General features: G+C 40.8%; 2 protein-coding genes across 10 annotated transcripts in view; both read left to right on the forward strand.

Annotated features, from left to right (window-relative positions):
* SRRM1 (serine and arginine repetitive matrix 1) overlaps window positions 1-16,213 on the forward strand; it is a 28,552-nt gene extending 12,339 nt beyond the window's left edge. For 3 of the 9 annotated variants that reach the window (XM_033113859.1, XM_033113862.1, XM_033113868.1), the window contains 9 exons: window positions 3,714-3,794; window positions 4,376-4,462; window positions 5,739-5,883; window positions 6,268-6,309; window positions 9,775-9,885; window positions 11,294-11,758; window positions 12,339-12,534; window positions 14,789-14,998; window positions 15,379-16,213. In XM_033113859.1, the coding sequence (XP_032969750.1) occupies window positions 3,714-3,794; window positions 4,376-4,462; window positions 5,739-5,883; window positions 6,268-6,309; window positions 9,775-9,885; window positions 11,294-11,758; window positions 12,339-12,534; window positions 14,789-14,998; window positions 15,379-15,483 (1,442 nt within the window). In that variant the 3' untranslated portion in view covers window positions 15,484-16,213. The remainder of the gene's footprint in view (window positions 1-3,713; window positions 3,795-4,375; window positions 4,463-5,738; window positions 5,884-6,267; window positions 6,310-9,774; window positions 9,886-11,293; window positions 11,759-12,338; window positions 12,535-14,788; window positions 14,999-15,378) is intronic. The other 6 variants (XM_033113860.1, XM_033113863.1, XM_033113865.1 and 3 more) reach the window with 3 other exon arrangements.
* Window positions 16,214-56,666: 40,453 nt separating this feature from the next.
* CLIC4 (chloride intracellular channel 4) lies at window positions 56,667-118,624 on the forward strand. The gene is made up of 6 exons (XM_033114767.1): window positions 56,667-56,935; window positions 90,114-90,223; window positions 99,813-99,938; window positions 106,591-106,697; window positions 117,464-117,645; window positions 118,442-118,624. The coding sequence occupies exons 1-6, from the start codon at window positions 56,864-56,866 to the stop codon at window positions 118,604-118,606; spliced, it is 762 nt and encodes a 253-aa protein (XP_032970658.1). The 5' UTR covers window positions 56,667-56,863; the 3' UTR covers window positions 118,607-118,624.
* Window positions 118,625-144,179: the final 25,555 nt, after the last annotated feature.

Consider the following 144,179-nt stretch of genomic DNA (forward strand, 5'->3'; position numbering starts at 1 on the left):
AGGGGAAAGATCTAAAAAGCTTCGGTGATAACTGGATTTTAAGGAGCAATCTGCAGTTGCTCTGATCACATTTAAGTTTTTAGATTAGAAATGAGAAAGGAAAGGGGATGGGCAAAAGTTTGACGATATTTTAATGAACTAAATGCAATCAGGATTTGTAATCAGCATTCTGCTGCTGCTTCTCCCCTCCCCACTAACCCTGCAGTGTGTTCATATCTAGAAAGGCAAATTTTGCCTTACCTCTTTTACAGCGAGGTATACACAAGCTATCGGAGTGAAAGGGGGACTGGCAGATAATGGTAACCTGTAATGCATAATGTATAGACTGTTTTCTGAATTTTTAACAGGTTAGTTAATTTGGTGATACATAATTATTATGTGGTCATTTTTGTTGGATTGGCTCTAGCCCAAGACAGGCAGCTGGCTAAGAATAGAAAAACCTTTAGTCTTCTAGGTTCAGACTTAATTTAAGTATGGGAGGGGCCCTTAGGATCACTTAATTTTTATAATCTCATATCCTTTATTTTTTTCTAAATCTGATGCTGTTGTCCTGTTCTGTTTTTTCTTTTTCTATGAAGTGTTCGCACTTCTGAATATTTCTTTTCTTTTGTCTGGAGCCAGAAAGCACTCTAGTGAAAAAATATAAATGTTATTTGTTACTTTGCAAAAAACACATTAAGGTCTGATTTTTCTATTTAAATTGTATAGCCAAAGGGTAATAAGTGTACTTGAACAGAAGGACTGAATCCTTGTTATGATCCGTTGATTGTTAAGAATTCATTGTTAACCTTTTTAAGAATCTGCATAGGTACCAACTGCTGTGTGTTGGTGTATTGTTGGGTGGAGTGGAGTGCTGCTTTTCGGAAACAAGTCACAGTGGATATATACATGAGCAAGAAAGAAGTTACGGTGGAAGACAAAGGAGTGGTGCTATTTCTGTGGATTGTGGGACATCCATGTCCAAACAAAACCAACCAAAGAGAGGGCACTGTGATCAGTGTAGTCAGAGGCTGCCTTTGACCCCTGAAGCTGAATATTGGTTCTAACTGCTTGGAAGTAACTTTTTAATAGTAAAATGATCCCAGCTGTCTGATGAAATTTCAGAGTTAGAAAGGACTTTAGAGATTGTTGTCAAGAAACAGGTTCTCAGGTTAAGTGATTTGGTCAAGGTCAGTCAGCCAAGGCTAGAATTTGGGTTCTCATTCTCAGTTGAAAAATGTGTACTTTGCCCAACTCTCCTACCCCAAAATTTGATTTCTGGGGGAGGGAAATGGAGGGCAGGTTGAAATCCTTTAGCTTCTCTACCTGGTAGGATGATTTGAGACATTCCTTTGTTGCAGTATCTGTGGCTAATAACAGCAGTGACATCGTTGAAATGTAAAGATTTTACTTTTGTATTTTGTTGCAGTAGTCACCAATCAGGGCTCTAAAGGTTCTGCTGTTGATAGTAGGCAAATGGAGTGGGGGGGGGCAGGAAATGTATTTTGGGAAATTTAAGAGGTAAATTATTTGGAGTGTAATATACATTCTCATCTGAAAGAGTCCTCAGGAAGCATTTTGTAATCAATCAATGGCACATCATAGTTAAATTGGCATTAACTTAGTACATAAAATGAGTGCCTTGAAATCAGTGAGATATTTAATGAAGTATGTTTACAGAGGATCTTTACCGATGGTGGTGGTGGTGGTGGTTCTGAGCAGATCAGCTTAGCCCTGTAAATTGCACTTGTAGATAGTTAATGATTATTTTTACTTAGTTCTGGTCACAGAGTGACTTATCTTAAAAGAGATCTTTTGGGCAAGTCTGGGAGATTAATAATTGATAGGACTGTTGAAGTAAATTTAAAATTCTGGTTTTTCAGTGGACTAAGAAGATTTTTGACTTTATGCTAGAATGATTTTGCCCCCTGACTACGAAAAATGAAAACATTAACATGACAGTAACTGGATAAAATCTTATCTGACAAACCTCGATGAAACATTAACATTATTTACTGTCATTCAGTCAGTTACTAAACCAGTGTAGGGGTATATAATGGATACTTATCTCATGGTATGAATATATTAAAATAATTAGACTATTTTAGCTAAGTCATTGAGATTGAATCAGGATTAAACTCCAAATGTGTATTTCCATGGAAAAAGGTAAGTAATGTTATAATTCAAATGTATTTTTTATTAAGTAGGCATTTGCCGTCTTGCGAACTTAACATCTTTAATGTTTCTTGGGGGAAAATGCATTCTGATATCCAAACATACTTTGGAATCTAGTTTTCCAAATCCTCCCTTAAAAATTTGAAAGCATTTCTTTGAATTTGTTAAAATGCAGATTTTAAATGCACTTACTGCTACCATATTTCATGATAATTTGGTGTTAACCATTCTTTTCCCAATCCATTGGTTTGTCCAAAAGGCTTATTAGGGAGAATCATTAGTAAAATGCTGACGGTTTTAAAAGTGGTGGTATATTTCTCCAGTTTGACTAGCCAAGATGAGATTGCTGTTTTAGATCACTAGTTTTCTAAGTGACTGCCCTGAGTAAGCCTTTACCGAATTCTGAATATGAGTGTCAAGTGTATCTACATTCCAGGTCAAACATCCCATGATAATTGCTTTAATCAAAACAGTTGTAAAGATCTTGAAGGGGAGGTCATACTGTCTTCAAGTTTAGTTCTTAGAGTAATGTTCTCACGTGAAGTTTCAGGTTAATCTATGGTAAGATTAATGATTATATCTGTACATTCTTTTGATTTTAGTTGAAGCAATGAATGGATATTATAAACAAAGCTAGTCATCGCTGGAAATTAAAGCCTATGCCCTAGAAATAGTCTTGGTTTCAGATCCTAGTTCACTTAAATTATCTGTGGTTTTCAAGTTACTTCTTTTTAAACCTCAGATATATCCTCTTGTAAAACGAGATATTAGCAACAGTGCTTGACAGTATTTAATAATGCAGCAGGCATGCAAAAGGTAGCTGCCGTAATTTGTGTGTAGTTGGAAAAAGATAAGTTGGATAATTCATAAGAAAAAGATAAGTTGGATAATTCAGCTTGGTATATCTCAGAGCTGCTGCTGCCCTTTTTAGCTTTGGAAAGAATCCTCGAGCCTTAGTATTTAATTATTTTTACCATGGTGAAGGTCTACTTTTTTATAGGGAGTTTAAATCCCTCATGCTACTGTGAAGGTTATGTTCTACATAAAGAGCCGACAGCCAGCCTCTCAGTTGCCTAGTTCATTCCTCTTTTCCAGACTAAATATCTTTATATGAAAGTTTCAACAGATCTAATTTCTTAATCGTTTATCATCTTTATTTTCTGAACCTCCCTCTAGTGGGTGTTTGGAAGCTTTTATGCTGATGAGGCTTCTGTAGAATGTGTTTTAAATTATGGAGTAGCACACAGGTTTACTGAGCTGAATGTTATACATAGCATAGAGCTTGTTCTACTCAGAAACAGTTCCTAATTTCTCTATTTTTTCCTCAGGAGAATCTCAAGGTTCAAAATCATAGAACTTTTTGAGGCTTTCACCCAACATATAAAAATTCTTGCTTCCACTTCAGTTATTGTTCATAACAAAAAGGTCTTACAGAATTTTGTAATTCTCAAGTTCTTTATGACTATAGTCACACCTATTTTTGTACTCTCAGGACATCTTGTGATGCTCTTTTTTCCTTGTGTGTAAGTGGTGTTTTGTTTTTGCCTTATTCTTTTTAGTGACAAAACATAAAGGTACTGAGAAAAGAGAGTCCCCTTCACCAGCACCCAAGCCTAGAAAAGTAGAGTTATCTGAATCAGGTAAGGGGGTATAGGGAGGGGGAGAACACGTCCGTGTGTGTGTGTTGTGTGTGTGTGTTTTAAGCTGAATTAGATTTGTTGCACATTTGGTCATCCCCTTTGGGTTGAAGATTAATTACAGAATATGGCTTAGTGGTTAAGAGCTAGGATTCTGAAGTCAGACCAACCCGGTTTAAATCCCAGGCTCCACTACGTAAATCCTTTCTGCTTGCTTGCTTACTCTAATGAGCCTCTAAATGAGGCTCAGAATTCATCTGAGCCTCATTTCTCTCATATCTGAGATGTGGATAACAGTATCATTTAGGTTTTTGTTGATTGATTGAAATAATGTTTATAAAGTGCTTGGCACCCAGCCTGACCTGTAGCAAATGCCTAAATAAGTTTATTTTGATTACATGTGGTGATGATAGTTTAAATTGGCATTTAAATTGGAATTTTAAGCTTCTCTTTTGTAAAATATACGGTAGTTGTATTGCTTGACCCAACCAGATAAAGGTTTGAGACCATTTTCCTTTTCAAATATGTTATACTTTCTGTGTGCATCACTAAAGAAACACTTTCTAAATGCATCCATCTTTCAGAAGAGGATAAAGGTGGCAAAATGGCTGCAGCAGATTCTGTGCAGCAAAGACGCCAATACAGACGACAGAACCAGCAATCTTCATCTGGTATGGACACCGATTACATTTTTTCTACCTTCACTTCTTAATTTAAAAAATATTTAAGTTATGTATATCTGTCAGTATAGTGATGTACTTAGGACAAATATGTTTGTGCCTACATAGAAATAAAGTAATAGATCTTTAAAATACAAGAGTAAAACAAAACGGGTATAAAATTAGAAAAGTATAATTTTTATTCAGAAATTTTTTTGTGCACATATAAACATCTATGGTTTAAAAGGAAAAAACAATGAAGAACCCCCACACAAGCTTGAACTATGTTATGTTGCCCGCCTTTTTAATGTAAAACATCTTTCCCTGTTCTTAAAGGTCTACCTTCTTTATCTTTATTGTAATACTGTAATATAATATAGTGAGCCAGTCACCTATTTGAACATTTAGGTTGTTTCTAGTTTTTTGTGTATTGTGTAAATGTGTAAATATAGCTGTAACGTAATAGTTAGAAGTGGGATTTCTGAATTAGAGTATGTACATAGAAACCTGGTTTTTAATTAAACCAGATGTTCTGACTTTATCAGCTCAGTTGGTATTTGTGACTGAGTCTAGGTACTACCTTTGCTTTGCCTTTATAAAATGGAAAGCAAAGCATCCCACAGAGGCATTGTCAGTTAAAAGTTATACAGCTTTTGCAACTCTTAAGGTGAGGTTAATCATGGAAAGGTTTGAAAATGTTTATAGGTAGGTCTTGGGTGTTTTTTGGTACTTGGACTTTGTTTTAAATTTTAAGTTTTGATATTTGGGAAACCGTTGTTAATTATTTTAATTAAGTTAAGGAAACCATGTGCAAGCAATTGAAGTTTTTCTTGAAGTCTTAGATATTTGCTACCAGGCCTTGTAGGAAATGGCGCATAGTTTTGATAAATGCTAGGGATACGGAAGTACGTTGTTCAAACTCTTAAGACTTTCCATAGCCTGAAGAGTGCTTAGAGTAACATGAATGAAGTAATTAAGATGCTTTTAAAGCTTTACTTAGTATTTGGAAAATCACTAGATTCTTAAAAGATACCGTGTCTTACTGGGTTGTGGAAATGATTTATGTAACTTATTTATATAATGATGTGTATTTATGCTTGGCTTTCAAGTCATTGAGCAGATAATTGATACTGCCTTTGTTGGTTGAGAAGTGATGGTTTGTGCATACATGCCTGCTTACATTAGTGGACTTGCTAATTTGGACACTCCATCCACTTAGATTCAGAAAACGTGGACAGATTTTTTTAAAACACAGACCTGTAATTTTTTGTTCATTGTGTAATTATAGATTCTGGCTCCTCCTCTTCCTCAGAAGATGAGCGACCAAAGAGGTCCCATGTGAAGAATGGTGAGGTAGGCAGGCGGCGGAGACATTCCCCTTCCCGGAGTGCCTCTCCATCACCTCGAAAGCGCCAGAAAGAGACTTCCCCTCGGTAATGTCTTTTCTTCAGTAGTCTTCACTGATGTTCTGTAGTGATGAAACTTTATAACTTAAGGGATGGGCTGTGGTCTTATTTTAGAATTTGGTTAACTCCATTTCAAGGACTCACACTAGGATATGGTCAAATGAGGGGGGCGGGGGTTTCCTTTGCTTTGTTTGGTTGTTGTTAGCTAATTAATGAGAACTTTGTGAGTTTTGTGCCGTATCGTGTGTGTGTGCATGACTAGAAGAATACCAGTTACATCATAGCATTAATTCCTGAACAACTTTTGAACATTAAAAAAATATGTATCTGCATTAGTGATACTTAACGCCATTGAAGTGAATAATTTGGTGAATGGAATTCTTGACATTTGTTTTTCTCCACTGCTCTCAGGATGCAGATGGGAAAGCGATGGCAATCGCCAATGACTAAAAGGTTGGTTAGACACTACTTGTAAACGAGGGTTACATGTCAGAGTTTTAGTGACTTAATTTACTGTCTCGGTAACCTTATCCCATTCCTAGGTATTATATAGTAGGTAAGCTGTGGAGAAGTTCCTTAGTTGTTTTGGTTTGATTACACTGTTTATACAATAAATAAACGATAGAATTGTACACAATGTTCATTATGGGACGTCACTGGAACTTAGATTTTTGTGCAGTTACAGTATTTGGATAATTTTCCAAGAGATACGAGAATAATAGCTCTTTAGATTTAATGGGGAATGACTTTGTGGTGACTTTAAGGAAGGCAAGAAAAAACTATGGAGAGACTTTAACAAGTGGAAAAGGAATGGAAAGCTTTGGCCCCCTTCGGTGTTTCTTACAGTAGGAAGGTAGGGTTGCATATCTTCATTAAGCCATTTTGATTATCAGTGTCTTTGTGACCATAAAACATAACATTTTAGAATCGAACCGTATGTAGAAATCTCTAATTTAGGCCTCTCTCAAGAGTGGAAAAACAAGCCCAGAAGTAGTAGTCAAGTAAGCTTTTTAGGGTTATAAAGTGACAAAGAACAATGCCATTGACATACTAGTCTTCTGTTTTGGGGGCATTTAGCTGCCACTAAATACCTGAGTATTTATCCTTCCTGAAAGTATCACAGTGTCGTATTTTTGGCTCAGTTTTTGAAGCTATGGTGTTTTAGATAGCCTCATTAATAAGAGTGTTTTCTTGGAAAGATTTTTGGAACCAGTCAGCAATGTTTGTAGTGGAGCAAAGCAGTCTATTTGTGCTATGAAAATAACTATTACTTGTCAATAAAAAAACAAAAACCAAAAAAAAGATTAATTTAGATGCTAAGGTATTTTGTTCTCAGCTATAATTTTCCCTAGCATTCTATAAAATTTGTAGTTCAGCTGAAAAAAAAAAATCAAAAAAATCACCTCACAAAATTAGGTCAGTGGTAAGATTTCTTCCCTCAGCTCCCCCCCCCTTTCTATTTGGAACTATTTTATTTACTGGAAAGAGATTTCTCGCTATAATGAAACCAATGCTGATGTTTATTGCCCTACTCCAAGATATTTTTGTTTTGTGTCTCCTTGTTAAAAAGGCACTAAGTTCTACTAGTAGCCTCAAGTTTAATGATGTTAGAAATTGCAATCAGGTGTATAGGATTTAGAGATGGAAAAATAATTATTTGAAATCATGCTTCAGTGTTTATACAGTCCTGTTTCAAATAAGGCTTAAACATTGAAAAATGTAACATTTTCCATGCTCTTAAACACTTGTCTTTGGGTGTTGAATACTCCTTAATTTAAAAGATACAGGTATACTGATCATACTTAGTGTAGTTGATGACAGTTGTCACATCTGTAACTTATTAGCTTAATTACCAGCATGACTAGTGAAGTGACATTTTTCTGAAGAGGTCACTGCAGAGTTAGCAAGCTGGCTCCTTATGAGACATCTGTATTCCTAAATACTTGGGGGGCTAAGGGCAACAACACATATTGAGGCATGTTTAAACTGTGGTTCTCACACAATTTAAGGGGAAAACTTTTCTACTCCATTTCTATATACATTTGAAGGCTTGGCTTGGCATTAGTCGTCAGAGTAACTAGAAAATGGTTGGTTGGGTTTTTGTTTTGTTTTTTTAATCCCCTGAAGTGTGTGCCTTATCAGATCAGTTAAGAAACTAGTCTTCAGGTCATAGAGCCATGTGGTATCACTTACAAGTGATTTTCCTTAAGTTATGCTACTTTGCTTATGGTTTTATCCTTACTCTCCTTTTGGTTATTTTCTCACATAGAAACATAGGACATTGAAGGTCATCACTAAAAGGGACCTTTTAGTTACCCTAAGCCTTTCATTTTACAAATGAAACCGAGGCACAAAATATCTCAGGTTATTAGTGTATCGTAATAGATTCTAGTCTGAGTCCAATTTTTAATGAGAATTTTGATTAAAGTTTTGCACACTGAAATTGGAAGAATATTTTTAAAGAGAAGCCACATAATCAATAGCAGTAGCCTCTTAACACCGTTATACCTACTGATAACATGGAGAGTTCCGGTTTATATCACCTCATCCTCAAAGTTTACGAATGTAAACCTTTGCTTTTCTTCTTTTGAAGTCAAAACCCAAATATTTTTTCCCATTTGAAATTTTATTAATCTGTTCAAACGATACTGCAGCCATCTTGTTTCCCCAGGTCCCATAATTCTGACTAACCCTGCTGGTAAAGTGCCTTCTCCTTTAATTGTCCTTTCTTCTCCTTTAATTGTCCTTTCTTGTAATTAATAGTTTGGTGTCTACATTTCATTGATCTGAAGCTTATCTGTCTTGATGTATTGCCTGTAATACTTTATATTTTAAATCTGTTCAAAGTGAAGTCTTAGTCCCCACACGACATAAACAAATTTAAATTGCAAAATAATTTCAGTTACTAGTTTTAAAGGAAACCAAAACTAATAAAATTTAGAAAAACAATTTGTAGATTCACAGGAAGTATCAGTTCTGTACTGGGCAAGAAATTAAGAATTAATTACATTATTTGACTACTTTGTATACACAAACTTACCCAAAAGGTGGCAAACTGACTTAGTGTATATTTTAATATGTCTATAGGGAGTTCATTTGGTATAATTGTATATTTCAGGTGTGCTTTTTATGTTGGTTAAGTGTGTTGTTGAGCCCAGAACTAAGGTTTATTTGATCCTTATCTATATTTTAACCAAATTGTTCCCAGTAGTAGCTTTAGTGCCCAGACAACTTTGGTCTTTTGCCTTTGGGATAGTGTTTTTATTTAATGGTATGCAACTCCTGAGCAGTGGAAGTAACAGTTAAAAAAGTCAAGAACTTGGAGTGGTGACACCCAGATTTTGGGCCTTTAAGTCACTGTTAACTATTAAAATCGTAAATTTCTGTATTAAAACATTGAATTTTTCTAGGCTTTAATGCAGTTAGTTGTTCCTAGTAAGAAATCGGAAAATCACCTATAGAGAGCCTTTTCAAAACACGTACAGTACAGTGGCTAGACCATAGCCCAGGTCTGGTGAATGCAAGGCTCAAATAAGTTTCCCAGGTGATTCTGGTGTGTGTGTCAATTTAAAAGCAATGGTCTAAGGCAATGTTTTCAAACTTTTTTTCTACATTATGTTAAGAGTGTTTCATATCATGACCCAGACTACAATATTTATATACTGAAACAAAAATTTCACAAAACAATATTTACCCTTACTACAAGTAACACGCTCTGATTTCCTGATTTTTAAAAAAAATATGTTGGTTCTTACCCAGGATCTTGACTAATAGTCTTGACCTGTAGTTTGAAAAACACTGCTCTGGGGAATAGAATAACAATTGTGCACTTCGGGTTAACAATAATTAAAATGGTGTCATGGGGATCACTTAATTATAAATGCTACTGAGAATCACTATAATTCTTATTTGGTTTAGTGGTAGACGGAGGAGAAGTCCCTCCCCACCACCCCCCCGAAGACGACGTTCTCCTTCCCCTGCTCCTCCTCCTCGCCGGCGCAGGTCTCCCACACCACCGCCACGACGAAGGTACTTTATCAGATACGCTTGTTGGAGCTAATTGGAGCAACTTTGAGTCTTTTTGATTGAAATATTTTATTAGGGTGGCATTGCTCAGTCATTCACAAAACGCCACATTTATATGATTCCATGTATCTGAAAAGTCCAGAACCAGAACACAGAAATCTGTAGATAGAAAGTGGATTGCCTACGTAGGAATGCAGAGCGATAATGCTTGCACAGCTGTGAACATAAAACTGTTGAAGTATGTATACTTTAAATGGGTGACTCTTACAGTATGTGAATTTATCAATACAGATACTAAATTAAAATATGGAAACACTAGTGAATATAAAGGGAAAGGTATTAACTTAGTGAAGAATGCCCAGCAGATTTTTTTTTTTTTTAATTGGGAAACAGCGTGTTTCTCCAGGGCCCATCAGCTCCAAGTCGTCCTTCAATCTGGTTGTGGAGGGCGCAGCTCACTGGCCCATGTGGGAATCAAACCAGCAACCCTGTTGTTCAGAGCTTGCACTCTAACCAACTGAGCCATCCAGCCGCCCCAGCAGATACCTTTTTAACTAAGGAATCAAAGTTAACATCCCGAGTAATACATATTGACATCACATAATTCCTAGGTACCTCTGTAGTATCCTTACCAATTATGTAGACCCTCAGTCCAATTATTAGGAAATATCAGACATACCCAATTTGAAGGTCATTCTGCAGAGGAACTGACCAGTACTCTTCAAACTGTCAATCATGAAAGACAGACTGAGTAACAGTTACGAATTAGCAGAAACTTAGGACACATGACAACTAAATGCAATGTGGGATTCTGATTTTTGGAACTTGGAACAGAAAAGGGACATTAGTGGAAAACTGGGGTGACACTGATATTTGAGTTAATATCAGTTGAGGTTAATTTCAGGTTTATTTTTTTGCTTTTTTTGTTTGTTTTAAATAACCAGTTTATTATCTTAATGGCTCTTGAGTTCAGAAGCTCAAATTGGGTCTTCTGGGCTAACAGCTAGGCACTGATATGGCTTCATTCCTTCTAGGCATACCTCGTTTTATTGCACTTTGCAAATAGTACATTTTCATCAACATCGAAACAAGATCCTTCTAAAAAGATGGCTCAGATGATGGTTAGCATTTTTTAGTAATAAAGTATTTTTTAACTGACATACGTACACTTTTTAAAAGACATGACACTATTGCACACTTAATAGGCTACTGTGTAGTGTAAACATGTATACACTGGGAAAACAAAAAATAAATGTGACTTTATTGCAACATTCTCTTTATGGTGATGATCTGAAACAGAACCCACAATGTCTGAGGAATGCGTGTATAGTCATAATTGCTGGCTAGTTTTCTTTGTATACTAGTTCCTTATCTTGTCCGATCTTTCAGCTTACTGATGTATTTTTCCTAGGACTCCTTCTCCACCCCCACGACGACGCTCACCTTCTCCAAGAAGATACTCTCCTCCAATACAAAGGAGATATTCTCCTTCCCCTCCTCCAAAGAGAAGAACGGCTTCTCCCCCACCTCCTCCTAAACGAAGGGCATCACCATCTCCACCACCAAAGCATCGGGTCTCCCATTCTCCGCCTCCCAAACAAAGAAGCTCCCCAGTCACCAAGAGACGTTCGCCTTCATTGTCATCAAAGCATAGGAAAGGGTCTTCCCCGAGCCGATCTACCCGGGAGGCCCGGTCACCACAACCAAACAAACGGCATTCGCCCTCCCCACGGCCTCGAGCTCCTCAGACCTCCTCAAGTCCTCCACCTGTTCGAAGAGGAGCATCGTCATCACCCCAAAGAAGGCAGTCCCCGTCTCCAAGTACTAGACCTATTAGGAGAGTCTCCAGGACTCCGGAACCCAAAAAGACAAAAAAGTAAAAATACCTTACACGATTTGGTTAGGAACATTAACTTGCATAGCTCTCCTTATATTTGGAAGCTTTTCCTCCCCTTACAGAAATTACAGAAAAGGATAAACTATTAACACGAACTTTTAAGGCAAATTCTAGGCACTGTTCAGAGAATCTGTACTGTTCTCAGGATAGTTCCTTATGTCATAAACCAAATTCCATAGGATTTTACTTGGTTCTTTTAGGAGTATCCAGTTTATTGAGGGTGTGCTTCCAAAACTAAACTCTGAAGCGATGCGTAGAGTATCTCTTGCATGTCTAAGTAAGAATGATAAAAGCAGTCTTAAATAAAATACAAGGAATTGGCATTACTGATTTCATATAGGAAGAATCATTAACAGAATGGAAAGGTTTGTGGAGCTTGAACTATTCTCTAGGAGACTTAGATTATACAAATTTGAGTTAGTATAATCAGTTAGCAAGCTAAATGCTGTAAAGTATTTAAGTTTGTGATCTAATTGTATAATGGTAGTTGGTTATTTTCTCTTAGGAAAGATCTCTGTTCTTGGACACTGAATGTTTTGTGTTTTTTCCCTTTGTCTAGGGCTGCCTCACCAAGCCCTCAGTCTGTAAGGAGGGTCTCATCCTCCCGATCTGTCTCAGGATCTCCTGAGCCAGCAGCTAAAAAACCCCCTGCACCTCCATCTCCTGTCCAGTCTCAGTCACCCTCTACCAACTGGTCCCCAGCGGTACCGGTCAAGAAGGCTAAAAGCCCGACACCAAGCCCATCACCGGCAAGGGTATGTCTGCCCTGTTTTGAACGTCCTTTATAATTCTGTGTGGAAGCAGAGACAATTTTTTGTGTTTTGTAGCTCAGAAGCATTGTTTGCTGTGTGTGGTTCAGATGGAGGCACAAATTAAGTGGTAGTGGCTGTACCAGCAGTCCACGCTTAACACTTCAGCCACCACTAATTTGCACTATGTCCAATAGTGTTAAATTCCACATTTTTAGTGGTTGAGATTGAGCTACATAGAAAAATCTTAAAACAGAAAAAACATTGCCCATGATTTTATTATGTAATATTTCTGCTGTTTTTCCTAGTGTTTGACACATTTGTGGATACTTAGTTAAGATCACACAAATCAGTAAAACTTTCAATCTTAGATTGTGTATTAATATGATTCAGTTTTTATAAAGGAAAAAATACATAACACAAAGAAGATACCAAAATGTTGGCAGTGTGTTACGTATTAGGGAAATGATGAGTGATTGGAATTTTTCTTCTTTGCCCTTTAATGCTCTTGCTTTTCCCTACAGTGGAAATACAGTTGACTTTTGAACTGTGCAGATCCACTTACATGTGTTTTTGTTTGTTTCCAAAATAAACACAGTCAGCCATACCCAGGTTTTGCACCTGCAAATTCAAACAACTTTGGATTGAAACAATTATTTATTTTTTTAAATTTTATTGGGGAATGTTGGGGAACAGTGTGTTTTTCCAGGGCCAATCAGCTCCAAGTCGTTCTCCTTCAATCTAGTTGTGGGAGGGTGCAGCTCAGCTCCAAGTCCACTCGCTGTTTTCGATCTTAGTTGTAGGGGGCACAGCCCACCATCCCATGCGGGAATTGAACCGGCTACCTTGTTGAGAGCTCGCACTCTAACCAACTGAGCCATCTGGCCACCCCTCAAAACAGTATTTTTGATCTGTAGTTGGAATCCACAGGTATGGGAGGCCAACTCTATGCATTGTTCTGTGCCATTTCATATAAGGGACTTGAGCACCCATGGATTTTGGATCTGGGGGAGGTCCTGGAACCAATCCCCTGCAGATACTGAGGCGTGATTGTAATTAAGGGGTTTTTTTTGGGGGGGGGGGTAATTAGTCAAAAGTTAATGGGTAGATTTTTTTATTTCTTGGGGGTTGGTACCCCCAATCCATGCATTGTTCAAGGGTCAACTGTACATTATTCCTATAATAAAAAAAGAACCTGTAACCTGTGAAATTTTAGAGGGAATGGAAAGTATTTTATTGTCCCATACAGTCTTGTCTTTGGCAAGCTACATGTGAGAATCTCGTTTTTACAGTGTCACATTTAAATATCATTGGTGTAGTAAAGTGTTGGGGTTTAAACCTTTTCCCCCCTTTTGTACATTATCGACCTGATCTTGGACAGGTTTCTGTGTTGTGTAAAATTAGTGGTTAAATGTCCATCTAAACAGGGTTGACTGAATTGCTGTGCAAAGTAATTGAATAAATTGGGGGGTGGGGTTTAAGTAATTGCTTAGAAATGTGAAATTTACGAATTACAGACTCAATTCAATTATAGCAGAGCCTGCCTTTTGCTTAATTTGGTATATGTGCAGTGAAGAACAAACTGCCTCCATCCTAAGGAGAGGTTAGGTCTTGATTAGAGACATGGCATTCATACAAGCACGTAATTAGAATAATAACTATCAATGCTTGCTACATGTTAGGCTAGTATTGTGTGTGATTTACAAGTATACCCATTTAATCATCACAATAGCTTTATCGGGGATTATCACAGTTTAGGTTGATTAGACACAGTTTAGGTTGACAAAAAGGGCTCAAAAAAAGTCAAGCAGATTTTTCTGAGGTCAAAAATAGTTAATAGATTCAGAAACCAGAATTCAGCTCAGGCCTACTTGAGTTCAGAGACTTCTTTTTCTGTTGCACATGCTGCTTTGTCTTACATCTGGAGATAGACACTGACTCAGTCCTAGAGACCTGACTCACAGCTTGTGGTCAGGAAACCTGGTGTAATGTGAATTAGGTGGGTAAAATTGTAAAAATCGGTTACCTTCAAGATCCGTTCTGACCCTTAAAATCTGTGACGAATACCTTTGCTTTCATTGTGGTTCCCATCTCCAGGAATGCTTTTCTTGGTGGAGATTGGCCTTGGGCCTTTTTTCCCCTGAAGCCTTACGAAATCTTGAGATGGGTCCATTTAGTTATTTCCTTGAGGAAATGAAATGTTGAGTTGGACATAGTTTTAATGATTGGTTTTATTGCTGCTGTTTTTCTGGATTTCTAGAATTCGGACCAAGAAGGAGGTGGAAAGAAAAAGAAGAAGAAGAAGGACAAGAAACACAAAAAGGATAAGAAGCACAAGAAACACAAAAAACACAAGAAGGAAAAGGCTGTGGCTGTAGCTGCTGCAGCTGCTGTAACCCCTACAACCATTGCTGCCCCCACGACCACATCAGCACAGGAAGAACCGGAGGCAGAGCCAGAGCCGAAGAAGGTATTTACAAACACTGGCTTGTAGGTTACGCAACTACCTGAATTTGCTTTTGAGGAGTAGCTAAGTGATGTTTTCTAATAATTGGCTACTTGGCTGATAACTCTCTTGATCTGTTTTTCGATGACCTACCAAGAACAGGAATTTGCCAAGACTAAGGATAAGAATAGGAATGGCTGCCATAAAGCTTAATGTATATTTCTAAAATAACTTCTGAGATAATAGTTAACATACCACATAATTTATCCATTCAAAGTATACGATTCAGTGGTTTTTAGTATATTCAGAGTTGTACAGCCATCACCACAGTTTGATTTTCCTCTATACTCAGTACATTCCACCGGTGCCTTATGACTTGATGTGACCTTTCTGTTTTTTTTAAGGAGACAGAAAGTGAAGCTGAAGATAACCTTGATGACTTAGAAAAGCACCTGCGTGAAAAGGCCCTGAGATCAATGCGAAAGGCTCAAGTGTCCCCACAGTCTTAGGTGGAAATGTTTGTTATGATGTAAATTTTATTTGGTTTGTACTCAATTCAATTTCAAAATTGCTAAAATGTGTTTGAGCTTTAGACTATAACATTTGTTGTAATAATTGCTAGGTTGAAGTTCACCATGTAAAAAAGGGCATGGATTTACATTGCAAAAGGTGTCCACAGTGTATTAGTGACATTCTTTCATTGACAGCTGATATCAATTCATTTAGAGTGAAATATTTTAAGCCAAAAAAAAAAAAAATCCCCTTTTTAAAAAAGGGGGTTTAAATATTGTTGGCATTCTTATCATTTCTTTAAATGCCCCTGGCTCTTCCCAGAGGTTTTCCTTTTTTTTTTCTTTTCTCCCCCCGCCCCTTTTTTTCCATTTTCTTGTTTGAGTCTTAGCACCCATTTAAGTTATGATGCTTCTAACCTTGTATGGTTTGCAAGCTTGCCCAGAAAGACCACTGTTGAACTACCACAAAAGTATAAATGAATATTTTAATGCCACAATCTTTCCTGTTGCCTGTGGAGTCACTGCTGAAATGAATCAGGATTCGAGCTCTAGGATGAGATAGAAAATGAAAGCATGTTGTTTGCCAGGACACTATGGGTTTACATTGATGTGTAACAAGTTGATTTGGAACACTGGAATTTCATTCTATTCTGTTGTGTTTTTTGTAAAGGCCATTAACTAGTCCCAGAAAGGATCCTTGAGTTATATAAAATTTTGTTTTATGAAATGTCATGGCTCCATTCATAATTTTGTCTTATTCTTCCAATTGGTATATACAACTTTCAGAGCTCTTGTATTTGTAAGGCTGGAAGGGCCCAGACTTTGAAATAGTGTCTTGTTTTCACTGTTTTTGTTTTTTGTTTTGTTTTATTTCGTTTTTTTTTTTAAACTAAAGCTATATAAAGCTTGTGGATTAAACAGAATAAATTTCTAAATTTAAAAATGTTGGCCACTCACTTTTACTTACTCACCTCAATACTGCAGGAAACCTGCCTTTCTTAGAAATTTTAGTGCCTACATTTTTTACCCCCATGGCACTTTGGGCAGAGTGAGGGTTGGGCAAGGAAAATAAAAACTGGTGAAATTGTTTTACCATCTTTATTTTAATAATTAATGTGATTAAGAGCTGTAAAGGGAAAGTGCATGGTGTGATTGGGGTGCCAAAAAAATGTATACAAGTGGACACTTTGGTCAATGTTCAAGAAATAATTCACTGTAATCAGAAGTGTCTGGATGCTGATGGGAACCACTTTGAGCACCTCTTGTAATTGCAAAAGTCAAACATGACTTGTGTTCATCTTTTGTTATCGGTATATATTGAGTATTAACAATTTTAATAGATTTTTCCTTTCTTAAAATGTCTGAACATTTTTTTGGCACCCTCTATATATGATGCGCAGGGCAAGTCAACCAGGCATGGGTGACGAGTGTTTCAGACAAAGCAACAGTATTGTACATCCTGAGGCAGGAACCTGGCACATTCCAGGAAGTGAATGCAGGCTAACGAGTGACTGGAGAAACCTCCCTCTATCAGGGGTGTGTGTGTTTAATGTTTGTCCACAATCAAGTCATTTTTGCATTTAAGATTTAGCAGAGCCAAATAATTTGAGGAAACTTGGAGTTGATAACATTACGTAAAGTAAAACAGCAACATTCATATGAAAGAAGTGAAAGGGAATTTTGGGCACCATGAATCTAAGCTGAGCAGGTTGAAACATGGGCAGTTAATTTTGATTATAATTTCTGGCAGTTGAATTAAAAACGAGAGAAAATGGCTACATGTCTTTTTTTCAGGAAAACTTAACAAGGTTTTTTACCTAAAGGACGGGGACAGAAAGGGGTTGTTTTACAGGTTGGTTTTTGATTTGTAACAAGGCAAAAGCTTAGTGGAGCTGCTTCTGTAGGGACCTAACTAAGGTCGTCCAGAGTGACTGTCCATGGCTGATAATAGACTCTTATATGTGTGTGCAGCAGCTTATTTTTCAAGGATGTGCCGTCTGGCTTTCTTTTATAATTATGTGATGTAGGAAAAGCAAGGAATATCCCGTTTCTAATATGGTTGTTGCTACCTTAATCCATTCCAGTGTGAAAAAACCAGTGAACATCCCTGGGCTACTTGCATCTATCTAGGAAATTCACTTAATCCCATTTATTCAATAGGCTTTCATTCCTCCACTTGGCTGAACTGTTCTTGTTAAGGTTAGCAGTAACTTCCATTTTGCCAAAGTATATGATTAATTCTCCATCCTTACGGGATGAGCCCTCTTGGCAGGATTTGGCTCAGTGGTTCACTCCTTTCTTGAAACACTTTCGCTTGGATTCTAGGAGGCAGCACTGGTTTACTTTTTAGATGCAACACCAGTTTCCCTCCTACCTCACTGGCTGTTCCTTTTATGTCTAGTGGATCCTTTCAGACATAAAGTGGTGGAGTATCTTTCTTTGTCCTTGGTGGCTTTCCCTACATTTAATCTCTAATTCCTTGACTTTAAATGTCATCTTTTTGTTGTGTCAGGTTGTTTTCCATTCTAAACTTACCCCTGACTAGGCCTGTGTTTAGCCAGCTATCTACTTGATAACTGTTTGGATGTTTAAAAGGCATACCGAATTGATCATGTCCAAAATAGAATCATACCATCGTATCCCCATCTTGAAAGGACCTGTCACCATCATTTACTCAACATGGAGTCAGTGACAGTCTTGTCCACCCTATACCCCACATACAAGCCATTCCGTTCCCAAAAGCCTAAGTCAGATCATAGTATTGCTCAAAACCCTATGATAGCTTTCTACCTCAGGGTAAAATCTGAATTCCTTACTTATGGCCTGCAAGACCCTGTAGCATTGGGCCGCCTCTGCTTTGGCACCTTCATCTCTACTCAGCCTGCTCAAGCCATACCTGCCACCTTGTTCTTCCTTTAACCCATCAAAAGGGATTTCTCTTTCAGGGCCTTTGTTTCCACTGTTAGCTCCTCCTGGGAGGCACCATCTCCCAATCTTCTGGCTTGTTTTCTTCCTTGGTTTTCCTCAGACGGGCTTCCCTAACTCCTTTATTTTATTGTATAGCAATTATTACTACCTGAAATGATAACATTTTTGGTCCCTAGGAACTTAGCCTTGTTCTTGACTGTCCTCAGGGCCTGCTACATAGTAGAAGCACACATATTTGATGAACGGGTGAATACATAAGTTTAATTGACTGTCATTGCTTCTACTTGCCAGGCACTACCAGGGTTTGATATAAAGAAAATGAAAAGATGTGGTGATTGCTGCCCTCAAGGAGTATTTGCCTACTGGGATGTAAACATTGCAAACAACAATTTAGAGTGGACAGAACATAGTTTAGAGTCTTGTAGACCAGGATTTCTCCCATAGCTTTCTATTGTGTAACCTTGGTCAAGTTACTTGACCTCTAAGTGCTGCCATTTCCTCTATGGGAAATAATGGTGGTATCTACCTCAGTTGTTGTTGAAGACTTCAGTGTGTTAGTTAATACATACAAAACAATGATAGCACAAAGAGGTTCCCATTTTCTTAGCTAACGGGACATGTATTCATTCTAGTAATTAATGGCAAATTTTAGTTTAGATGTCTAAATAAAAGATGTTAATCGATCATATCCCTATTCAATATAATTTTTCTCTTTTTTTTTTTTTTTTTAGATATAACTCACCATATAATTCACTGTTTTAAAGTGCACCTCTGGTATTTAGTATATTCACAAGGTTGTGCAACCATCACTATTCCAGTTCAAGGATAATGTGTTCGAGGTTCAACCATGGTACTTCATTGCTTTTTTTTGCTGAACTAGTCCCTTGTGTAGATAATGTCACATTTTGTTAATCCATTTATCAGTTGGACATTTAGGGTGCTTCCACTTTCTGGCTATTATGAATAAAACAGCTATGAACATTTGTATACAAGTTTGTGTAGCCATGTTTTCTCAGCTACATCTACCTAGGAGTGGAATTGCTGGGTCATGCGGTAACTCGTAACATCCAAATAGCAGCTGTACCATCTTATAGTCCCACCAGCAGTGTATGAGGGTTCCAGTTTTCCCACATCTTTACCAACACTTTGTCATTTTGATTATACCATCTTAATAGGTGTGACATAGTATCATCGTAGTTTGATTTCCTTTCCCTGATGGCTAATGATGTTGAGCATCTTTTCCTGGACTGATAGACCACAATGCCATTTTAAGCGGATTTGTGTCTACGTGAGAATATTTCTGAAATGGTGCTGTATGTTTGGATCCGGGGTTCAGAGTCTATGTACAGTAAGAGTGGCTAATGTATTTGTAAAGTGCTTTGTAGTATTGTCATACCCATTTGAGAGGTGGGGGACTGGCCAATCAGAAATTTGTTCCTATTTTATAAAGATCAGGAGGCTCAGGGAGAGTGTGACTTAACGGACAGGTGCAGGTCTAGTTAACGTCCTTCCTACCATCTGATAAGAACCCAGTATTTTTTCTCAATATACCTGTCTCGTATTACAACAATCATATAAGGTGATGAATGTAGAAACACTGCCGAAATGTGTGTGGCTAGTAGAAGAGCCTTGGGGTTTAGGATGTAGCTTATTCCCTTGAGAAATCCAAGTTTAGCAGTTGAAAATTGCATGGCATTGGTATTTTGAGATTCTAACACTGCTCAATCCTGAAAGACCAGCTCCAAGAGTCCATAAGTGTATTTTGTCTTTTGAAAGCTTATTTGCGGTATTTTTCTTGGACAGACCCATCTGAGCTCATACCAGACATTGCCTTTTGACTCAAGAACTCAGTTATTGCTGTGCTTCTATTGATCTTTCATGCAAATCTGTTTTCAAAGGAAAGATGAATTGGTAGAATTTGAAATACAGTTATTTCCAAAGCTCGTGGCAAAAACCTTCCATATTAGTCAATATGTAGTAAGTTGGCAGGGGTTTTTGCCAACATGCTCTTCTATTTCAGATGTATTGGGAAGAGGCCTTGGTAGGCTGAGTACCAAGATGGCGTCGTGTGGAGAGCTATGGGTTCCTCACCGGATGGGGCAAACTTCAGCTGGAAACTACCTTAAGGAAGTGTTTTGGAGACTGCAGGTTGAGACCTAGTAGGGAACTGTAAAATACAGTGGGTCGCCACCAGCATTAAAAGAAAAAAGTGAAATAGTAAATTCGAGTGAGAATCGCATATAGCAGGTGAAGTATTGTTTCATGAAGAGTGTGTGTGTGTGTGTATGTGTGCTTGTGTTCTGGGTTGAGATGTAAAATGTATTCTAATGTGATTCAGTCAACAAAATGGAAAGCTACTACCTTACAAATCTAGTCCTCCAGTTTTTAAGCTGCCCTGCAGCGCCCTAAGTGGGGAGAGTTATAGTTTAGGTTTTCTCTGCAAGACGGGGCCACTGCTTTGAGGTTTATGTCTCCCTCTCTCTCTCCCCCCCTCCCTCCCTCCCTCCTTCCCTCCCTCCCTCTCCTCCCCGCCCCCAGGTACTTTCCCACTCCATCACCTGCCTCAACTGGAGGCTGTTAAAAGTCACCCAACCTGAATTTTTTTGTAGTGAAAGGGAACAGACCGAGCAAGATTAGCCAGGAGTAGAAGTAACTTTGAGTGGATATTGGTCATGTGGAAGGGAAATCCCCTTCTAGGGAAAGGATCCTTTTTTTGTCAGTCTCAAAGTCTGATGTCTATTCTTGCATGCACTTCCCTAGTCTACCACCAGACAGGGACCCTTCTGGCATTTTAAGCATGGAGGCTTTGACCCATCCAGAGCAGTGAGATCTGCTTAAGCTGCCAGGATTTGCATCTGCCAGGTGCTCCAGGCCAACGCAGGGCTCATATCCTGTGACGTCCCACTTCCGTTCCTTTGCTTTCTCTTGCTGTTCTCAGCCTACAATGTCCAAATTCTTTTTGGACTTCTAAATGCATTTAAGATGTTTTCTAATTATTAAAAACTAAAAACCTAATTTTTAGAGAATTTGGAAAACAAATGTAGCAAAAATTGTTGGCAATCCCATCATCCACAAATATAACCAAGGACACCTGTCTCAGGTCAAGTGCTCGACCTGACTACACGCAAACCACACCGAGTTCCCCTGTAAGATAGGGAAAAAAACAGGTTTTTTCCCCTACATATTTTTAAGTACATACGTAGCTATAAATATCAGGGTGTTACCATGTATACATAATGTTTAATATTTTTTCATTGGGCATATCATGAACTAGAATTGTAGACTTCATTTTAAATGTTTTTGATAGGAAATTTGGAAATTAAATTACTCCATGCCAGCATCAAAATACAGCTACAGTTCTCCCTTTTGTATATTTCTTACCTGGTCGTTAAATGCCTGGGCAGCCAGTTATCTCAATTGGTTAGAGTGCGGTGCTCTTAAACAAGGTTGCCGGTTAGATCCCCACATGGGCCAGTGAGCTGCACGCTCCATAACTAGATTGAAACAACTACTTGACTTGGAGCTGATGGGTCCTAGAAAAACAAATAAAAATTTTTTAAAAAAGCAGATGCCTGTCTTTATTTAAACTTGCCTCTAGATAAAATAGTAATAATGGTACCCATCTCATAAGGTTTTGGGGGAGGATTAAATGAGGTGATGTTGGGTTGCAACTTTGTCGGGAGCTTCCCAGATGTAATCTGAAACGCCCCCAGTTACGGAGGGCGGGGAGAGACCAAGAAAAAGGCAGACCACTCCAGATTGTAGGTGGCACTTGGAATAAGCAAGGGAACTTAGGAAGCTTGTCTTGGGTGGGCTAAAGATGAGTAGTTTTCTGTACACGCCTGCCAAATCTTTGTTTTATGTAGAGGACTTGACCGGGTTCAGCCACATACCCAGAGGGCCTTAACGAGTCAGTCGAACCCAGTCAAGATAGTATCAACAGATTTCTCTTACTGTCTGTATCCTTGGAGCAGCTGCTGGCCACAGGAAAGGCAAGCGGAACACACATTCCAAAGCACCAGGGAGCCTCTAACTGCCTGGGTCCAGCTCAAGGGTCAAACCAGGGGTCACGTCTTGTTGACTTTCCCCAACTGATGAACCAACAGAGTCCCTGCCTCAGTGGAGCTCATGGCATTTATCAGGGAAGGAGGGTGGAAGCAGAGGGTCTATCAAGTAGTAATAAAACCATATCATGGGGGACATAAGGCAGGGGAGCAGTGCACTGTAGCAATGGACAAGTACAATGTCCTGCAGACAGCCTCTCCACAGACATACTGTGAGACTGGGTATGTGACTACCTCCCTCGGACTCAGTTTCCTCTTCTGTAAATTGGGCATGGACTCAGTAAGGTAATGTATATAGAGGGCTTAGCTCATCCCTGGCGTATCATGAGGGCTCCGTCAATGGGAGTTATGACTATGTTTCATCAAATCTTGGATGCCGGCAATTGGAGGACGCACTTCTATTAAACTATGCATCCCGTTCACTGTAAAGACATTGTGATTTCAGAGAGGTTAACATGGGGGGAAAAGTTGCATTATATTTTGTAATGTATATGTCTTACATTATATATAAAGTTGTTATGCACAGGAGGGTCTGGAATGCTGAGGAATGGGTCCTGACCCAGCCAAGCGACAAACTTACAATTCCTGCATCCATGTGGGCTTCTAGCTCCTTTTGTCTCCCATTCTCTCCTGTTTCAGCAGCATTCTCACATACTTCCACTAGGTGGCATTCTGCCCGTTGGGTTCCTGCAGCCACAGCTGATACCTTAGAAGGCAATCCTACTGCTCTCCATTTTCTTCTTCTTTTCCTTTCCCTCCACCTCTGTCTTTTTTTCCTGGCAGTGAGAGGCTCCCGTTGTCAAAGGCTTTCTGGAGAATTCCAGAACTGGAAGAACAGTCATGCGGCCCTTGGAGTCCACTGGCCCCAGTCCATCCCAAGTTGGAATTCCTTCACAGCTGGCCGCCAGCTCTGGCTGGTTCTCATTTGCACACCTTCAGTGACAGGAAACTCACTACTTTATGAGAATCCTGATCTGGAAGGAATCCATGTAATGGTCATGCACGTGGGCTCTGAAGACAAACCCAGCTGGGTTCTACTGTCTCAGCTTTGCTCCTTGCTCAGCAGGTGACTCAAACCCTTGTCTACTTTGTTCATGGGTGAATCCCCAGGGTCTGGCACAGGAGAGTTTCATTTACTCACTCTTTTGGTGAGTAAATGAACAAACTCAATAGTCCTGTGCATCAGTTTTCTCACCTGTGAAACGGGGTTAATAATAGCATTTACCTCATAAGGTTGCGAGGATTAAACGGGACAGGACCTGTAAACAGGCTTAGTGCCATACCTGGCACGTAGTCAGCCTTCAATAAATATTTCTTTTCTAGCTGCTGATAGCTCTACTCTTATTATCTGAAAGTTCTCATTTAGAGCAAACTGAATTCTGAGTCCTAAAACTTCCACACACTGGCCTTCGTCTTAGCACTGTCCCTTAGAGCCACAAAGAACTTTTATTCTCTTTTCCACATGATTCAGCTCAACTCAGCATCCATGTATTGCCCGTGTGCCAAGCACTGGGGTTACCAAGACAGAGACATGGCCACAGTTTCTTCCTTTGGGTGCCTCTTGGTCTAGTCAGGGAAAGAGATCATGAAGCAGCCGTGAGTTCTCAGTGAATACTCTGAATGAATAATGGGACTGATTTATGGAGATTTGACCTCATTTCATTCTTCCACGTGCATTCCTGGGCATTCTAACCGCATTTTATAGATGAAGAACAGCAAGTTCACGTAAGCTGGGGAGCAGTACCTAGAACCAGGATTTGGGTCGTGTCTGACTCCACAGCCCACGCCTTAACCTGCCAGCCCTCTTATCATTGCGCTCTGGAGGACTCTCCAAGGCCCGTGGGAAATGTCCGGTGCCACCACTACCTTTGGTATCGTGGCTACTGTGGGGCTTCCCAGCATCTGTCCCCATCAGAGCCATGTTTCCTCCATTGGAATCCCGTGCGATTGGGTAGGGGGATGGGAGCACCTCCAGCTCCAGGTGGGCGCAGAGGGCTTAGGCCAAGTCATGCATCATCCCTTCTTCCCAGCCACAAAAATGGACACTTCTTCAGTCAGAGCCAGGGATGTAAGTGAAGTCCGCACAGCTTTTGGGGGAGAGCAGCTGCTGCTTGCTTCTGCAGGAGTGCCAGGAGAGGTACTCTGTCTCCCTGGACAGTGTGTTAAGGGGATGTGAGAGCTAGAAACGCAGCAGCTCTTATTGCCAAAAGAAGATTCCTTTTGAGGATGAAGCCACCACACAGAGGAAGGCAGAGCCTGGAGGCTTCATGGAGAAGTAGAACCCAGTCTGTGGTTTTATGAGTTACCTATCGTATAACAAATCACCCCAAACTTAACCGCTTGAAACAACACTCATTTATTACCTCACAAGGTCGAGGGTTGGGAATTGGAAGAGGCCCAGGTGGGTGATTCTGGCGCAGGGTCTCTCATGAGTTTATAAGATGTTGGTTAGGGCTGCACTCACCTGCAGGCTGGAGCAGCCACTCCCGAGCTGGCTCATTCACGTGGCTGTTGGCAGGAGGTCTCAGTTCCTCACCAACCGGGCCTCTCCAAAGCAGATGGCTTCCAGCCAGAGTGAGTGACGAGAAAGAGAGAGAGAGAGGAACCAGCCGTGCCTCGGATGACTTAGTCTCTGAAGTTGCACACTCATTTCCACTTTTTTTCTATTCTCTAGAAGCAAGAGAGGTTGGCGTGGGCTACGAAGTCAGATGCTAAGTCCAGCCCACATCAAGGGGAGGATAATTAGGCTTCCTTTGAAGGGAGTGTCAAAGAATTTGTGGACTCATTTAAACCATCACTGTGAGCTGCTGGACTAGCCCACACCTAAGGATCCATCTCTGAACTTTCAGATACACGAATTAGTTAATTCCTCTTATTCTTTAACCAAGTTTGAGCTGGGTTTTCTGATCCGTGTAAATCAAAGAGCCCAGTGCTTCATGGGAAGTACTTTCGTCTTCTTCATTTCCTTTCCCAAGCTGTGTCCCTCTTAAGTACACTAGTAAGAGCTGGGCCCAGGCTCCAGGAGAAGAAGGACCGGCCCTTCACAGTCTTTGGTCAAAGTATATGCCACGTGTGGGGACAGAGTCCCAGAGAACAGTTTCCAAGCTCTCGACCTCACGTGGAAAGGTGCTGGCTCGGGTAGTAGATGGCCATCAGCTGTGATCAGATGGCCATCAGCTGTAACCAGTTAGCCATTGGCCACTAACATAACTGCTGTGGCTATGCTGGCAAGGGAGTGGGTGGGTTGGCAGAGAAGCAGACGGTAGATTGCAGCTAGCAAGTGCGGTTAGCAAGCGGATTGTGGATTACAGATCATGTTGATCCTACTTCCTGTGTCTCACTCGGCTGCCAAGGAGACTGGAGTGCAGGAAAACGCCTCGTTAGGGTACTGGCGGATGTTTGCTTTTGTGTCTCGACCAGCCACCATCAAGAACACAGTAGTATGAACTCTCCACCTGTGGCTCCGTTGGTGTTCCTTTTTGGCCTCACCATATCCTGCGTTCTTGTGCAGGGAGCGGAGCTGAGACCCTGCATTACACCACAGTTCCGTGACTGCTGGTGAACATGGCTCTGGGAAAACCACAACATTCTGTTGACGCATGACCCATTGTACTCATCTTTCCACTGGCTGCTCCTGCTAAGACATCACTTTTCCATCCTGGACTTGCCCTTAAACAGGGACAATTTCAGGTCTCTCTGGGTCAGCCCCCTTCCGGGGGAGGTGGGAGGAGACAGAAGAATCACATGGCCAAATGGGAAGAGTTCTGGGTCAGTCTCCACCTGCCTTGCTGTGTGATCTTGAGCAAGTTCCTGCTCCTCTCTGGGCTTCAGTGTCCTCCCTCATGAAATTAGAAGGTTGGACTAACAAGTCTGAGGATGCATTAGGATTTTCTTAGTTTCCTCTGTCCCAAGGAGATGATGAAATTGAAGGAGTAGCCTCACTGCAGGCAATCGGGGTCTCATGTGGCCATTCACGTCTTAGCAGAAATCTTCACTCTTCCTGCCCTTGCCATCTGCCATCTCATTTGATCCTCCCAGCAGCCAGTGAGGAGACAGGACAAGGCAGGGCTGCAGGATAGACATGGTCTCTATTCCCAGGCCTGTGATAAAACAGCCGCTATCATTACCGAGTACTTTTTGCCCACTATGTGCCAAGTACTTTATGTGTGATCAGCTTGTTTCAGTCTCACGTCAACCCTGATGGGTGGTTGCTATTATTACCCCTTTTTACAAATAAACTAAAACCCAGAGGGGTGAAGTAACTAGTCAAAGGAAAATGCAGCAAAAGAAAGCCGTGGAGCTGGGATTCAGACCCAGGGTGACTGTCTCTGAGCCCGTCTGTGTTACCCAGCACACAACATTCCCTCTTGGTAGCAACAGAAGCACAAGAGTAGGAAAAGGGTGGGGCAAAGCTAAGAGGCCAGAGACTTGGGTTCTTGAACAAACTCTCAATACTTATTCTGTGGCCAGGGTAAATCACGCATCTCTCTGAGCCTCGGTTTCCTTACCTGCATAATGGGGATAATGATTCTCACCTGAATTGTGAAGACTGGGAGGAAACATTTTCAGTGAGGGCACGCGCATGAGCATTCTTTGTGCACTACAAAGAGCTGTCTAAATGTAAGAAATTGTTGTTTTTCTTAATCCCAGTGCAGGAATTGGGGCAGGAAGTGGATAGGCTGACCAGGGTGAGCCAAGCGTCCCAGAGTGGCTGTTTCCACCCTTGGCATACATGAAGTCCCCAGGAAAGGAGGGGGGAGGTCAGGAGGAAAGGTCAAAGCCCTCAGTCCTTATCTAGAATGTTCCCTGTACTCCAAGGCCCTCCAGGGGAAGAGAAACTTCTGGACTGTCACCACTGAGTTCCAAGCATTCCAGAGGGCTCAGTGGGGAGGAAATCTGTCATCACCTGACCCAGCATTAGCCAGAGAGGCCAGGATGGGTTAGCTGTCCTCCTCCCCTCTCAGCCTGTCTTTGCCCTGCCCTGGTCTCATTGTCCAGGACCCAGCCTGGCCCAGCCCCCATAGCCTGTCCTACCAAGAGGAATGCCAGACTCCAGCAGTGAAGACCAGCTGCTCAACCCTCTGAGCAGCTGCTTTGAAGGGTGACTCAAATTTGGAGCCGGGACGCCCGGACCCTGGTTCTGGTGTAGTCCCTTCCTCTCTCTGGGCCTCAGTGTCTCCACTGTGAAATAAGGACCATTAGCTGGAGAGCACTGGCATACTGCTTAAGTCTTGTCCTAGGTTTAAATAAGAGCCACTAGCTAACACTTGTCACCGAGTGCTGCTCCTCATTCCTCCGTCCTCCATCCTCGGCTGTTGGAGAAACAGCTTCCTCTCTTGGTTGCAGCTCTCTCGGTTGGAGGTCAACAGTACTCCAGCCCAGGGATTTCACACTCAAGCCATCTTTAAAATTGTGTGTCTCTGATTCTTCCTGAATTTTAAGTCTTTCTTGTTCCCAATTAGACTGAGAGCTCCTGGAGGACAAGAGACTGGGGCCTGCTTACTTCTGTGCCCCACTCAGAGCCTCGTCCAAGGAAAATGCAGCAGAGAATACAACCTCAGACCCATTTACCGATTGTGCTGTTGGACTTGAGGTCCTGGATGAACATCCACTCGAGCCCCAGTGCCTGTAGGAAAGAGTTCTGGGCACACAGAAAGAACACGTGGCTTCTGTCCTCGACTCCACTCTTTCTCAGAAGCATCTGCAGTTTCTCAAAATGTGCTCAGTGGGGGCCAAGCATGCAGTTAGATGGTCCTCAGTGGCAGAGAGAGGCCAAGGGCGTGACCTGGCACCCCAGCCCTTACCCCACCCCCCAGAGCTTCACTTTTAACCTTTACACATTGGGTTTTCACATGAGGTTTTCATTTCATTTTGTTTTTACCATTTTACTGAGTGAAAACTAATATATAATAAACTGACATATTTAAAGTGCACAACTTGATAAGTTTTGACATGTGTCATGAAACCATCAACACAATCAAGATAGTGAACATATCCATCACCCTCAAAAGTTTCCTTATTCCCCTTTTTAGTTCCTCCCAGTACCCAGGAACCACTGATCCGCCTTCTCTTACCACACACCAGTTTGCATTTGCTAGAATTCTATGTAAATGGAATCATACGGTGTATACTCTTTTTTGTCTGGCTTCTCTCATGCAGCATAATTATTCTGAGATTCATCTATGTTGGCACATGTATCAGTCGTTCATCCCTTTTTAATGCTGAGTGGTATTCTGCAGTATGGATACACCACAATTCGTTTATCCATTGATCTGCTGATAGACATCTAGGTTGTTCCCAGCTTTCAGCTATTACAAATGAAGCTGCTATGAATGTTCCTTCACACAAGATTTTATCTGAAGAAGTTGCATTCCAAAAAAAAAAAAAAAAGCTGGACAAGACGATCCCTGAAGTCACAGGTTTTTAAGAACCTGGAAGGTAGGGAGTCAAGGACAAGTGGACAGCCATTTTCGAACCCCTACTGGTACCAAGCACCTGACTGCATTCGCTCATTTAATCACAGCACGTCTGTGAAGCAGGTGCTGTTATTATTTCCAGTTTCCAGACAAAAGAGCTGAGATATAGAGACCTCAATGTAGCTTGCTGTCTGATGACACACATCTAGGCCGCAGCAGAGTGGTGACTCAGGACCAAGGTCTGGCTGCTTCTGAGCCCAGGCGCGTAGCCACCACACGCCTATAAAGAGAACCAGCACTGGTCCCTTGGCTTTCCTTGACTCACTCTGTGGTTGAGATTGATATTTGCATCACTGTCATTGTGCTGGGCCCACTGGGGACACCCAGTCAAGCCTGAGAGGCATGGTGGGGAGCTGGGGCCAAAGCAGTGGCAGGAAGTGAGTCAGCCATGTCACTGAGGGCCACCTGGTCCTGGGCAGGGCAGAGGAAGACCAGAGGGAGCCCTTTGTTATGTAGAAGCCACCAGACTTTTCACACACGTTCTCCCCTGGAATGTTCACAGTATCTGTGAGACAGAAATTATCATCTCCATCTTCCAGATGAGAAAACTGAGGCTCAGGAGAGTCTATCATTAGGATTCTGTCAGCTTCAAGGAACAGAAAAGCTAACCAAAAGTGGCTTAAACGATAAAGATATTTATCTGTCAAAAAACCCCAAAGTTCTAAGTTTGGCAAATTCTATTTTCTTAATCCAGGGATGCCACAGGCCTTCACGACCCAGGCCCTCTCCTCTTTGTGGGCTCCCTCCCTTGAGCCCATCCTTCTCTCACAGTCCCAAAATGGCTGCAATGGTTTCAGGGGCCAAGAAGGGCATCCAGAGGCAAACAGGGAAATATTTCTTCCCTTGTCCCCCTTTTAAGAGGGAAGAGACCCTCCCAGTAGCTCTCAGCACACTTCCTCTCACTTCTCATTGGCCAGATTGCCTAACCCACTCACTGGGTAAGGGAGTGAGATCTCACATGGCCCAGACCCATCAGGAGCCACCTCCTGTGGTGGGGCTGTCCTGCAAACCAGGGGTGCTTAGAAGAGTGCAAACAGGGGTCTGCCTCAGAGGAGAAGAGACTTGCTCAAGGTCGTCCAGCTTGTCAGCCGTGGAGCTGAGCCGTAAAACACGCAGAGGAGTTTTGCCTTGCCCGTTCAACTTCCACCATCTTTATTTTTCTCATTCCGTAGAGGAGCAAATTAAGGCTCCTATTGTAAAACCCAGACCAGTCCCATTGCTCCATTAAGGAGCTGCGTGTAACACAGCAATACTTTATGTGCCTCCCATAGCTTATCCCATTACCTATGAGGTAAGATGCTATTATTATTCCCATTTTACAGAAAAAAACACAGGCACAGAGAGAAGAAGAAGCTTGTCTGAGGTCACAGAGCCAGAAAGTGATGGTGCTGGTATTTGAACGGACTGGTATTCCAGGATTCTACCACACCAAAAGGTCAATGGTGGACAGTGGGGGAGGCCTGAGTAGGTGGGGCCGAGGGAGGGTGGGGCAGCCCCCAGGCCAAATAGAGAGAACTGAGCAGTAACAGGTGATGGCCGGCTGCTTGGGAAGCCCAGTGGCTGGGAATGGGGCCGGGGCCAGGCCAGCTGGCAGGCCCAGCAGAGCCTGCAACATGAGTCCGGGAGCCATCACCACCCACCCTCCTCGCCTCTCCGGTTCCAGGTCTCCTGCCCAGCCCCCTCCAGCATCCTGAAGTACTGATTCAGGTTTTGGGCAAGAAGCACTCACGAGATAGCTCAATGAACCACAGACTCTTACAGCCTAGAGGAACTACAAGGAGTTTTTTTTTGTGTGTGTCCATTCTCCCATTTTCCAGATAAGGAAACTGAAGCCAATGTCACACAAAGGGTTTTGTTTGTTTGTTTTTGTCTGTTTCATTCACTGCCTTATCCCCGTTACCTAGAACACAGATTAGGCATTCAACAAACATTTATAGAATGAATGACTGACTCACTGAATGAATGTGGTTTTTCTGAGGCAGTTAGCATTGCCTTCCAGACAGAAAGCTGGCCTTCCAGGTGGAGCCTCTTCACCTCCAACCCTTCAGGTCAGAGAAAAGGAGCTTGTCCTTTTCTCAGCCAAGGATGTATCCTCACAAGCCACACAGGCTGTCACAGGCACAACATTTCATACTTTTCCCCTACACCCAGACAAACAAACACACATGCCTCATTTCAGTTACAAGGACAGGACCCACTCAACTCACTTAGAAATAAATGGGAAGGGGTGGTGTTACGGGCAGGAACCTTGTGCAGGAAACTGCAGCCAGAGCTCCCCAAGGGCCAGAAACAAAATGAGAAAATCAAAAATGACATTACCCACCATCACCCCTGCCCATCTGCTCTGCAGGCCCATCTTTTAATTTTTTCCTCCCTTTTCCTGCTTTCACTGGTGTTCACATGGCTCCTAGCTGCCTTGGTCCCAGCTACACAAGTCCTCTCAGTTCAAATACTCACCAGAAACCTGTGTCTCTCAAATGCTTGATGGGCCTGCCGGGGTTGGGAGTTGCCGCCGTTCTGAGGACCACTGCCCACGACCCAGGTCTATGGAAACAGACCCTGAGAATGGGGGTGTGGGTGGCTTCTCGAAGAGGAATGTGGAGTGTGGAGAAAGTGATGCCTCTTATCCCTGTCAGCTGCTCTAATCTCTTCCCAGACTCCATCTTCCCAGACAAGAAGTCTTGACTATCTCCCATGATGGAGCTCTTACTACCCACACAGCACAATATCACCCATTGTCCCTAATTACTCATGATTGGTTGTGAAGTCATCCTTTCTTTTGAACTAGCCATTACTCATTTGTTCATGTCTGTGGCTGCAGCATTTACGCAAGTTTAAGTCAAGACAACCCAACTGTTCCCTTATTTTGCGGGTTTGGCAGCTACAAGCAATTTTACACCTTGTAAATCCAAACGCCATCTAAGAGAGGATCTGATTGGTTCTCTCACTTGCCAACTTGTTAAGTGAGTTGGCCAGAGCATTCACACCAACCCCCCACATCGTTTGCCAGTCAACCTATAGACCAGAGGCCCATGCATCCGTGGATAATAAGGGTTGGGGTCGTTTTCAGCTTGGGTTTTTGCAGAAGTTTTTTCTGCTTCTCCTGATTTTCCTCTGGGCTTAGGCCAGTTCCCTGTGTTCCTACCCCCACCCCAATTCTTTGTTCATTGTTTACAGAGGCTTATTCTTCTCTTTCCTGGTGTTTCCCCACCTTTTTCCTGCCGATTGCACATTTTGGACACAGTTTGCTAATTTCAAGTATGGCTATGTATACGGCTTTGGGAAAGACCCTTCCTCTATTTGAACCTGTTTCCCGCTGTGTGTCTTGGAGCTGCTAGTATATGTGCTGCGGAAGCGAGCACTATTTTGGGCCTGCTAATTCCCACCTCAACGGGTGATTGAGAAGAAAAAAGGAGTCCACAGTATGTACAAGTTTCTGCCACCGAGCTGAGCCCTAAACAAACTCAGTCTCCTCCTTCCTTCTGGCTTCAGCCCTTACTTAAAGCTGACAAAAGACAGGAGAAGCAGAGCTGGACTAGGCGAGAGAAGAGGCCTGGGTTCAAGCCTCAGTTGGGCATCTAACTTGCTGTGTGACCTGAGGCAAATTCCTTTCCCTCCCTGGGATCAGTCTCCCCATCTGTCAAACAAGATTTGGACCAGAGGAGCATTTCCCAAACTGCAAAACAAGGGTTAATAGCACAACATAAAACAACAATAATGATAATTACAAAGAGAGAGAGACAGAGAGCAAAACTTGGGCCGAACGTGTTGGGGAAAGCCACTTAACACCTATTAGAATATTAAAGACTCTGAGTCCACGCTGGCCAATATGGTAGCCACTCGCTGCATGTAACTACTTAAATTAAAATTAATTAAAATCAACTAAAATGTAAAATTCAGTTCCTCAGTCTCACCAGCCACATTTTAAGCGCTCGATAGACAAAGATGGCTGGTGACACCATACAGTGCAGACGTGATGAGAACATTCTCCTGATCGCAGAAAGTGCTAGTGGATGTGCTACAGTCAGAGCAGGCCTGTTTCACGGTAACCCCGAAGTTCCCACACACGTTTGACCACACTACCTCCGCAGAACGTCTCTGACCAATGTAAGAAATAGTACCATTTCCAGGAACGTGGTCTGGAAGCTATTGAGCTAGAGGAGCTCTCAGAGAAGGGGAACATTCTGGCAACTGAATTCCTCTTAGGAGAGGGAATGCTTGTGCTTAGCAGTTCTCTTAGCTAAAAAGACATTGTAACTGTGGGCAGAGAGCCCCCTTAATGCAGCTGGGAAGAAGGGAGGGCAGAGAACTTACTGGTTCCGGGTAATAAAGGAAGTGGAATGTGGAGGGTGAGATGAAAGCGGAGATGAGAGTGAGATGAAAGTAGGAGTGGGTCTAGCAATCTGGTGGGACGATGGAGCCCACGCAGGAGAGAGAACCAGGGGCCGGGGCCGCTGAAGGGCCCTTGAGAGCAGAGCGCTCTGACGTTCAGTTTTAAGTCATCCGTACACAGCTGCACTGTAGTGCAACCCCTCGCACCCCACCCATGAGTCAGTGAAAGTCTACCACATTTTGACACATGACCTTGGGGAAAATCAAGAAAAAATGGCTGTGTGCCACCTTTGGGCTGCCAGTGGGCTAAAAAGGGTCTTCAAGGGGGTTGGGAACGGAAAGCGATGAAGAGTTCAGCAGAAGCCGTTTATATGGAAAGAAGAATTGAAGAGGTTGAGAAATGACCCCCTTCCCCAGAGTCCCGAGAGAGTAGGACGTGTGATGGTTCTAAAACATGTCCCTCCAATGCTTTGATAGTCCTCCCATTGAAATATGGGATTTTGTATGTCCTCCCCTTGAATATGGATTCTGTGACTGCTTGACCAATAGAAGAAGATGGTAGAAGTGACCCAAATCTTAAGAGACTGGTAGATGCCACTTCCTGTTTCTAGGGACACTTATTCTTGGAGTCCAGCTGCCATGCCGTGCCCAGGGTACATTAAGAGACCATATATAGGTATTCTAGTCAACAGTCCCAGCTGGCAACCAGCGTCAACTGCCAGACATGTAAATGAGGAAGCCTCTAGATTATTGCAACTTCATTCACCATGACTGCAACCACACAAAACACCCAGAAAGAGAACCCCTTAGCTGAGTCCAGTGAGCCCATAGAACCGTGAGAAATAATAATAAAATGATATTGTTTGAAGCTATTAAGTTTTGGTTGAATCATTTTGCAATAATAGTTTAAGTAGAACAGGAGACAAGCCATTAATCCCATCACAGTGGGATAGGATAGGAGTGTCAATTTTTCATGAAATCTGAAAGCATGGGCCCGGGGGGAGGGAAGGAGAGGCGGGGATGGCCTCAGCAAGGTGTTATACTTGCAGGATGACCGGAGTGACATCTGGATGAATTTGGTGTGAGATAATGTTTCTGTTGTGACCTGGAGGTGCTGACCCAGACACTGTCCAGGTGAGAGAGAGAAAGGTGTCAAGAATGACTCAAAGAGGCAGCTGATGGGCTCAGTTGGTTAGCGCTCAGTGCTCATAACACCAAGATCGCCGGTTCGATTGCCACATGTGCCAGTGTGTGCTGCGCCCTCCACAACCTCTGTGCCCTCCACAACTAGATTGAAAAAAATACCTTGTCTTGGAGCTGAGCTGCACCCTCCACAACTAGGTTGAAAACAACGACTTGACTTGGAGCTGATGGGAAAAACACACTGTTCCCCAATATTCCCCAATTAAAAAAAAAAAAGAAGAATGACTCAAAGTTTCTCTTGGGCAACTGTCCTCAGTGACAAAATTGGGAGGATAAAAAGAGGAGGCACATGTTTGGAGGAAGAGGATGAGACCAGTTTTGGACATACTGTTGCATTTGCAAAGTGTCTTGGGTAAATACCAGAACTTGCTGATAGAATAATGAAAAAAAAATATTCTTGCTGGAAGCTTGAACACATGTTTCCAAAGCAAAGATTTGTGAAATCCTAACCCCAAACCTCATCCCTAAGTCCCCACGTTCATTAATTCACTCACTTAGTCAGCCATTCAGGCAGGTATAGTCTTGCTTAAGAGCACAGATCCCAGATCCCAGAGCCAGACTGCCTGGGTTCAAAGCCCAGCTCCACCTCTGAATAGTTGCATGGCCTTGGGCAGGTGACTTAATCTCTCTGTGCCTTAGTTTCCTTATCTCTAGGTGGGGATGATTACAACAGTATTTGCAATCTTGTGAAGATCAAAAGAGTATGTACAAGGAAGAATTCTTAGAATGGTGTTTGAAACATACGTAAGTACCTATTACGTGTTAGCTAGCATTATTCAACAATTAATTTTTGAGCGCCTATGTGCTGGACCCCACACTACACTGAGGATATAGCCCTGGCAAGACAGACACAGGCCCTGCCCCATGAAGCTGACATTCTAGTCCTTATTTAGCACCTGGACCCTGTATTTCCTTAGGTTTTCTTCCACATGTATTATCCCATTTGATTCTCAGAAAGGCCCTATGGGGTTGGTTCAACAGTGACCTTACCCCCCATTTGACAGAGGTGAAAACTGAGGCCCAGAGAGGACCACTGGTGTCCTCTTTGCATAGTGCCTTAGTTTGCGGTCACAAATCTCTGTGTCTCTTCAACAAAGGCACTGTGACAAGAATGGCCCAGGGGCCCCTTGACTCCTGTTGGCTTGCTTTGCTTCCTCTGCCTGCAGCCCCTCCAGTGAATGAAATCGCAACGTGACCAACCTCTTGTCCCCGAGCGGGGATGTGCGTAGCCTCCTCACCACAGAGGTTCTGGAGGCGTGAGGTCAGGGCACTGTGTACGTGCTGCCCCTCTCCCTGCTCCTTCTCCTAGGTGAGGTGGGTGTTTTTCCACCTGTGACCAACAAAACCCCACCCAGTATCATCTTCATGGATGCCTGAAATTCCACCATTTATGGTTCATTCTTTCAGGTTGAGCAATTGCTCCCAGGAACTTCTTTTCATCTCCGAAATTCCTCTGGCATGGCTTATTAACCTCTTAGTGAGCTAAGAACTGGCTTTAAAGATGATCACCTTCCTTCTATGGATAAAGAAATTCTGGTCCAGAAGGAAAAATGACTTGAACACGGACGTATAAACAGTCAGCGGCAAAGCCAGGATGAGAAGATGGCACTGCTGACACTGCTTCCCACCCTGGATAGGCGTGACAGAGAGACACAGGATGCTCCCATGTGTCTCGTGCTACTTTGCAGCCTGCAAAGAGCTTCCCTGGGGAGGGCCCGGAGTCAGGCCATCCCTAGGAGCAGGCCAGCCTCCTCCCTGATGTGGACAACAAGCGTTGTTTTGGGCTGCCTCACCCGCTCCCTCTTCTGATAACAGAGCCAGCTTTATAATTTAGGGAACTAGCCCAAAGGTTCTGTTCACTGGTCTGCTGGATCCCCTGCGTGGCCCTGGGATCTGGCCTTTCCAAGGCCTAGTTTTGGAATGGCCTCCTTCCATTCTGTGGCGAACCTTAGAGCCTTCCTCCTTTTTTTTCACTCCTTTTTTTGTTGTTTAAGTAAGCCAACGTTGGTTTCTGTCCGGCTCTCGCCTCACACCACACTGCTGACTCTGAGCAGTTGGGTATTGAGGAAAGAAGGTAGAGAGGAGTGCAGGTAAACAGGCCTGAACACAGAGCAAAGTGGTTAATTGTGTGGTTTTGGAGTCAGACTAATCCCAGATTTATCCCTTACTAGTTATGGGGCCTTGGACAAGTTACTTCATCTTCTCAGAACTTACCTCTGTCAGCTGTAACATAAGAATAGGACTTTTTTATAGACACAGATTTGCACTGAGTGGATTTTAGCCTTTGCACACCTTCCTTGGCTGGGTCCCCTTATGCAGTGAACAACCTGGACAACTGTGCACAACAGCCCTACAGATAGATAATACCAGCCTTATATGGTTGTTATGAGGACAAAATGTGGTAACGTATGTAAAGTTCTTGGCACCATGCCCAACACTTAGTAAATGCTCAATAAATAGTAGCTAAGTATTGTGTCACCATCACCATAGACTCAGTCTGGAAGGTCTAAGCAGCCTGTGGTGAAACTGCAAATCCTAGTTCCTCCCTTTCTCATCACCCACCCTCAAACCTCATAACCTTTCCTGGATAACCTAGCCTCAGTGCTGTGCTTCTCTCTCCAGGGCTCTGCAGGTTTGGCCAGGCCACCAGGGAACAGGGTGCTGGCCTTATCTAGCACACACAACTTTCAGTTTGGCGAAGGCCCCAGATATGCCAGGGCTCAGCTGGCAAGTCCTTCTTGCTCCAAGGTTCTAAAGGTTTCAGTGGCCAACCTTGCCCTTCAGCTTCCTCCCTCAGACTCAAGGCAGATGGAAATCAGAACACAGCGTATCCTCAGGGCCCTGTTGCAGCAGGCCCAGAAGCCCCATATAGCAGCCCCAGGCCCCTCAGGCCTCCTCCCTCTTCTCTGGGCAGGCACAATCAGCCAGAGACAGGAAAGGCTGGACCCAGCGCCTCTGGGAGAGCCACGTGTGCCAGCCCAGTGCTTGCCAGCTCTTAGGCTGATCTCACAATGGCTCCTTTCACCAGCGAGAGGAGCTGGCCCATCTGAAGCCCACAGAGTGATGTCCCAGCCCCAGGGGCACAGAGTGGGAGGTCAGAAACTAAAGAAGGGTTTGCTAAGGCTGGGAGAGGTGAAGGTACTCAGCAACCCCCCACCCTCACCCCTACCACCTGATGTCAAGATGACTACCCCACAATTGGGGCCACAGAGATCAGATTCCCTGGGGCCCAGGCAGGCGAGTAAGTGTGGAAGCAGATGGAAGGAAAGAGTTAGTCATGGGGTTCTGGGGGGAAGGGAGGCTGGGCCCTCAGCCCACACTCTTGCTGGCATCTGCAGGCCCATAGCAAGAGGGTGACGTGGTCTTGGTCCTTGAAACAGCTCTTCCAGTAACAAACGGGCATCCCAGTCAGGCATTTTGTGCATCTCCCTCTCCTCTCCATGCCCTCTGCCCCAGGCCTCCAGGATCTCTTTAAGGGACTTGCATATTCCTACAAGTATCTCTGCCCCTATCAGTTCTCCTTTCTCCACTCCCAAAGCCCAAATCTAATCTGCGCTGCTCAGCACCTGAATTAAAGCCCTTACAGCCTCCCCACTGCCCAAAGGAACATGACCTCAAGGTCCAGACTGTCATTTCTATCCACTCAGCACCCATTTCTTTTCCTTCTGATCTCTAAGGTCCAGTTCAAATGCCAGTTCCTCCGTAAAGCCTTCCCCAACTCCTTCCAGGGAGAATTTGCTCTTTGCCCCCGTCCACTATAGAACCATTATTTGGCTGAATCATAGTGATTTGCTTCTACATCCATCTCCTCCACTAGATTTCTGTGATTTCTCTTTTTTTCCCTCAGTGCCCAGTACCTGGCCTGGCGCACAGTAGGTGCTCAGGAAATGCTTGTGGAATGATCAAGATTGCCATCAGCTGGGAGGGCCCTGGCTGCGTGTTGGCATTGTGAGGGTGGAGTCCTGACTCTGGCACTACTACTAGGCAGCTCTGCGGCCCATCCCCACCTCTGTGCAAACGCTGTTTGCTCAGCCTAACATGTCTGTCTCCCTTCAATCTAAAAACCCTGCTCATCCATCCAGGAGCTTGATGCCCTTAACATGTGATGAGAGGGCTGCTTTGGAGTCGGAAGGTGTTGTCTGAGGCCACAACTAGAAGTGACAGAGCTGGGGTTGGAACTCAGGCAGTGTGGCTGTTAATACTCTACTGCCCTGCTTCTTGCAAACTGAGGACAATACTAGAACCTTCTTCATAAGGTGGTAGTGAAGCTCAGCCACTACAAAGGTGTGTGAAGGATCCAGCAGAGCTGAGCGGGGCTGTTCCCATTGGTGTGTTCTGAGCCCGGTGGAGTCCAGTCTCCCCAGAGAATCCTGGATCTTGGGGTCAGGCCGGAGGGAGGAGGGCTGTGGCTGGTCCGGGACAGCGTCCACTTGGCTCTGGCTGCCTTATAAGGCTCTCTGCTTGGCAGAAGGACTCTGCTCATAATGCTCATTTGTCCGGACTGTGGATCAATGACTTCTACATTCTCCACACGCATACCCCTCCTTCTTCCCCCCAGAAGGGATGGAAGGGGACAGTGTGAGCTGAAGCCAGGCCAGGGAAAGCTGCTGGGAATGAAGGGGGTGGCAGCATAGCCTAGTTTCTAGAAGCCCCAGCTCTGCCACTGCCTAGTTGTGAGAACTTGGGCACATCACATAATCGCCTTGGGCCTCAGTTCCTTCATCAGTGAAATAAGGAAAGTAATGGTACCTACTTTATCTGCTGATGTGAGGATGGAAGAAGATGACATATTTTGTAGTATATGTTGTGGGTACTCCATAAATGGCAGTTAATTATTAGTCTCGTTCTGCTATTTGCTCAGCCAGGCTGCCTGGGATTCAGACCCAACTCTACTATTTCCTAGCAGTGTGACCTCGACCAAGTTACTTAATCTCTGTGTATGCAGTTCCTCCCTTGTAAATTGGGGACAATGACAAAACAATAACAAAACAAATAGATGTCTGGCACATTAAAAGTGTTCCATAAATGTTAGCACTTCTTATTATTCTCCAGCTATAAAACTGTGGGCAACAATCTGCCCCTCTCAGGCCTCAGTTTCCCATTTGTTCAATGAAGTTTACACTTGATGGTAGGTGCCATGTGCTAGCAGATTCCCAGGCTCCACCCCACCCTAATTCTCCAGGGGAGAGGCCAGGTGCCCTTTCTTCGATAGTAGCTACTGTATCCTTCACAGTGCTGTCGCCAGAACCTGGCCTGGACCTGGCACATGGCCGTCCATCACTAAATGTTTACTGAATTTATGTTTTTCATGGAACAAACACTGACTTCGTGTGTTTTATGTGCCAGGCACTGTTCTGAGTGCTTTACAGATATAAATACATTTACTCCTTGCAGTCTTGGAGAGAGAAACTATTATTACCCACATTTTTTTTTTTTTAACCGATGAGGCAATTAAGGCAGAGAGTTTATGTCACGTGTCCAGGGAGTCCAACTCAGGCCCTCCAGCTCCAGAGCTAATCCTCTGACCTTCTCTGACCCTGTCCCCTCTGTTTAGGAATTGGGGGGCACCTTGCACCCACCCATCCAGTGGCATTCATTAAGTATCTCCTGGATGGGATTCTCCCAGCCTCGGGGTGAGAGGTGGGGGCTGGCTGTGGGACGTGGGGAACTGAGCAATGGGCCCAGCCTCTGGGGGACAGCCTGCCAACACCTTCCACTCCACCAAGTTCAAAAACAATCTGGACGCAGCTCACATCCTACTGTTCTTCTGGAGCCTGAGAAGAGACCAGGAAAGGCCAAGAGGCCTGGCTTCAGTGCTGACTCATGGAGAAGTGGGGCAAGCAGCCAGGTCGAGAAGGGCGGGGAGTGCCTTAAATTCATCCTTCCTTCTCTGGACACTCACTGGCAAAAGGCTGAGCCTCCAGAGGCAGGGGCCTGACTCCACGCCTCCCAGAGCCTGAAGATGCTCAGACTAGGAGGGGGCGGGGAATGTGTTGGATGGAAGCCGGGTCACAGAATCCCTCTCGGAAGATGGGGCTCATGGCCAAATATGTTGGTGGTGGCCTTGGGTGTGAAAGGCATGGCCCTCCCTCTGGCCGTAGCCTGGAGAGCTGGAGGGCTGGAGCGAGGCCTCGGGTAAGGAAGTAAGGAGAGACTTAAGACCTGAAAGCAGAAGGAGGGATGAAAGCGGAGAAATGGAAACCTGAAAAAAAACAACCTGTCTCTCTCGAGTCCAAAAGTTCCTGGGGTGGAAATGTTTGCTGGACTTTTAAGAACCAGGATATTTAATATTGAAATTTCAATTGTTTAGTGGTAACCCCTTCCACTGTCACCACCAGCCTTCCAGCCTTGCAGCAGTGTTAAATCTGAGGGTGGGAAGAGTGGGGGAGGTGTCTCAGCAGTGGGAGTGGCAGTGTGGACATCACACATTAGAGCTAGATTTTGAAAGTTTGACACACTATATGTGTAAACTCAGGTCGTGTCAGAGACTCTGTGGGCCTTGGTTTCACCTGTACAATAGGAATAATAACATAAAAACTAATTTTTTTCAACACTGATGTGAGTACCTTATGTGGATTATCCTATTTTAATACTTACTACAACCCTATGAGGTAGGTACTATTTTCAGATGTGGAAAACTGAAGCAAAGCAGCTGGCTAAGTTTACACAATAATTAGTGAGACCCAGAATGTCTCACCAGAAAATGTGCAATTAAATTATGCCACAGATGCCATTTAACTACTAAGGTAGTTGTGAGTGTCAAATGAATATGTACATGTAAAGCTCTCAGAACAGTGCCTGGTACATAGTAAGTGCTCAATAAATTAAATGTGAGCTCTTCTGCTATGATCAGTGAAGATGTGAACACCCAACTCAATTGACTTAAACATTAAGAGAACGTATTTCACCAACAGGAAGTTCCAGGGCATTCTTGGCCTCAGGATCGGTTGATTCAGTGGTTCAACGATGGCATAAGGACCCAGGAGCTTTCTGTCTCCTGCTCTACACATTGGCTTCAGTCCAAGGAAAGCTACCCCTCTTGGTGACAAGACAGCTGTCAGCAACGCCTGGAGTGTCATGCATTCTTACTCTCCCCCAGCAAGAGAAAGAGGCTGTGCCCTTAGCCAGACATTCAAGGCCATCCCTTCAGTCTGATTGGGCAAGGAATAGGGGACTGTGGATGCAACCTAAAAAAAAATCTAGTTACTCTTGTCAGCTGGAGGACTGTGGGGGACCCCTGGGTTACACAAATAATTTCAATACAATGTGCTCATCTAGTGTCCGGTGGTGCCGGATCCAAAGGAGGAAGAGGTTTATTTGGACTGAGGGTGGAGGTGTGTTTGTGGGAGGATCCCTGGAGGCTTTGCCTCTGAATCCTGCAACATGAGAAAGATTTCCTCAGCCGGGAAAGCCTGGAAGAGGGTCAGAGGGTATAGTCTGAGCAAAGATCTGTGGGCTTCAGGGAAGTGGGGGCTGCTGGGCAGGGGTGGGGGTTGGGGAGGGTGGAGACAAGGCCCTCAGAACACAGAACTCCCTCCTCCCCACCTCACCTCTGCGCTGGGAGGACCAGAATAATAGCAGCTAACCATACTGAGCGCTTGCTACATGCATGCAGTTCGCGGGCATTTAATCCTCATGACAGCTCTATGACGAAGTGCTATTATTCCCCCATTTTACAGATAGAGAAAGTGAGATGCAGAGAGGTTAAGTAATTCACCTCAAGTCACACGGCTGGCAAAGGCAGTGCTGGGCTGCGAATCCAGGCAGTCTCACCCCAAAGCCAGTGATTTAGAACCTCCCTGTCGAAGCCCCCATCCCAGCCGGAAGGGCAGAGGGCAGAGGGAAGAGAGAAATCTCTTCAGGTCATGAGTCACATGTAGTCACAGTGGTGGCCACAGCAGAGGAACCCGCATCTGGCAGACAAAGGCGGGAAGCCAGGGGTTTTGTCTCTGATGGCCAGGAGAGTGGCCCCGCTCCTCGGGCCTAAGCAACAGGGAGAAGGTGGGGGAGTTGATGTGTAAAGGGGCTCTAGAGCCAGGAGATCTCGCTTCCTAGGACTTCTCTAAGTTTCCATTTTCTCATTCAAAGTAATAATAATTCTCATTATTTCAAATATCATGCCATTAGGAGGGGGCGGCTGGAACGCAGTAAAGAATGCAAAGCTGCTTTTTACCATGTCACCCAAAGATTATTTGTTTTTCTTATTAAAGCAAAAATCCTGGGTTGAAATTGGTAGCAGTGATTGACTTTGCAGTTTAGCTTTTTGTTCTACTTTTCTACTCTTTGGGGTTTTGCCCCCAGTATTCTCTATAATAAACATATTTTACTTGTTAATGGGCTCCCCCCCCACACACACACACACAAAAGAATATTGAAATTCATTATTAAAATTCCTCCATGGGCTATATCTGCATAAACCTACGCATATATGTATAGAATATCTTTGGAAGGCAACTCAGGAGAATCATTAAGTGCATGGCTTTGGGGAGGGGAAATGAGCAACTGGGGTACTGGAGAGGGGGTGCCTTTGTGCTGTAGGCTTCATGAGATTGCTTGAATTATTACTTATGTATCTTACCATGTGCTTGCATAATCTCAAAAAAGTTCAGGTTTTTTTTGTTTTGTTTTGTTCTGTTTTTTTTTTTTTTTTTTAAGATTTTATTGGGGAAGGGGAACAGGACTTTATTGGGGAACACTGTATACTTCCAGGTCTTTTTTTCCAAGTCAAGTTGTCCTTTCAATCTTAGTTGTGGAGGGTGCCGTTCAGCTTAAAGTTGTCGTCCTTTCAGTCTTAGTTGTGGAGGACGCAGCTCAGCTCCAGGTCCAGTTGCCGGTGCTAGTTGCAGGGGGCACAGCCCACCATCCCTTGCGGGAGTCGAACCGGCAACCTTGTGGTTGAGAGGATGCGCTCCAACCAACTGAGCCATCCGGGAGCTCAGCAGCAGTTCAGATCAAGGTGCCGTGTTCAATTTTAGTTGTAGCGGCAGAGCCCACCATCACTTGCGGGACTCGAAGAATTGAACTCACAACCTTGTGGTTGAGAGCCCACTGGTCCATGTGGGAATTGAACTGGCAGCCTTCGGAGTTAGGAACATGGAGCTCTAACTGCCTGAGCCACCGGGCCTGCCCCTTTTCTTTGTTTCTTTTTAAGTCAAGAAGAACAACCAGACTCAAGCCCCAAATCCCTACTGGGTCCCACAGTTGTCATCCTTGGGATCCATCTCTGGGCTTCGCCTGCCCATTCTCTGTTTTGTCCCTTTAAGAGACACCTCTTTTGGAGAGACCCTGGGTCCAGCTGGAAGGCTAACTTACCAGGGGAGTCTCCCAAGCTGTTTCCACAGAAGTGGGAGCCTGGCAGCTGAGGGAGCAAACCTGTGACGATGCCTCTCTGCCTGCCCCACTTTGCACTCCCTCTCCGCAAAGCGTTCATATTAATAAGGTTTTTTCCCCAAGTCAACCTGGGGGACCCTGGCTGGGGACAGGCAGCTGCTCTTCATCGGCTCCTAAGGCATCTCCACAGTGAGGAGAGAGGCCACGTTTCTCAGGGAACACAAGGTCACCCCTGACTGGCCCCTGCCCTCCGGTCTCGCTTTATCCTCCCTACACCCCCATCTCAGACTGATGGCTGGGCACCAATAGGACTTGCTTCCTCTCTCCTCAGACTCGTGTACAAGCTGTTCCCTCTACCTGAACAGTCCTGCTCCCCCACCAGCCAGCTAATATCTACTCATCATGCAAACTTCATGTTCGATGGGCTCTCCTCCAGGAAGCCCTCCTTGATCAGTCCCACAGGGGCACTCTTCTGGTCTCCCACAACACATTGGGATTCCCCAGTGTACAATTTTAGCTGTGCCACTTTGACACTGACTGTCACTCTGGACTAATTACCTAACCTTTGTGTATCTCAGTTTCATTTGTGAAACAGTGCTTAGCTCAGAATTGTAAAGATTATACCACTTAATACAGATAAAATCCTCAAAATAGTGCCTGGTACATAGTAAACACTCGATAACGTTTGGTTCTTATCACACGATATTTGGAATTGTCTGTTTATCTGTCTCACCCACTGGACTGTTATAAGCTTCTTGAACGCTGTGGCTGGATCATGTCATCTTGATGTTCACTCAGGGCCTGGTACATATTAAAAAATTCTCCAAAAATTCTTGTTAAGTAAGTGAAACAATCCATTCAAATCAATAAACATTTCTTGAGCATTTGCAAAGCATGTGAAGTATCTAACACTCCATGTCAGATACTAGGATACTAAGTCCTTTCTACATACACATTATTTCATTTAATCTTTGTGAGGAGTGTTTGAATTAGGTCCTTGTAGTATGCCCGTTTCACAGATGAGTAAACTTTTTATCTCCTTAACCTGTTTTATTTTTTCATCATAGCACATTGCCTCCTGACATATTACACACTTATTTATTTGTGATAGAGCCAGACTCCTCACTAGGATGGAAGTTCTGTGAGAGCAGAGACTATTTTGTGTTGTTCACGGAGCCCAGAACCGTGTTCGGCACAGAACAGGTGCTCAGTTAATGTGTGTGGAACACCCTTGCCTCCTGGAAAACCTTCCTTGACTCTCTTCCACCCCAGACTAAGATAGATGCCCCCACTCTGTGCTTTCATAGCACGTGGCAATTATATGTACTTCCCCTAACCCAGCAGTGACCGGGTTTCATTGTATTGCTTCTTAAATTGGTAGTTTTCTCGGCCAACTGGCCAATTCTGAGAAGTGAGGGCCTGTGGTTAATAATATTAGTAACAACAAACGTTTGTGGAGTATTTAGCATGGGCCAGCTCTGTATATGAAGCATCCCCTTCGGTAGTTTCAAGGAGCCTATGAGGTAGGGTGTTGTCCCCACTTTATGGAAGAGGAAAATGAGTCTCGAGGAGGTGAGGCTTGCTGCACATGAAGGGACTAGTGAGTCACTTGCTAGTAGTGCCTGACCCAGGGAATCTGAATTTAGCATTGGGACTCCTTAACCAATGCACACATTGCCTCTTCAGAAAAGACAACAGTCATTTATACCATAACCTGAGTAGCGAGCACTTGACAAGTGTCTTCTGACTGTTCCCTGACAAGCAAGAAACAGAAAAGGTGGTTCCTGGTTCCAGATTCCTAGATCCGCTCAAGACAATGGCGGGGGAGGGGGATGCTGGACCGAAGTCTCTGCGCGAATATAATAGCACTTCTTCCTTCTCACTTTCCACCGTGGGTCCGAGAAGCTCAGAATCCCTTGCCTTTTCACTTTGGAAAGACCAGTCCGTGAGCTGGGGCTTGCCATGTTTCCCAGCTGGCCAGCCTGGAAGGTTCCACCCTAATTGTCAGACTCTGCGGCCCCGGTGATGATGATCTAAGAAGTCTGGATTGTCTTCCTGGTTATTAGCAAAAGGGAAACCAACCAACCCACAAAAAAAAGTCCTTCAAAAGAAAGAAATCGTAGAATGAGTCTGCCACCTCAGTCAACTCAAAGAAGGGGGGGGGGGAATTTCCCGGAATTTCAGCTGGGGATCCAGCTTTCCCTCCCTCTGTACCCCTATGATGTTTATTTTCATTGAAAATACTTTCAAACTAACAGAAAGGTTGCAAGAATAACACTAAGAGCTCTTAAATCCCCTTTATCTAGATTCACCACTTTTTTTTTTTTTTTGCATTTTGCCGTGTTTATTTTCTCTCTCTCTAGACAAATATTAGATAAATATAGATAGGTATATAGATAGATAAATAGGTACAGTTACACATATAATTATGGGATATATATTATTGTTTCTGAATAATTTGAAAGTAGATTGCAGACATCATACCCCTTTACCCCTTAACGCTTCAGTATGTATTTCCCAAGAACAAGGGCTACCTTCTTACATAACCACAGTACAGCTATGGAATTCAGGAATTTAACATTGATACAGTACTGTAATCTACTATCCATATTCCATTCTGTCAATTGACCCAGTAATGTTCTTTATAGTGGTATTTTCCCTCTAGTACAAGATCTAGTCCGAGAGCATGTATTGCATTTAATTGTCATGTCTTTTTACTTTCCTCTAATCTGGAACAACCTGCCTTATTTTGCCTCTCATAACATTGACATTTTGAAGAATACAGACCAGTTGTTTTATAGACTGTTACTCAGTTGGGGTGTGTCTCATGTCTCCTCATGATTAGATTCAACTGCAATATTTCAAATTGATATTGTGTACTTCTCAGGGTGTCACTTCCAGACACCCCTGATGTCTGTCTGACTGAAGAGAGTGATATTCATTTTGATCACTTAGGTAAGAGGTGGTCTGGTTTCTCCACGGTATAAGTTACAACTTTTTCCCTTGCAAGTAGTAAGAAATCTGTGGGGCTTTCAGGTCATGTAAATATCCTGTTCCTGCTGATTCTTGTACTGTTTATTTCTGATCAGCAGGAAGAGGTGCTGGGCCCCTTTCAGCTTCTTTGTCTTTGTCTTCTTCCCACCCCCACCCGTGGGATTGGGATGAGGCCACACTCAGCATGTTATGTCAGCATTATGTGGGACTTGGAGATGCTCGCCCACCGCGGGAGCCCTGCTGGGTGAACTCTGGTCCCTGGATGCAGCTGACGGGTCTGGTTGGGTTCAGGGGAAGAAAGGACTCCTTCCAGAGACTCACCTGAAAAGGAAGAGGCAAACCACACAGGGAGCTGGGGGTGGGGAGTGGAAGGGGGAGGCAGGGGAGGGCACAAGTATTGAGTTCAACTCTCAGGACCCTGCCCATGTCTGTGATCAGAGCAGGTAGGCCTGTTGTTCTTCTGTCATGGACTGTCCCCCTGTGTGTACAGTGACCACCCAATGACTGGAGGTCCTGGTTCAAATATGGGCATTGCAATAGGAAACGGAGCTCTGTGTGAAGAGATTAGCAACTGTTTCATATGGAAAACAAACAAACAAACAAAACAAGCCCAGGCCTCCAAGTATCACCACCACCAAGTGAGGGAGGTGGACCTGGCCAGAGCGTGAGATGCAGCTGGGAAAACATTGACCTGCTGCTTTTCCCTTTCCCCTGCGCGTGGGTCTCTGGCTTATGAGACTCAGGGCTGGGGAATTCATTTATTCTTTTGAAGCGTGAAGGACACTGCTCAGCTTTGAAAAGAACACAGTTGCCTGCTTGAATTTCAAATAGTTTAACGCCTCCTCTGCTACCTAACTGTGATCTAAAGGGCCGATTGTTCAGGCCTCAAAGTACCAAATAAATGAACTGTGAATGCACAAGGATGGAGAAGAAATGTCTTTATTCGTATCAAACTTTATGGCTGAAAAGGATTGTCGATGCTTGCTCTGATGTTGCTGGGAACAGCTGGGAAGTGGACTACTACCCCTGGGTTCTCCTGGGGCAACAGCTGGCTGTCCCTGTACCTTCAGGCAGTAGGAAACGGGCACCTCTTCTGAGTCAGGGCCACCAGCCCTGGTGGGGACCCTCTGTGGTGAAAGCTATTTCTCTAGGTTGTAGGTCATATCTGTAGTCTTAGGTCAAGGAGCAAAGGGCAGAACAAGCAAGCATCTGGGCACTGCCCACGGGTGACAACAGGTGATGGATGGGAGGGGACAGGATAGTGTAGTCAAGTGCACCATCTGGAGTCAGAATAGACTTGGGTTCAAATCCCAGCTCTGCCGCTTATTATCAGTTATTTGACTTGGGCAAGTGATTTCAGATCTTTAAGCCTCAGTTTCCTCCTCTGCAAAATGGGAAGTATTAATACTCAACTAGGATTGCAGGTATTAAATGAGATTGTTTATACAATGTACTTAATCAGGCATATATTATGTGCACAATAAACCGACAATAATATTAGGATGGTGCAAAAGTAATTGCAGTTTGAAAGGTTAAAAATAATTGCAAAAACCGCAATTACTTTTGCACCAACCTAATGGTTCTAATAATAATAATGATGATAATGATGGTCACTATTATTATTTATGAGCCTCCAGGCTGCTATGTTAGGCTTGGCTAGGAAGCTGGGATGGAGGTGGAAGGGGGGACATGGATCAAGGGAGCAGGGAGTGGCACTGAGCAGAGGCCACTAGGCACAGAATGCCATCATCCTGGTGGCCGACTCTATTAGCTCCTGTCCCCATCAGCAGCTCCATTCTCGGCAACCTTCAACATCATTTTTAATGACTGTGTATTACATAGATAAATTATGTTTTTATATAAGCCAACAATATTTTTAACAACTATAGACTATTCCAATGATTGAATGGATCAAAATTTGGTAGGGAAGCAAAGTGGTGTATTAGAATCAGAACAGGCTAAAGGGGATCAAATATATGGTGATGGATGGAAGGAGAACTGACTCCGGGTGGTGAACACATAATGTAATTTATAGATGATGTGATACAGAATTGCACGCCTGAAATCTATGTAATTTTACTAACAATTGTCACCCCAATAAATTTAAAAAAAAACAAAACAAAAACAAGACACACATCTTCCCAGAGCCAAAATTTCCTTGTGTAAGGAGGAATCTCAGTGTAGAGTTACAAGCATAGTATTTGGCCAACATTTGTTCTCTCTTCTAATGGTTAGTAGTGTTTTTTAAAAACTTCTTTTGCCTTTGTGGAGAGTATAGCCATATCCTTCTAAGTGTCATCTTTTTCTCTTGGGAATGGTTTATTTATCATTATGGGAAATTTTCTGTGATCCAGCTAAAGAAGTTTTTCTAAACCTGCTACTCTTCACTGTTCACTAGGCAGAGAAATGGACAAGAGTCACTGAATTGGTGGCAGGAAGTCTCAGTAAACAAGTCACCAAACTGTCCAGATCTTTGATTTCTTATCTGCCTCTTTTACTGTTCTTCTAACACCCCAAGGACATTTCTGCCTCCGTGCCTTTGCACTTACTGTACTCTCTGCCTAGAGCACTATTTGCCCAGACATTGACCTCACTTCCTTCAGGTCTTTACTCACTGACATCTATTAAAGAGGTGGTTCCTACGCCCCAATATCTCCGTCTACCCCCTTACTCTGTTTTGTTCTTCTCTGTAGCTCTTATTACTTCCTGACATAGTCATATTGGCCTGGGTATTGGTTTGTTTCTCTTCCCAAATAGATATAACCTCCCTGAAAGCCAAGATGCTGTCTGTCCTGAGCCTGGAACAGTGCTTGGCACATAGTAGGTCCTCAATAAAAATTTGTGACATTAGTGAATAAAGAGATCAAATGAGACTACTCACAATATTGACAGTATTTGCTAGGGTCTGGCAACAGCAAAAAGCTGTTCAAATGGAAGGGAAAATAATAATAATTGGAAAATTAATACAGTACCTTATTTGGGTGGTAGGCCAGTGAAGATCTTGGCTCGGGTGTGAGTGGGAATTGGGGTGGGGGGAGGAACTATTTCCTCTCTGCCAAGCTGCAGCAAGAGGCTAATGGCCTCCACAGGGATCCAATCCAATTAAGACCTTGGCTCCAAGTCAACTCGGGTTCCCTTCCTGGCTGCAGCAGCTTCCAAGTGACAAAATGAAACCTGTAACTTTCCCAAGATGAGACAGTCTCCAGGCAAGCGGGGCCAAAGGGGCTGAGGGTAGGGTTTCTCTGCTCCCAGGGGAAAAGATCTGCTTTGCGCCCAAATGGTTTTAATACAGTGTGTGTGTGTGTGTGTATGTGTGTGTGTGTGAGAGAGAGAGAGAGAGAGAGAGAAAGAGAGAGAGAGAGAGAGAGAGAGAGAGAGAGAGAGAAATAGGCACAGAGGCTCAAGGACCATCCTCAAGACCAGTCCTTGCAGGGAAGCAACCGGATTGAGTGGAAAGGAGCAAGATGCAAAGCAAGGAGACATGGGTTCTTCTGCTCCCACCCAACTGTGTGACAGGGCAGGAAACCAAGATGGCAGGGAGGATAAGGCCTGCTAGAGGTCACATGGCTCCCTACTACAGAACTGAAAGGTGACTGTCCACAAGTTAAGGCTTAATCACATTCAGAATGCTCTTTTAACTATTTTTTTCGTTTTTTTTCTTTAAAATTTTTTAAATTGGGGAATATTAGGGAACAGTGTGTTTCTTCAGAGCCCATCATCTCCAAGTTGTTGTCCTTCAATCTAGTTGTGGAGGGTGCAGCTCACTGGCCCATGTGGGAATCGAACTGGCAACCCTATTGTTCAGAGCTCATGCTCTAACCAACTGAGCCATCCAGCCGCCTCCTGTTTTTTTCTTTTTAAAGTCAATTTTTGGATAGGACAAAATTTTAGAGTTACAAAACAAAACAATATATAGTAAATAATGTACACTTTTGCCCCCAGTGACCCAAGTACACTCTCTAAAAGTAAATACTGTTACCAATTTCTTGTGTATCCTTCCAGAGAGAACTGCATACATGATATACAGTTATGAAAAGATGATATACAGGCATGCAAAGATAATAAAGGGTTACCACCTTAAATTATATGATAAAACAATATGAAAAGACCTAATAAAATGATTTTGAGTCTATCCAAGTATAGATTATACTTCTACATTTATTCAAGTATTTTCAATGTCTTTTTTGAGCGTATATATATTCTGTTATATATGTTTCTCAAAAGTATTAATATTTTTTCAAATGGAACTTGCACATATTATTAAGATGCTTTTCTATTTCTCAGATATTTTTATATTTTTGGTTGCTTTTAATAAAAGAGCTCTTTTCTTCCATTACAATTTTTAACTGGTAAAGCTTTATATATAGAAAGGCATTGATTTCTAAAAAAAAAAAATAACTTTATCCACTTTTGTGAGGTTTCTTATTGTTGGTAACAGATTTCTAGTTGTTTTTCTTTGTAACTAATGTTGAAGAGAGCCAACCCAGTAGATGCTGCGCCCATGGATATTTTGTTAATAAATTCTATTTGAAGTGAATAATGACCTCTCACATCTGTATAAACTTTCCCTCTTTCCCTGACTCAACAGAAGCCTCTGATACAGACTTATTCCCCAACTTGACAGAGGAAGAAACTGAGGCGTGGTAAGGTAAAATGATTTGCCTTAGCTAGTAAGCTGCAGAGTTGGTCTGTTATGCAAAATCTTTTGACCACGGGACCTTGAGGCAAAGGAGAGAAGGAGTTGGGGAGGAGTTTGTGCAGAAGAAGCAGAAGGTGACATTTTTGGAATGCTTCCACTGTGCCAAACACTTTACGCACCATCTTTTTAAACTCTCATAAGAACTTTTCAAGGCTGGCATTATGAACAGATGGCTTGCCAGGACATGGGCAACAAGGACAAAGAGATCTGGGTTTGATTATTGGCTCTGCCACTTACCAGCTGTGTGACCCTAGGCAGACTGCTTAACTTCTCTGAGCCTTAGTTTTCTCCACTGTATTCTTGTTATAAATGGTACCTGGATGGTCATCCTCTCCATGAAGGTCTATCTGTTGTGGCTTGTGGCTAGGAATAACTCAGTCCTTGGACCCACAGACTGGAACTCTATTTCAAGAACCTAGAAAAGCTGAACCAAAATGTGCCTCTTGCTCCTGTGTTTCTTGAGTGACTTTGCTTCCTCCAGGAGAGCCTCGATCTACCAGGAGGCAGGAAAGGTTGGTACCTCTGTGGACACAGCATTCAGGCAAAACTTTAGCCAAAATTATGGCTAAGTCACAATTAGCAGGATTTCATAGAACTAATTCAGATCCTGGGGACACAGTTGAAGTTCAAAGCTGCATTGGGATTTTCCATAACTTGGTTGACTGATATCACCAAGGATTAACTGGGCACCTATTATAGGCGCAGTGACAGAAACAATGATATGATACTTAAGAGATGAGAGGCTTAAAGGCAATGTTTGAAATTGTTTAAATTTGTTCTTTCACTCAATCTGATTATTATTATCTTATGTTTCAGGCATTGAGTTAGGCATAGGAGAACATAAATAATAAGTAATGTTCATTGAGCACTTAGCATATGCCAGGCAGTGTACTAAATGCTTTACATTTATTAACCTGTTTAATAATGACCCTATGAGATAGGTGTGGTAATTACTATCATTTTATATGAAGGAACTAAGGTATAGAGAAGGTAACTTGCTCAAAATCATGCATCTGGGAAGTTAAATATTTTGCTCAAGGGGGGGTTAAATATTTTGCCTAAGTAAAGATGGATATGACAAGGTTCCTTGAGCTCCAAGAATCTCGCAGTATACTAAGGAAGAAGACATTGATAAGAATAGTAATAGCTAACATTTGTTAAATCTTATTATTATTATTTTATTTATTGGGGTGACAATTGTTAGTAAAATAACATAGATTTCAGGTGTACAATTCTGTATCACATCATCTATCAATCCCATTGTGTGTTCACCACCCGGAGTCAGTTCTCCTTCCATCACCATATATTTGATCCCCTTTACCCTCATCTCCCACCTCCCCACCCCCTAAACGCTTATTATTAAATGCTTTACATGGCTTATCTCATTTAATCCTCACAGTTTTATGAGTTAGAGTCTGTTATATTGTTTTGGAGTCATGAGGAAACTTGAGTTAGTAACTTGCCCGACTGGGCTTTGGAATCAGGCAGTTTGCTGCAAAGCCCACACTGAAACTCACGCTGTCAACTGCAGCCTCCCCCTGAGGGTCTTGATGGGTGACTTAGAATCCAGACCAATGCACGGCCACAAAGAAGCTCCTTAGAACAGGGCGATATTTGATTGGGCATTGAAGGATGGCTAGGAGACTACCTTTTCCCATACCCACTTAGTATACAATGTAGTGAAGAGAAAATTGTGGGTCCGAATCTCAGTGCCACCATCTTCCCAGCTAAATAACTTGTGTTTATCTTCTCTGACCCTCAATTTCCTTAATTATTAAATGGGGACAATGAAAACTAGTACTCTGAAACGCCATGAGGAATAAATGTGATTGGATCTGAAAACCCCCAGCTAGGTGTCTGGCAGGCAGCATGGGAGCTCAGTGATTGAGATTAGGGACAGATGGGTATAATAACAACAGCTAATCCCTACAGAGCACTTACCACACGCCAGGCACCATTCCAAGCACTTAACATAGATTTACTTATCAACAATCCTATTAAATAGGATCTATTTTTAGACCCATTTTACAGAGGAGAAACTGAAGCCCAGAGAGGTTAAATAAGTTATCTGAGTTAGCAAATGACAGGGTCAAGAGTCCATGTACATAGTACCTCACTCTACTGCCTTAATTGCACAAAGTGGGGTTGAGACAGTCAGCCAGTAGCCCCACAGAATCAGGAGTGGGAGGAGGCAAGTGTGTCACAGGGCAAGCTTTCTGGAGGCACCATCTTGTCCTTTGGAAAACCTGACACCTTATGAAGTGGCAATCATAAACAAACACAAACCACCTGGCTTCCCAGACTGGGTGAGCAGGACCCTCCAAAGAGTACACCAGGGGTACAAGAAACCATAGCATAAACATAGCACATTCACTCACTCGGTCAGTTTTTATTGTGTACAATGAGCTGTTCTATGAGCTGGGAAAATTAGCCATAAACTACATCAAACAAAAATCCCTGCCCTCACGGAGTTTATGTTCTTGTCTGGAGGCAGATAATATGCAAATAAATAACATATATGTCAGAGGGTGTAAATGTTATGAAAAGAAATAAAGTGGAGGGTGGAATGAGACAGAACAGCTTGTAATGTTGAATAGGATGGTATTTGGGGAGATCTTTCTGAGAAAATGGCATTTGAGCAAAGACCTGAAAGAGGCAAGGGAGTAGGAATTGCAGAAATTCTGGGGAAAGAATGTTCTCTGAAGGGAGAAGAGCAAGTGCAAAGGCCCTGAGGCAAGGGTGTGTTTGGCATGTTCAGGGACTAGCAATGAGGCCACCTGGCTGGGGTGAGAGCAAAGGGAAGAGTAGTAAGAGATGAAGTCAGAAGGGTGTGGTGGGGCAGAGGGAAGAGAACACATTTCCACCCATCTTTAAGGTTAGTGTGTGTAATAAAAAACATGAGTATAGAATGCAAAATACGCGTGCTTTTCAAAGTTTGAAGATGAGACTTGAAGGCAACGTGCTTGTCATCCTCTACCTGTCTCTCCCTCTGTCTATCCCGCCCCGAGACCAGCTCTGCCCCACATGGGGGTGGAAATTGGGAAACGTTGGTGTGAGTGACTGTGACTAGGCTTCTAAGCAGAGGCTGTGTCTGAGCCTGGAAGATGATCATCACTACCTCAGGGCTTTGTGCGAGACAATGCCACCCGTTTCCTCCCAGCTAAGATCTGAGTTTAGTCAATGAGGCCTAAAGAACCCTGGTCTGCTCAGTCTTGCAGGCCCTGGTTATCTTCACATCCTGGTGCTGGGAGGCCAGCATGGGGCCTGTAACAGTCACCACAGTGAATATTTGCTGATTCAAACTGAATTTGATGAACCCTCGGGTATGTCTCTGAAAACAGCCTTGAAGTAGTCCTTTGCTTCAGGACCAGTCCGAGGCCTTCTCTGAGGTTCCACCTGATCTTTTAGATCTGGATCTTTTTGGATCTGCTTTGGCCTGGTTCATCATTTTCATTTCTTTTCAGAGGGGTTGGGGGAAGGCTGCAAGGGAACTGTGATATAGCTTGTGATTCTGTGAAAAACTAACACTGGGTTCAGTTGAGATTTCAGGCAAGCAGTCAGTTTGTTTTTGGCTCATGTCTCCATTTAGGGGGCAGCCTCTTGGTGTTTCTTTTCAACAAACAAGCTGGTCATGGAGGGAGTTGAATGTGATGCCATCCCAGCCTGCAGGGGTGACCAGGGACAGTACAAGGCACAGTGCAGTGATAATACACATCACTGACTGAACAGGACATGTGGAAAGTCAAGGACCAGTAATTGCTCTCCTTCTCCTTCTAGATAATGAAACTGATGCTTAGCAGTTTAGGGACTTTGCAGTTTCATAACAATCTGACACCAGAGCATGGGCTCCTAACTTCTGAGGTCCACTGTCTCTTTTATCAGAGTCCCTACAAGAATATGTGAGCAACTTACTTTGGTCTTGGAAAGGACGAAGCTGCAGGTTTCATTGTATTTTTATGCATACATTTAATTTGCTCAAACATTAAATCATCCATGAATCTTAACTGCTATGCACTAAGGATATGGAGACAAACCTCATATGTTTGGCCTTCCCTGGAATCATCAATCAACCTAACCTGAGAAGTGGGGAGGAGTAGCTGTGAGTCAAGCATTACAAAATGTCAGAAGAGGGAACAAGTAACAGTTTCCAGAGGGGGTGACACTTGCCTAGGCATTCAACAGTAGCAAATACGGACAGAGCGCTACTCTGTGCCTGGCTCAAAGTATCACAGCCCCAGTTCTCAGTGCAGTTTTTCTGGTTTAAGGACTTCTACATCAAAATTGTCCTGGTGCTTGTTAAAATGTGATTTTCTCTCTTCTCTAGAGGAGAACCAGATAATTAGATAAAGCAGGTCTGGGTGTAGCACCCAGGTGAATCCGACCCACGCTGAAGTTTGCCAGGTGAATGGGGAAAAGAAATCGATCCAGGCAGGAGAAACAGCATGGACAATGGTTCGGGAGTCCGTCGTGACCTGCAGACCCTGGGGTTGCAGTTCAAGACTAGGCTCTGGGAGCAGAGGGATTCTGTCCCTACTGTTTATCACAGGGGGCCTGGAACACAGTAGGGCCTCGTAAATATATGTTAATAGGCCGCCTCCCGAAATGGAAGTGACAGGAGAGTTAAGGGAAAAACGAAGATGTCAGAGGAGGGAAAAAATGCTTTTTTAAGGGGATGAAAACTTTCCAAAAAGTTGTCCTGGAAAAAGCAGCTCAGTCTACCTACCAGAGGGTGTAGGGAAAGTGGCCGCTTCGGAAAGAACGATAAATCCTGGGATCTGAAGCTGGGAAGAGCGCCGAAAGCACCTTCCCGCCTCCCCAGGACGGCTGAAGGTGTGAGGTCACCTGGCACAACGCCAGCAGCAGCTGCGTGGTCTCGCCAGCGCTGTGGCGGGAGGCTGTGTCAGGCTCGGGTTCCGGGGGGATTTTCCCTTCCGCCCCTCGGGAGGCGAGGCTCAGAGTCCCGCAGGGTGCCCGAGCCAAGGCCACGCCCCCGAACCTGGGCCACGCCCTATTAGCTGCGCCCAGGCGGTCTGTCCTCCTCCCCCGCCCTAGGCCACGCCCCCGAGGTCCGTTTGTCCTATTTCATCCCGAGAGTTCGGAGACGCCGGGGCTTGGCCCCGCCCGCAATGAGGCCCCGCCCCGGGCCCCGCCCCGTGGTTTGAAGCGGCTCGGGCTGCGGCCGCCTCAGAATCGCGCGCGAGGCGTGGGGTGGTGCTGAAGAGTCGAGGCTGAGGTGAACTCGACTCCCGGACTGTCCAGGGAAGCCAGCGCGGCGGGAGCCCACACCAGAGCAGCCCCGGAGCAGAAGCTGCCTCCGCTACCACCGTCTGTGTAGCCCAGCCGCACTGGCCATGGCGTTGTCGATGCCGCTGAACGGGCTGAAGGAGGAGGACAAAGAGCCCATCATCGAGCTCTTCGTTAAGGTGAGCGCTCGCCTGCCGTCCCGCCCCGCTGGGCGCCCGGCGCTCGCGGGCCGCTGGGGGCGGCGTCCCTGGGCGCGGGGCGCTCCTTAGCCCCGGCGCCCCCGCGCGGCGCCCGGCACCTGGGACTGAGGGAAGAGCTGCTCCCGCGCCCCCGGCCCATTGTCTCGGGCCCGTCCGCGCCCTCCCGTCGCCGAGGCCTGTCGAGGGAGCCGGGGTGGGACCGGGACCCCCGAAAGCCAGCACTCGGGGCGGCGGTCACCGCCTCTAGCCGCGCAGGCTCCGGCGGACGCCAGACTGTGGTCCCGCGTCGGGTTGGGAAGAGCTGTCCCCGCCTCGGGCCCCGGAGTTTCCCAGGACCAGGGTGGGGGTAGGCCTGTCACCCACCCCCGCCCTGGCGCCCAACCCCCGACCCCCCCATCCTACCCTTTAGCCCTTCAAGTCCACCCTCAGCCAGGGAGCTGCAGTCTCGAGCCAGTGGTGAAATGATGAGCTGAACTTCTTTGAACGCTTTTTGAAAGAACATTTCTGTCCCTGCTGCTATGAAAGTGTAACTTTAATTTTCGATGCAATCTTAAATTTTTCTTTTTAAAGAGCAGACATTCCTAGGCTTCCGGAAAAGCCCGAGATTCCCAACTTGGGTTTTCCTGTCTTAGGTATTTTACCACCATCTGCTTTTCTTGTTTCTCAAGCGCGGAGTGTTTTGTATGATGCAACATTTTGGCTGCTCCCCTCGGTGTTGCTGCCTTTGGAAAGATTGTGTGTGCCCTTTTGTTTAAAAAGAAAGAACGAAGGAAAGAATTGATAACTTGCTTGTGCCTTAAAGGGTTGATTTCCCCCTCTGGTCTCCCCAGTTTTTATATCCTGGAACTACCTTATTTACCAATACTACCCCTGTTCTTTTCCCTTTTCCTTTAATATTTTTCATTTTAGCAAAGGACAGAGAGTAGAAGCTACGAACATCTGGATCCAACTGCCTCCCTCAAAACTTTTTAAAACTCCTCGAGATTCTCGTCGTCACTTACTTAAGCAGGCTCATTCAAAACTAGGCTCTGAATTGGAAAGTTAACAGAAATCCAGAACAATTTTGTTCTGTTTTCCCTGGGTTTTTATTTTAAAGAAGGGAAGACATTGAAGGGTGTGTTTGAGACATGGATAGCTGATCTGCAAGTGATATAACCAGTGCCTGTTTTAGGATTTTCTTTCAGTTATCAGTTTTAGAGACATTGTGGTCTACGGAACTGAAATAAGAGACTGGTAGAACCCCCAGAATATCTTCAAGAGTCTCAGTTACTTTTGGCGGCAGATACAGTAACGCTGAGGTACAGGGACTAGAGGAAGGAAGCTGGAATAAGAGAAAGGAAGAGGAGTGGAAAGCAGCATTGAGAAGGGCAAAGGGTGGATCAGAGATTAGTAGTCAAAATATTTTACTGAGGTAGGAATAGGAAGGAATTTCCATAAACTCAAAAACAGTACGTCTACTAAAACTCTAAAAAAAACCCAACATGATACTTAATGGTGAAACTTTAGAAGTAGCATTAAATTTAGAATCTGATAAGGACACTATCAGTAATGGTTTCTTTTCAGTGTTGTAGTGGAGGTCCTAGCCAATACAATAAGAGAAGAAAAAATGAAGTTTGTGAATTAGGGAGGAAGAGAGCTATGCTTAATGCTCTGATTACTATTAATTTAACCCTTAAATTAGGAGAGGGGGATGGTGCCTTGTTTCCCAAATTTGAATCACTTGTATACCCCCTCCTAGTTTTACATTTTTGTGTTAGATCGATATTTTTATTTACTAAATACAACTCGCTTTTTTTTTTTAAACATAGCTTAACTTAAGCAATAATATCTGTGAAACTATGGATTAGATGTAGTGATTATACTTCTTATAATTATAACAATAAACAAATGTTTGTGAGCCAGCTGAAAACATCCTGCTTACCACTAGTTGTAAGCTTTTCTCATGGGCTTTGGTGACAGAGAACCAGGGTTCAAGTCACAGTTGTTTACTCACTGGCTGGCTTACCCTGGGCAAGTTGTTTTTCCTCTCTGAGACTTATTTTCCTAGTTTGTGAAGTAAGAGGTGAAATGTTTTCTGCTGCCCTGTGATTCAGCATAAGCAAAACTTTTTCTGATGCAAACCAGGTTAGTTGTTTCAAAGGGAAAAAAAAAGGCCAGGTACATTGTGGTAAAGAGTATTTTTCATTTCTTCTCAAAGCCCATGTGTGGGAAATGCAAATGGGGGAAAATACCCTTGTAAATATAGTTATTTTGAAAGCAGTGAGGGGGCAGGGGGCAGAGACGGGTTGTCCAGTGTGGTGTTCATTATTCTGTCCAAAGCTTTCTGTAGCAGAAAACTATTATCTGCACTTAAAGCACATGAGTGTAAAAAGATACTGTGTTTAGGTATCTTCAAATTTAAGAGTAACCGGCTAGGACCTTCCCAATTCCTGTGACTGGACTCAAAGCTACATTTCCTTTCTTGTATTGTTTTTGGAATTATTTGCCCGGGAGTCCAGTGACACCCCATCACCTGTATAACAGTGGTTGTCCATTTTTGTATGTTTGTTTACCCCAACACTGAGAGGTTAGGACACCCTCCCAAATAGTAAACGAGGCTTACAAAGGCAGTTGTCCTCAACAGTGGGGATGCCCACTTCCCCTACACTGAGAGACCTGGTAGGTGTATGTATATATTTTGATAACACCAGCCCTACTTGAGAACTACCAAGCAATAGGTGAAGTTCAAATCCTTTAGCAAGGGCATGAGGTTTTGCCCCTGACCACTACCTGGGTTTCTAATCCAATTTGTCCACTTATTAATTGTGTGTTCCAAGACACATTATTTAAACCTTTCTGTGTCTCCATCTGCATAGTTGGGATATTAATAGACCAACCTCATGGGATTAAATTAGTTAATATATGATATGTGGACTGTAATAAGCTTAGAACAGTGTCTAGTACACAGTAGACAAATAAATGCTAATTGTGTGTCATTTTGTATGTACATATTTATATTCAGATCCCCCTACTAGATAGTAAGTTCCTTGAGGGTAAGGGCTGTATTCTGAGTGCCTGGAGTATAAGAGAGTATTGGATGATTGAAATGAGATTGTTTCCTCCTCCTTTCTGAGCATTTTGGTGCCAGTATATGTGTCTGCCACGTTTTGGAATTGGGAACTACCATCCTTAGATCCTGATGGTCTGAGTCTCAAACCTTGGTTCTTTGTTTCACTTTGCCTAGCTTCCAAAAGTCCATGTGGTTTTGTCTACCCACCCTTTCCCCCCCTCCATTGTTTAGTGCTTCTAGACTTTTCATGTGTCTTTCATAATTTCCACCAATATTTCTTCTTGGTTATGTTCAGAATTTGGAAACCAAGGATTCTGTATTGGGTAAAAGTAAATATTAACTGCTGAACCACAAAATGGAAGAAGTTGAGAAGAGACTGCATTTTTGGATTTTTCTTTTGCTTGTATAAATAAGCCCAACTCCTAGGGATACTACTGTGTCCCCCACCCCCCACTAGTAGCTTTGGTATGATGTGATGCTATTTCTGATCTTTTTTAGGAAGAGTCTTTTTGCAGAGTTTACCTTTATTGGCTGGAATTTAATCTTGTTGGTGTGTCATTTTGAGTTGAGACAATCACTGTTGGTAACAGTCACTAAACTGCTGGGATTGGGGTGTTGGTTGTAAAAAAAATAATCTTGTCCAGAGTGGCTTAACACATAAGAATAGCAGTTTCATTTTACTATAATATAAGACGGGGAATAATATAATATAATGTAATATAATATAATATTGGGTCATATTAATTTTTGCCCCAAAAGACGCATTAGAGCCGATTGTCCGGCTAGGTCTTATTTTCAGGGAAACAGGATAGGAGGCACATCTCTCTAAAGGGCCCCAGCTTTGAAGTTTACCTGTCACTTCCTTTCATACTCCACTGGGGAGAACTTAAATCACATGGTTTCATCAAACTGCAAGGAACTGGGAAATGTGATCTAGCCATATACCACCCTAAGTAAAGCATTAGAAATAGTGCTTGGTAATTAATGGCTGTGTGTGATGTCAGAGGGATAGTGGATGGGGGGACAGGGGTTGACAGTGTGAGGGATAGAAATGATAAAACGTCTAACTATACTTTGTGCACCTAAAACTAAAAAAAAAAAAAAAAAAAAGAAATAGTGCTTGGCACACAGTATTTGTTGTTGATAGTAGTATATTATTCTTAAATGTGGGCTTCAGTAATCTGATGCAGGGGATTCTGTAAATCCTTGAAATTACATAAAATATTCCATGTGAGTCTTTTTTTCTGCACAATCCTAATCCAAGGGTTAAGAACCACTGTTCTAACAAAGTAAATGGTGGCATTCTGATCGTCAAGCATAGTTCGTATAAGCAAGGTATAGCAGAAATGTTCGGGCTAGATGATCATTAAAGTCACTTCCATCTATTATTTGTGACTTAAAGCATTTACTGGCATGAACTAAGTGCCTAGTACTCAGTTAAGTACTATGGACAATATAGAAATTATTAAACATTTCCTATCTTTAAATTTGTAAATTTTATGGGAAAGAAAACAATACAAGATGATGCTTAAAGAGCATCAACAATATGACACATGCTTAAGGAGTCAAAGTGTGGGTCACATTAAGTTGGATGGTGAGTTACGGGGAAAGATGGAAGTAGGCTTGAATTTGATTTTGAAAAAGTGGGTGAAATAAGTGGATTGGGAATAGCCAAGAATGGGAATGTTAGTTGTGACATCATTTATAAACTCCTTATACAAGAAACAATAGATAGATTGATACTTTTGAATGAAGAGGAAACCAGGAATGATTCAAATCCATAGTGCCAGGGAGACAAGTTATTTAAAAGTAAAGCCTGAGACTTTTAAAACCTAACTTAGGTTTTTGCTAATACATATTTTTCCTAGCTTTGTTCTCCCAGCACTTCCCTGTTTTTTGGATTGCTGTCTATTCAACAACTTCCCGGTGGCATTTGGGAGGGTGCAAATGGATCGTACAGATGAGCAAACTCTTAGCTGTTTTGTCAATATAAAGTGTTTCGTTTCAAGGGCAGGTTCAACCTCCTCTTTTTGAAAAACACACGCAAATGACATGAATTTTCTATAGGAAATGATGCTGAGAACTTTGTTCTAAATTGAACAAAAACTAACTCAATATCCAAACAGTGTTACGTTTGATATAATTGGTTTGCCTGTTCATTTGAGGTTTCCAGAGGGGAAAATGCAGGAGATAGAAGTGAATGTAAAAATGTGGAGTTAATGGGAACTCTGTTCTTGCTGTTTTGAGCTGTTCCTCAAGATCTAACAGTGCTATTCTTGGCAAAGGCCAAGGTGATAATTTTGGTTAAACGTAAAAATCTGAGAGAAAAGGACCCAAAATGACGAAGAAACAGACTTCTGAGCCAAGAGGACTGAACACATGAGAGGCCTAACACAGTATGAATAAGAGTAGAAAAGAGGCAATGTGGAGGACATGCCTGTCACTAAAAGTCAGGTTTGGTTTGGAAGGATGTTTACAGCGATGCTTAGAATCCAGTTAAAGGATGATGAGCAGGGCTTTCCCATTTCCTGTTTCATTAGCGTTGTGGAGCCTCAGTGTTCTGGTGTCTCCAGAATAGGAAATTAGTGAGTCCATAAAAGGGAAATGTGTTAGGCAGGATGGGAAGTGTGATTAAGACAAGAATTAAGATTTCAGTCAAGTAAGGGAGTAAGTTAGGATGGGTTTGCCCACTTTAGAGGCTGTTGCAGAGAATGGAAAGGGTGTTTCTGAAGGAAAATAACATTTAGGTCATGATTACAAACCATCCCAAATATGATTTAACAGAAATCTAAATTTAATTCCGGGCATCAGTTTGTGAATTCTCTTGGAACTTTTAATCCTGTTGTCTTTGAGACTTGGCTTTTATCCTTCGGTGGTCAATACCAAGTATTGGTACAAGGAATATTAATCAGCCTTATTTGGTTTCTATTATTTTCCTTTATTTAAAATGTAAAACCAGGAGACTGTATTAATCTAAATTTATGAAAATAACAACTTAATGTAGATAAGTGAGACTATATTTGACAGTTACGCCAAAGATGGACTTAGGAGTATCTTAAATTTTAATGTTAATATTTTGAAGAAGTAACAATATGAGAACCAGGGTCAGGTTCATCATGTATATATTTTGTTTCATAGTTTTTTGTTTTTGTTTTTTTGCTTTTCTTGAAGCTGAATACAGTGTGATTGTAAGCAAGGAGTAGAAGAGGTTTTCTTCCTTTTTTCTGTAATAAAATTATTACTTCCAACTTTACATGTGAAATAATTCATTCCTATTTGAAAAGGATTTAGTTTTCATTATAATAGAGTTGTGAAAATGTCAATCATCTGTAATTTAAGTATTGAAAATTTCTACCATGCAGCATAACTACATATTGGTATGTGTAAGAGAATAAAACAGGAGTCTGAGCAAACATTCGAGAATACAATATCAAATAATTAGGTGAAAGCTAAGCTAATTAAGAACTTCTAAGGATATGTAAGTTCTATGAATGTTTTCCTCTTTTATCAACCTGTTACGTTATTTTGGATGTGGAAACCAGGAGGCAGATTACTAGGGTGAAAGTTCATTGCAAACTAAAGACAACCAAATTAGTCTGTTGTGCTACTTAGGTAAATGGATAGACTAATCAAGAGAAAAAGAAGGTGGTTAGACTTAACTGAAATTTTGGCCTTGAATGTACATGTGTCCAAGACTCAATTGAAAAAATTTCAAAGACATAGACTTTTGAAGAGGTGAAATTTTATATTACTTGATGTTCTAGGTTATAGCATATTTTAGTTAACCCAGGAATCTAAAATTTGGTTTAAAAAATGTTTTGGGCTTGTTTATTCTTCATTAAATCATGTCACAACTGTTGGCTAGCCATCAATAACAGACTTCATTTACATTTTGTAATTGTCAGCAGGACCCTTGATTGCAAATATACTTTAAAAAAAAATGACTTAGCAACAGAAGTAGCTAACCTTAGTCTGTTTTAGTTTAAATATTGGTCCTAAATTTGAAAAGTAATTTCATTTTCTTTCTGCTTCCTAGTATATTCATTTGTATATGTTATGCTCTTTTAAAAATGTTTTTTCAATTATAAAAGCTATACATGTTTACTGTAGACAACTTAAAAAACAGAAAAGTAAAAATAAAATAAAAATCACATATAACCCTTCCTTCTAAATAGCTGCTGTTACTATTTTGTTATATGTCCTCTTTTCTTTTATAAACTTGCATGACTTATTGATGGGAGTTTATGTGTAATAGTTCTTTATGAGAGCAGAATACTTAGATGAATGAAAAATGAAGCCCAATCTAATATGTAACATGTATTAAGTGAATTGGTTTAAAGAAAATTTATTTAGTTTTTCAAAGAAACTCGTATCTGGATATATCTTCCTAAACGGCACTAAAAGAGCATTTACCCTGTTTGATCTTTGCTGGAAGAAAGCAAGCTTTTATGTTGTGAAATATGCCAACACCTGAAATTGCTCAGAGCATAGATATTGATTAAATGGTTTGAAGGTACACCCTCCCTTTGTGCTCAGAAAAATCTGTTCTGAAAATCCAAATTATTTTTTGGTGTTAATTTCCCCCTGGAATATCTATGTAGTAGGTAAAATATGCCCATTTTATAGTTGGAGGATAGAAGATACAATCTTTGCCTGGAACACTTGAATGCAGTATAGGGATCATAATAGAAGCAAACTTTAATTGAATACTTCCTGTGCCCTGAGTGCTGGAGAGAGAAAGAAATAAGAACAGGTCCCTTGTCTTCAAGGAGCTCAAAATAGCCTAATGGACAGTCAGAGGTTGAGTAGATGAGCCATGGTGTATGATGGCTTTTATACAGTGACTTTTTGTCTCGTGTACTTTTAAAAATCCAGTTAAATTAAGACCTTAAGAAATGATTTATGGGGCAATCTAAATGAAATAATTGACTTAGAAATGAGTGAAATGTTTACATTGTATGCTAACAGATGAGGGGTAGTTTGTATTACTGCATTTACTACTAAGTGTTTAAAGAAACTTTTATCTTTTCCCTCGATAATTAGTTGTGCTTTATTCTATAATTTTAATTTATCTACAGTAAAACTGATGCTTCTTGTCTCAAATTTTAAGTGGATCCTCCTTTCTCTACTTGTTTATTGAATTTTCAAGATACGAACTCCTTGATCTGGCATTCAGATTATGATCCAAGTTTGTGTTTCCAGTCTTCTTTTTTTTTTTTAAATTAAAGTTTTTTGGGGTAACAATTGTTAGTAAAGTTACATAGATTTCAGGTGTACAGTTCTGTATTACATCATCTATATATCGCATTGTGTGTTCACCACCCAGAGTCAGTTCTCCTTCCATCACCATATATTGGATCCCCCTTACCCTCATCTCCCACCCCCCCATCTCCCTTACCCTCTGGTAACCACTAAACTATTGTCTGTGTCTATGAGTTTTTGTTTCTTCATTTGTTTGTCTTGTTCTTTTGTTGTTTTCAGTTTTATATACCACATATCAGTAAAATCATGTGGTTCTTGACTTTTTCTATCTGAACTTATTTCGCTCAGCATAATAATCTCAAGATCCATCCATGTTGTTGCAAATAGTGTTTCCAGTCCTATCCCCTACTGCAGCTGCAAATTTACCTCAGATCCTAGCTAGATTGGTCCTGAACATGCCATGTACTTCTCTGAATTCATGGAAGATTTTTGCTGGTATTTCCTTCTTTTGACATATTTTTGGCTTCTTTAACCTTTCCCCCTACCTCCAATTTCTGCCTGCCAGAATAATATTTGTTCTTCTTTCATGCAATCATTTAACAGACCTTGAGGCACTGGTTTAGTGGCTTGGATATGTCAGTGAACATTATGGCATTCATCTTCAGTTGGGGGAGGCAAACAGTAAGTGTATTCCTACTCCTGATAAGTGCTATGGAGAAAAATGAAGTAAGGTAAGGAGTGGAGAGAATGGTAGGGGTGGCATTCTCTGTTTAACAGGGCATTCCAGTAGCTTTATAGAGAACAGCATATAGGAAGTCAATGGCAGAAGCAGGGAGACTAAGGTTATTTAGTAATTCAGGCAAGAGATGATGGTGGCTTGGACTAAGGTGAGAAGTGGTCTGATTCTGGATATATTTCTGAGGTGGAGATAACAGAATTTCCTGAGGGGTTGACGTGGAATGTGAGAGAAAGGAATCAAAGGTGATTCTGAGATTTTTGTTCTAAACAACTAGAATGGTGGAATTGTCATTAACTGAGATGGGAAGGCGGGGAAGAACCAGTTTTGATGGGGATGAGATCAGAAGTTGTATTTTTACCATGTTAAATTTGAATGTGTTAATAATACCTCCTGGAACCTATTGTTCAGCGGGAGAGGCTTATGTTAAAGAAATACACAAAGACAATATATAATTATATTAAGGACAAGAACAGGGCGTCTTGAGAAAGAATGACAGGAAACTCAATTTAGATGGAAGCTCTGGGGGCTTCTCTGAGAAATGGCATGTAGGATGACTTGTAATTACTAGCATGAGGAGGTAGAGCATTCCAGGATGGAGTAATCAGCACATATAAAGGCTGGACATAAATTCAAATTGAGAGTGTGACTGGAAGAGAGAGAACAAAAATGAAGTGTAGAGTGAGGAATAGATGGGCTACAAGGAGGACATACAAAGAGGTCCTTGTATGTCATGTGAATTTTACCCTTAGTACGAAGAGTGGTTCTCAACAGGGTTTAAACAAGTTAGTGTCTGGTTCGGTTTGCATTTTAAGGTGAGTAGTCTGGCCGCTCTGGAAAATGAATTGGAGAGAGGTAAGAGTGGAAGCAAGGAAAACTAAGTGGAGGCCATTGCAATTAAGAAAGATGATGGTGGCTTGGATTAGGGTGATGATGGAGAGAAGAGAATGGATTTGAGATAAATTTTGGAGGTGGAGTCCCTAGGAAGATATTGAAGAAGGAGTTGTGTAAGAGAGGTGTGAGAAATGACTTGGGTTTCCAGTTAGAATCGTTGGTTGATAAAGGTGCCTTTTATTAATGTGGAGGGGGAGCAGACAATGTTCAGTTTTTGATGATTGTCATGTCAAGTGGAGATGCTTATTAGAAAATAGATACACAGATCCGATGCTCAGAAAGAGGTCTAGGTGGGGTAGAGAAATTTGGGACTTGATCGATCGATCTTGGTACTTAAAGTGTGTGAGATCATAAGGTGGATGAGCGAAGAGGAGGGAAGAGGCCCAGGAGCAAATTCTGAGGAACTTTCAACAGTTAGGGGTTGAGTAATGAAAGCGAAGCTGGAAAGGAGAACAGGGAGTAATTAATAGAGCAGTAGTGGGAAGAGGAAAACCACAAGAATGAGGGACCAACGAAGCCCGGAGAAGGTTTGAAGAAGAAGAGTGATCGCTTGTGTAAAGTAAGATGAGTATCTATTTGATTTCTCAGCCTGGAAGACAGTGGTAACCTCACTAGTAACAGCTTTGGTGGAGTGGTGTTGGGGAAGCCATAAAAGAGGGGGTGGAAGAGTGACTAGGAAGTCAGAGTAGAGTCACCGTTTAAAGCCAACTCTAACAGGAAACGTGGCTACTTAGAAGAGACAGGCTGGTAGCTGGAAGGGGATACATGTCAAGGGAAGGCATTTTTAAAAAACGTATGAGGCGTAAGAGCTATAATGTTGGAAGGAACACTACACCATCATGTTAGAGGGGAAGTTACTTCCCACAAGTCACCATAATTCACCGACTGGAGGCCTTTTCACTCCTAACAAGGTCTGGTTTGTGTGTATTTAGACTTGATGCTTATTCCCACTGACTTACTTTTTTGTTGTTTTTCCCAAATGCAGGAGGTAAAGAAATAGAAGAGTATTTCATACTTCATTGAAATACTATAAACATTTATGGGCGCTCGGTATGTGCCAGGCACTGTGTTAAACTAAACTGCATTACTTGTATTAACTCATTTGATTGTTGTTTAATAAAATGTTTGCTGAAGGAGTATACAGAAGCTTTTTTTTTTCTTGTACAGGGTTGATTCCAGAGGAGGCTGGTGGGAAAGAAGCATAAAATATATACTTGGGAAAAACAAGTGCTTATTAAATTCACAGCAATATTCATACAAGAAGCTAGAGAAATAGGCTGAGAGTGTGATGCATATCACTGGGCTCAGTTCATATCTGCTGTTTTGATTTAGTGCCTGAAAATGACTCTTATTTGAGGTTAAAATGAATCAATTTACTTTTTTTCCCTTGCAAAATAAAAAAGATTGAAGGGAGAGTCCACGACTCTGTTCTGGCGCTGAGTATGTGTCTTGACAGCCAGTGGGCTGAAGAGTTGCAGCCCTTGTCCTGATGACTCAGCAAGGACCCCTGTACTAGATTGTAGTGTTGCCTGGGTATTGCTTGTAAAGGTTCTTTCTGTCCTTTGTAATATCTGAGATCCAAGATTCCACACTCAGAGCAGGGGAGGATTGTTGACTTGAAGTATCATTTGTATTCCCTATATAAGGCACTGAATAGTCTATTTCAGAGTTGAAGAGAGTTAGAATTAATATTCCAAACAGGCAATTAAGCTGTCATTCGGAAGAGTGGATCTTAGTGTTATGTTATTGCCATAGTGTAGTGGTTCTGAAAGAGCGTGCATGGTCTCTGGAGCCATGTAAACAGTGTTTCAATCCTGGTTCTGCCTTTCTCTAGCTATCTTAGTGTCTCCACTGGGGTAATACTATCTCCCTCTTGGGCTTTTGTAAAGATTAAAGGAGTTAATAAAAGAAAAGCACTTAATGTTTGACACATAGTAAGCATTTTCTTACTGTTCCATGAGCCTTTTGGGATGTTGCATTAAGACTATTGGCCCATGGTTAGTTTATATTCAATATACTGTGTTTCCCTGAAAATAAGACCTCGCCAGACAATCATCTCTAATGCGTTCTTTGGAGCAAAAATTAATATAAGACCCGGTTTTATATTATATAAGACCCTGTATATTATATTATATTATACCGGGTCTTATAGTAAAATAAGACCGGGTCTTATGTTAATTTTTGCTCCAAAAGATGCATTAGAGCTGATTGTCCAGCTAGGTCTTATTTTCGGGGAAACACGGTATGTGGTTTCAATCTCCAGGATGTTACGGAGAGAAATGTCAGCCAGGCTGCCACTGCAGATAGATGGGGAACTTTCCATTCTTTATCAGAAGAGCAGGTTTAGTGCAAAAAAGTCCAAGATTAGACTTGAATTTATTCCTGAATTAACTTCAATGAACCATGGTCCAGTTAAGACACTAGGTGACTAAAGGACAGTCAGATTGGACTCTGCCATCTTAGGCCATCTGCCTTAGCAGCTCTTTCTGGACTTGTAGTTAAAGCTGAGAGTCCATTATTAAGAATGTTTTTCTTTCCCCCTCTCCTCGTCTTTTGTGACAGCACAAAAGAAGTAAAGAATAATCTATGACATATCTAGTGGGTCTGCAGAAGTTCTTTTGAATTATGGATTTTGGCATATATATATTTCACTTAGCTCCCTCTGCTACTGCATTTCACTATTCCTTGATTTTTGTGGTCTTCCCTATAAAGTTGAACTGATCATATATTAACTGGCATTTATCTAATGTTCTCTTTAGGGGAAATGCAGAGGAAACGCAGCAGAGAGTAGGTTATTTCTATTTAATTTGTAACAAGAAATTGAATTAGCGTAATTATACAGGTTTTATGCTTAGTAATTAAGGGGTAAGGGCAGAAAGAGTTGAAGTCTCCTAATTCGTAATTTATTTGTAGACCCCAAGATTTTTTTCAAATTTTTTAATTTTAATTTTTATCTTATCCCACAATGAGATGATGATAAAACTAGAAATGTAGCATGGCTGTAATTGATAGGTGATACAAGAATCATAAAGTATTTTAAAATCCTTCGTTTTATAATGTTATAAACTTTTTGAAACTACTTAATTCTCCTGTAAGATAGAGTACACTGATACATAAAAGTGAACAGCAAGTTTTTGTTTTTCTGTTTAATGTCAGAATTAATAGTCATAAGATAATAGGTAGCATTGAGTGCTCACTATGGTTGGGCACAGTGTGCCACACCCTTTACATATGTTAGCCAAGTTAATCCTCACATAAACTCTGAAATAGGTGCTGTCGATGCTATTTTCCACATGAGGCTTAGTTAGAGAGGTCATTGCTTGTGTGTGGTCGCAGGCTAGTAAGCAGCAGTACTGGGATTTGTACCAAGGTCTTTATGATCCATAACCTAACTCTTAACAACACAGTTTGTTGTATATATTTAGATTCTCTATTTGAAACTTGAATTTTTATCTATCAGAGTTTTATTTTCACTATTTGCTGTGTTCAGTCACCCTGAAAAATAAAAAAATTATGAGAATGTTTAAGGATATTTCTAAAACATACTGACAACCAGTGAGTCTACTAGATGATTCGTTAAATGTATTTGGTTGCTTTCAGTTCTCTTGGTTAAATTTGAAAGGAAACTGTAAAATTTCCATTACCTCACCTCCGTGCATTTTGGAGCCTGGTTAATTAATATTTTGTAAAGTACTTTAAAGAGTTTATTTATAAACTTGTTAAGGTACTTGATTCGAACATCACGTGTTTGATTTTAGGATTATTTTCCAATTTAGAAGTGTCAAAGCTGTCCAAGCTTAACACAAATAACATGCTAAATTGTTAATACCATGTTTCCTCGAAAATAAGACCTAGCCAGACAATCAGCTCTGATGCATTTTGGAGCAAAAATTAGTATAAGACCCGGTCTTATAGTAGAATAAGACCGGGTCTTATACTAATTTTTGTTCCAAAAGACGCGTTAGAGCTGATTTGTCCGGCTAGGTCTTATTTTCGGGGAAACACGGTATTTTTCTTTTCCTTTTTTTTTTATTTTTTAAACCTCTCCCTTCAGAGGAGCCTACAGTAATCTTTGCATTGTTGATAGAAAAAAAACAAGGAAGTTTCTTTTTGTGGAGAGAGGAAATGGCTGTTAGTTCGGGACTTTATCCATATTAGGTATAAACTAAATATAGCCGGGTAATCCAGGACTGAAGTCACATCTATAAAGTTTCTTAAGCAGAGCTAATGAGATCAGCCAGTGCTTTGGGATCTGGGTTTTTTTGTTTCTTTTCCTTTTTTTTTTTTTTTTTACTTTTGGCTCACTTAAACAGTTACCAAACTGTTTAGTCTTATGGTCTGCTTTCCTTTGTCCCTCAAAAAAAACCAAACCATTTACAAGGAATCTTTAAAACAAACACATAAGTAAAAAAATCCTGCTTTGTTTATAAAGAATAGTTGCTTATGCCTCTTTTTGCAAGAGGTTGTGAATATGTTTATTTCTTCCCTTTTTTAAAAAAATTTTGTATTAGGGAACAGTGTGTTTCTCCAGGGCCCATCAGCTCCATGTCGTTGTCCTTCAGTCTAGTTGTGGAGGGCGCAGCTCAGCTTCAAGTCCAGTCGCAATTTTCAGTCTTTAGTTGCAGGTGGCGCAGTCCACCATCCTATGCAGGAATTGAACTGGCAACCCTGTTGAGAGCCCGCGCTCTGACCAACTGAGCCATCAGGCTGCCCCATGTTTATTTCTTTAGTTTCTTGACCCAACTGTCATTTTCTTATTACCAATTTTTAGTTTTATCCCTAAGTCTTTTTCACACATATTTTTACTGTGAGGTTAGACTCTTACTGTCTTTTGTAAGACGCATATGTTTTAGTATTTTCTTGGTTTATTCAGTTTTTAACCATTAAGTTAGATCTCAGTGTGGCCAAGTAAGTGGTTATAGGATTCTTGGGATTGGTTGGTTATAGATATTGTAGAACAAAATGAAGGAATAAATCTCCTGTTAATGACCAAAGCACAACTTATTCTCAAATAAGGACTTTTATTTTTTTAATTTTTCATAATCTTTTTTTTTTTAACTTTTTATTTATTTTAAGTGTTTTTTTCCTGGACCCATCAGCTCCAAGTCAAGTAGTTGTTTCAATCTAGTTGTGGAGGGCACAGCTCACAGTAGCCCATGTGGGGATCGAACCGGCAACCTTATTGTTTAAGAGCACCGCACTCTAACCAACAGAGCTAACCAGCCACCTCTCAAATAAGGACTTTTAAAAGCTAACATATCATTTCAGGTTTTTAATTCATGAAATCAAATGCCCTCCTGAGTTTAGGTAACTTTAGAATCCTTCCCTGACCTTGTTGCACCCTCAGCAGAGCTAATCTTTTGTACTGTCTGGAGCACTTTATGCATTTGCATGTTCTGCCACTCATCTGAATCATTTTTCATCATATCTTTGTTCCAGGCTAGGACGTGAATTCCAGGCTAGGATGTGAATTCCAGGAAATCAGGGATCGGGCACTATTTTCTTCATCTTTTATATCTCAATCTTGTTAATATGGGAGATAACTCATTCAGTAAATAATCTCTTAACGTTTGTTTTTGGGCAAATTGGTATGTGTAATCTGGTGATGGAAGCATGTAAAGAGAGTATTGTCTGTTTCTGGGGCTGTGGTCTATATTACCTCATTGTAAAATACCAGAGATAAAAATAGTATTCAGTTATTGATCTTGAGACGTGTACTTTGGGTTTTTTGACTAGCTGCTCACTAGATAGCCACTGATCTAAATTTAACAGATTGGTGTAGAGGTCTAGAATCTTCAGATGGAAAACCAGGTTCTAGTTCTCTTCATCTGTAAAGTGGGTGTGTTTCTTAGAAGTGATGTCCAGTCTCGTCCAGGTTTATTTTATATACCAAAGTGGCCTTAGTCTTGGGTGTTTAGGCCCAGACAGAAAGTTAAGAGGTTTCAAAGTCAGATCCAGATAATTAAATTTAATAATTAGAAACAGTTTATTAGAAAATAAATACAAATGGAGCTAATAAAAATTCTCTGATAATGGGGGCAATTTGTCAGAGAAATGAAAAATATTTCAAGAGTGAATTCATTCACTAGAAAGAATACAGTGCAGTTTCCAAATGAACTACCTGAAAGATAAAGGGAAGATTTTGTTTGTGGTGTCTAAAATCAAACCAATACAGAACTATTCTAAGTTAGAATTTGCCTTTATCATATTTAAGGCACCTATGCATTGAAATCGTAAGTAAAAATTTCAATAATAAACAAGCTGTCTTGTACTGTTCAGATATTTGAAATTTATTTTAGGCCAGCCAAGAAGCTAGACAAGAATTCTGAATGTTAACTTTTTACAGCTCTGCAATACGTTGTAGAGTACATAATTTTAAAAGAAACTTATTTTGCAATATATTTTAATGAAAATTTTAAACATGGATAATTCAAAGTGAAGTACCAGAGGAAGATTCTTTCATGTTTATTGAGTGCAAATATTTTATATTAAAATATTCTATAGCATTTTTACGACTGCAGTTTTTCATTGTTTATTGTTATCATTATTAATCCACTGTTCGTAGTCATTTAGAGGTCCAAAATTTAGCAGCTACCTAACTTGTGGGTAAGAGCTATTTCTCTTTAGTAATTCCACCAAGAATTCAATAGTAGTTGAAAATCCAATTTCTCCCTTAGTAAAAAATCTAAATTCTCCAGAAAGTTTTCTTTTAAGAGATTACACTTTAGGTAAACAAAAGGAAAATAAAGAATTCAGAGGATAAATGAGATATGTGAGGAACTTTGAGAACAGAGTTACGTGATATGGTTATGCACAGAAAATTGGCTGTGAAGATACACATCACAGTATTGTGTAGTCGCTGCCATAACACAGAGGGGGAAGAGGAGTAACTTTTGAACTTAATTGTTTTCTTTCACTCCCAGGATTCTTTGAGTCTAGTTTATACTACTGCATGTATATTTTAAAACTACCCTTAGGGAAAGTGGACTTCTGGATTTTGACTTGCATAAGAATTTCAACCCCTCCCCGAATGTATTTGGCTTCAGCTGATAAACAAGGGAAGACTCTGGCAGTTAGTGAATTTATCTTTGGTTAGAAGATGTTGAAAGAATGAGGCTTAGACAGTGAAAACATTTGAGGTAACATTTTTTGTATGTAACTAAAGTGAGAATAACTAATTGGAAAGGACACATGTTTATTTTTTTTAGTAATATAATCATGCCTTAATATGTAAACACATCCTAGTTTTCTATATTCCTGAAATTAACTCTTTTAAATGTCAAACATTTAAATTCTACAGAGTTTTATATAAAAATGTCTTGATTTCGATTCCATTCTTTAAAGATATTTTTGCTGGATATAAGATTTTGGGGTGGTTTTTGTTGTTTTTGTTGTTTTGTTTCAGTACTTTAAAAATGTTCCATTTTTCTGGCCTCCATTATTTCTAATGAGAATTCAACTGTCATTCAAGTCATTATTCCTTTATGTAGTATGTTGTTTTTTCCAAGCTACTTTAAAATTTTTATTTTTCTTTGCTTTTTATTATAGCATTTTAATTATGATATACCTAGGTGTGACTTTTATAGTACTCCATGGAACTTCTTGAATCTGTAAATTCTTTTTTATTTGGGAAAAGTTTGACCATTATTTCTTTAAAAAATTTGTTTTTGCCTCATTGTCTCCTCTCCTGAGATTGTAGTTAAAAAATAGACCTTTTGATATTTTCCAATTATCTTTGGGGCTCTGTTGAATTTTTTCTATTCTTCAGATTGAGTAATTTCTTGAATCTGTCTTCACATTCATAGACCCCTTTGTCTCTCTTTTCTTAAGACCCTCTAGTGAATTTCAGAAGTTTGAGGTAGTGTTCTCTTTTAGTTCTAGAACTCACATTTTGTTCTTTTGTGGTCTCTTTCTCTCTACTAAGATTTCATATATTCCTTTATCATGAGCATATTTTCCTTTATGTCATTGAGCATAGTTATAACTACCTTAAAAACTCTTGTCGGCAAGTTGCAGCATCTGGGTCAGTTTAGGGTGTGTCTGATTATTTTTTCTCTTGAGAATGGGTCATATTTTCCTGTTTCTTCCTATGGGGAATAATTTTGGATTGTATTTTGCGTATTGCGAATGACAAGTTGTAAAAACTTTGGATTTTGTTATGTTCCTCTGAAGAGTGTTGATTTTGTTTCTTTTTTAAAGCAGGTAGTTAACTTAGCTGAACTCAAACTGCAGAACTGTCTCCCTTGATGTGAGTGGCAGCTTAAATTTCAGTTCAGTTCTTTTAGCTGGCCTACTTGGAGTCCACCCTGTGCATGTGTGTGTCAGGGGTCAGCCAGAGTTGGACAGTTTTATGCAGATCTTAGGGCTCCCCCACTCTGGCTCTCTTTCTTATGGTGGTGTGCCTTATTTTCCAGCAGTGATGATGGTTCTGCACTCTGTCTTTTGGTTCTTCAAGCCAGTAGGACTGTGAATTTTCCCTGGAGTTTTAGCTACCCTGCACGGCACAAGGTTAAAAGATAAAAATTGAGGAAACTTGTTCAGTGTATTTCTCTTCTTCCAAGTGTCCACTCCCCTCTAACATCTGTCTCTTTTGTTCACTCTCCAGTGCCATCAAATGGTTGTTTTTGTCTAGAAATTATCGTTGTTATGTGGGCAGAGGGGATCTATTGGGTCATACTAGAAACCTCAAATTGATTTTTAAAACTTAGCTGTATAATTTCAAAATAGTTTTAGATTTATAGAAAAATTGCAAAAATAGTACAGAGAGCTCTCAAATTAATTTTAAAAGAAAATATTTCCAAAACATTAATGCTTCTCTGACTTCTTATGATGCTGAATTTAACTGCCGATTAATGTCCGTTTTCTGAATTCAGATTCAGTAATGCAGCAGTGGCCTTGGGAACTATTGAGCTGTATAAGATGATTTTTGCCTTTCTGCTAAATGGCCTCAGCTGTTATGTTTTTTGAACCTGGATCTCTTGTGTGTGTATGCATACATGGGTGCGTGTGTGTGTGTGTGTGTGTGTGTGTGTGTGTGTGTGTGTGTATGTTTTCTATTTCTCCCTTTGCCAACTTAGCTCTATCAATGCAGTCCATTTTCTTTACTTTTCTGTTGTAATCTGTTGTGGTTTGCTAAGCCAGATAAACAGACTTGTAAAAATTTGTTTGAAATAAGAGTAAATAATTTCTGAGAGCTTGAAAGCTGACTTGATGAGTTAGGTATGTGACCTTTATTTAGTACCTGGTCTTGGTGATATTGATGTTGGTTATTCACATGCTTTTTCTCTAGACATATGCTATTCAGTATGATAGCCACTAGCCATATGTGGCTGTTGAGTGATTGAAATGTGTCCTGTTTGAATTGAGATGTAAGTATAGAATATACACCAGATTGCAAAGATTTATACAAAGAAAAGAATGTAACAACTTTTTTGTTGATTACATGTTGAAATGATATTTTAGATATATTGAATAAAATATTATTTAAGTTAATTTCACCTGTTTCTCTTTACATTTTTAAAAATAAGTTCACTAGAAATTTAAAATAACATTTTTGGATCACATTATAATGGCTGTAGTTCAGATAATTTATCTTACTTGATAGGTAATGTGCATATGAGTGAGATGGTGGTTGTACCATACGAATCGTTAGACCAAATAGGTGATATTGCAGCATTTCTTTCTGACCTTGGTAAAAGTGGTTAGGACCATGGACCTCAGAGTTCAGATTTCACTTCTGCTGCTCCTCAGTTGGATGACCTATGGCAAGTTAGTTTCTCTAAGTCTCACTTTCCTCATCTGAAATTTGAGGAAAACAATAACCTTCATATTGTTATTGTAAGGCTTAATATATATAAATCACTTTCATATAGCATATATCGAGTGAGAAATAAACTGCTAAATTAAACAGTAGCTATTAACTTGTTTCTGGGCAATTTTGGTGACATTTCCATTTATTGTAGTTGATTCTTCTTATAGGGCATAGAATCAAGGTTGATCCAGACAGGAAAAAAGTTATACCTTTGGCCATCTTTTTTTTTTTTTAATTTCTTGTCAGTCAGTATTTTTAATTAAATGGCTTATAATTAGTTCTGAAGATATAATAAGCTACCTCCTATTTTAGGCTTCTGATGAGTTGAATGTAAACATTCCAGCAGAACTTGTTTTCGTTATGGTTCTGTTGTGCTTAGATGGAAAGTCTGGTCATTGTATATATGACACTTTGTTTTAACAAACGATTCTGGCTGAGACATTTCAGATTTGATTTTAGTACAGATGAGAGCCTTTGTTTTCATTTTCAGCAAATGCTTCGAATATGTAGCAGAACAAAAGTACTCAGAATTTTTCCCACCTGTCATTATTTGGTTAGTAGTTTTTGAGTGACTAGTTTGCATTTAGCATTTTTTCAAGCAGTATGAAGGATTCAAAAGTAGTTCTGTCATATTTAAGCAGTTTAATATTTTGGCAGTGATTGGGGACAGGAATAAGATTATCATGTGTAAACATTTGGAACACTTTCTTTAAAAATTTTCTTAAATCTACGAAGAAGAAAAACAAAATAGTACAGAGGTGGATGCAGTTAATAACCCTGTCCCTTCCTCTCCCTAAGTCTGTCCTGAGGTGTAAACAGCGTTAATTTTGGTTTGTAGCCTTCCACACCTGAGAAATATTTTCAAGCCAAGTCTACAGCTCTTTGGTTGTTATCTCTTGAAAGGATTTCCCTTTCTATTCTCCAACCAAGTATAGGCACACTTACCCTCATCTTAAGGCTTTTCTCTACCCAGTTGCTCAAACCAGAAATCTAAGAGTTAGTTGATTTCTTTCTTTCCCTCACTTTCCACATCCAAACCATCCACAAATCTTTAGGACTGTACCTTCCCGATTCAGTGTAATCCGTGCATTTATTTCCATCTCCATTGCCTCTACCTGATGTCCAAGTCATACCCATCGGAACCACTGCAGTAGGTCTCCAACATCCGTTCTTCATAAGCGCCATGCCCTCGCCCTGTTTTCCATATAGTAACAAAGTGTTATTTAGTGTCTTAAAATGGAAAGTCGATTTTACCCTCATATGCCCCCACCCACCAGAACCCTTCAGTGGTATCCCATTACCCTATTCTCGCCACCCCCCCCAGCCGCCGCCGCAAGATCTGTGAAGTCAGGAATATGTTCTCTACTTGGCACATACTTTCTTGCTGAGCACTTACCACATGCTGGGCAATATTTTAAGAGATTTTCATATATTAACTCAATCTCGTGATAACTATGATGTAGATTATTCCCCATTTTACATGTAAGGAAACGGAGTCCCCCGATTGGTTAAGTAACATGCTCAACATATCACACAGGTGGTTAAGTAGAAGAACCCATATATCAAAGCAGGCGCTCAGCTTCCAGAGTCCTCGCTCTTAGCCATCGTATTAAATGATTTCTTTCTACACAGGTAGGTACTTGGTAAACATTTATTAAATGAATGAATAAATCGTTCCCTCTGTAAGCACAAAATTCAAACTCCTTAATTTGATCTAGAAAGTCTTTTGTGATCTGGCCCCTGCCAATACCACTTTTCTCTCCTACAGCAGTCTCGTCACACTGGCTGTTTGCATGGCTGCCTCTTTCTCCTTCTTTAGGTCTAAGACATTTTTTATGACCATCTTATCTAAAGCAGGTGCTCTTTATCTTTCTTAGTACTTTGTTTCCCTTTAGGCACTTATTGCAGTTAACAGTTTTTAACTAGATATATTTATTATCTATTTCTTCCCCAAAAATCTTTTCACGAGGTCAGGTCTACCTGTCTCATCCACAGTTGTTTCCCCAGTGCCAGCACCTAATGCTTGGGAGATAGTAGGTCCTCAGTAAATATGTGCTGCATGTTGAATAGATATCTGTGGGTCCTACGCAAGGAACTGTTCTGTAAGGTGTTCTGTGAATGAGGAGAGAGCCCATAGCTTAAACTTCAGTGGCTAATGCTGCTCAGATCACTGAAATCCTAGAGCAAAGTCTTAATGGCAGCCTATGGAAAATGGCTGTTATATCTCCTTTAACTTCTTTTTCTTTTTTTGTTTTTTAACTTTTATTTATTTTAAGTGTGTTTTTCCAGGACCCATCAGCTGCAAGTCAAGTAGTTATTTCAATCTAGTTGTGGAGGGCGCAGCTCACAGTGGCCCATGCGGGGATTGAACTGGCAACCTTGTTAAGAGCTTCGTGCTCTAACCAAGTGAGCTAACCAGCCGTCCCTACCTTTAACTTATCTTGAGGTTTTCTTTTTTCATTTCTTACCACACTTAAGTATGTCCTTCTTTCTGCTAGTCTTAATTGAAGATAAATGGTGATGTTGGTTTGGATGCTTATGATTGTGATGAATAGAAAACTCCACCTCAAAGTGTCTTTAACCACTAAGGAAATATATCTAGTGAAGGAAGTCTAGGAGGAGGATTATTCCATGTATAGTATGTCAGGGTCTGGCTCCCTTTTTTGTGATTCTCTCGGCTCTGTCATCTTTTGGTGTTAGTTGCAGCCGCAGGCTACTATCGAGTTGGCCACAGCAGCCATAGCTTTCCCATCTGAGGGTTTCCTTTTCTGGTGTCTTTGTCTTAAGAACAAGAAACTTTTCTCAGGAGACTGTCTTGTCAATGAACTGGATCCCCTGATTAAAGCTAAGTCACTGGTGAGAGAAATGGAACTATCATGACTGGCTTAGAATTAATCAGGATTTACCCCTAAAATTGGGGATTGGGTAATCATCTCCTGTGTCTCTTGGGGGAGGGAGGAATGGATGCCTGACCAAAAATAGGAGTCATGTCAGAAAAAAAAAAAAAAAAAAGTGGGAGAATGGATGTTGGGCAGGCAATTATTAGAATTTGCTGTAGTGGCTTCTGTGGTTTGTTAGTTCTGTCCCAAGGTGATTTGGAGACCTCATTTAAATTTTTGAGAAAAATTATTAGGAAGATTTGACTTAAATAAGTTTATTTCTATACTGATAACCTGGAGCACATTCTTTGTAATTCAAAAGCTTTCATTGTTAGCAATTAATAGAAAGCTAATAGTAAAGCAACTGCAGCAGAAATCGTCCTATGGAAAGATTAAAAAAAACTGTGACATCTCATTGAGTTTAAAGTCTAGCACAGGAGATAGTATGAATAGTCAAGTAATAATACACACTAACAATTAGAAAAATCACAAGGCAAGTCGTGATTAGTTAAATAAGTGGCATAAGCTTACTATTTCCTGGGAGTTTGTAAGGGATGCAGAATCTTGGGCCTCACCCCAAACTACTGAATCAATCAGCATTCTAACAAGATCCTCTGATAATTTTTGTTGATATCAGAATTTGAGAAGCTGGAATAGAAGTTGAGAGGACAGGTAGTTGCTTTGGGCTAGAGTGATCTAGAAAGATTTCTCGGAGGTAAGGCTTTCTTGAACTTGACCTAAAGGATAGGTATGACAATGGGCATTTCAGGTGGAGGATAATGTGATTTTAGTCACATAAGTATCCGGATTTATGTGGCCTTACTGTACAGAATGAATGGAGAGGGGATAACGGGTCCTAAGGAACATTGGTGAAGAAGTCATCCTAGGAAAGGAGGGGATGGAACTTTTGCAAGACCTCATTTGTAAAGACTATTGTACATGTTTACAGGCTTTTAAAAAATATTAAACTATTCGCTACATTAGGTAATTTCATCATAATTTAGTCATTTACTAAAGGAAACAGAAACAACTTTTGAAACTATTGGCAGATGAATTCTCTCTCCTATGGATAGGTGGAAGAACAAGCTTTAGAAAGGGTTATTTACTAAGCCATGATAGTTAGCTAAAACAATTGGCTACACTGTATATTTTAGCTATTACCTTCAACATTGTCCAAGTAACTGAATCTTGATGACTTTAGTAATAGCTATAGATTTTAGTAGGTTTTTTCAGGTAGGTAAGCGTGATAAACGTTGGCTGTTCTTCTGGTCGCTCCCTCCTTTTTAAAAAATTTATAAGCAAAATAAAGCAAAACCCATTTTTGTATAGTTTTGAGTGATTTCTCAATTTACGGTGAATTAGACTAATGCCAGAGAACGTCAAGTCTCCTGTGATAAGCTAAATCACCAACTCAGGAGGAGTGGTGGCAAGACCACAAAACTGAAACTCATAAAATCATGAGACTCATGAAAGTGTAACACTTTTGAGGAAATGTTTAACAGGTATTAATTTCAATTGTGATAAGGTTCGTGGTGTATGTTTTGAATTTCATTGTATCCTATATTGAAATTGTCACTTTTACTGTGTTCTCAAAGTATTCAGATTAAACTTTGTAGCCCATAGGAAACACAAAGGCAGAAGCCATGTCTTTTCTTGTTCATCACTGGATTTCCAGTATTTAATGTAGGTCCTCACATGGCTGATGAATGATTAAAAAAGAATTTTGTTTTTAAATTTTAAAAGATTGATTTTTATCTGCCCTTGGAGATAATACATGATGAATGGTATAATAAAGTGAGTTATAATGTAATTAGAAATTATTAGGGTGGACGTGGAAACTAGATTAATAATTTTAAAGATTTATTTGGAAATAATTTCAAAGTAACAGACAGGTTGCAAGAGTAAGAACAGAACAAAGAACACCCTTTATACAGGTTTACCTGTTGTTAACATTTTACCCCATGTGCTTTATTAGTTCTCTTTTTCTAGTATGTTGCTTACAAAGTAGCCCTTTATCTCTAAACACTTCAGTGTGTATTCCCAAAGAGGAGTGATGTGTCTTGCATAATAACATTGCAGTTATGAACTTCTGTAAATCAGCTTCCCCGAAACCTCCCCTTTCCAGAATAGAAAATGAAGACCCAAAGAGGTTAAGAGACTTACCCATGGTTCTATAGCTTCTAAGTAGAAAATCCAGCTTATTTTGCAAGTCAAGTATTGGTTCTTGGTCCCTAATATCACAGCAGAATCTTTTTTTCTTTTTTTCTCCTGACAAGTCAGTTCATTTAGTAGTATAATATAGCAATTAAAATTTGTAATTGTTCTTCTAAACCACATATAACCACCCTAACATAAAGGACTTGATCTTTAAAGGATTGTAGGTCACCACAACTGTCCTTGGTATTATATTTGAGTCTTAAGACAAGCTCTTAGAAACATTAATGTTGTACTGTTTTGCGCTAAAAGGTACTTGCCTCTGCCTCTTAGTTTGTGTAGAATAATAATCTTGAATTTGCGTATCCGGATTTGAAGAGGCTTTAGGCTGGCTTGGTTTAAGTCTAGATATGCCTTACTTTGAAGCAAAATAGTGTGGCGTTCCTTTAAAGTGGGGGAGGAGGCCGTTATTTACCAAATCTGACCCTAACAAATGGTGAGCAGGTTGCTGGCCTACAAAGAGCAGACTCCAAAAGGCATCCTGAAGAATTCAAAGTTTAACTGTGGAGTCAACTTGTTTCCAGTCCTTATTTTCATTTTTTGGCATGTTTTCCTCTATGTCAGTGTTTACCAAAACAGGGTCTGCCCACCAAATAAATGCATCAGAATTAGAATTGCTTTGAAGTGCTTGTTAAAAATTGCAGATTCTTGGACCTGACCACAGACATACTGAATCAGAGGGTCTGGAGGTGAGACCTGGTAATCTGTGTTTTAAAAGCGCTTCCGTGTGGAGTTTTACGTGTCCTGAGATTTGAGAATCCTGCTCCCGTATACATGTCTTTCTTCTGCAGAACTTTTTTTACATTCATTCTATAACTTGTGTTTTACTTCATTTTCATCTTTTTAGGGTGGGAAGGTTTTTGATTGCTTGCCTTTTTTTTTAAATGAAAGATTTATATGCATAATAGAAATATCAAAAAGTATGAAAGGGTATACAGTGAACAATCCCTCCTCATCCCCTGGTTTTAGAGCATTGTGGTGTTCTAAGCCCTTTAATGTATTAACTCATTCATTTCCCCCCAACATTCCAATGAAGCAAGTCATATTATTGTCCCCATTTTGTAGAAGAGAAAAAACAGGCTCAGAGAGGTGAAATCACTTTTTCAAAGACTCATAGCTAGGAAGTGGTGGAGGCCGTCTGGGAGGCTGGCTCTTAACCACCATCCTCTGCTGAGTGAGAAGATATAAAAATTAACTAGATTAATACATGTGAAGAGCTTGTTTGGGGAAAGTTCACCTTCAATAAGGTAAATATTTCATGTGAACTTTAACAGCCTGGCATGGAGTTTCATCTAACCCTGGTATGTGGGTATCTTCATGAAATTTCAGACTAATCAGTTCCTCTCTAAAGTGTACAGGCTCTTATCTGGAGAGTAGACTTCATGAGTTGGTGATACTGAACAAGAAAATGTTAGCAGCTGAGGTCTTTCCAGAGTCCCGCCATTGGCTACGTTTTATTTCTATAGGCAGAGAGCTTGGGATATAGTAGTTCTTCCCTGATATGTAGCCTTTGAGTTTATGGAATTAGTGCTATGATGTCATGGCCGGGAAACAATGTATTCTTTGCATAGCCAGAGATTTTTGACATCTTGAATAGATGACATCTTTGCTTTACTCCATTTAGCGGACTGTTTAAAGTTTATATAGAATATATTTCTTAAATATAGGGCTATAATATACGTCATTTGGAAGAACTTAATGTGGAAGATACTTAGAGTCTTTCCCTTCTCGTTTTCTGAAAAAAAGTCATCTAGGGATTCTAATGACTTAAGTGCTTCATCTGAAGAACAGATTGTTAGGCCTTGAGTTCTGTGCAGAGTATCTTTCAAGGTCGGTAACATTTATTAAACTCTTACATGTGCCAGGAACTGTGTGTGTACCCTAACTGATTCGATCCCCATAATAACAAGGTGTAGGAAGTCAAGTTTCACAGATGTTAAATAACTCACTGAAGATCACACAGATAATAAATAGTAAAGTCACGATTCAAATCCAGGTATGTCTGATTCTCACCCTTGTTATTTCCCGCATACTTTGCAGACCCTATAGAAAGATAACAGTTTATTAAACCTTTAGACTCTAGACCTTGGTTCCAGCATGTGTGTAGCAAAAACTGAAGAAATAGATAGCCAGGTGACTGCCCATTTATCATGTTTTGTGACTTTCAAGTTAATCTAAATCAAACCAAGCCATTTTATGTATTCAGATAGCTAATTTAGATAGAATCCACACTAAAAGTAAATGAGGTCTTAACGTTTTTGAGTTCATTCTTTTGGCAACACATTGTTCTATGCATTCCCTAGAAAATGTGTCAAAGGAAATGATTTCATGGTCAAGAGCCCATTCTTACCTTCAGGGGAAGCTTCTCTTTCCCCTAGTCATCATCACCACCCAATTCCCCTCACCCCCCCAGTCCCATAAACACAAAGAAATAGAGAGGGAAGAAGCTCTTCTTTGGTGTTTTAAGATCTGACTTTGTCTAAACTGATTAAACTAGGTTTTCTAAGTGAGCAGTTCCTTAACCTCAGACTAGTAAAACATTAAAATATTCATGGCATCTACCACTGACCCCTATTCTGCAATGCAGGAGTTAATCCAGCAGTTGCTGATTAAATATACTGGTATTAGGCAATTCAAGAATTACAACAGAGATCCGGAGGGAGGAGGGTTAGGAATAGTTGAGTGTATGAGAGGAACCCCAGATAGCAAGTTAAACAGAAATACACCTTTTATAAGAGCAAAACAAATACTAACTCATCCTTTATCTGGAAATTGGTGGTTATGTCTGTGTCAGTGGAACTATCCAAGTTTTTGCTTTGATTACTTGGGTTTTCTGATTTTTAAGAAAATGTTATAGAATGTATGTTTTTATATGAAATCATAATTTTAAAACTATATATTTCAAATTAGAATCATGTATCGTATGTGTATATTTATACTTGTAATCTGTGTCTATATATTTTTGAGTCAGCTTTATTGAGATATAATTTATATACCATACAATGAATCCATTTAAAGCGTACAGTTCAGTGGTTTTTAGTCTATTCACGAAGTTGCACAACCATCATCCCCACAGTCTAATTTTAGAACATTTTTACCATTCCAGAAAGAAACTGTACTCGTAAGCTGTTAGTCCCTAACCCTCTTTCCTTCTCTCCCCCCTACAAGCCCTAGGCAACCACTAATCTCCTTTCTGTCTCTATGAATTTGTCTGTTTTGGACATTTCATATATGGAATCATATACTGTGTCGTTTTTTTGTAATTGGCTGTCTTTCATTTAGTATAATTTTTCACAGTTCATCCAAGGGATAGCATGTATCAATACTTCATTGCTTTTTACTGTAAAATAATATTCCATTGTATGTATATGCCGCATTTTATACTTTTTTAATTGCTTTTTAAATTTAATGCTTCTGAGAGACTTCTGCTTCTGGGAAGGGTGAGTTTCCTGTTTTTTTTGTTTTTTTTTTCCCCCTGAGGTTTTTTTGCCTCATACATCACAGACTTGGAGCTATCAAAGCCGACAACCTGGAAATACGAACAAGCACAGACTAAAAAAAAGCTCCAACCAAAGTCTGCTCTCTTTAGCCAAAGAACCAGGAAAGGGGAAGCTTAAGTAAGACAAGACTTTTAGACAATAGCTGCTCTACTCCAAACACCACAGAAAACAACCGTGACCCTATCGCCACCCATGCCAGCAAAGGCCAAATGGTTAGCTCCAACTTCCACTCTCTGGAGGTGGTCTCTAACTTAGATTCTTTACTGACAGGTATTGGGTGGTCTCCAGTGTTTTGCTGTTGACAAATAATGCTTCAGTGTCCCTCCCTTTTACTTGTCTTTGGGCATCTGTATAAGTGTTTCTACAGAATACATTTCTAGATGTGAAATTGGTGGGTTAATAGCATATAACGAAGCCTTCAAAAATCACTGTTGGATGACATCAAAGTATGGAAATATATAGGAAGTCTTACATTTCCAGTATACTTTTTCTCTGTTGTTCAGATTGGGTAATTACTATTGCTCTATCTTCCAGTTCAGTGATTCTTTCCTCTGTCACCTCCATTTGGCTTGTTGAGCCTTTTTTCTGAACTTCTAATTTCAATTATTGTATTTTACTAAAATTTCCATCTGGTTCTTGTTTACATCTTCTAGTTCTTTGCTGAGTCTTTCCATTTTTTCATTTGTTTGAAGCTGTTTGTAATTGCTCATTGAAGCATTTTTATCATGGCTGCTTTAAAATTTTGTCAGATAATTCTAACACCTCTGTCATCTTGATGTTGACATCTGTTGAATGCCTTCTTTCATTCAGTTTGATACGGTTTTTGGTATGACAAGTGATTTTCAATTGAAAGTGGACATTTTCATATGATGTTATGAGACTTGATCTTGTTTAAATCTTCTGTTCAAACTTCTCCACATTGAACTAAGACTTCTCTGACACTGCTTTGGAGGGGCTTGAGAGGGACGGGCAGTGATACTGCCTTCTTACAGCCAAGGAGAGATAGAAGTCTACCCACATGGCCTGCGTTGATACCCAAGGTGCGGAGGCTCCTCATTACTGCTGGGCGGGGTGTCAGTTCCAGCTTCCTATGTGGTCCCCATTGACACCCAGGTTGAGGTGGTCTCATTACCTCTGGTTATGGTGACAGTCCTGACTCCTCTCTGTTAGATCTCCTCTGACCGCCCCCCCAGCCGTGAGGAGGAGGGGTTCCTTGTTACTGGCTGGCAGGGTGGGAAGCCCTGGCTTCCTTGGCCTTCCCTGACACCGTCCTGATGGGGAGCGTTACAGCCTCCAGAGGGCTGATGACATTACATTGGGAATCAAATATAAATTGTGAAAAAGATATGTGGTGTGATCACGTGTTCAAAAGAAAAAAGTAGTATATACATAGAAAAACACAAGACAAATAAGTAACAAACTAGTTGAATGGTTCAAGGGTAGGGGAACTGACTTTTTGTAGTGTTGGAGTTTTTATTTATTTTGGAAATAATGTGTTTATATTGCTGTTAGAAGTAGTAAAAAGCAAAGGGATACTTTTTTAAAGGGATACTTTTCTTAGATGCTATTGTTAGATATACCTATGTGATAATTTTTATTATTATTAATAAAAAACTGGGTATAGAATAAAGGTAACCTGATTTCCACTGGGCAGTGTTGTTTTTTTTTTAAGATTTTATTGGGGAAGGGGAACAGGACTTTATTGGGGAACAGTGTGTACTTCCAGGACTTTTTTCCAAGTCAAGTTGTTGTCCTTTCAATCTTAGTTGTGGAGGGTGCCGTTCAGCTTCAAGTTGTTGTCCTTTCAGTCTTAGTTGTGGAGGGCGCAGCTCAGCTCCAGGTCCAGTTGCCGTTGTTAGTTGCAGGGGGCGCAGCCCACCATCCCTTGTGGGACTCGAGGAATTGAACCGGCAACCTTGTGGTTGAGAGCCCGCGCTCCAACCATCTGAGTCATCGGGAGGCAGCTCAGCTCAATGTGCTATATGTTCAATCTTAGTTGCAGGGGGCAGAGCCCACCATCCCTTTCAGGACTCCTGGAATCGAACTGGCAACCTTGTGGTTGAGAGCCCACTGGCCCATGTGGGAATCGAACTGGCAGCCTTCGGAGTTAGGAGCATGGAGCTCCACCGGGCCGGCCCCTGGGCAGTGTTTTATATCGTAATACCTTCCTCAGTCAATTGTACCAATAGGTTGTGTTCAATGTAGTTCATACTGGAGGGAGTAATTGTGATCCTTTAACTTGAAAGGAATTTTACTGAAATGTTCAAATAGAATTTTATTAGTACAACATGGGTTAAAGGAGGAAGTTTTTGACTTGTGACTTCTGGAAATCCAAACTTTTCCCCAGTTCCATTGTACTTTACAAAAACATCATCTGGCTAGGAGCTCCCAATTTTCTAATGCTATTAAAACTTTGGGAAAACTTGTATGTCCAAAATTTATTTGAATTGTTTTGAGTTTGGGGAGTGGTTAACAAAAAGGCAGTTTTTCAGTTTTGTTTTGAAGAGTATGCATGCTTTTATATTTGTTTGCATAAAGGGAAGTAGTTTTATAAAGAATGTGGGATTTGTAACAGCTTGTGATACACCCAAAAGAGAAGTAAATTGGTAAAATTGGCTAGAAATTTATAGACAAAGGAGGTGAAAGCAAAGGAGCAGTTGTATCCTGACCTGGTAAATGAATCAGTCCATGTACCACGATTCCTCTGTCGTACTCTAGGACATGCTCTGTAGACCACTGTAGGCAGTGACCGCGTTTTTCATCTGTGGCCAGTCCCCTTTATCTCCAGCTTGCCTTTAGTTTAATGTGTTTCCAAAAGTGCCTACATGTAACATCTTTATTACATCTTTTTACCAATTTAATTACTTTAACACTACCATAACAGGCAGCATGGGAAGTTATAGTTAATTTTACAGCTTAAATAAATGGAATAGAATGAAGACCTTGAGTCAGACTTGCTCTTTGTCAACCAAACTTTATTGCTTTTTCAGTAAGTCTCAAATTTGGTATACTTTTTCTTGTATTTATACTTGTGCTGCTAAGCATGTTAAAACCAAGAAGGGGCGGGACGGGGGGAGAAGGAAAACAACAGTGATGATAAAATTTGGGTTGTCTAAAGCAACAAGCATGTGTGAAAATATTAATTATCAAGCTATATAGAAAGGTAATAAGTTGACTTATCTGTAACAAGTTGTACGTTACCAGTGTTTTCTACTGGTTTGGGTGATGAGCATCTTCAAGAAACAACCTTGCGTACCAGTTTGTTATATAGTAAGATGATTAGTCCTAAAAACTGACTGGTGCTCTGAAAGAAGGAATGTTGTCCTGACCTTCTCACACTGGTGTTTCTCAGAGTGTCCAGCAAATGCCTGACTTTGTAATCTCCTTGGGAGCCTATAACGAATGAAATCAGGATTCCTGGGCCCCACCCCAGGAATTTTTCTGAATCAGAATCTCTGCGTGTAAGACACAGAAATCTTCACTTTAAATATTTTCTTTAGGTTATTCTCAATCACTCTAAAGTTTAAGAACTAGACCTTCTTTAGGAAGGAAGTGTTTGAGCAAGTTTTACAGTATTAGAAATTAACGTGATTCATTCTTGCTACAATTCTGGGTATGTTTTCTTACTGATAAAGAATGATCAAATCCCCCCACCCCCTCAGTTATAACCGTCCCATGCCATCTGATTAGGGTAGGTTCTGGGATGCTCCTTATATGTCCATTTGTTTTGTTGGTTACGTTATGTCTAATCTGGTAACTGCTTTTATTTTTTTTTTACCACTCCGCCGCTCCCGTCCCCTTCACCATTACTTGGAAATTAATGACTTAACTAATACAGCATTTTACAGAAATGGCTCCTGAGTTTTTTGAGTTACTTTAGGATAATAAACATTACTTTTACCAGCATCTTTGAATGACTTGTTGAAAGTTATTTCTGGCTTTCTCCGTAGACTTCATGGTGAAGAGAGCTGGGTTGGTCCCTAGCAAGTGTTGGAATGTTCTCGTCTAGCATGTTGGCTCTCCCTCTCCCAGCCTCCCATTTCCCGCTTCCCCTCCCCCCCTCCTTTTTAAACTTGGGACATACATGATGGAATTAAAGATTTGTTCCACTCTGATTTTTAGGAAAATCCTACCTCATTGTTGAACTCAGGGAAGTCAATTGCTGCATTCATTAAATGGATTACAAGTAGCTTATTATAAAGATATATTTTGTTATTTTCTGTTCTCCCTGAAGGAATGTGTAAAACAGGATATGTAATTTTTATAATGAATATTATTTTTTGGAATGGGAGGGGTTTGGCAATTTAACTCTTCAGAGACAGGCACACCTACAAATTTCCCTTTTTATGCTGCCCTATAAATAATGTTGTCTCGTAGAAAAAGAAATGACTTATATTTCATAAACTGCACCAGAGACTTTGTCTTTGCCTTGAGACAAGGATGTATTATCCCCTAGGGATTGATTACATCTTTGCTGTCCTATATGGTAGCCATTTGCCATGTGTGACTATTGAAATTTAGGTTAATTAAAAGTAAATAAAATAAAAATTCAGTTCAGTTGAACTAGCTACATTTTAAGTACTCATTAGGCATATGTTACAAATGATTACCATCTTGAACAGTGGTAATACAGATAATTTCTGTCATTGCAGAAAGTTCTCATGGACAGTGCTATGCTAGCCTGACCATTTTTAAGAAGAGAAAGAAGCAAATGAATGAGCAAAATAATAAAGACCTGAATTTCCACCCTTCCTTCCACAATGCAACTTTTCCTGTGTTCTTGTATCCTCCATTAAAATATAGAAAAAGGTCTATCGTTTTGAGTGTCATCACTTTGACCTTGTTTTTTTAATGTTTCTTTCTGTTTGCCAGGCTGGCAGTGATGGTGAAAGCATAGGAAACTGCCCCTTTTCCCAGAGGCTCTTCATGATTCTTTGGCTCAAAGGAGTTGTATTTAGTGTCACAACTGTTGACCTGAAAAGGTAAGACTTGATTGCAGTTTGGGATCAACCTAAGTTGAGTATACACCTGACTGTTCAATTTGATCCACTCCCTCATTTTGCTTGTATATGTTCTCTAAAGAAAATATATCGTATTAAAAAGTTCAGCTGATTTATAGACAAATTTAACTTGTATAATAAATATTAGGATAACTCACAATGTCAGCAAATTGCATGTGGCAACACATCTTTTCAGGAACTTATCGTATGTTTGCCTTAAATTTCCAGAACACTACCAGGAGCTAAGTTTTAGTGTGGATGCAGTGAAATCTTTGACTTTTTCCTGCGTAAACATGCAGCTATGAAGAACTTTCTAAGCAGACAATTTATTGGTCTCAAGTGTGCCAAACATGTGGCCTAGATAATCTGGATCTTTAAAGACAAGAATGGGATTTTAGGAGGATAAATACTGCTATTGTCTATTTTGTTTAATCAACTTTTCAGGGAATAATAGGGATTTTTAATAATATGATTTTAACCATTTTTAGCTAAATATAATTGTAAAATAAGAACAGTTATCCATGACCCTCTGATTGTTTTTGCTGGTTGAAGAATTGTTTTTAACTTTCTCTCCACAGACTGTAGTGGAGAGGGCTGAGAAGAGCCCTGATAAGTAGTAAGCTTTTTTCACTCAGGAAGTTCTAGTCTTCCCTAGCAAACAGGTCTAGAAGTGAAGAAGATTCATACTTTAAAAAAAACACACACACAAAAACATGATTAAATCAAGGGTTAAGAACAGTTATACCAACAGAAAATCTAGGATTCAGCAGTGGAAATATATTCCTCTTGACGCAAATGCCAAAATATGGCTTGCTGCATATTTTTTAAGCATATTAGTCAGGAACAGTGTTCAAGAAAAATCCTTGACAGGCTGTCACTTGATGGGTGGTAGAATTCATTTATGTTATCCCTCTGGGCATCACAAAGTAAGTTGTCTGAGAGCTATAATCCCATTCCTAGTTCTAGGTTAGCATTCCCTGGGGCCTCTGTCAGTTCCTTAAAATGTATTCTTACTTACTACTAGTACACTTATTTGAGATTTTGCAGACCTAAAATTTATTTATTGAAAAGAAGCCATGAAGTCTTACAGGAACTCCTTAAGTTATGTATGTGAATGTAGAGATCAGCATTTAGGGATAATAAGAGTTAAAAGTACAGGTTCTTTCAAAGACACACCTGGCTCATATTAGAGCAATTGTAAGAATGAAATAACTCATGTAGTTGTCCTTCTATTACTGTGTTTGTCCTACATGCTTTCACAAAGGAAATTTCCCAATGTAAGTCCTAAAAATAGACCATGCCACCAGGCACACACCCTTACTGTGTCTTAAAATACATGGATTTCTCCTATTCCATTTTTGGGTTGGAGCAAGTGAGTTGACTGCCATGCTTCAAAAATCTTTTGAACAGCTCATACAGTGCTTGATTGTGGAACATACCAGAAATGGTGCCATAAACGATGATCTGATTCAGAAAAGGAAGTGAACACATAATGGCTATTTCAAAGTTATCGGTTTCACTTTTCACTTACAACTTTTTAAGGCATTGTTTTTGTAAGTTGGTTGATATTTGAGGATTTGTATTATGTTTAAGAGTAATGTACTCTGTATGTCAAAAGTGACACATGAGAAGTACAATATAAAGTTCAGGGCCTATTAGAAAACACTACCGCTCAAAGAAAATGTACATTTATTTCCTAGTGCTTTGTGTAAAATCAACAGAGCACTTAAAAATTGGAGCCTATAGTTTTTAGTTTTCTTTAGAAATCTTAGGTCTACAGTGCATTTAGAAGATGCTTCTTTAGGGCGTTTAGAAGTACACAAGCAGCACATGGTAATGAGTCCCCTCCACCTGAGTCCCTAGTCATCCACTTCCTCTCCTCAGATATCATTGCATTTGGTCCTCATTCTTCCAGTCCTTTCCTGTGAGTTTGCACTCTTACAGTCTTAAGTTCGATTTCAAAGAGAAGGTACCTCAAGAAAGTGAACCTTTGTTCAAAAAGCCAGTGTAAAATAAAGTTGTCACAGAGGAATAAAACATTTTGTGGTAAAAAGTACCTTTCATAATATGTTTTTAACTTTAAAACTTTAAATGTCACTGTTTTTAGAAAGCTGTGAGGGAGGAAATGCCCATAATGCTTCTTTTCCTGCTTTCCTGATAATTGCCCAATTCCTCCGTGAAAAGTACTGATTCCAGAACAAACCTGGGGAGCAATAGAACTGTATTGAGAGCAATAGAACTCTCTCCTGAGAGCTATTTAGGAGCCCACTCTGTGCTCTGAAAAAATTACTGTTACATGACATTTCATCCTTAAAAACAAGCCAGTTTCTAGTTCAGGCACTGTGTGACACGTTCTCTTTGAATCTCAGTTGGTGTTAATGATACACACTAATGGTATTCGTGTGCCCCTTTGAAACCGGGAACAATCCCCCATTGCGTGCCTGCCAGCGCTGCCTAATGCTTCAGTGGGAGTCATTCCTATAGCTAATCTCCTGTTCATGCTGCAATTGTATTACAGAACTTTTAGATTAAAAAAGTGCGCAGGCTGCGGGAGGTTTTTAGGTTTACATCAAGCACCATTTGAACAAAAGCTTCAGATAAATATAAGTGAAAATATTAAAATTTTGGGGCGTATATTTAAAGATGTTATCACATGTCACTGAAGGGGAGCAGCTGTGGCGTTGCAGAAAGAATCAGGGGTAGAGACCTGGTTCTGTGTGGGGAGAGCCCTGGTACTGGCTTCCCTGGGACCTTACCCAAGCTGCCTCACCTTGGAGGTCAGTTACCTCATTTTTAAATTCTGGAGAAAGGAAAGGAAAAATAAATGAATACTTCTTCAATGTCTACTATGTGCTAAACACTGTTCAGGGTACTTTTATACTACTCTTAACAGACCATTTTCAGACCCATTAATGAATAGAATTCATTGTTTTATCACACTGGTATTATAAGGTCTTTCTGGCTGCGATCAAACCCTTTATTTGAAGACTTCCACTATCTTCATTTTGCCCAGAAGTTCCTAAATCAGAGCTCAGCATCTGTAGGGCACAGATAAGCCTGAGAGGTAGGCAAGTAAGAAAAAGAACCAAGAATGAGAACAGAGAAGCGGCGAGGGAGAAATGGAGATACTGACTTGGATCTAGCGAGTGTGGCCGTATTTTGTCACACGCTTGCTGGGATCAACTTTTCTGGTTTTAAGAAATGGGAGTAGAAATGATAACTTCAAGAAATTAACTTTTTATTGTAAAAGCTGCTATATTACTAGTGAACTAAAATCCCTTCTCCATGGCATTCTCTAGGAAAAACAAAATAAATTGGAGAAGACCCCTTTTTAAAAGTCTGGGAAATGTGTGTTTCCATTTTCCCATTCCCACTGCAAACACTGAAACTATGTCCTCCTATGCACTGCCCCTCCTGATTTTCTCCTTGAAATGTGAACATACCCATACCATTTGTACTATTCTGTGTGAGGCAGCCCCACATGTAAGTTGGCATAATAATAGATTATTCTGATAGTTTAAACTTGAACAATTTTGTAATAGTTTCAAATGTTACAGTGAAACACTAAAACGGATAGTTATGCATATCTTAAAAGGCAGTTATAAACTTAAGAGTATAATCTGATTTCCAAATAGATTCTTGAGATGGCTTGCTTTCATTATCATGTCTCTGTGGTTCCACGCTTCTGCAAACAGCCTTCAGCAAGTTGAGAGATCAGTTTGATTTCCAGGTAGGGCTTCAGTAACAGCAGTGTGAGACACACAGAGAGACTAAATGGAACGGAACAGGCTTGCCTTTTAGAGAAATCATTTGCGGCTACCGGCCAGTTAGGAAAGTACAGACTCTATTCTTCCCTTTGCGAATGTGACTTGAGCTACATGAAGCCCTGTTAGAACAATCCTGCATTTCAAGATATGTGTCTCCTGAATGCGTTCTGAATCATATGTACGCTGTGCTTGCGTTTGGAAGAGAAATACATTGTGGGTGTGGGTGTGTTTGTGTGTAAGAAATACATAGAGACAGACGGAGAACTTTGCTGCCATGTCTTTGTGTTCTTTTTCAAGATGATTTCAAAGATGATAAATCCTGTTGAGGCCACTAAGAGCTGAATTAGAAATATGTTAATGACTATTTGTCTAAACCTGCTATCAGTATTAACTACTTGTAAACTGTTAATAAAATTTATTAAGGATTCTAGAGACTGTATTTGAAACCTTTTCATAGATGCTGTTTTGTTTTAAAATGATTGCTTCACAGATTGACATTAAAGTAGACAAAGATTAGCATCTACCACATTTAATAAAATAAAATCCTTTAACTGGTTGAACTGGTACAAATAGATGCTTAGTGACTGGGATTCTGTGTGTTTTGGTGAGGCCATGATTTACTGGTGATTCAATTAGTGACTTTAGCATTAGTCAGAATGTAGCAAATCTAGTGAAGAATAACTAATAGGAGTAAATTGAAATAAAAGATTTGTGGTGTTAACTTTTTTTTTCTTATTTGCTGTATAGGGTCCAGTATCGTCTTGATTTGTGTAAATTAATGTTATGCTTTGAAAATCAGCATCTTTAGAAGGGAAGTTCTACCTACTTAGTATTTTTTTCTCCATTTAGTGAGTCAGCTGGTTACAACCAGGTCATCGTTAGGGACCAGCTTCAGTGTCCCATGGCTGTGCTGTTCTCATTTTATGCCAAGCAACTGGAACTGAGCCTCCAGCCCCATGTCCTCCAATTGTTGCAAGTGTACTGCATTAAATTTTAATTGAAGTTAAGCCGCTTAAGTTGCTTAAAGTATTAGCTCCTATATGGTTCCTCCTTCTCATTTCTTTCTTTTTTCCCCCCTCAATTTATTAATTATTTTTTGTTTCCCCATTTTTTTTGCATTTCTTTCTTTTCCTCTCTATTTTCTTGTTATAGTTTGTTTCTCTTTATTTCCTTTCCTTTCTTTCTTTCTTTTTTTAAAACTTTTATTTATTTAAGTGTGTTTTTCCAGGACCCATGAGCTCCAAGTCAAGTAGTTGTTTCAATCTAGTCCTTGTTAAGAGCACCGCGCTCTAACCAACTGAGCTAACCGGCTGCCCCTATTTCCTTTTCTTCATCTGTAAACAGAAAGGGAGAGAATATTTTTTTTCATCTCAAAGACCACTACATATATAAAAAAAGGATTACTTTGATAAATAACATTAAAAATAAAAACCCCAAAACCTTGAAGAGTATTTGTACTGTTATTTCAAGGCATGAATTCTGTGCCCTTTGCGTTTTCTAGCTGTCACTCAAGGGAAACATTTGAATGAGTTTGAATGAACCGTTGAATATTTTTTGAAGGCTTCTGAAGAGATAAACCAAAGATATCCTGAAATTTTCAGCCATTGTCTATTGGTTCAGTTTCGTTTATCTTACACTGCAGTTCCTGAAATGTTTGTTAAGTTTCTGTGAAGCGTCTGTAAAATGAGCCTTTGTGGGCCAAACAAAACACCTGTGGCCTCAGTGCCAGGTGGACTAGAAGTTAAAGAATCTTAGATTCTGTTTGATGACTTGATATAGCTTCTAAGTTAGTTACCTTAAGCTTAACAACTTGTCCATTTATTTGAAGTCTACAAATTCATTTAGAGGCATTAAAATTTCTTTTCAAGACTACTTTCAGTTGGAGTAAGGATCTAACATGGTTGTCCTTCATCTCAACAGTTAATCCTGGAAAACAGTTTCATCACCTTTGTTTTTTAAAAATCTGTATAGCCTTTCAGCAGAAACAAGTTGGACTATTCACTAGTCACTAATATTAATGAAAAAATTGGTGATCATATGCCTGGTTTCACTTCACTTACACACCTCTATATTAATAAGATTTCTTATTACCAATCTGTTAATGCCAGATAACCAGTTTTGAGCCATCAGACACTTCAGAGTTTAACACTGCCAGCCTCATCTCCTGCATGATGCTTTGTTAATGAGGTACTGAGAGCAATAATGGCTTTCATTTGCATACTTTGGTTTAGTTCACTTTCACATGCATTATTTGGTTGGATCATTACAGGCAAAGCAGGCCTTCTATCCATAGTACAGAGAGGAAATCCAGAGCCAAAGAGATTGTGATGGACTCAGTCACATAGCTTGTGAATGGCAGAACTATTCAGTTTGGGATTTTAACCAGGTCTTTTTAATTCAGTTTTTGGTTCTTTCTTCTCTACCATGCTAACTCTTATTTGTCCTCTAATAAATATTTTTATTTGGAGAGCTTAAAAGCTGTCATAATTTATTATAGAAGTAATAGCTGTTATTTATTTTGCCGCCCTCCCCCCAGGGGTTATTTAAAATCATTGCTCCCTTTCTTCTTCTTTACCCTACTCCACCCTGTTCGTGAAAAAATTATTTAAAAAAAATACATGCGTGTTATCATTTTATACGTAGGCATTTAATGGACTGTTGATTAGTCATAGTATGTTGATGGATATGTTTTTTATAACTTTGAATAAGAAAAATATTTTCTAGGTGATCACAATTTGTATGACAAGAGTAAAGAACACTCTTACTCATCACTGGCATCATTCATGGGAGATGTGTGTGTTCTCTTTCTCTTGTGTATTTTATACAAATTTTATTAGCCCTGCTTGCTTTCATGAGATACGGTTCTTTTTCTTATCTTTGTGCTACCTTTTTTTTTTTAACTTTAAAATGTTAAGATTTGAAAATAAATATATAAACCCTAACCTATTAGGGTTTCTGGACTCTTGATTATGTACAAGTTCTTCCTGAGTTGAGGAGGAAGTAAATTATAAGTGGGGACAAATGTGCATCTATGAGCGCGGATGAGTGGGTGACTTGAAGACTGAAGGTGACCACGACCTTGGACAGTGATCAAGGGACAGGTGGTTGGGATGATGAGTGAAAAGGAGTAACCAAAGGAAACCAATGAAATAAAAAGTAGAAAAGGATTAGTTCTGATTTGGAATGGGGTACTTATAAAAGTTACTGGAATGTTACAGGTATAGACCTATTTACATTCATTCATTTAAGAATACTTACTCAGATTTCATGTGTCCCAATCATTTTGTACTGACTTTACCTTGTCAGACTAAAGAATGCCCAGTGACAGAATCAGAGTAGAAAATCAAATCAGATTTTGACTTTTAAAAGTCCTCTTTTAGAGCTTAGGTTCTTATAGAAGTTGAGAGAAAACGTGTCTTATTTTCTTTTGCCTTGGATAGGCTCTAGCACTTCGTAGAGGGAGGCTCTGAGTTAGAAAATTTGGACTAATTGGATAATTTATAAGTCTTAGTATCTTTGATTAGAATGTAGTCATAGAAAGATGAGGCACTCTCCAAACCTAAATTGAGAGCTGGGTGGCGGTGGTGGGTAGAGAGGGAGAGAAAGTAAAGAGAATGAAATGAATAAGACCAGGGGAAATTGATAAGCTGGGCTGAGTATAGATTTTTGGGTGCCGTCTATTTTAAAAATTCTCTTTAGTGACGAAGTATTTCACCTTCCCAATACACTAAAGATAGCCTTTATTTTCTGTGCATTTGTAGTAAGGAGGACAAAAGGGAGGGTTTCATAGGAGTGGGAAAAGTTCTTTGAAGCAGTACATTATATTGCTTTTTTAAAGTTAATCTTTGTAATTATGAAAGTTTTCAAACACACAGAATAGAATAAACTTCCCCATAACCTCAATTCAGTTATCAAGATTTTGCTTATTTGCTTTGTCCCTTTTCTCCTCTTTCCGAAAAGTGTTAAAGCAAATCCTGGGAATCCTGTCATTCCACCCCTACTTCAGTGTATTATCTCCAAACAATATGGACATTTTCTTACCTAACCACAATGCCATCATCATATCTAGATCCCAGAGTATAACTTGATTTATTTGGTTATCTCCAAAATATCTTTTTATATTTGGCTGGTTTGTTCAAGTAAGGATCCAAACAAATTCTACTCATTATGTTTGGTTGTTATGTCTCTTCAACTTTTCTTAATCTATTACAGTCCTTCCCAACCCCCACTTGAGCCCCCCCCCCCTTAGAAATCCAGTCAGTTGAAATGTAGATTATCTCAAATTCTGGATTTGTCTGATTTCTTCCTTGTGGTATCATTTAACTTTGTCCTCTAACCCCTCATGTTTCCTGTAAATGAACTTTTTGATCCCAGGACCTTTTTATTCTCTTAAATTATTGAAGACCTCAAAGAGCTTTCAGTTATGTGGTTTTAGCTGTCGATTTTACTATATTAGAAATTAAAGCTGGTAAATTAAAAAAATATTTACTAATTCATTTAAATAGAGCAATCATGAGCTCATCATCTGTTATTGCAAAACATAATTTTAATTTAAAATAACTATATTTTCCGAAACAAAATTAGTGAGAGAGTGGCATTGTTTTACAATTTGCACATCTCTAATGTCTGTATTACACAGCAAGTAGCATGTAGAGAACTCCACTATACAGGCATGAGAGAATGAGAGTGAAAAAGGTAAATGATGTCTTAGTATTATGAGAATGGTTTTGACCTCATGGACCACCCGGTGAAGGGGTCCCCTAGATCACACTTGGAGAGACACCTGCCCTAAGAGGCTTGCTTCTAGATTCAAGTTCAACGTTTTGGGTAAGAATACTTCTTAGGCGGTGATGTATGCTTCATATTTTATGAGGATGCATAGCTTATCTGGTCATATTGATTCCAGGATTCACTGGTGGGCTTAGGTGAGCCATTTTGCTGGTTAGTAGGGTAGTATCAGCATTTGTTGCTATTACTAGTAGTGGTAAGCATACCTGTTTCACCATCTTTATCAGTGTCCTGTATATTTTCAATTTTTCCTAATTAGTAGGAAGAAAATGTATAGATTGTTTAGTTTTCAATTTGATAATTGAGTTTTTTGATGTTTTCCCATGTGTTCACTTATTTTTATAGCTTATCAATTTCTTTTGACCCATACGTATTGATTTTTTTTAATGACTTTTTAAATGAATTTGGACAATTTATTTAATATGTATTTTATTTAATATATATTTAATATATATTTTAAGCCTTGTTCATTATAATATTTTTTCCATTCTGTGTTGCCTCTTACCTTTGGTTATGCTGTCTTTTACATATTGAAGTAATTTCGATTGTAGATAGTCAAATCTGGTGATCTTTTTCCTAATTAATTCTAGACTTCTGGGAAAATGGAAAAGAGGTAGTACCTGAATTTAGAATCTTATAGTTGAAAGGGACTGTAGGAATTAGTTGCTCTTCTCCCTAATTTTACCTAAAAAACGGTGGGGGGACAGCCTAGGTAAATTACGTTTTACCCATCTTTACACAATGAGTTGGTGCCAGAGTTGAGAGTAGAGACTGACTTTCCCAACTCCCAAGTCTTTTTTCCCCTCATTCTACCATCATTTCTAATAGGCACCTCAGTTAAACTTGGAATGCTTATCAGAGTACTATTGCAGCTGTTAGTACACCTAGTAGAAAAAATACTATTATTCATTGTCACATACTTTAAAATGTAGAACCATTCTGAGAATTGAAAGTATTGTTACCTTCTCAGTTAGAGTAAAAAATGATCCAATTTTGACCACTATTTTGCCTAACAGGAAGCCTGTAGACCTGCAGAACTTGGCTCCCGGGACCCACCCACCATTTATAACTTTCAACAATGAAGTCAAAACGGATGTAAATAAAATTGAAGAATTTCTTGAAGAAGTCTTATGCCCTCCCAAGTGAGTATCAAAGAAAATACACATGGAAGTATTGCTACCTCTTTAAAACTTTGTCTTATCTGGCCCTTAGAGACCTTTCTCCTGATGGTACTTGATTTAAATTCTCAGTGTTAAGTTGGAGTGACTAGGACTTCTCTTCATTCAGTATAATTAATGCTACCCAGATTTCAGAATTGGTCATATATCAGCAGCCATACTGAGAAAGGTAGGAATCTGATTAAGCTGTTAGAGTACATGGTGAAAGTAGGTTTGGGACATGTGACATACGTCAGGACAGACTGGTTGTTTGAGGGATATAGGTTCCAAATTGAGAGAGAAGTTTAGGGAGAAGAGATGGGGAGAGACAGGTTCAAACTGAACACAGCCAGAATATCTAAGCAGGTGTGTGGTTTAGGTTGCTGAGGGATTTCCTATCAGGCCATTTTAAAGGTAGCTTTCTGAAGCTACCACCAAGGGAATTGACTTTTTAGACTGTGTCCGTGGGGTTCAGTTTCTGTTTATGTATTTCTTTGAGATACTCTGTATCCCCAGGTCCGACCTGGTTAACGATGTTAAAGTACTATTTCCTATAATGTGCAGTACAGTTGAGGAAGAGATGAACTCTAATGACAGTTACCTAAATTGCAAATATGCAGTTTTGCATTATACTGTAATATTGGCATTGATAGGTTCAAAGCGTTACTGATTTCTTTTAGGCTTTTTCAGTTTCATTATCTTGAAAACTGAGCTATTTCTTTTCTTCTGGCCCAACCCTTTCTTGCTAGTTAACTTATCTTCCATATCCATAAAAAATTTCCCAGGATTGGGTCAGAGGGTTCTAAATTTTTAATTTCTCAACATTCATTCATTCATTTTATTCATTCTTCAAACAGTTATTGGGCAGCAAAGCCTTGTGGACACAATAGACAATAAGATACAGTTTCCACAGCACAGTCAAATGTGTATGGTAGTGGTGATGGCGGTGGTGGTGGTATGGGAAAGTGAATGGAATCATGCAAGGCTTTAGAGAAGAGATGACACTTGAATTAAACTTTAATTTTAAAAAAGTGACATTCGACAGGTGAGTTAAGGAGTTCCAGGCAGAAAAGTAATTTTGAATCAGTAGTGTTTCTTTTGGGAACCTGAAGGTATGGCTGGAGTGGAGCACGCAGGACCGGGGATGGTAGGCTGGAGGGCTGCTAGGAGAAGAGTGAACAATGATACTTCTGTCTACAACTAGCCCACCTTCTATTGTGAACAGAATTGCCCTTTGGTTAGCAATCTTGTTCTAAGCTTAAAATTTCATTTTCTTAATCCTGTGTGTATGAAAGCTTGTCCTCTGCCTATCTTTCTGTCTTTCTAAGGGCCTCAAACTTCTTTTATCCCTATTTACCAGGAGTCCGAACTTTCCTCCCGTCCTCAGTAAAGTTTCTCCAGACCAATGTTAATGAAATTATATCTTGACTTTTCCTCCAGGCCTCATATAGATAGAATACCAATAAATCAATACTGGGATCTTTGTAAAATATAAATTCAAACTTTATAAACACCAGTAAGGAACTGTTAGGAACATGTATTCAACTTAGTGGAAATAATTTTTGAAAGTTTGTTGCATTATAGAACCTCATAGATCCCTTTTTATTCTTAAAAGTCTGTCAGCTCTGAGGAAACTTCCATATTTTCCACCCTGTCCTCATACGCTAAGATATTCCTCTCATGTAACTACAGATCATTATATCAGCATTAAATTATAAATAAACAGTTTGAATGACTTGTCGTTCTCTATGAAGAAAACTGTATTTTGTTTTAAAGCATTGTCGGAAGTGTGAATGTGTCAATTCTTCCAAGGATATTTAAATTTTTGAAATCAGTATGCTGATAACATTTATACCATTTCAATAAAATGAGCATTTTCTAATATTCTCTTGTAGCTTTCTTCAAAAACAGCAACAACAATAACAAAAATAATTTTCATTATTCCTTCTTGTTATTTTTCTCAGAGGGAATAGACATTAAGAGAAATAGTAGAGCAAATATCAAAATATTCTGGTTTCTTGATGTCTAATCCTGTAAGACAACAAAGCTTTTTGAATTGGACTTTGAAAAGAAACATTGTCACTGTGCTTTTTATATATAGAAATTTCAGCCCCACTTTGTTTGGGCATATTCATAAGAGATACTCGAACCAGAGATGTTCTCTTCTTTCAGTTTAAATAATTTAACTTAAAACTTGGAGATCTTTCTGTTATAAAGAGTTCACAGTGTGCAGAATTCTCTCTAAGGGTAATTTCCTTATTTTTACGATGTAGTTTTTATTCTGAAGACAGTTTCTAAGTAGTTTCGTAATTCACTTTGTTTAGAAGGGAGTATTTTTGATGTTGCTAATGCCTCTGCTGTTAATTATGTCCCATGCACCGTGCATTGTGGATTATTTTGTGGATTATCTCAGTCCTCCCAAAGATTTTATGAAGAAACTGAAGATGAGTAATCCAAATAATTTGTCTAAGGTTAATGGTGGCAGAGCTGACATACTTTCAAAGCCATGTCTGTGTGACTTCAAAAACCTATGTTTTCCCAGTTCTCTTCTTTCTGTTTCTCATTTCGTTGAGTTTGACTTTTATAAAAGAGGTAAAACCTAAGTCTTTAATTGAAGGATTGTGCTTTATTGAGTACCAAATTGAAGGCTTGCTCAAGCTTAGAGGAAGGGTAGGAGAGAAATCCAAGAGAGTTTAGTTTACTATTTCTGGCATTTGATGAGCAAGTTGGACTGAAGGTGGTTGTCAAACTGAATTCAATGGCTCCTCTTTAAATAGGAAGTGAGGGGGCTGGCCCGGTGGCTCAGGCGGTTGGAGCTCTGTGCTCCTAACTCCGAAGGCTGCTGGTTCGATTCCCACATGGGCCAGTGGGCTCTCAACCACAAGGTTGCCAGTTCGATTCCTCGACTCCCACAAAGGATGGTGGGCTCCGCCCCCTGCAACTAGAAATGGCAACTGGACCTGGAGCTGAGCTGCGCCCTCCACAACTAAAACTGAAAGGACAACAACTTGACTTGGAAAAAAGTCCTGGAAGTACACACTGTTCCCCAATAAAGTCCTGTTCCCCTTCCCCAATAAAATCTTTAAAAAAAAAAAAAAATAAAAAAATAAATAAATAGGAAGTGGGGTTTCAGTTCTAATGGGTTTTTACTGATACGCATTGGAACAGCACGTTTAGATTGGGAGTGCCTTCCCCTTGGTGGGCTCTGCAGCCCATAATGTGAAATGCTCATCAAACGGCATCATTTCTGTCCTGCAGAATTGTTTCTAGAGGAGGAGGGGGAAGAAGAAGTGTTTCTGGAACATCTTTCCCTTCCTTTATTGCTCTAGAGCATTCAGGGAGCATCCTGGCTCTGGTTTCTTTTCCGTCTTTTCCGTCTCTGGACAGGGAGGTCTTCCGTCCTTAACTATTGCTGATTCTCCTCACACTCAGATTGTAAGCCTCCTTGTTTCCAGATAGGGTGAGGAGAAAAGGCAGGAGAGTTGTATGAGCTGGTAGACTGTAACCTAGCATTTCTAATAACGTTTCTGGCATTTGATGATACTGAGAACAGAGTGTTTATGTGAGCACTGCTGATTTAATCACGAGAAATAAATACAGGCAACTATCTAGCCCTAGAGTTGTTTCGAATTCAGAGACAAATGAAAAATTTAAATCAAGCAACTTTTGCTGGTCTATGTAATTGTAGGTTTTAAAGAAGAAACCTTCTCTCCAGGGAAAGTGGTTATGTATTTTTTTTAGTTCCCCTTGCTTGAATGAAGGAACTACTCTGCTTCCTCCACCTCCCCCACTGTCCCCCACCCCATTTCAAAAAAGCCTTGAAACTTGGATTTTTAACTGAAGTAGGCCTGTATACTTGGCTAACCTACTGATAAAAGGATAGAAAGATAAAGCCAGCTAATTTTGGAGAAGAGTTCTATAAAGTGTTATTAAGCCTTTTTTTTTTAAAGAAGTATGACAATGAAAGTTGAATTGACAGTGATAAAAACTATAACCAGACTTTATTCTTACATTGACACACGAAAGGAGAAAATGTCTGAGATCTTTCCTAAAAGGATGGAAATATTCTTAGTCTACCATCAATGGTCAGTGATGTAATGCAAAACAAAGGACTATCTGAAAGTCTAACTACTCTGGGTGCTATGCTATGTCCATTCTGTTGTTGACACATAGCCTTTTATTAATTATTTGCTTTCCTTTTGTTAAATGTTGAATGCTCACAATAATTGAAAATTACTGCTTCATCAAGCTATTTGCTAAAACTAATAATAATTGATGAATTATTAAAATCCAGTGTTTGGGGGGATGCAAAAAGAGTTGGCAACTGATTTTGGACTTATTGGTGGTTTAGAATTTGATTTATATTTTAGAACCTGATGTATAATAAAACAAAACACCACCACCTAGGGACAAGAAATCTGCGTTTTAGTTTGGTGATACTTTTAAGTAATCCAATGACTTTGGAGCCAAGTATGTAAACTTTCTGGAAGATAATTTCCTTTTAGGCAAAATGAGAGATTGAGGTGAGTGGTCTCTTACAGCTATAGTATTGCATTAAATTAATAATACAAATTTAATGGTTTGGAAGGGAAGATCAGGGCATGTTTAACCTGCTTTAGAGAACAGTGTTTTAAGAATTTTAATAGCAACTATTTCCATATCAGTAAGGATGTGCTGATTGAAAGTCCTTCATTCTTACCTGTTCATTAAACTAGGTCTCTAGTAATACGCTCATCATTATATCCCCCGCACTTAGTACAATGCCTGACACACAGTAGATACTTAATTAGAATAAATGAATATATGTATGAATAATGAATATATAAATAATCTGTAATTCAAGCCTACCTTCCTATAAATTATTATGAGAATTATGAAGTTTACTTCGTTAGAAAAAGTTGATATAGCTAAATAATGGTTGGGGAAGAGAGGACTAATTTTGGAAACTTGGATAGAAGACATACCAGTATGTATTGAAGAGGCACTTACGTTCCTTGCACTATTTTTTGTTTGGAACGAGTCAGTGAAGCTACTGTATTACCAGCGGTGAAAACATTTAAATGAGGTTGGTTGTTTTTATAGCCAAAGGAAACTCAGGGATGTTGAAGCAGGGATTAACTGTTACAGCTCAGGCAGGAAAAGTAAACTTAGGTGAAATTCATTTACTATAATCATTCACTGAAAACCTCGTTATGTGAATAATTTCATTTATAAGAGAAATCTTTAAGCTTAAAAATTGAGAGAGATTAAAAAGAAAGAAAACTTGAACATATAGGTAAACAGTTTATATTCTTCTTACCAATATTGTACTATGTCCGTTTTTTAGAAGATATATCTCTTCTTGAATTCAAGAAGAGTAAACGTAAAAAGTAAACGTAAAAAATAGGAATATAAAAACTAACCCGAAACTGCACCTTGCAACTGAATTAAATTTCTATAGAAAAATACCTCATCTTCATTTTTAATTTAAAGAAAAGTGGCAAGACAACACCTTAAAACATATGAATAAGTCTAAATCACTAGTTTAATGTAAGATTTTTTTCCAAAGTCGTAACTGCCTGCAAGCCCATTTTTCAGTGAAATTTTGCAGGGTCTTTTAGCTGAGGAATCTTCCCTAAAATGGTTGTAAGAGGCTGAATTCCTCTAGCCCGACTCCCTGGAGCTGATGCCAGCTCTGAAGGAAAGAGTGAGGTGTTGAGTTTTTTTCACAAGTATTTTCCAACTTGAGGAAGAAATATATGGGTATGTGTGTTTGAAATTTAAATATGTAAAATACACATCTGTGTGGTTTTAAAGAAAAGGCTGTTTGTTGTGTCACAAATGGTTCTTCTCAAAGTAGAAAATCTTTTTAACAACACAACAGAGCACTTGTTAGCAACATTCCCGACATCTTATTTTTCTGTTGCCCAGGGCTACTCTTACAAAATGTAATATACCAGAGATTTTTGAAAATCCCGAGTGTAGGGTGGTCTGAAGTGAGCGATCTGCCTCTTGCTGTTTTGTTCCTAACCTCCTACGGATGTGCGAGGGGCTCCAGCAGCCCAGACTCTTCCTGCTGTCAGGGTTGCCCGAGGCTGCTGCACACGGTTGGTTCAGTGCACGGCCAGCCCAGGATCTGGCTAGCATTCCTGTTTGAGAAAGCTCTCCCTTCCCTCGAAACGTGCTTAGTACAACTGAGAAAGCAAGTTTTTAACTTTATTTAATTGTGATTAATTTAAAATCATATTCAAATAGCCACATGTCACACTAATGGGCTACTGTATTGGACACAACAGATGGAGAATATTTCCACCATCACAGATCTCTTCGCGCTGCCCTAGAGTTCTCTTTCTAAGACCCCCTTTGGCTCTGACCAAGCAGACCGTTTCCCCAGCATTTTAGTTTATGAAATGGAGGTGGAGTGCGAATGCCTTTTGGTTGCCAAGAATATTAATATGTGAACAAAAACACTTTGCTGAGCTTTGCTTCCTAAGGAAAAAGACATTTTAAAAATATAGAAAATGGATGATGGCACTTCTTAGAATAATAACTGTTAAAAGATGTCTAGTAACTGTGAGCACATGGTTTGTTGATTGAGGGAATTTATGCTAATGTATTTTTGGAAGATCTATAACCCATTATCACCTTTTCCATTTAGGTACTTAAAGCTTTCACCAAAACACCCAGAATCAAATACTGCTGGGATGGACATCTTTGCCAAATTCTCTGCATATATTAAGAATTCAAGGCCAGAAGCTAATGAAGGTAAAAAAGAAATGATTGAATTACCACTGAAAACAACAACAAAAAACCCACCAGAAACCCTATTATGACAGTGATTATAAATGCATACTTTGGAGTCCAGACATTCCCATAAGTATTAAAAACTAGCTTTCAGAGTTGATCAGAGATTTGATGATCAACCGGGATAAGTAAGTCCTGTCTTTTTTCAATGTTTCTAGCTCGGGGGACAATGTCTAGCAATATAGTAGGTGTGTGATAAAATGTTTATTGAATGAATTTGTTCTCATTCTTCTGAGAAGTTACTGTGAAGGGAGCTATGCAAAGAATTAACCGTGCATCAAAAACAGTGGATTGGGTGGTTCAGCTATAGATTGATATAGCTTCACTTAAACCATTACTAAATCTTTTGTTTATTGTTGGGCGCCAGCTTTTAAAATCAGCCTTTGTAGATTTTTGTGCTAATTACTCTTAAAGAGCAATTTTTGGAGTTGCTCTGTTCTTTAGACTTACCAGCCTTCCACATTTCTCTGCCTCCTAAAACTAGGATTTTAGTTTCAAGTCATATTTTCATGGTGAGAATTGTATAGGTTGTATGGGTGCGATTTTCTTTTTTTATTTATTAAAGGACACTTTCCTATTATTTCATTTACCAAACTTACATTTGGTATATTGAAGGCAAGTTTCTTTGAACCTTGTCTTAACCACACCTTTCAGTAATTTCCGTTTTTCTTCCCTTCGGGATGTTAAGCATTGTTCTCTCTGGAGAAAACTGTATAGCGAGAGCGTTAGTATTTAATTAAAAGTAACAACAATAGCCACAAACCAGCTCCTAAAGACGCTTTAGTCCATCATCGTTTCAGTCAGTGGAGTTTTTCACATGTATTTTCCAATTTGAGAAAGCAATACGTATATGGGTTTGTGTGTTTGAAATTGAAATATATAAAATACACATTTGTGTGGTTTCTAAAAAAAAAAAAAGTTGTTGTGTTACTAATATCTCTTCTCAAAGTAGAAAACTCTGTAACAACACAACAGAGCACTTGTTAGCAAAATTCCTGACATCTTAAATTTCTGTTGCTTAGTGCCTCCCTTGCAAAATTCAATATATGGGAGGTCTTAGAAAATCCTGAGTGTAGGGTGGTCTGAAGTGAGTGATCTGTCTCTTGCTGTTTTTGTCCCTAACCGCCTGTGGATGAGCAAGGTGCTTGACCTAGTGGGGTTCTTTTGTGTAGAAGTTTATGGCAGCAAATGAACAAGAATACCGAAGTGGGGAAAATATCAATGAAATGGAAACACTTGCTAATTTCCTTGTTATTTCAGTAGGCAGATTTCCAAGCTCTTCGGCCTGTTATTTTTTTGATTATTAAAATTTAAAACTGCAGCATTTTATAATTTAGTACTGAATTTCAGTGGGTCCTGGAATAATCTTCACTGCATGAAATGTTTTTCTGCAGTGAAGGGAGAAAAGGGAAGAACGTTAGTGATCAGGCCTGGCTTACATCTATTAAATGTGTTCCAGTAGCTGCCTTGGTTTGGGAGCAATTTTTCTTAGTAATTGGCTTTTTTCCTGACTAATGTTTCTGTCTAAGCATTTTATACACTAAGTAAACAGTTACAGTGGAGCCTCTCCTATCCACAGACAGTATCTTTTCTCTTCTACCTTTTCCTTCATGCAGGTGACTGTTCTTTTCATAAAACTATCTTTTGCACCCAGGTGCTCTTGCTGCATAGTTCTTTGAACTCTTAAAGTCATAATGTTTTTATTTCTCGATGAGATTTTTGGAAGCTGGAGGGTGGTTGAATTTTATTTTTTATTTTTTTTGACACTTTGTGGGAAGAGAGGAGAATAAAATGTGCTTGCTTTTAAAAAAAACAGTTGCTTTGGTGGATGGGTTTGAGGGGAGAGACTATGGGAGAAAGTGAGTCATTTAACTATAAGTTTGTATTCTGTTTTTTCCTATTTGTTATACTGTTTTAAGTAGCCACCAACGCTTATTGTTCTTTGAATTCTGTAACCAAATAGGAACAAACAACATAGTAGATTACACAGTGCATAACTTAGAAGGCCTTATATTAAATTACCTGTTGGTAAATAAGAATTCCAGTTGCCAAGCAACTTCCCCCCACAGGGGCCTGTCACTGACATGAGACTTTTCTAAAGAAAACAGTGTTCGAAATCTCCCTTATGTATATTTGTTGCAGGTCTCTTATGTGTCTGTTTCATGCAATTAAATGCCTTAAATAAGCCTAGGAAATTAATGATCCATTCCCTTATTCCCCCAAACAATAAACAATTTACATAGAGATGGATTTGTTATTTTACATGGTAAATCAGAGTAGGCAGATTGTTTATTACAAAATAATATTTCATATTCAGCCTATGAAATACTGTACAAAATCGAATAGGTTTGGACAATTTTAAGACCTACTTCTAAACAAGGGATTAAATGCTTAGTTGCTACAGTATTGGCCTAGTGAAAGTGAAACAGAAGGGCCAATACTTAGATTGGGGTACAAAGTAAACAAATAAGATTTAAAGAATAAAATAAAGGGAGACACTGATGATAGCTAGCTAAATAGACAGATAAAATATATAATTCTTGTGGTAACAGGTCCAAGTTGGTTGGGAGTAAGAGTTTGTGAAATCTTTTGAAGCATTACAAGAGAAATTAATGAGTAATTCCTTTTATGGGGATGGGTTAGGTATGACCTGTCCCAGATCTCCTAGGCTTTTTTCAGTTCTGTGATTTCATTAATTTATATAACTTATTAAGCTCCCAAACGTAACTGATAGATAATTTATTTGTCTATTTGGTATTTATAATCTTAAGCAACCCATGAATTTAGCAGTGCTGAACTCTGCCATTATATGCTCTGAGGCATATTCCATAATGTCCAAATTCCTGTTTTTAAAGGGAGGCAAAGAGTCGATAGGTTCTGATCAGTTCGTTTTTATTCAAGATTCAGTCTCCTCCATCACTGCCTCCCTCTTTCCCTCTGGAAAAGTGGAATCAGAGGATGATTGTTCATCGTTGTAGCTATGAAACTACATTTAATCATCTTTAAATACTCATTACCTCTCCCTGTTTTCTTCTTATGTGTTAAAAATTGTTTGTGTAAGATTACCCTTTATTAAAACTAGCAGTAGCTTTAAAATATAGTTTTATCCATGTAAATGCTCATAATTTTTGTTTTCTTCATTGTGAATTGTATTATTTTTCTACAACAGATATGGACTTGTTACATTTAATGTTTTCTGCTTTGCATTTACTCATTTGAATTATACAGGTAATAGAGTAATACATACTGACTGAAAAAGTTAAAATAGTATAGAAATAAATTTAATAAAATTTCAGGGCCCCTTAATCATATCATATGACCTCTTCCCCAACAGTTAGCATGTATCCTTTTTTCTGTGTAATTCTGCAAACATTGTACATGTATGTGTATTTACATATATATGTATACATTATGCAGTTGTCTTTTTCACATATTATGCGATGGAAATCCTTCAAAATATAGATCTACCTCATTTTTTAGAAATACTGCTTAATATTCTATAATACAGATTTTTATTTAACCATTTCCCTGTTGGTAGACATTTAGATTGTCTCAAGTTTTTTTATTATGACAAACAGTGCTGCCAGTGAATATCTTTGTGAAACAGGTCAAAAGGTTTTGTTCTCCAAAAGTCTACACCAGTTAATATTCCTACTAACGTTAAAGTATTCATTTCCCCACGTTTCTGACCCTGGTGTGTGTGTATATGTGTGTTAATCTTTTAAATTCTGGTATGTCCTCATAGGCAAAAAAGGGTATTTTGATTTTCATAATTAATTTAAAACTGACTGTATGGCCTCTATTCCATTACTAATTTTTTTGAGAGCTTTTTGAAAAACCTTCTGAGAGAGAGCAGTATTACTACAGCAGGGGTATTAGAGAATAATAGTGACGCTTATTAATTGCAGGACAAGTTACTTTCTGATGGCCTGCTACTGCCTTCTAGTGGTTAATCCTGACATTTTCTTTGTTTTAACCAACTTCAAATTCCTTTGTGATGGTTTGTCTTCAGAACTTTATTATGTTTATTGAATGATGCTCTTTAGTACTTTTTTTTTTTTTTAAAGATTTTATTGGGGAAGGGGAACAGGACTTTAATGGGGAACAGTGTGTACTTCCAGGACTTTTTTCCAAGTCAAGTTGTTGTCCTTTCAGTCTTAGTTGTGGAGGGCGCAGCCCAGCTCCAGGTCCAGTTGCCGTTGCTAGTTGTAGGGGGTGCAGCCCACCATCCCTTGCGGGAGTTGAGGAATTGAATTGGCAACCTTGTGGTTGAGAGCCCACTGGCCCATGTGGGAATCGAACCAGCAGCCTTCGGAGTTAGGAGCATGGAGCTCTAACCGCCTGAGCCGCCGGGCCAGACCCTTTTTAATATTTTTTGGTACTTCTATTTTTCTTGTTTTGTTGGCCATTCCTAATATTGATACATGAAAATTGTATCAAACTAATTCAGCATTCTTTGTTTTCACTAATATATCCTTTATTCTGACATTCTTAACTATGAAAAATCACCTAATATTCTCACCAGGTACAGCAAATTCACCTTCATTGCAAATGCTATGCTAAGTCCAAAATTATAGAAAGAACAATAACTGTAATGTTTTGTTAGCTTAATTTTAGTCCGTGCCTTGCATATAGGATTACAAATACTGTATGCTATCAACTTTGTAAATTTAGGATATTTTATTTTCCTATTGGATACATTTGAGAATTTAGGAAAAGGATTAATTTAGAGCAGGTCGAAGATTATAAACTTGCCATACCACTGAAGTGCCATTTGACACATTATTTCAGTGTTTGAATTCAGGCAATATTATCTTCCTTAGAGGCTCTGATTCTGTTCATTGTAATCAGATCAAAGAACAAGTCCTCTTATCTACTGTGTTTTCCCGAAGATAAGACGTAGCCGAACAGTCAGTTTTAATGCATCTTTTGGAGCAAAAATTAATATAAGACCGGGTATAATATAATATAATATAATTAATATAATATAATATAATATGATATTACAATACAATATAATATAATACCAGGTCTTATATTAATTTTTGCTCCAAAAGACGCATTAGAGCTGATTGTCCAACTAGGTCTTATTTTCAGGGAAACAGGGTAATATGTATTTATTCTGTATGCACTTTTTTTGACAGGAAGCATATTGAATGTTTAATTTTTTTCTTCAACAGTCCTGAGATTCTCCTGTCTGTTTACATTTCAGTGACTGTATGCATTATCAATAGCTAGTACATAATTAATGAAAGATTGTATTTATTGCCTTTGTATTTTATTTTTAAATGGCTTGATTTCCTGTCACTTTTCTAGTTGTAGTTGAACTCTCCTAATTCCTCAGTTTCATTGTACTGGGTTCTAGTGCCCTGCTGCTGAACTATTTTCTCTAAGGAATAAACTAGCTTGATCCTGGCTGTGGCTAGAGTGACCTTTTATGAATAAAACAGGTAGTTCTTTAATCTTGATATTGTTGTCTGTCACTTGACATAACACATTCCAATTTGATATTTACCTAAATAAAAAATATTACCAGTTTTTCTTTACATTTTAAGAATGGCCATTATTTTCTATAGCAGTATTTAGTGTCTACCTCATTCTCAGCTTCCCACAAAGATATAACAGTCAAGTACAAACATCTTCACTCATCTGAATTTAAAAGTGTCTGTTCTACATTTTTACCTAATTTCTTTCTTAACCTTCTTCATACATTTAAGAAACTCAAAACTTTTCTACTTAATTTTTGTTTTATCTTACCCTGGGCTAGATGTTAACCAGGTGTCCAAATGCATTTGGGTAGAGTGCCGTGAATTTTAGAGGATATACTGAGGAAGCACAAGACATTGATTTTACCTTCAAAGAACATACGGTATGGTAGAGGAAATAAGAATTACCCATGAACTTAAGAACAAGAATGAGAAGGAAGAAGTTCATGATTTAGTGGACTATTCGTTTAATGTAAACCAGACCTGAGTTTTAAAATTTTATAACTTTAAAAATCTAATAGTAATAGAAAGTGCCCATATCAAGGACTGAACATAACTAATAAATTTTTAAAAAGCATATTAAAAACTAAAAGATGGGGCCGGCCTGATGGCTCAGGCGGTTAGAGCTCCGTGCTCCTAACTCCCAAGGCTGCTGGTTCAATTCCCACATGGGCCAGTGGGCTCTCAACCACAAGGTTGCCAGTTCGATTCCTCGACTCCCGCAAGGGACGGTGGGCACTGCCCCCTGCAACTAAGATTGAACGTGGCACCTAGAGCTGAGCTGCCTCCCGGATGGCTCAGTTGGTTGGAGCGCGTCCTCTCAACCACACAAGGTTGCCAGTTCGACTCCTGCAAGGGATGGTGGGCTGCGCCCCCTGCAACTAGAAAACAGCAACTGGACCTGGAGCTGAGCTGCACCCTCCACAACTAAGACTGAAATGACGACAACTTTAAGCTGAATGGCACCCTCCACAGCTAAGATTGAAAGGACAACAACTTGACTTGGAAAAAAGTCCTGGAAATACACACTGTTCCCCAATAAAGTCCTGTTCCCCTTCCCCAATTAAATCTTAAAAAAAAAAAAAGAAAGAAAGAAACTAAAAGGTATTGAGTTATCAGAAACTGGCTTTTTTGTTTTTAAATTGTATGCAATCTTTATTTTTAGCCATCATGGCAATTTAGACGATTATAATCATTATCCCACTTTTTTTACTTGTGGTAAAATTGATATCTAACATTACATTAGTTTCAGGTGTATAACATAATTCGATCTTTGTATACGCTATAAAGTAATTACCACAATAAGTCTAGTTACCATCTGTCACCATACAATTGATCCCTTTCATCCATTTTGCCCACCCCACAAACCTCTTTCCCTTCCGATAACCACCAATCTATTCTCCATATCTATGGGTTTTGTTTGTTTTGTTCTCTAGATTCTATGTATAATAAGTTAATAGAGTACAGGCATACCTCGGAGATATTGTGGATTCTGTTCCAGATCACCGCAATACAGTGAATATTTCAGTAAAGGGAGTTATATGAATTTTTTGGTTTCCTAGTACATACGAAAGTTATGTTTATACTGTAGTCTATTAAGGGTGCAAATCTATTATGAGTCGTAATCTTTTTGCTGGTGGAAAATCTTGCCTCGATGTTGACGGCTGCTGACTGGTCAGGGTGGTGGTTGCTGAAGGTTGGGGGTAGCTGTGGCAATTTAAAATAAGACAACCATGAAGTTCGCCACATCGATTGACTCTCCTTTCATGAATGATTTCCCTGTAGCGTGCGATGCTGTGTGATAGCATTTTACCCACAGTAGGACTTCTTTCAGACTTGGAGTCAATGCTCTCAAACCCTACTGCTGTTTTATCAATTAAGTTTATGCAATATGCTAAATCCTTTGTTGTCATTTCTACAGTCTTCACAGCATCTTCACCAGGAGTGGATTCCATCTCAAGAAACCACGTTGCTCATTTATTAGAAGCAACAACTCATCCATTTAAGTTTTATCATGAGATTGCAGTGATTCAGTCACGGCTTAAGGCTCCACTTCTAATTCTAGTTCTCTTACTATTTCTACCACATCTGCAGTTACTTCCTCCACTGAAGTCTTGAACCCTCAGTCATCCATGAGGCCTGGAAGCAACGTCTTCCAAACTCCTGTTAATGTTCCTATTTTAACCTCTTCCCATGAATCATGAATGTTCTTAATGGCACCTAGAAAGGTGAATCCAGAGGTTTTTAATTCACTTTGCCCAGATCCATCAGAGGAATCACAATTTGTGGCAGCTATAGCCTTATAAAATGTACTTCTTAAATAATAAGACTTGAAAGTCGAAATTACTCCTTGATCCATGGGCTGTAGAACTTGAAGACATTTTCCTTTGCATTCACAACGTGGCTAATTGTTTGGTGCCAGAGGCCTAGCTTTTGGCCTACCTTGGCTTTCAGCATGCCTTCCTCACTAACCTTAATCATTTCTAGCTTTTGACTTAAAGTAAGAGATGTGCAACTCTTCCTTTCACTTGAACACTTAGAAACCATTTTAGGATTTTTATTTGGCCTAATTTCCATATTGTTGTGTCTCAGGGAATAGGGAGGGCCAAGGAGAGAGACAGAGATGGGGTAATGGCCCATCAGTGGGGCAGTCAGAACACACACATTTATTGACTAAATTCACTGTTTGATGGGGGTGCTGTTTGTGGCTCCCCTAAGCAGTTACAGTAGTAACATCAAAGATCACTGGTCACACATCACAAATATAATATTCATGAAACACTTTGAAATACGGCCTGGATTACCAAAACGGGACACAGAAACGAAGTGAGCAAGTGCTGTTGGAAAAATGGCGCTGATAACATGATCAACACAGGGTTGCCACAAACCTTCAATTTGTAAAGAACTCATTACCTGCAAAGCACAGTGAAGCGAAGTGCAATAAATGAAGTGTGCCTGTAATTGTCTTTCTCTGACTTATTTCACAGCAAAATCAAGGTTCATCCATGTTGTCACACATGGTGATATTTCATTCCTTCTTATGGCTGGATAATGTGTTTGTGTGTGTATGTGTATCACATTTTCTTTATCCGTTGATAGACACTTAGGTTGTTTCAGTATCTTGGCTATCGTAAATAATACTGCAATGAACCTGAGGGTGCACATATCTTTTTGAGTTAGTGTTTTCATTTTCTTTGGATAAATACCCAGAAGTGGAATTGCTGGATTATATGTTAGTTTTTAATTTTTTGAGGAAGCACTGTACCGTTTTCTGTAGTGGCTGTACCATTTTACATTCCCACCTACAGTGCACAAGGGTTCCGATTTCTCCACATTCTTGCCAACACTTTTTATTTCTTGTGTTTTTGATAATAGCTATTCTAACAGGTGTGAGGTAATATCTCATCCATACTCCATTTTTGAGTATCACACGAACAGATATGCATCAAAAGATTTGTATAAGAATGTTTGTTACACAATTAGTCATAAGCCCATAATTGGAAACACCACCCACTCCATTAACAGCAGAATGGATAAATAACTTATTATGGAATCATATGACGGAGTGCTGTGTAACAGTGAAAATGTATTATCTGCCTCCCACAACGTCACCAATGAGGTTTCCTAGGGCTCTGCTTTAGGCTCTCTGCCTCTCCTTCACTTCCACGGCTTCAACATTCATTTCTGTTCTCAAGACTTCCAAATATATTGCTCCGGGCCAAGCTGTTCCAGACACTGAAACTCAGCTGTCTGTTGGACACCTGTACTCAGGTGTCATGCTGACACCTTGAAGTCAGCATGTACTAAACTCATCTCCACCCCCCACCCCCCCCCCGAATCTACTCTCTAGGAAGGTAAAGGTTTCAGCAAGTGGCACCAGCATTCACCGTGGGGACCGTTTGTTTGTGGACCAGCTTCCCTGTACTCCTTCCACTCCCCAAAATGTGAACTCTGGGAATAGGAAACTTTTATGTTTTATTCAGTAGTGAATGTAACGATGTTTAGAACAAGATTTGGCATGTAGTAGGGGCTCAGTTTATATTTTGTTGAGTATATCTAGCCTTCTTTTTCCATATTCAGTTTGGTTTCTGAGCTCTGTTGGTTTTTATCTCCTAAGTACCTCTCAAATCCATTCGTTTCTTTTGATGCCTACAGCCCCTTACCCAGCTAAGACCATCATGTATTGTCTGGATGCTGTGAAGGAACCAAGGGATAAGTGGGTGGGAGCAATTTGGAAAGACAAGGGATGTGGTTAGGCTACATTTATGTTACTGGTGATGTAACTAATGGGCAGCGTGTAAAAATCTGCCTTTTTCTGTAATGGATCCAACTTTATTCAAACTTACAACTAGTATATTGATTGTCACCTCAGGATATTTAACTTTCTTTTATGGCCAAGTACTGTAATTAACTGTGTGTGAGCTCATATATTCTGGGAGTGGGAGGTGAAAGGTGGATTGGGAAGGTAAAGGGTAATAGAAGATCTGTCTATTGTTATTCCATATTTCTTTCTAATGACGTTCTCACTCCTTCTCTGCTAAGGGTCACTAACTTGACTTCCCAGACAGACAGGGGTGCTTCTGTCCCACCTCTCTCTGAATCGTAACAATTACAGCATCTTAATCTATTTGGCTCCGGGGCCACTCAATTCAGTGTTGTAAACTGAGCTCTCTAATCTGACCTGTGTGTTTCATGTTATTACACAATAGTGCTATTCTTGGCTCTTGTGTAATATAAAACAATGCAAAAACTCCAGGGTTTCTACTTGGATTATTTGTACTGAGGTTTCTTAACACATACTGTGGTGAAAAAATCGAAATATTCTCATGGGAGCAGGAATTGAAATTGGGGCAAATATCTCTGTCTTGGCAGGATTTTCTTCCCTAGTTTGAAATAATAGGTTTGTTTTTTCTTACCCATTTTTCCAGTTTAAATATCAACTGTGCTGGCCCATATTGTGTTCGTATGTGGGGTATTTAGTTATGAACAAGTTTATACTGATACCATCTGAAACTGTCATGCTTGTTTTTATATTTATCTGAATACATTTATTTGTGTCATAACCCGCCCCATGTAAATCATCTCCAGGAGAGCAGGAACCTCGTCTGTTTTGTTCCTGGTGGGCTTAGTGTCAGATGCTTGCTGTTACTAGCATTTGACAATCAGTTATTGACTGCAAGAGTAATGGAGTTCTTTGGGGCTCGGGTGGTTGTCCTTACAGTATTCCCGTCTTTCTTTCAGCATTGGAGAGGGGTCTCTTGAAAACACTGCAGAAACTGGATGAGTATCTGAATTCTCCTCTCCCTGACGAAATTGATGAGAACAGTATGGAGGACATTAAGTTTTCCACACGTAAATTTCTGGATGGCAATGAAATGACATTGGCTGATTGCAACCTGCTGCCCAAACTGCACATTGTCAAGGTAGGCCCATCGGACGTGGTGTCACATTGCTCTTTGACCCAGTATTCTGTGTACTAAGATAGCACTTCTCTCGTGCGTAAAGCTGTTTTGATCTGGCAATATGACTAGGACTCCCCCCGCCTCCAAATAGTGTAATTTAATGCTGTTTAGGCAATAGTTGAAACACCCTAGAGTTAATCAAATGGAAAATTATGTCTTAAAATTGAGGCATATGAGAAGGAGGAATATTATTTATTTTTTTCTGTGATGGCATAACAATTCAAAGATGTAACAGGTACCTTTGAACTGGAGTTTGCTACACTGACTTATATCATCAAATTCTGTTCTGTGATCACCGGCTTTTTCTATTAAGGCAAAAAAATATTTGAGCATTTATTGTGTGAGACGTGGTGCTGAACAGAATAGTAATAAACACTAGTTGAGCAATCACAATCAAGAAAAACCGAGATCTGAAATAGTGTGTGTGTTTTAAAGTATTTATCCAATGATTACACTTGGCTGTCTCTGGATGGTCAGGACAGTCACATGCAGTCACTTACACTCCTGAAGCGCTGGTGTAGTTCACAATCCTTATTATCATTGTTGAAATTTCTAGTGTGAACGGAGGTGACTTCTAACTTCATTCTCCCCCTCTGATGAAATTGATGAGAATAGTATGGAGGACACCAAGCTTTTTTCCCCAAATCGAAGCAGTTCTCAGAGATTCACAGAATTCATTTGCCTTAAAATCAGAGGTATGTCTGGTGTACAGGACTCGGAAAATCAAATGTTAACTTTTGATCTCTTTGCATTTCAGGTGGTGGCCAAAAAGTACCGCAACTTTGATATTCCCAAAGGAATGACTGGCATCTGGAGATATTTAACTAACGCTTACAGTAGGGACGAGTTCACCAATACCTGCCCCAGTGACAAGGAGGTAGAAATAGCATATAGTGACGTAGCCAAAAGACTTACTAAGTAAAATAACATTTATGAGAGAGATGTCTTCACATCTTTCCTTGACTAAGAATATGCTTTTCCTAACAGACTGCTCCTCTTCCTATAAAGTAGAAATTTTATTTTGCATGAACATGGCAGTTATTCAAGATTAGGATAAAGGATAGACAAGGTATAGTAGCTATCTTTAAACATACACTCCTAAGCAGTATTATTTTAAAATTTTATCCTGCCTACCTCCCCTACCCCATATCCTCCTCTCCTCTAATTTGGAGATATTTCGCCAGAAACTTTTCACTTTAGAGGTAGTTTGCCATCTCTCTAGAGCCGTCATCATTGTGTCCATACACTGTGGCAGGACTTTTGAGGTGCAGTGTTTGACAGTTAAAATAGTAACCATGACCTCATCAGTCAACCCCAAACTGGTGCATAATGCATGGTACAAGGAGTATTTATGTATTTTTTGGAATTTTATAATATTTAGTAAGAGTATATGAAAGGATTGCTACTGTATCAAAATACTGTTCCAACTTAGTCTATCCTGGATATGTACCAAGGGAGTTACCACCAGAGAAGAGAGCCTTCCTTCTACAGAAAGTCACTACAGATTTTGCTCTTTGACTTTGTACATGGATTTTTACTTTTCCTAAAAGCATTTATTCTTTATACCAGTTATAACATCTGATACTATGTAGAAGCTAAAAGTTTAGAGGGAGGGATGATATTCTCAAGATCTTCCTCGAGCATTTTATCCATAGAAGAGAAACCATTGGGCACCTGATACCCTGTCTAAATATGTTTGTTTGTATGTATTTTGCCCAGTGCCATTCATTTGGAACATTATTGCTTTCTTCCTTTATTTTAAAAAGCTCCTTTTTAGGTAAGCGTAGACCTTACTGTTTGTAGATATTTTGAGCAACACTACATAAACTGATATTTAGTTGATTTAGCTATAACACAGTACAAAGATTAGTAAGGTAAAAATTAACACTTTACAGAAATTAACCTAAGGAATGTAGGGTAGGGTGGGTTTGTCAAAATATCAAGTAGAATTTTGTCTCTAAAGCATATTTAATGTGGGTAATCTAAAAGATGCATTATCCATCCTATATTAAAAATAAGATAAAACACACACATTACCAGCTTTCCCTGTCTCACCCCCTCTTTACTGTTAGACTTTGGGTGGAGGCTGGGTCACTCCTTTTGGACTAAATTATAGTTGTTGTGGTGAGTACGTTATTACCACAGTTTTGCCTAATCTCAATCATTGTGTTTCCTTCAATTAAATTTTTCTGCAGCCACATTGAGGAATAGCACTCTGCATGTTTGTTTCTTTGAAATTGAAGTCCTAAACCAGGGATTGATTATTTGTACTCTAACAAGGGAGGATGAACTTGGTGAAAATAAAACAAAAGTTTGCTGTATATTTATTAATTTTTTAAAAAATTAGACTTTATAAGTACGACTCCAGAGCCGGGGTTATAACTGTATTAATTTTTGGTAATTTTTTATACCTAACTTGTTTTAAGAAGTGCTATTTCTCATAGGCTGTTTTTGGAAATTTTGAATATATTTCTTTAAAATGGCAACGATTTTCCCCCTTGATAGGCTAACATTAAGAAGCACTGGCTTTATGGAAGCAATCTGGTTTTTATAAGCATACTGCGTTTTTTTAACCTATCAGTAATTAGCTCAGTATAGAAAGATAAGAAAAGCTCCATATTGTATCCATTTGGCTCAGGGAGATTTTTTTTTTGCTTTACCTTTCTTAGAGCTCCTTATAGCTGATCAAAAAGTTTGGGCACCCACCTTTTTGTAATTAAATACTGGATGGTGATTTATCTGGTTCCAGGAAGAAGCACTATCAGGTAATCTATTGAGAAATTCTATAGCAGTAGCTTCATTGAGTGAAAAATGTCACATTTTCACCAGTACACAGACAGCCATCATCACTTTTCACCTATTTTTAAAATAATGGTAACTTGGCATTCAGGTGATATTGAATCTTTCCTCAAAGCTTAAAGTATGAAAAAGATTCAGAAGAAGGGGTGTCTATTCTTTCAAGTGAGTGGTTGGACTAAATAGTGCATGGTGTAGGCAAGTGAGGAAAGAGCAGCATTTCTTAAAATAGAGTGATGAGAAACACACTCTGAAACTCACCTGTGGAGTATTTTCATCTTGGCTATTGTCTTTGTTTTTTTAAAAAATTTACCCCAGGATTACACTTGGCTGTCTCGATGTGCAAGGAAGGCAGGTCTACGTGTTACGATTTTGATGAAGGCAGAATTATTTTTCTCTGCAGAAAGACAGATCTTACTTATTACTTTATCAGGGAAGTTAATCAAATAGAGTTGAAATTGGCAAATGGACAAAAGCCAGTAAAAAGGATGATCCTAGAACATGCTCTTTACTCCATCTTATATTTGTGGAAAGATCACAGCTTAAAATTGGTGGAGATTTGGGACATAAAAGTTTTCATGGCAATTCATGTAGTGTATACATTGACATGATGGAATCATCTGATATTATTTCTGCAACTACTGAATCATTTCCCCCTTCATTTAAACCAATGAGGAGATGAGAGTCTAAATGGAAGCTATCACTATTTCCCAAGGGATTCTGAAAAAATTTTGTATTCAATAGTTGGAAAGCTTTCTACCATTTAAGTTGATATGACTTCCTTTTTAAAAAAATGTAAATGCAGATTTTTCTATACATTAGGCATTTTTTACTTCCATTGAATTTTGAATCGCTCCAGAGTTGCATGTAGATAGCTTTTATTTCTGTGCATTTAAAATATCAATTTAGAAAATATCTACAAGGTAAAAGTGATAAGAAATAGAAATGTATTTTTTCATGAACATTTTGATACACATTTCATCAAGTTTATTGATTAACCAATTTCTTACACTGGTTATAATATTTGATTCAAAGAGAGGGGAGCATTCATTATTGATACACTATATGGGCTTTTTAATTCCATTCTTTACAAATTATCAAGGGTGGGGCTGTCAAAATTGTATTTTTATCATGGAAAATGATTTCAACTCCCCAAGTCATAATGTTGAACAGAATTGGAGTATTTTCTTTAGAATTACTTGAAAAGGCAAATGAAAGCTTATTATAGAATGCTTGTATTTTCTTTTGTCTCTCTGGAACCAGTATATTGCTGGCAGCTATTGTATTAAAATAAAGTATATTTTCACTATCATAAAAGGTTCTTTTTTCTCCCTCTCATGAAAATAAATAGCAATTTGGGGTAAAAGTTTTATTTGAGACTATTTTTTTTTCCACAAATGGGTGATTCAGCATAATTAATAGATTAAAGGAGAAAAACCATATCACTTCAATAGGTGCATAAAAGAACTTTATAAAAGCTTTATGAGGGCAGCAGGATGGCTCAGTGGGTTAGAGCGTGAGCTCTAACAGCAGGTTTGATGGTTCATTTCCCACATGGGCCAGTGAACTGCGCCCTCCACAACTAGACTGAAGATAATGAACTGCCACTGAGTTCTGGAGGGGTGGCTGGATGGCTCAGTTGGTTAGAGCGCGAGCTCTCAACAACAAGGTTGCTGGTTCAATTCCCGCATGGGATTGTGGGCCGTGCCCCCCCTGAAACTAAAGATTGAAAACAGCAACTGGACTTGGAGCTGAGCTGCGCCCTCCACAACTAGATTGAAGGACAACGACTTAGAGCTGATGGGCCCTAGAGAAACACACTGTTCCCCAATATTTCCCAATTAAAAAAAAATTAGAAAAAAATCATACTCATTCTTAGCAAAATAGGACCAGCAGTAAAAAATTTTTTTTTCCACATGATTAACACATCTGCCAAGAACCTATTTCAAGAGCAAATTTCATATATAAATATGAAACAGAAGTCCTCTCATTAAAGTCAGGAATAAGACAGGATGACCCTCTATCACAGCTGTTATCTAGCCATTTTCCATAGCTATTTTATTAGAGGCATCCTAGCCAATGAAGTAAAGTCCATAAAAAGAATAAGGAATGGAAAAGAACAAATGGTTGTTGCATTTTGCAGATGAATGCATATACATAAAAGAAATCCAAAAATAACCTACTATTAGAAATAAGAAAATTCAGCCAGGTTACTAGATACAAGATTGAGGAACAAAGATCAATATAACTACTATATACTAATATTCAGCATATGAAAAATTAGATTAGTAACATTGGTTTCTTCTGGAGGAAAACTGGGTGACTGAGGAAAATGGGTGGGAAATTGTCACTAGAATATTTTTAGCTTTTAAAATGTGTAACCCATATATTACCTATTCTTTTAAAAAGTGCTTTAAAAGATAATCCTAAGCTATTTAGGATCAAATCTAATAAAGAATGTGTAATTCCTTTATGAAGAAAAGTACAAACTATCAAAGGACATAATAGAAATCTATTCAGTGGATAGGTGTACCATGTTCATGGTATAAGCATAAGGATTTCAATTCTCTCTATTGAATATATAAATTCAATATATTTTCCAACAAAATCCCAACAGATATTTTGCGGGGGAACTAGATAAATAGATTTTCAAAAAATCATGGAGGAATTATGTCCCCCAAATAGCCAACATATATCTGGAGGGAGCAAGGAAAGAAAGGGAACTTGCCTGAAGATACAAAGACTTAAAAGCTTACAGTAATTGATGGGTAGGATATAGTAGGTCACAGCAACATGATACTGCTGCAACTACCAGGAAAAAAAGTGATCTAAAGTGCCAAAATATTTTTAAACATCAGAAAACGAAGCAATAAAGACTGAATTTGAATTTCAGAGGAGGAAGTCTTTCTGAGGTGAACTGATGGTCTGGCCATTTTCTCCCCTGGGGGCATTTGTTGATTCTGGGTCTGGAACAGGTTTGGATTTGGTCCATGCAGAAGGGCTCTACTGGAGGAAAGAAAATCACAAGGTTCTTAGTTATTGGGCACATTGAAAATCTGAGACACCCCAAATACAAGACTGGTTTTCTCACAGGACACTTGCTGAATTCCAGAGCTGTACATGGCTTGCTAGAAGCTAAACCTAGGGCTTCCAAAAGGCAGAGTGAAATCTCCCACAATCTTAACATTTAGGAGACAAAATTTTATTAGAGATTTGTGTTTCCCAAAACAAATGGTTTTCCCAAAACACTTGTGGTTGCCTGGCACCGCGGTGGGAGTGGGAATTTACTGCAAACACGCATGAGGGATCTTTCTAGGGTGATGAAACTGTTCTAAATGTGGGTTGTAGATAAGGGTCTAGTATCCAGTTATACAAAGAATTCTTACGATTCAATAATAAAAAGACCTCCCAAGTTAAATAAAGGGCAAAGAGGGTCGGTCGGTTAGCTCAGTTGGTTAGAGCGCAATGCTCAACACCAAGGTTGCCGGTTCGATTCCCGCATGGGCCACTGTGAGCTGCGCCCTCCACAACCAGATTGAAACAACTCCTTGACTGGGAGCTGATGAGTCCTGGAAAAACACACTCAAAAAACAAACCAAAAAAAAAGGCAAAGGGTTTGAATAGACGTTTCTCCAAAGAAGATATACAAAGGGCTAATAAACACATAAAAGAAGGTTAACATTATTAGTCATCAGGGAAATGTAAAACAACCACAAAAAACACCCGCTAGGATTGCTATAATGAAGACGACGGACAATTATAAGTTGACAACGATGTGGAGAAATTAGAACTCTCATACATGGCTGGTGGCAATGTAAAGTGGTGTAGTTGATCTGGAAAACAGGTTGGCAGTTCCTCAAAACGTTACTCAGCAATTCCTCTCCTAGGTTTATAATTACGAGAGTTGAAAACTTACGTCCATATATCTTATACATGGATGCTCGTGGCATCATTCATAATAGCCAAAAATTATCCATTAACTGATGAATGGATAAACAAAATATATACATAAAATGGAGTACTATTCAGCCATAAAAAAGTAGATACAAGTTACAATGTGAATGGACGTTCAAAACATTATGCTCCATAAAAAGAAGCCAGACACAAAAGACCACATACTGTATGATTCCATTTATGTAAAATGTCCAGAATAGGGAAGTGTAGAGATAGTAAATAAATGGTTGCCAAGAGCTGGGGGAGGAGAGACTGGGGAGTGACTGGAGAATGGGTGTGGGTTTTCTTTTTGGAGAAAATATTCTGGAATTAGATAATGGTGATGGTTGCACAACTTTGTGAATATACTGAAAACCACTGAATTGTATACTTTGAAAGAGTGAACTTTATGGTATAGAAATTATATCTCAAAAAGGGGGCAATTCTGCCTTGCTAAAGTTTTGGATAATCAGTGTATTGACATGTTTATTGGCAAAGTTAGTGATGTGCTTGAATTTCACTTAAATGTCATCCAAAATGTATTCTTAAGAGGGAAAAAGGAAAAAAAAGAATTGTGCTAATGGTTGCTCAACTCTTTAAATTTACTAAAAATCATTTAGTTTTGTTCACCTAAAATGGGTGAATTCTGTAGTTTGTAAATTATACCTTGACAAAGCTTTCTTTTTATAAAGAGCTAGACAGCACAAATCTAAAATTAAGAATTCATTGTTTGGATTTAACAGCAGAATGGACACAGCAGCAGGCAGGATTAGTGCTTTGAAGAGAGGTCGATAGAAAAAAAATCCAAACTGAAGCAATGATAGTGAAAAATGCAAAAACCGAAGAACAAATACAAGAATAGAACATAAGAGACATGGTGCACAGTCTAAAGATAGGTATCATTGATGTCCCATGCAGAAGGGGTGTGGGCAGAAGCAATAGCTGATGAAATAATGGCTGAGAACTTTTCAAAATTGTTGGCAGATATCAATTCACAAAACTCAGCAAACTCCATATGGAATAAAAATAAAACCTAAGCAAAGTCAAATTGCTGAAAACCAAGGAAAATCCTAAAGACAATCAGAGAGAAAGGGCATTAACTTGGAAGGAGTAACAATGAAACCAATGGCTGACTTTTCAGCAGAAACTTTGGAAGACGGGAATCTTTAAAGTGCCATTATTTGGCAAGTGGCACAAGTACCAATTTATGAAAACTATAATAAATCACAGATAAACATCGTCATTTTTAGGGTAACTACTAAGAATTATGAGAATAAATAAAATCTAAGATTCAAGGGGAAAATGGAATTTAAAAAAATAATCCAAAAGAAAGCAGGGAGCAAGTACTAAAGGAATAAAGGCTAGCACAAATTTGAAAAATAAAAGGTTAGCTATAAACCCTACACCATTAGTAATTATGTTAAATGTAAGTGGGCTAAACAATTGGATTAAAAGTCAGAGAATGTCAAACTGTATAAAAAAGAAAAATCAAAACCCAACATATGACATACACAAGAAACAAACTAGGACACAGAAGTGTTGAAATTAAAGGGTGGAAGACAGGAAAAAGAAAGCAGATGTAACCATTTATCATACACAGCAGGCTTTGAGGCAGGTATTACTAGAGATGAAGGACATTATATAGGACATTTATAAGTCCTTTTATAACGATGAAAGTTTTATTCACTAGGAAGATACAACAGCCCTAAATTTATATGCATCTAATAACACAGCCTTGACTACGTACAGCAAAAGCTAATTAAGCTAAAAGGAGAATTTTAGACAAACACATCATCATAATTGGAGATTTTTAACATAGCTCTCTCAGTAACTGACAGAACAAGCAGGAATCCCCCCGCTACCCGCCCCCCACCCCCGTAAGGAATAGCAGATTTGAATGACCAATTTGACCTAATGGACATTGGAACACTATATCCAACCACTGCAGAACGCATATACTTTGCAAGTGCACGTGGAACTTTCAGCAGGCAGACCATATGCTGGCCCAGAAAGCAAGCGTCAACAATTTTCAAAGGAATGAAATCATACAAAGTATGTTCTCTGACCACAGAGGAATTAAACTTAGAAATACATGATTGAAAGACAGCAAGAAAACCCCAGAATAAGGAACCAGTTATAGCAAATGCAACAAGCCTACAACCTAAACTGAAATTTAAAAAATTTAACAAACGTGTGCAAAAGCCAGAAACTATTCTAAGCACTTTACATATATTAACTCAGTCTCCCCAACAATCCTGAGATAGCGACTGTCTCTGTGGATGAGGGAACTGAGGCATAGGAGGTTAAGAAACTTGCTCAAGGTCACACAGCTAGTAAGTGACAGAGCCAAAGTTGGAGCCCAAGGAATGGAGCAATACGCAGATGGTGCTCTGCAATCTTTAGAAGAGCTTCTGCTTTTCTCATCAGGGTGGACTTGGTTCCCCGAACCGACAGCCAAGGTAATTGGGTTGTCAGGTAAACAGAGCTCTAGCTGGAGCAAACCTATCCTTGTGTTTGTTCTCTGGGGCAGATCTCTTACAAGGAACAGAAGGTAGAAGGCTCAGGCCCTCCCAAGCCCTGCGTCCCCCCAAGCCGGCTTACCATCTTCTGCCGCAGGAGTTAGTGGGCCCTTGTCCCTACAGCTCCCTGCTCGCTTTCGTTTTAACACATGGGTGTGGTTCTACAATGACCAGCAGGGGGCGCAGGTTCTCCTCATTTCGGCCTCGCGGCTGCAAACCCGACAGTGACAGCTGCACGGCCTCGTCAGTTTGGGGAGCTGTCAGCTCGGTTCCGCGGCGTCGCGGGTTTCCTTCCTCTTTATCAGATCGCTCAGGGCTGCTGCGCGTTGTGAAGGCACCTCCGGCCTCCTTCCCTCCTTCCGGTGTCGAACGGACGCTCTCCGGCGCAGCCACTAATCGACACCTCCGCGCCTGCCGCCGGCCAGAGGCGGGGCCAGGGCCCACGCTCGCACCCTTTTTGGGTGCAGGACCCTGCTTTGAGGTCAGGATGCCCGTGGGCTTTGGCTTCTATCAGCCCCAAAGCCGGGCGTGCTCCGATTCGTGCAGACCTTTAGCACTTCTGCACACCCGTAGTTCTTGCCGGCAAACAAAGCAGCTGGGGGAAGCAAAACTAACAGGTCTGGGTGGCAGTTGGGTCGAGGGAGAGTAAGGGGTTGTGCTGCGGTTAGTCCCGGGGGCTCCTCCCCGCTCCTCCCCTGCCCAGCGGGCGCAGAGGCCCCTTAACGCCTTTGCGACTGAAGGCTTTGTGCCAAGGGCCTGCTGTGTGCCTTCACACCGCGCCAGGTGCTGGGACGCGGAGCTGCTGCAGGTAGACCATGCGGACGCCCAGCAGGTCACCGCAGAGCGAGCTGACAGCCACCTGGAAATGAGACAGGCAGGGAGAGCCTCTCAGAAGAGGGGCTCTGCGCCGAGAGCTGAATGGTGACACTGTCTCTAGGCAAAAGGTCGTCCTTTGCAGACTTCCCTGGAGGGGGAGGAGTGCATCGAGTGAGGCGAGCTCGCGTTGGGGTTCCTTTGGGGGGAAAAGGAAAAGCCAGTGACACATTTCTGATCGTTTTTCTTACGAAACAAGAAATGGATATACTTCAGTTTCTTCCAATGTTCCCTCTTTCTCGGATTTCCTCAATCAAATAAGAATACACCATTTTCATTAAACACTATGTGCCAGTTACTGTCTTGTTTATATACTTATGTTATAAATATATTTAAAAATAAATAAATGTTTCAAGTCTTTTAATCTTGTCAACAATCTGTTGAGGTTGGGATGACTACAAATCCCATGTTTTGTTTTTTTTTTAGATAAGGTAACGTAGGCCTAGAGAGGTTCAGTAATTTGCCCAAGGTCGCATCGCATAGCCAGGATCTGAGAGAGGCCCTCTGCTCCAGAGCTTAGCTACCACTGCACTGGATTCTACGCTGTCACCTCCCTTGTGTTGGGAGGGGCTCTAGCGGGGATGCAGGAAGGCTGATTTCTTGGCCCAGCAGTGGAGCAGCCCGCAGCTCCCCAAGTGGACTTTTCTAATGGGAACTTCAGGAGGTTCATGGCTGTAGTAGCTCCAGCCTCTGAAGCACCGGCAACAGTCAAGCGGGGGCAACGCAAGCAGAGCTAGACAATTTCACTACTATGAGCCAAGTGCACGGGCATCCATTTTCTGTGAAAAAGCGGGGGATCCTGTTTGGTGAGAGGGGCTTCTGAGAGGCCGGGGAAGCGGAAGGGTCTCTTCACATCCTTGGCTCAGAGATAGCGGTGCAACTCCGTGCTGTCTGCAGAGGTCACTGTAAGCCAGCGAAACCGTGTGGATCAAAGGGAGGATTCAGGATCAAGGAAGGGCCAAGAGAAGAAGTGCCCAGGTCTCTCTCCATTCCCTGCCTTCATTGGAAACAATTATTTCAACGACGTCATCTCATTCTCTTAAATAGTTTATTGCAGAGGAATTGTTCCTAATCTCTCCCAGTGCTCCAAGAATTCTATGGTGCTTGCCAGAATCTTAAGGTTGCCTATTTTAATTATTTTTAAAATTGGAGATAAAAGATAAAAACGTAAATAAAGTGAAATGGAGCCCAACTCACTGGTGCACAGTATTGATTTGATTATCAATCGAGGTTTTTGGGGGTTTTTTTACGGAAAAATTCTGCAGTGTTCTAAAGATACCTTTCAACTTGATATTATAAACCAACTTTTCAGGATCAGATGCTTTTTAGAAATCCTGGTGACAGCTAGCTGGAAATACTCCAGCACCTTTGGCTCATCAGTGAAGGCACAAAGGGTGAGTGACTTGCCCAACACCCTGTGGGTAGGTAGGTGCAGAATGGGGACTCCTAAGAGTGTTCTCAGCACTAGCCAGCAGATTTGGCCCAAACATGTGAGACCATCAGGTAGGAGCGGAGTTGCCACTTGATCTACATCTTTTTTTTTAATTAAAGTTTATTGGGGTGACTATTGTTAGTAGTTACATAGGTTTCAGGTGTACAATTCTGTATTACATCATCTATATCTCACGTTATGTGTTCTAGACCCATATCTTGATCTCCTCTCTTTGGTTTTCTGGGAGCTCCCTGACTTTATAAAGAATGGGTTTAACAAATAATCTTTGGCACCCAGAATCTTTATCTCATGTTAAATCACACTTAACTATATGAGATGCTCAATTCATTAAAGAGAAAACAAAAAACACTGTTGAGCACCCGTTGGATGCAAGGCACTGGCTGGATGTGGATAAATGAAGACACGTGATTTCTGCCTTCTAAGAGCTTCCAGGATCTCAAGGGAGAAAAGACATAAACACCAGTCACCAGGCAATACAATCAGAAGGTCAGAAACAACTCACAAAAGACTTAAAAGCGCTATGCATTCATTCACTCACAAGTATTTTTTGAGCCTACCTTGTGTTGATTCGTAAAGGGAACGTCGGCTTTTGCTTGTCACTAAGAAAACCAACAGTGTATCAAGGAGGGTGATTTCTTTTACAGTTTTTAAAACTGTTTATCAAAGTAATTCTATTCATTGGAGAAATTTTGGAAAGTACGGAAAAGGGTAAAGAAGCACATACACAAATTCCCCCCAAATTCACCACCCAGAGGCAACCCATTTGTGGTGTGTTTTCCAACCTATTGGCTAGGATTTTTTTTTTTCTTTAAGAATGTTAGAGCTTACTTTCCATTACAAATCTATTATATCATAAGCTATTATATCATCATCTAGAATTCTTGATTATTATAAGGCTATGATGTCAGTCATGTGGACGAATCATAATTGACTCACCCATTCTCCGACCATAGGATGTTTAGGTTGTTTCCAACTTTTCATTATTACACATTTACGTGGCAGTGGACAGCTCTGTACGTACACCCAACTCATAGTTCAGCTTCTAGGTTGCAGAGGAAAGGATCAGAAATGTCAGACAAAAAGTATGGACGTCTTAAGAAAATTGATAAATATCACCACGTTATTTGCCAGAAAGTTTCCAAAGAAAGAAATGGTTTTAAAAATAGGTGGACAAAAAGTAGGAACATTTTTCAGGCTTTTGGTAAATGTCACCAAGTGGCTTGTCAGAAATATTTCACCAGTACCCCCCACCTCCAGCGCCTGTGTGGATGCCATGTCTCTGTGCTTCAGCGAACACCAAGCAGTACGTCTGCTGACATAATGTTACCTTATTGCTGTTTGCATTACTTTGGCCCTTAGAGAGACTGAGCACGCTTTTCTTTCCCCCAAATGTTTATTGGCCACTTATGTTTGCTTTTTATTATGTCCTTTGCCCTTTTATCCATGGACATCTTTTTAAAAACTGATTTATGTGAGTTCTTGGTAAATTAAGGGTTCTGACCATCTGTCTGTGGTATTGGCTGCAAATATTTTGCCCAGTTGTTTGTCTTTTAACTTTGCTTGTATTTTTTAATCACACCGGAATTTTTTGTTTTTCTGTAGCTCAGATCTGTCAGACATTTCCTTTGTGGTTTCTTCCACAGCTCTGAAGCTTAGAAAGCCTTTTGCCAGATCAGTTGGTGAGGGAGTTCCCAGGTGAGGGGTGCAATGGCCAGAAGTGTCCCAGTCTTGGGTGTGTGGATTGGACTTGTAGTTTGGGGCCAGTTCAGGGACACTTTCTAAGGCTGTGCTGTGGGGTGGCTGGTGGGGGAGCCACCAGCGGATTTTGAGTTGGGAGATGGCATATGGGAGGGGCTGCAATCAGATTCTGTCTTCAGGACAATGACTGAATATTAGAACGTTTGATTTCTAGGAGAACAATGTGGAATCTGTTCTGGTAAACTTTATGGGAAATCCGAAATTCACAGCTCATTGAAACTTGAGGATTCTCTCTCCACGCTCTTTTGAGTCTGCAGCCATTTTGGGGATTTGAGGGTGATATTTCTGCTCTGATTCTGTTACTATCAGCACCGCAAATTTCCTTCTTCCTTCACAGTCAATTGATACTCACTGCTCTGTTTGCCCGCCATGTCGCCGACACCTTCTCTCTCTGCTTGGCATGGCTTCCCTCCAGCCTAGCCCGACCGTGTACCTTGAGACTAGGCCTCCACTTTTCTGCCTTAATGAAAACGGTAGTTTCAATAACCGATTCTACTAGAGAAGCCATGCTAAAACAATCTGTAAAATCTCTGGGAAGGAGTTATTCTGGGTGGCCAAATTTTTGGTGAATAAAAAGCTTACTCCTTAGAAGACTGTATTTTCATTTCTGGTTAGACGCCCTGTGGAAATGTATCATACCTCTCCACCTTTTTCTCCCCCGTTCTTCTTGACAAGACAGCCTCCTACATTCTTAAATGAAATACTTCAAGATTTTAAATGACCTATATTCCCTGCCTCCCAACACAAAGATTTCATGTTTTCCCCCATCCTGCCTTGTACGTGCCTGTGCATTTTACAGGCCTGCAAATCATTGGACAGGCTCTCCTGAGGTTCTGCCCTTGTCACGGGCCACAGCCTGATCACAGGTGTCTAGATTTTCTACAGTGCCTATAAAATGATCATTTAAAAACATGTTGTATTGAAATACAGTGAACATATAGACTAGCACAAGTCATAAATGTGTAGCTGGATGAATTTTTGCCAACTAAACATACCCACGATCTAAACGAAACAGCCCCCAGATCAAGGAGTAGAATGTTATGAACTCCTGGAGCCCCTCCTGACATCTCCCAGGTCGCTAACCTCTTCTCCCCCACCCTCCCCTGACAGCGTAGATTAATTTTCAGTGTGTTTTGACCTTTGTATCCAAAAGTCACAACGAGTGTCCTTCTTTGTATCCAAAAGTCACAACGAGTGTCCTTTTTGGTATCTGGCTTCTTTTGCATATCATTATGTTTGTGAAATTCACCCGAATCGTTGCGTGTAGCAGTAGTTCATTCACTTTCATTACTGTATGGTATCCATTGTATGGGGCATTGGTTATCGATGGCTGTGGAACAAATTAACCCAAAACCTAGTGACTGAACGCAGTAACATTTATTCTGTCTCATATTGTCTATGGGTTAAGAATTTCAGGAGCAGCTTAGCTGGGCAGTCGTGGGTCAGGGTCTCTCATGAGATTGCAGTTGAGATGTCAGGCAGGGCTGCTGTCATCTGAAGCTTTCACTAGGGCTGGAGGATATCCATTCCCAAGATGGTGCGCTGGTATGGCTATCAGCAGCAGGCCTCAGTGCCTCTCCACGTGGGCCTCTCCATAGTGTGGCTTAGGTTTCTTCATGACATGGTGGCTGGTTTCCCCCAGAATGAGTGATCAAGGTAGAAGCTGCAACATCTGTCATGACCTCTCCTTGGAAGTCACACATGGTCACGTCCACAGTGTCCTATGGATTACTAAGTCAGTCCTATTCAGTGCTGAAAGGGAACTTCACAAGGGTTTGACTATCAGGAGAGAAAAACCACGGGGGGCCTTGGAGATAAACTATCCATTGTAAAAGATCACTATTTATAGCACCTCCCGTCACATCGCTGTGTTATAGATTATTTGCTATTGTAGTTAATTCTGACACGAACATCTTCGGGCACGTAGCTTTCTATTTCTGCTGAAGTACTTCTTAGAACTACATCCCCTGGAATGGAATTCTTGAGTAGAAAGATCTCAACCTGTTGCTAGCTCTTGCTCCTCTGTCACTTACTGCTTCCAAAAGGATTGTACCAATTTTCAGTGTTATGAGTCCACTTTGGCTTTACCTACATTAGACATTAATGCTGCCAAGAGAAAACATTGTACACGGAACATAAAACAGTCCTCTGTCATCAAGAAAATGGCAAACAATAGACATCAGTCACTGTTCTGGGCTACAGCACAGTGATGCCTGGAGTGGCATCTGTATCGTGAAGAATTGGTGACTCTCCTTTAACAGGCCATGCATAATAGGTAGGTATTCTGGATGTTTTTAAAAACTTTTTCTATTAGTTTCAGGTGTACAAAAAACAATGTAATAGTTAGACATTTATACCCCTCACACGGTGACAACCGCCCTCCCCTAATCTACTACCCCTCTGACATTGCACACAGCCATTACATTTCCACTGTCTCTATTCCTTATGCTGTACTCCACTTCTTGTGAATATATATATATATATATATATATATATATATATATATATAATTGTAGTTGACATTCATTATTATTCAGCTTGTTTTTATTTTTAAAAAAGTACTGAAAAAGCAGTTTATTAGAAGAAAAACTTCACTTCAAAGAAATAGAAGCAGACCCGAGCAGAAAGCAGTGGCTCAAGGGCCATTATTAGAAGAGAAAGTGCACTCCAAAGAGTTTGGAGCGGGCCTCCAAAGGCAAGGCTCAAGAGGCCCTCTGGATGTTTTTAAACAAAACTGGTTTAAAAATTGCATTTTCTGCCACCTCGTGGAAAGGCAGTATGATGAGTAGAAAGAGCAAGTCATTTTCCCTTTACATGCCTCAGTATCCCCATCTGTAAAATGGGGGATCATAGCACCAAACTCCCTGGGTAGTTGTCACAAACAGAGATCATAGATGTACTACACTTGCACGTAAGTAGGCACCCAACAAATGTTGGTTTTCCTCTCTCTCCCTTTCCCATTTCCTCCTCTTGGTTTAACAAGGGTCATACATTTTATGCTCATTGGATGAAATACTTCCTGTGATATGTCCTTGTTTTCTCCTGGAGAAAAAAAAAAGTACATTTTTTTTTCTAATTATAACAGTGATGCACATTCACCAAATAAAAATTTGGAAACTGTGGGAAAGCACAAAGAAGGAAATAAAAATTACCCGCAATTTCACGCCCCAGATCTGTCACTGCTACTATTTGGGTGTATCTCCTCGAGGGTGTTGGGCCACTTCTTATTCTCAGAATTCTAAGGTGTGGCTCTGGGGCAGGGTGACACCTCTGTCCAGGCCCCAACGATGCTGAGGATGGGGTGAGCACTGGAGCCATTGGGTCCCCGCTATGACGGGTCCTCGAGCTGGCCCCACATATGAAGGAGATAGGATTTCGAGATTTAGTCCTCACCACCTGCAGAAAGCAGGACCAAGAACCCCATGGTGGACAAAACTGGCCTTTATTCTTCCTCTTTCCCCAGCAAGGCGCTCACCAACCTCATCCCGACTTTGGGCACTTCCTGTCTCTGGGCCTCAACGTGATATAATAGAGTTGTTATGGCACCATCAGTAGAGAGGGACTGCCCAGGTTCAAATCCCAGCTCTGCCACTTACCGGCCCTATGACCCTGGGCAGGTTACTTAACTATTCTGTGCCTCACTCATGTCTAACCTGGAAAGATGATAATAATAATATGTGAATTAAATTATGTTGATCAAATGAGTTAATATTAGTATGAAGTCTTTAGAACAGTTCTTGGCACATAGTAGGTGCTATGTGAGTATTGTTGTACTGTTTGAAATGTAGTGGGTGCTCTAAGGTGTGTGCCATTTAGAAGTGTAAACAGATTCCAAAAGTGCAGATGTGTTTCACATGAAAAGTAAAAGTTTCTCATCCTCCATCTACTCTCACTTTCTAGAAGTAACCACTGGGAACAGTTCAGTGGACCACCCTCCAGATCTTTTTCTAGAAATACACAGTGATCATATATATACCTAGTGTTTTCTTTTAAAACCACCATATTATGCATATTGCTCTGCAACTGTCTTTTTCACTCAGAATCTCATTGACATATCTTCACGTCAGAATGTGCATATAGATAGCTGTGAAATTTATGCCTCTAATCCCCTCCTGATGGACAGTTAGGCTATTTCCATTTTTTGATTATGTAAAATACATCAAGGAAGATCCTTCTCTAGAGTTTTTCATTCCAAAAGGAATAACTCAAAGGTGAGGGGTAAGGGGACACTCGCTGCTCGTTACTGCTCTGGGAGGGCCGAGTCAGACGGTCCACACTTCTTAGGGCACGGAGACGTCTCTGGGTGGCTCTCATATGTCACCCTGGGACAATCCCCCACATACACCCCCAAAGGAGGCAGGGGTCTGCCCAGGAGATTTCCTTTTGGAGATGGAGACAGCAGTGCAGGGTGGGGAGAGGACAAAGAGAACTCAGATGACCTTGGAGCCCCTTTCTCACCATTTCTTTTTAAAAATTATTATTTAAGTGTTTTTATTATGAAAATTTTTAAACATACAAAAGGATGCAAGAATAGTCCAGCATTTACCTGTATACCAACCACCAAGATGTAATAGCTATTGACACTTGGCTGTATTTGTTTTGCTTATCTATATTATATCTCTATATGTTAGCTGAAACATTTCAAAGTAAATTGTAAACATCATGACCCAGCTCCCTAAATAATTCATCTTCTAAGAATATGAACATTCTCCTGTATAACCCAATATCTAAGAAAACTAACAATCATTTCCTAATATCATTTAATAATAATAGACTTTCAAATTTCCCAAGGTGTCCTCCAAATACACATCTAGTTTTACAAACCAGGTTCTAGTGGGCCACCGTCCTCTTCTCTTCCTACTGAGCCTGCACCTGCAACCCCCATCACATGACCGTGGCCATGTCAGGTAGAGACACGAAACTATCTGTAGCTTGCGTGTACTCTGGTGGTGGAGGTGTGGGGTGGGGTTGGGACAGGCATTTCCTGTTAAAGAGGGACCGGGAGCCAGACGTTGGCCACCACATTCTCAGGGTGGCTGAGCTGGGGCCTGGAGGGTAGTACTGGGCTCCGTGACTGGCAATGGCTGGGGCAAGCTCGGCCAGGGCTCTGAAACACCAACCGTTCCCTGTCTGGCGGTTTTGGGCAGATTAGAAAACATGCTCCTCGTTGACAGAGGTCACATACCCTCGTGCCTGGCTTCGCAGTGGGGTCAGGTTGGATTTCAGCCCCAGTTCCAGCGACAGCACTTTATACAGTGCACAAGCTATGCAGCCATGTGTGGCAATGCTGGCTGGTGGGGGTGGGGAAGTAATGTGGCCAATAAGGCAGGGCAGAGAGAGAGTCCAGCCTGACAGTGGGCAAGGTAGTGGTTAACAGCGGGCTTTCAGCCACGCAGCAACAGGAATGATGATTCTGGCGTTTATTGGGCGTGTACTCTGTGCCCAGCCCTGCACTGAGAGCTGTACCAAATTCTCTTATATTTTCTTCATGTGCCCTGTGGGATGGGTGCCAGTGTTACCCTCACTTTAGGGTCGAGAACACAGGCTCAGAGAGGTTCAATTATTTGTTCAAGGCTGCACAGCTCATAAAGGGCTGAATCAGGGCTTCGTCCTGGGTCATTCGGCTCCTGGGACTGTGCCTGAAGAACGGTGCTCCACATGGCAATTGTCAGGGGCCCAGGAGCCCAGTTCAGGGCCAGGGCATTGGAGATTCCAGTTTTGTAGGTCTGGGGTGGGAGCTGAGCAGTCAGCTTCAAACAGATGCACCCCAGGTGATCCTGATATGCCTCCCTCCATCCTGGTTGGCAAGAGCACATGGAAGTCCAGGGCTCCTGCCCTATCTCAGCCACTTTCATTATCGGGGGCTGTTTGTGGACTTTTATATCCCCAAGGAAGACGTCGAGTCACCTGGATGCGAAGGGGGGTAAGAAAGGTATTGAGAGTTCTGTTACTCGGATCACTCCCCTTCCCTTCGGCATCAGACAGGGTAGGGTTGACAGGAGGGAGGCAAAGTTGGGTGCACCCCAGGTGGGCACCCAGCCATCCTGGCTACGCTGGCCAGCCGAGTGACCCTGGATAGCTGGGGAACCAGACTTGCCTTGGGGTCCCTCAGAAAATGGGGTGATGTCGCTGGCTCCCTCTACCATGGCAGTAACCATCAGCTTGGGCCACAGGGCTGTGGGGGTTGTAGGCCGAACACTGGGAGTGGGGAGAGGGTGTTCCTGAAGCTTCCAGCTCATATTCCCTGAAGGAGCAGGGAACATGGACTGGGGGCAGATTCTGAGGAGCCCCTCCCTTCCCCATCATTTTGACAATGGACAGTTTACCTCACCCCTACCCGCGCGCTGGCTCATGGGGCTGAGGGAGGGCTGGAACCTGAGCTCTTTTCTGGCGGAAGGTGTTGTTCAGTTTGACAGAGTCACTAGAGGCCCCGCCCAGTTTGGACAGCCGCCTGGGAGGGCTGGGGTGCTCCTGGAGCCATTTCAAATCTGCACGCACCAGTTTAGGATCTGCTGGATCACCTGTTCTCCAGAACAAACGTCTCGTCTCGCTGTGGTGGAATCAGAATTCTGCGCTTTCTCAACTGTCAGATAAGATCACATTTCGTCTATCTGGGCCTAAAAGAAATGAGGCAGGGCTTAGGGATGAGCCGGCAGCAGACCAAAAAGACACTTAGATTGTGACTCCTTCTGGCTTGTTTGTTTTGGAGGGAGAGGCAATTAGTAGGAACTCTTGGCTGTTGCCCCAGCTAAGGAGGCTCTGAGGCGAGGAGGGGCAGCTGAGGGTGAAGGTGGGTACAGCGGGTAGCGTCAGATTGAGCCATCGTCCTGTGGGGAGGCGGGACGCCCAGACTCTCACAGAGGAAACTGAGGCTCGGAGTGGTCAGTGGTGAGCCCAAAGTCACACAGTTCAAAGCAAAGCTTCTACGCACGACTGAGTGGACACCGGGCATCTCTCCAGGCCACACTTGCCCTCTTCCTGGTGACAGAACCAGTGTTTTCCCTCCCCCATTCTCCTTGCTCTCATCCACATCCAACTTTCCTTTCTGACCGGCAGTCTGGGTGACCTGTAGTGACTTCAGGCCCCTTACCAGCTCCCTCAACTGCACGAGGCCCTCACTATGGTAGACCCTCAGTCTCAGCACTTTGGGGAGCCTGCGTCTCTACTGGGACCCTGTTCTGCTCTCCCTCCCTAAGCAATCAGGCTTCCTCTGCCCTTCGTCCCCCCCACCCCATGCCCTTGACACAGGCCCTCCCAAGTTCCCTGCTATGATAATAACATGACATGAAAAATAATACCGCCCATTTATCAAGACTCTGTACCAGACACGGTGCTAAGTGCTTACAAGCATCATGGGGCCCTCCAACAACCCTGCGTGTGGGGGACACTGTCTCCTACCTCAGCCCGCAGGGGTGGGGCGGGGGGGAGCGGGACTTGCAATGTTGGAAAACATGGAGGACCTTTTGATGGTTTTCATGATTGGTCAAGATGCTCCCCCCAGAGGAAAAGAAATTAAAGTGGTGTGTGTGTGTGTCCAAGTCTTGCACGAGGCACTGCTCCCAGGTCCTGTGGGAGGGGAGAGTGGGGAACAAGGATGTGAGACCCCAATGCACCCCACAGTTGATCATCACCTTAGGGAGTTTTCTGGAGCTAAGCCAAGCATCTGACTGTGGAGGCTTCTCCCTCACTGCCCATGACCTTGACCATGGAAAGTTCTATACAAAGGGACTCTTCTTGGGATGACTTCAGAGTTCTAACCTTGAAGGTTATGTTTTCTCCCCTGACCCCCCTCTTTTCTCAGCACAGTCTCTCTCTCTCCCTCTCCCTCTCCCACTCTCTCTCTCTTTCTCTCTCTCTGTGTGTGTGTGCAGGCACACGTGCATTTTTATCCACCTTTATCCGATTTCCTGCAGCTCCCCTGACGCGGTTCCCTAGACTTTCCGGAGTCTTCCTCGTTAGCGGCCGTGTGATTCATTGTGTGAGGGGATTTAGTGCCGCTCGTAAAACACCACTTCACGTTGTTTTCTTTTTTCCCCTTTCTTTCTTGGCCCCACCGCTTCATAGCCTGGGCTTCTCTCTCCCCTGCGTTTGGCCAGATATATAAAATAATACATCCCCTGTGCAGGAGGAAATGACCTTTGGGTTTGGGGGGCCTTTTTAATGGGGCCTGAGCTGCTGACAGTTCCACACTTCCCGTTTTACCATTTCACAACCTGAGACTTTGCCTGGGAGCCGGCGTCTTAGATCCCAGGGCGTTTTGGGGCCGCCTCGAAAAGCCCTCAGTCACCCAGTTTCTCATTTGGCTTTACCCCACCACTGTCTATGGACTTCTGCTGGTTTTGTGTTTTCATTTCTTTTTAGTAACAAAAGAAATGTATGCTTGTCTCTAAAACTATAAACAGTACAGACGTGAATCTCTCTCCCAACAGGAAGAAGGTAAACTGCACTGTCCTGGGAGCAGCTATAGAGTTGTCATCCCTCTTCCAGGATGTAAATTACTTCAGGCCACTGTTGGAATCTCTCCCAAAAGGAGGCCTCCCTTCTGGGAAGCCCTGGGCAAAGATGGAAGGAAGGAAGGAAGGAAGGAAGGAAGGAAGGAAGGAAGGAAGGAAGGAAGGAAGGAAAGAAGGAAGGAAGATGTGCCTACCAGTCTGTCCAAGAGTGGGCAGTTCATTCCAGAAGAGACATCTTCAGCCATTCCCAAGTCAGAAGATCCTGGTTTGGGATGTGGCCCTACCTCTTCCTCCTGTGTGACTTTGGGCAGGTGTCATTTACTTTTTGGAACTTCAGTTTTTCCATCTGCAAAATGGGGATGTTGCCTGCCAGCTCCCATCTGGCATCACTATTCTGCTGAAGGTCAGAGTAGAAGGCAGGAGGGAAAACACTTCCGTAGAAGACAACTTCTTTGAGACAGGGCAAATCTAATTAGGACTGAGCAACACAAGATGGTGACACATATCAATTTAATGCCCTCCTTTATTTCCACAGATAAGGAGGAAAAGGATAAGGAGGTTTGGAAATTACTCACCAAACCAACAGTGGTTGCCAGGAACAATTTAGCTTAAAACACGTGCAATGTTTTAATTTTTTTATAACAGGAATGTGTGAAATATATGGTGATGGAAGGAGAACTGACTCTGGGTGGGGAACACACATTGTGATATATAGATGATGTATGACAGAACTGTACACTTTAAATCTATGTAATTTTACTAACCATTGTCACCCCAATAAACTTTAATAAAAGCAAAACAAAACAAAACAAAGAAACAAAAAACCCAGGTGTGTACTGAGGTTCTACTTTTGTGTTGGAAATACTTTAATAAATATGTATATAAGCAAAATAACATTAATAGTAGTCTCCATTTATTAAACTCTGACTCAGTAGCAGGCTGTAAGGATTACTATGATCCCCATTTTACAGATGAATAATCTGAGGCTCAGAGAGGTGAGTGAGTGGTCCAGGCAACCAGGCTGACACAGAGCCTGAATGCAAGTACAGCTGACTCCTGTGGATAATTGTTAGTCCCTCTGGCACCACTGAGCAGGGATTCAGAACAGCCTCCTCATACAAGGGGTGGAATAGCCCCAAGAATGTATTACTAGAGACAGAATTTATGACACCGTGTCAAAGAACAAGGGATTTGGCATTAGAAAGACATGGGCTCAAGTCCCAGCCCTGCCACTCCTGGCTTTGTGACCTCAGGCAAGTCCCTTCACCTCTTTGGTCTTCAGTTTGCTCATCTTTGTAGGGGGCAAGAAACTACCCACTTTAAGGGCTTGTGGATTGAGCTTGTTGTGGACATGAAAACACCATGCAAACTGTGAAGTGCCACTTATTAGTTCTTGAAATGGGCATTTATAATGCACCTGCTTTCATGCCAGGCCCTTCTCTAGGATCTGGGGATACGACAGCAAGCACTATAGACCAGGTCCTGGCCCCCAGAGGTGACTTTCCAGTGGTCAGAGCCAGAAGATCAACCCAGAAACCAGCGAGACAGTTCAGGGGGTGGGGATGAGGGTGAGGCAATGGAGGACCGATATGGGCCAGTGAGATGGAGCTGCAAGGAAAGGCAGAGCTGGTGTGGTTGAGGGACAAAGGAAGGCCATGGGGAGCCTGGGAAACGCAGCCTGCAGACACAGAGAAGAATGTATTTGACGCTGGAGGCCTGGGACTGGCCCAGTGATAGGGCTTGATTGCTTCGGGTGCTAGGGAGCTCACTCTATAACTCTAGAGGCAGCAGCAGCAGCCCTTTTCAACTGCCAGCTGAGTATGAGCGCTGGCTCAGAATAAGGAAGAAATGCTGGTTTCCCTGTGACTCCCAACCTAAAGACGAGGGGTTTGTCTTTGGAGCACGAGCCCTTTGCGTAGGCCAGTAATGCCTCCTGACTTTGCCTCTCTGTCAGACCTGCCAGGAATGCCCACCCCTCCACTGCTTGGCTAACTTTTACCCGTCTGATGAGATTCAGCTCTTCCAGGAAATCTTCCGGCACCCCCACTTGGGGAAACAGTATCCCTGTGCCCTTCCACAGCACCTCGTGCTTCTTTCTCTATTTAGCATGAAGGGTAGGGAGCTTGCTTGGTTGGCTTGACTTTGCCTCCCCAACGCTAGGACCACGTCACAGAGACATTCTCTGAGTCACCTACAATGTGCCAGACCTACTAAGTGCTTTATATACATTACCTAATGTATCTCCAGATAGAAAGTATTATTAGCTTCTGTCTCAGCAAGAGAATCTGAGGTTCAGAGAGGAGAGTGCTCAAGGCCACTCAGCTCATGAGGGGCAGAGCCGGGATTGGAACCCAGCTTCTTCCGGCTATGAAGGCTATGACCTTAACCATGGGGCAGTATGGTCTTGCCACAGTACAGCTGGGCAGAGGGTGGGACTATAGGAGGTGCCTCTCTGGGAACGTTTTCAGTTCAACTTCTGGCATCTCTCCCCCACTCTCTGTCCAAGCCCTTACGTCAGCCCCTTACAGACGAGGCTGCTGTTCCCATGGCCACTTCTCCATTCTGAGATGACCAAGAGGCCAGGCTGGGGTGGCGGGTCTAACCACAGACTGACAGATAGTTCCACGTGTGGAAGTGGAGTTTGAGCCTTGATGCATGTTTTCACGGTTCCCTTTTCACTCTTTCCCTTGGGGGTGATGGGTCCAGTCATGGTCTCGTTGCCCTGATGTGGTTCATGTCTATCGTCGCCATCTGTAGACTGTTGTTAACAATCCTTTTCATTAGCAGAGCACTTTCCAGTTTGCATAGCACTTTTATACGCATCAGTTCAGTCAGTGACTCTTCCCAGCAAACCCGGGACTTGGGCCCATTTGATAGATGGAGGTTCTATCAACATTAGAGAGTCTGATGACAGCAATGATGTTTAGCTGCCCTCTGTTGAGCTCTTAGCCTGTCTCCTGTTAGCCTGGCACTAAACCTACACACTATATCTCCTTCAATCTTCCCAGCAGCCATGTGCGGTAGATAGTATTATTATCCCTGTTTTAAAAGTAGGGAAACTGAACCTCAGAGAGGATAACTGACTTGCCCAAGGTCACGCAGCAGCAAATCCAGACCTAGAACCCATCTCTTAATTCATAATCTAGTGTTCTCACCAACTCTTAAGAACAGGCATAAAACGGAAAAACAACAACAACAACAAACAAACAATTATGATATTTCAAGAAATCTACAACATCCTTGAATATAGATATACCACAATTTTACATACCGTAGGAAATAAAAATGCTATCAATTAAACTAAGACATAATACTTTATCACTTACAATGTTTAGTAATAAAAGAGCTCTTTGAGACTTAACTGTTTCTCATATATGTATCTATATGGATGTACTCCTGTGCATGCATAAAAAGAACATTTATGTGAAAATAAGTGTATATGAAAACAAACTTCTTCACATTCAAAATCTGATTCTGCCTCAGACAGTCCGTGATGTTCACACAATATTGTCCTCTGTGCCAGCAAGTGTTAGTAACACAGATTTCTCTCTCTCTCCCTCTCTCTCTCTCTCTTTCTCTCTCTCTCTCTGTTTTAAAAACATTTTATTGAACTAAAGCTGACATATAATAAAAAACACAAATCCTAGGTCTATCTTACGAGTTTTTAATCTATGTGCATACACATCTGTGAGCAGTGGTGGGCGAATTGTTAAATACTCAGGAATTTTACAAACCAGTTTTCAAACTCCTAGTTGCCTAAAATCAGCCACGGTGGGAATATTTACACCATGGAAATTGGCAAATGCTACAATTCAGGGCTTTTTATCCCCTTCAATGGCACATCACTGAGCGTAACCACCTCTGGATCCGGAGAGAGATTTCTGGCTTCCCTAGAAGGCTCCTCTGTGCCTTCTCCAACCACTCTCCACCCGGGGGACCACTCTGAAGCAGCATTTCTTTAAAAAGTCCAGAGCTGGACCGGGAGCCATGGCACTGGGCCCTGATACTGGCTCTGCCGTTGTGCCGCGCTCCCCACTGGGACACCCATGAGAGGAATGCCGCTAAACACGTCTGCTTTACCACTGCCCCCACCCTGGAGCCACAGCCATTTGTCTCCTAGCGGGTAAAAGAATACTCCTCTATTGTCTCCAGGAGTTTCTTCCAAGCCACAGAAACCAGTACCAGAGCGATGTTTGGTCTGAGCAGGCAATGACCACTCCATCCAAAGGGCCAACAGCTATTCTAAGACACACCTCAATTTCAGAGATATTAAAGTGGAAAACGGTGCCTCTTAGAATCACTGAAATACAGTGTGTTATTATTACCTTTTTGAACATCTTCTGGTACCGATGCAGTTTCCTTTGTGAAGCAGCTTGTCTTGGTGATTGAGCCCAATGAAGCAGACGTGACCCCGTTTCTTCACGGGCTGCCAGCAGTCTCACTGGTCAGCCCGTCCCCTGACAAGTGGCCTCTGCCCACTTTGCTGGGGTGTGACAGTTGTTACCCCTCTGGCCCTGACCTGGAAAGAGAGAGCCGAGACACTGTGGGAACCCCCTGGACCACAGGCACTTCGGGACAGGCTTTCTGGGTGCAGATGAAGCTGCTGGCCTTGTGCCTTCTGGGGATTGATTGTTCAAGGTGTTCTTTATGGAGTCCCACCTCGGACACACCCCAGGAGGACTGTTTCAGGTGTGGTCCAGGGTCGAGCAG

The sequence above is a fragment of the Rhinolophus ferrumequinum genome, chromosome 9 (genome assembly GCF_004115265.2).
Source record: "Rhinolophus ferrumequinum isolate MPI-CBG mRhiFer1 chromosome 9, mRhiFer1_v1.p, whole genome shotgun sequence".
Lineage (NCBI taxonomy): Eukaryota > Metazoa > Chordata > Mammalia > Chiroptera > Rhinolophidae > Rhinolophus > Rhinolophus ferrumequinum.

What these genes read in the sequence shown, in the direction of transcription:
- CLIC4 (XM_033114767.1), top strand. Translation starts at nt 56,864, where the DNA reads ATGGCGTTGTCGATGCCGCTGAACGGGCTGAAGGAGGAGGACAAAGAG. An exon ending in AAGGCCAGAAGCTAATGAAG is followed by an intron (nt 106,698 to 117,463) that starts GTAAAAAAGAAA and finishes TCTTTCTTTCAG; the next exon opens with CATTGGAGAGGGGTCTCTTG. An exon ending in CCAAACTGCACATTGTCAAG is followed by an intron (nt 117,646 to 118,441) that starts GTAGGCCCATCG and finishes TTTGCATTTCAG; the next exon opens with GTGGTGGCCAAAAAGTACCG.